General features: G+C 44.3%; 9 protein-coding genes and 1 long non-coding RNA gene across 22 annotated transcripts in view; 4 read left to right on the forward strand and 6 right to left on the reverse strand.

Annotated features, from left to right (window-relative positions):
* Nucleotides 1-361, forward strand: part of LOC118285369 — a 13,481-nt gene extending 13,120 nt beyond the window's left edge. For both annotated transcript variants that reach the window (XR_007030240.1, XR_004785089.2), the window contains exon 3: nucleotides 1-361. This exon is cut by the window's left edge and continues 606 nt beyond it. This is a non-coding gene — a long non-coding RNA (uncharacterized LOC118285369).
* The window catches only part of si:dkey-88l16.3 (low-density lipoprotein receptor-related protein 1B), a 17,056-nt gene extending 10,405 nt beyond the window's left edge, over nucleotides 1-6,651 (reverse strand). The window contains exons 1-17 of the mRNA XM_035608986.2: nucleotides 6,458-6,651; nucleotides 5,894-6,062; nucleotides 5,480-5,648; nucleotides 5,159-5,381; nucleotides 4,645-4,764; nucleotides 4,162-4,380; nucleotides 3,734-4,042; nucleotides 3,332-3,550; nucleotides 3,040-3,186; nucleotides 2,650-2,898; nucleotides 2,366-2,560; nucleotides 1,965-2,225; nucleotides 1,615-1,839; nucleotides 1,241-1,501; nucleotides 725-892; nucleotides 367-633; nucleotides 1-127 (exon numbers count right to left, since the gene is read on the reverse strand). The exon at nucleotides 1-127 is cut by the window's left edge and continues 89 nt beyond it. Coding sequence (XP_035464879.2) covers nucleotides 1-127; nucleotides 367-633; nucleotides 725-892; nucleotides 1,241-1,501; nucleotides 1,615-1,839; nucleotides 1,965-2,225; nucleotides 2,366-2,560; nucleotides 2,650-2,898; nucleotides 3,040-3,186; nucleotides 3,332-3,550; nucleotides 3,734-4,042; nucleotides 4,162-4,380; nucleotides 4,645-4,764; nucleotides 5,159-5,381; nucleotides 5,480-5,648; nucleotides 5,894-5,979 — 3,245 coding nt within the window. The 5' untranslated portion in view covers nucleotides 5,980-6,062; nucleotides 6,458-6,651. The remainder of the gene's footprint in view (nucleotides 128-366; nucleotides 634-724; nucleotides 893-1,240; nucleotides 1,502-1,614; nucleotides 1,840-1,964; nucleotides 2,226-2,365; nucleotides 2,561-2,649; nucleotides 2,899-3,039; nucleotides 3,187-3,331; nucleotides 3,551-3,733; nucleotides 4,043-4,161; nucleotides 4,381-4,644; nucleotides 4,765-5,158; nucleotides 5,382-5,479; nucleotides 5,649-5,893; nucleotides 6,063-6,457) is intronic.
* LOC124849743 (low-density lipoprotein receptor-like) lies at nucleotides 6,447-10,214 on the reverse strand. The gene is made up of 7 exons (XM_047329624.1): nucleotides 10,157-10,214; nucleotides 9,242-9,370; nucleotides 8,853-9,101; nucleotides 7,869-7,982; nucleotides 7,607-7,726; nucleotides 7,175-7,300; nucleotides 6,447-6,661 (listed from the first exon to the last, which is right to left on the reverse strand). The coding sequence occupies exons 1-7, from the start codon at nucleotides 10,212-10,214 to the stop codon at nucleotides 6,447-6,449; spliced, it is 1,011 nt and encodes a 336-aa protein (XP_047185580.1).
* Nucleotides 10,215-12,429: 2,215 nt separating this feature from the next.
* On the forward strand, nucleotides 12,430-14,452 carry ndr1 (nodal-related 1). The gene is made up of 4 exons (XM_047329625.1): nucleotides 12,430-12,543; nucleotides 12,577-12,631; nucleotides 13,070-13,860; nucleotides 13,974-14,452. The coding sequence occupies exons 1-4, from the start codon at nucleotides 12,430-12,432 to the stop codon at nucleotides 14,124-14,126; spliced, it is 1,113 nt and encodes a 370-aa protein (XP_047185581.1). The 3' UTR covers nucleotides 14,127-14,452.
* Nucleotides 14,453-14,903: 451 nt separating this feature from the next.
* LOC118285051 (eukaryotic translation initiation factor 4E-binding protein 1) lies at nucleotides 14,904-19,003 on the reverse strand. Its single transcript, XM_035608367.2, has 3 exons — nucleotides 18,698-19,003; nucleotides 15,367-15,561; nucleotides 14,904-15,277 (listed from the first exon to the last, which is right to left on the reverse strand). Exons 1-3 carry the CDS (start codon nucleotides 18,831-18,833, stop codon nucleotides 15,246-15,248), a joined length of 363 nt encoding a protein of 120 aa, XP_035464260.1. The 5' UTR covers nucleotides 18,834-19,003; the 3' UTR covers nucleotides 14,904-15,245.
* Nucleotides 19,004-19,791: 788 nt separating this feature from the next.
* ank1b (ankyrin 1, erythrocytic b) lies at nucleotides 19,792-81,956 on the reverse strand. 9 transcript variants are annotated; one of them, XM_035608358.2, is made up of 44 exons: nucleotides 81,075-81,956; nucleotides 54,877-54,978; nucleotides 51,150-51,248; nucleotides 50,217-50,315; nucleotides 49,817-49,915; nucleotides 48,948-49,133; nucleotides 48,628-48,726; nucleotides 48,339-48,437; nucleotides 48,094-48,192; nucleotides 47,570-47,767; nucleotides 47,168-47,266; nucleotides 46,800-46,898; nucleotides 46,094-46,192; nucleotides 45,730-45,927; nucleotides 45,389-45,487; nucleotides 45,081-45,179; nucleotides 44,626-44,823; nucleotides 44,427-44,525; nucleotides 44,044-44,142; nucleotides 43,714-43,812; nucleotides 42,827-42,919; nucleotides 42,564-42,636; nucleotides 42,392-42,412; nucleotides 40,907-41,030; nucleotides 40,689-40,749; nucleotides 40,342-40,454; nucleotides 38,983-39,207; nucleotides 38,287-38,441; nucleotides 37,827-38,038; nucleotides 36,406-36,610; nucleotides 36,178-36,274; nucleotides 35,826-36,054; nucleotides 35,290-35,418; nucleotides 34,049-34,168; nucleotides 33,741-33,825; nucleotides 32,567-32,641; nucleotides 32,340-32,471; nucleotides 32,034-32,192; nucleotides 31,110-31,181; nucleotides 25,557-26,220; nucleotides 25,166-25,439; nucleotides 24,742-24,813; nucleotides 24,234-24,333; nucleotides 19,792-24,010 (listed from the first exon to the last, which is right to left on the reverse strand). In XM_035608358.2, the coding sequence occupies exons 1-43, from the start codon at nucleotides 81,198-81,200 to the stop codon at nucleotides 24,262-24,264; spliced, it is 5,856 nt and encodes a 1,951-aa protein (XP_035464251.1). In that variant the 5' UTR covers nucleotides 81,201-81,956; the 3' UTR covers nucleotides 19,792-24,010; nucleotides 24,234-24,261. The 9 variants fall into 9 exon arrangements, with proteins under 9 accessions (XP_035464251.1, XP_035464250.1, XP_035464257.1 ...); XM_035608357.2 differs by having other exon boundaries at nucleotides 45,389-45,490; XM_035608364.2 differs by having other exon boundaries at nucleotides 25,301-25,439; nucleotides 45,389-45,490; nucleotides 81,075-81,955.
* Nucleotides 81,957-106,322: 24,366 nt separating this feature from the next.
* Nucleotides 106,323-111,255, forward strand: nefma (neurofilament medium chain a). Of its 2 annotated transcripts, XM_035609193.2 has the most exons (4): nucleotides 106,323-107,527; nucleotides 108,271-108,395; nucleotides 108,530-109,676; nucleotides 109,707-111,255. In XM_035609193.2, exons 1-4 carry the CDS (start codon nucleotides 106,466-106,468, stop codon nucleotides 110,283-110,285), a joined length of 2,913 nt encoding a protein of 970 aa, XP_035465086.2. In that variant the 5' UTR covers nucleotides 106,323-106,465; the 3' UTR covers nucleotides 110,286-111,255. The 2 variants fall into 2 exon arrangements, with proteins under 2 accessions (XP_035465086.2, XP_035465085.2); XM_035609192.2 differs by having other exon boundaries at nucleotides 108,530-111,255.
* Nucleotides 111,256-113,696: 2,441 nt separating this feature from the next.
* nefla (neurofilament light chain a) lies at nucleotides 113,697-116,496 on the reverse strand. The gene is made up of 4 exons (XM_035609223.2): nucleotides 115,334-116,496; nucleotides 115,088-115,212; nucleotides 114,380-114,792; nucleotides 113,697-114,280 (listed from the first exon to the last, which is right to left on the reverse strand). Exons 1-4 carry the CDS (start codon nucleotides 116,378-116,380, stop codon nucleotides 113,949-113,951), a joined length of 1,917 nt encoding a protein of 638 aa, XP_035465116.1. The 5' UTR covers nucleotides 116,381-116,496; the 3' UTR covers nucleotides 113,697-113,948.
* A 2,898-nt stretch (nucleotides 116,497-119,394) lies between these two features.
* Nucleotides 119,395-121,292, forward strand: pgam2 (phosphoglycerate mutase 2 (muscle)). Its single transcript, XM_035608993.2, has 3 exons — nucleotides 119,395-119,921; nucleotides 120,010-120,190; nucleotides 120,811-121,292. Exons 1-3 carry the CDS (start codon nucleotides 119,505-119,507, stop codon nucleotides 120,978-120,980), a joined length of 768 nt encoding a protein of 255 aa, XP_035464886.1. The 5' UTR covers nucleotides 119,395-119,504; the 3' UTR covers nucleotides 120,981-121,292.
* Nucleotides 121,293-122,336: 1,044 nt separating this feature from the next.
* LOC118285372 (syntaxin-2) lies at nucleotides 122,337-127,044 on the reverse strand. Of its 3 annotated transcripts, XM_047329598.1 has the most exons (9): nucleotides 126,713-127,044; nucleotides 126,599-126,642; nucleotides 126,314-126,413; nucleotides 125,631-125,705; nucleotides 124,921-124,994; nucleotides 124,607-124,715; nucleotides 123,554-123,627; nucleotides 123,085-123,222; nucleotides 122,337-122,977 (listed from the first exon to the last, which is right to left on the reverse strand). In XM_047329598.1, exons 2-9 carry the CDS (start codon nucleotides 126,617-126,619, stop codon nucleotides 122,798-122,800), a joined length of 771 nt encoding a protein of 256 aa, XP_047185554.1. In that variant the 5' UTR covers nucleotides 126,620-126,642; nucleotides 126,713-127,044; the 3' UTR covers nucleotides 122,337-122,797. The 3 variants fall into 3 exon arrangements, with proteins under 3 accessions (XP_047185554.1, XP_035464885.1, XP_035464884.1); XM_035608992.2 differs by having other exon boundaries at nucleotides 123,596-123,627; nucleotides 126,599-127,044; XM_035608991.2 differs by having other exon boundaries at nucleotides 126,599-127,044.
* Nucleotides 127,045-141,650: the final 14,606 nt, after the last annotated feature.

The raw sequence follows: 141,650 nt of genomic DNA on the forward strand, positions 1-141,650 counted from the left end.
CGATACTCGCAGCTCTTGGTTTTTTGCCAGCAGTCAAGCTCATCGGACTGGTCCCGACACTGCGACGTCCCATCGCACACCTGAGCCCGGGGGATGCACATCTTGCCGTGGGCGCACTGAAACTCGTCTGGGTCGGAGGACAGTTTAAAGTACGAGTGAGTGAATGAAATCGATTGAGGCTAATCCTCAGGTACTCAGTTACAGCAAGACGTGTTTCTAAAGTCCTTGCTTCACTTTCATTTCCTTTATGATTTTAGTGTTTAGGGATTGAACTGCGGGCTTGGTTGAATCAAGTTTGCCTCAACTATGGTTCAATGTGCTCTGTAAGATTCAATTAAAAGTTTTCAGTGTTTAAAGTGTTCCGACCTTGTCTGCAGGTTTCTTGGCATCCCTGTTCATCAGATCCGTCCGCACAATCATCCTCTCCGTCACATACGTGGCTGTACAGAACACACCCTGTGCCGTCGTTACAAGGCCTCGCGCCCACGCGGCACCTCACGGCGTTAGCCCGAGACGCAGGGGTGGACACAGTCAGACAGTTGACCTCGTCTGAGCCGTCGTGGCATTGAGCGCGACCGTCGCAGACCAGACTCTTCGAGACGCAGCTCCTACGGTCCTTACAGAGAAACTCCGCTGAGGATGGAGAAGCGGTGAACAAATCAAACGTACCACAAAAGCATCGGTCGAACAAGATGGTCAATCAATCCAAAGCCTGCTGACTTACAAGTGTACTGGCATCTGGTCACACAGTTCTCATCAGATCCGTCGGGACAGTCCCTCTTTCCGTCACACCGCTGTGTCGGGTCGATGCAGACAGACGACTGCGGACACAGAACCGAGGGACTGGTGCAGGCCGGCTTGTTGGGAGGTGGAGTGGAGATCTTTGCAGCATCTGGAAATGGATCAGTCGATTGAACAACAATACATCACTGCCTTATTATTACATGGGATTCTCCGTCAAAAGCCACTGGCGTCATTGGCACTCCTCAGTTTTCATTCTAGTTTTCTTTAGTCTTGAAGTCAAAATTGACTGAAAATGACTGATGTAATGATGATATTTTGAATAAATTTAAAAATATATCAATGTCACTGCAATTTTTCATGCAAATGAATAATGCAACTTACATGGAAAAAAATGGCATTTTGGGTTTAAATGCAATATATTGTATAACGTTTTTTGATTATAGCAAGATATCTGACTCAGGACTACACTTCTTTCACTTTTACTCAACAAACACACCACATCCTTCCTCGTCTGATCCATCCCGACAGTCTCTCTCTCCGTCACAGACGTGACTGAAGAGGACACATTCGGTCCCGTCTCGACAAAGTCTGGAGCCCAAGCGACACTTCAGGACGTTTGCCAGAGCTGCAGGAGCAACTGCAGGAGCAACTACGGCCGGACAGTCGACTTCATCTGAGCCATCGAAGCAATGGGAGCGACCGTCGCAGACCAGACTCTTGGAGACGCAGCTCCGACGGTCTTTGCAGCGGAAGTCGGCTGTGGAGGGCAAACGAATATTCAATATTCACACTAATACTTGTTGATAGTTTATGTTTGTTGGAAAATCTACTTCAACAATCAAGCTCAAAGACCATCACCTGACTACTTACTCTTATAGGGGCATTTCTTCACACATTGTTCGTCAGATCCATCGGGGCAGTCTCTTTTTCCATCACACATCTGTGTTGGTTTGATGCATGATGAAGAACCCGCACACAGAACTGAGGGACTGGTGCAGGTTGGTTTGGGGGGAGGCTCAGGAAACGGTTCCACAGGAGCAGGAGATTTATTCAAGCGATTTTCTGCAGGAACGGCAGAGACAGTTTCTGCAGCATCTAGAAGTGTTAGAGTTAGCTGGAGGAGCTTAGAGATTCTTTTTAAGATAAATATTTCAAATTGTGATGTAAGAAAAAGCAAACTGAGCTTTTCTACAAAGCACCTTTGCATAAAAAAAACTCACCACATCCTTCTTCGTCTGATCCATCCCGACAGTCTCTCTCTCCGTCACAGACGTGACTGAAGAGGACACATTCGGTCCCGTCTCGGCAAAGTCTGGAGCCCATGCGACACTTCCGGACGTTTGCCCGAGCTGCAGGAGCAACTGCAGAAGCAACTACGGCCGGACAGTCGACTTCATCTGAGCCATCGAGGCAATGGGAGCGACCGTCACAGACCAGACTCTTGGAGACGCAGCTCCGACGGTCTTTGCAGCGAAAATCGTCTGCAAGAAAATCGTTAGAAATAAATAAGGCTTCCCAAGACTCCGGACAACTTCTCAAAACGCAGGAAAAATCAAATTGTGCATTATTAAGTCCTAAAACAAATATTGAAACCCCAAAGATAGATGAAATTTGGACGTACTTCTTGTGGGACATCTTTTCACGCAGTTAATTTCGTCAAATCCATCGGGACAGTCGTTGCGGCCGTCACAAAACTGGCTCGGAGAAATGCAGAGGTGAACAGAAGGACAGAGCACCGACGGGCTGCTGCAGGCGGGCAGCGTCGGAGCCGGAGGCGTGGTTGATGGAGGGATGTCAGGACTAGTTGGAGTGGCATCTTGAAGATAAGAATCACATGGTTGAAACTATTATTAGCTAAATATTACAGCAATAACATCGACTAAAAATGCATGAGGGGAAACCCACCACATCCCAGTTCATCTGATCCGTCTTTACAGTCCTTCTCTCCATCACACACGTGGCTGAATAAAACGCACTCTGTGCCGTCGCTACACGGCTTTGAGCCGATGCGACACCTCAGCACTTTGGTCGGAGCTGCGGGAGGAGCCACGGTCGGACAGTCGACTTCGTCGGAGCCGTCGCGACAGTGAGAGAAGCCGTCGCAAATGAGATTCCTGCCGATACAACTGCTACGGTCCTTGCACTTGAAATCCTCTGAGGACAACAGTGAAGGCAGAAAAGGAAAGGTCATTAGAGAAACCAGGAAACTCGAGTTACGAGCAAGTCAGTGGGGACGTACTGTCAGACCTGACGTTTATTATAAATATGTACGGTATTGTCATATTGAGACTTTACCATTCGATGGACATGCGGTAACACAGAATTCCTCGTCATCTCCCTCAGGGCAGTTCTGTTTACCGTCACACAGCTGGGCTTGTGAAAGGCAGACCGGTGAGTTTCTGCACAGCACAGATGGTTCACTGCAGACTGCGGAACTGGGCACTGTGGACAGATAAAATAATGAAGATTAAAAATGTCTTAAAATGAAGACATATTGTAGTAAATATAACTGTCCCCTCGCAAATTGTTGTCAGCCAATAGGGATTCCTTTTGAAATAGAGACGTTTTTAGATGAACTTAGTCTGACCTGTGCCAACGTCCCCAAGTGCAGCGGTCACTTGGACCACACGACCCCTCACTGCGATGTCTTGGAGGGGGCTCCCTCCACGCCGGTCCCACAGAGTCATGACGTCATCAGAGAGGGCCAACAGGAAGGGCTCGGAGGCGGCTTCAACAGAGCCTGACACTTTCCACCTTCTTCCAGCTTGGTGCTTCTTCACTTGCAGCAAACTCATTGTCGTGAGGCCTGTTAAAAAAAAAAAAATGGTGCAAGAGGCTCAATATCTTTTTCGAAGATTTTGTACGTTTTGGAAATGCAACCGTGTAATATCATTGTTTTTTAAATAAATATGTCAAAACCACACAGCTCCAGGAGTGACTTAAAGTCTAAAAGACTTTAAAATCCCTCTGATCTACGAAAGTAACCAACCTGCCCTCTTTGAGTTCCAGAGCAGACTGTTGGCCCGGAGGTCGAAGGCCACGCTCCCCGTGACTTCTCCCGCTAACTGCAGCAGCTCTTTGGCTTTGCCTCCCTTCGCGCTCATGCTGAGGATTCGGTTTTCCTCCAGCCAGATGAGCCCACCTCTCAGCCAGTCCAGATAGAATTCTCGAATCTCCTTCGTGGTGTGGTAGAGCTGCTGCGGGTATCGACCGTCGACCGTGGTGGTGCCGATGCTGTGTCGGTCACACGCCACCCAGTACAGACTCCCGCTCCTCGTGTCCACTTTTAGAAGACAAACTTGAAGAAAACAGAAAGGCTACTACATGCATCCACTTCATGTTGATCGACTAATTGATTCATCCTTTGAGCATGAATATAATGCAGCTTTCACCATTTATGTCACCGAAAGCACAAACCTGGCAAAGGTGTTGGCACCAGCTCCGTCTTGACCTGGGTCAGACTGGTGCGTTGGACGTGGCCAGTGTGGTTGGCCCAGTACAGCCAGTCGCGCAGCCAGTCCAGGTCGAATGACAGGATGCCGTCCTCGGTGGTGAACAGCAGAGTATCGGTGGACTGTTTTTCTTTAAACTCCAGCAGGTTGACGTTAGTAACGGTAGCGTATACAAATCTTGGATCTGTGGCACAAGAACAGGTTTTTAAGGACTCCCTCCCTCATCCTTACAAAGTTATCACAGGGCTGCATATAACAGTTTATCTATAAGTCATCCATAAGTACGGATAATGTTTTATAACCAAAGCTTATACCTCTATCCTAAGCTATAATTTTAGACTCAAAATGGCTCCAGTTTCCTGAAATGAAGGCTTAGGGTTACCAGAAACTACAAATAATGCATATAATAATCATGAATTAAAAATGATAATAATAATAATAAACCTACATTCACATGTCCCATCGGGTAGCAGGACTTTGAAGTCTGGACAAGTGCAGGTGAATCCCACAGAGTTTCCTTTCGTTAGCTGGCAGAGTTGGCAGAGAGTCTTGACACATGCAGAAGAACCTGATCGATGACAAGACGACATGTTTTCTTTTTTTTTTATGTGATTAAGGTTAAGGCTCACACCAAATGTTTTTAATTACTATGAAAGATCCAACTTATGGCAACTTTAAAAGCAGTTTATCATGTTATTAGGGCCCGAGCAGGGAATTATTTCTCTTCATTTTCACCCAAATAATTTTTTTAGGGGCCAAACATGCTAAAAAATTATTATGACCACACCCCTTTAAAAGTGCTTGCAGCTTTGGTTTTACCATGACACTTTACACAAAACTACACAAGGACCAAGTCAAGACACTCGGAAAACTGTTTTTTGTTGTACAATGACCATATCTGTGAATTAAAAAGCACCATAACACCAAAGGAAATCAACACATCGTTTAATCTATAGAATTACCTTGAGGCTGCTGGAGCTCATGGAAAACAGTTAACAGAGGTGAATCAGATTTCCAAAGGAACTTCTGCTGGTTCGGTCGGTTCTGTGGAACCTGCCACAGTCCTCTGTCGTCGACCCAGTAGAACACGCTTTCAAAAACAGCCAGGCTGAGAGCGGCTCTCCTGCTGAACAGTCCCGGGAACGAGTGGCGGCCCGTCCCGTCCACCTTCACCGTCTCTATAGACTGAATAAAGTTTCCAAATAAACTTTCCAAAATTCATTCATTCATTCATTTCCACATCATGCACCCATACGATCTTGGCGTTGCTTTCATCGACTCACCTTCTTGGAGTCACTGACCCAGTACAGCCTCCGGGCGGCCACGTCGGCAGTGAGGCCGTGGGCAGACTGAGCATTGAGGACCGTCAGAGAGCTCCTTTCTGTTCCATCCATCCACGACTTCTCTATCGTCACCCGGTCGCCTGGGCCGGCATTGATCCAGAACATCGAGCTAGGGGACAGAGGCCAGTCAATTTAAATAGGCGTCATCGTCTCTTTGACGGCTCGACCTTCATTTGCAGGGTCTGTGACATCAAACATTTCAATATAACGGTATAAGTTATAAGAAGGAAATCATTCTATTTTTGAGGGGGTAGAGGAAATTAACATTCACTGAGGGCACAATTGAGCTTCAAGAAAACACCACCGCCTCTACAAAATAATCTTAGACTAGTTGAGATGAAAAGTTAATGGCACCTCTCCACAGGTAGAAGCACCAGATCTGATGGGCTGACGTTTTTGCGCAGCAGAGTTGTGTAACTGTTCCTCTCAGCTGCCTGCATGTAGATGGCCTCTGTCTTCTGATTGGTCCAGTAGATGTTTCCATTCAGCCAATCACAAGCCAGACTCTTGATTCCAGGCTCTCCTGTGGGGGAACATTTATGTTCAGAAATCTTGCTTTTTTTCAGTTTCGGTTTCCGAGATTGAAAGTCGACCAAAATGGATTCCACTGTGGAAAGCTACACTGAACAAGGCATCATGGTTTAAAACCGTGTGAATGTGAGAACAATCCTTTCACTTCCACATTGTGATTTACACTAATAGACAATTCATTTTTTAAGACAAAATGAAATATTGCCAAATTAAGCGATCAAAAAAATCGTATTTCCCCATTTTAAAAAGTCATAGCAAAGGTTTTGACACAAGTTACAAAGAAATTCAACATTGCATGATGACAACATACTGTATCCCTAAAAATCCTCTTTCATTCTCCAGTCACTTCATACGTGATATACAAGATTGGTCACAGTCATAGCTGACCAGTGTAGGTTGTCCAGCTTTGACGTCCATCACTTTTGTAAATGCTGCCACGGCTGTCGGCCCAGAAGAAACGGCCTCGGACGGCGTCGAAGGCCAAGGCCACCGGGTCGAACGCCAGAGTCTGGACAACTTCAAACTGTTGAGACTTCACGTTCAACAGTCCGACAGATCTCCTCTGCACCGTCAGCAGCCTGGTAACATTACCTGGACACATTTATACATTCAGAAAGTCAGTGGGAATTATTGGAGCAAGTTTTTACTTTACACTTTAGTTATTGACATGAGGAATTAGAAATTGCTTAGAAAATAAACTGGACGACTAATTTAATATTTGCCACTTATTATGCTTTTATCCCCAACATGTCAGGTGACCGTTTCCATTTTGATATTGCCTCTTCAGCTGCTAATGTGACAAGTCCCATCTTTGATCTTACAGATCTTTATTTTCTTGCCTTTGTCATTAGCTCAGCCACATTAGCAGCCTATTAGCCTGTCACTTATCTTTTGTCCAATTGTGACGTTTGTTCTCGGGTTTGATCTTTTCAGAGGGTGAAACTAAAAATCCAAAGGGAGATTCACATTGTACAATCAAGCTTTTGACTGGCTCTAACACTCTACACCTGCTTCTGATCTCGTACCAGCATGTTGTCCAGTGTGTCAAAACTAAGAATACTCTGTTTTCCCTGGACGATTATTTTTTCCCCATAGGTTCATTACCTGTTGCCAGACATGAGGAGTTTCCATTCAGTCGGAAGCCTTCTCTGCAATGGCAATAGTAGGATCCGATGGTGTTAGTGCAGAGATGCATACAGGGAGGAAACGGTGTGGCGCATTCATCCACATCTGGGGAGGGAGAGAGGGTTTTAAGCTTCGAGAAAATCAAAAACAAACATCCGGAAGGTTGGAAACATAAATATACATCTTCAAAACGGACACTGGGGGAGGCTAATCATGAAAACTCAACACGCTTTTGAATTTTCTTTCATTTTGAGGGCTGCAGGATGATACTGCTGAGGTCAGAGCCGTTCCAGACTGCTATATTTTGTTTTTACTCCGTTTTTGGTACCATCTGTTGCCTGTGTTTTAATAAACTAACCCCTACTATTAAAATCTAAAGTGAAATATGTATCATGTCCATGCCCCACACACCTTCACAGATGGCTCCATTGGCTGAGAGCTTGTATCCAGCGGGACAGGCACATAGAGCGCCCCAGGGCTCGTCCACACACACGTGGCTACAGCCGCCGTTGTTCATGGAGCAAATACGACCTGCGATATGAAGCATGAACCAGCTCAGCTTTACAGAAATCCATTCACAAGACGCATCAAGATCGATAAACATCAGCTGCAGCAAAGTTGTCAGGTAGTTTGTTGCAGTTGTAATTCATGTAAATCGGTGGCAAACACCTACCGCAGGTTATGGGCTCATCGCTACCATCCGAGCAGTGAACCTTCCCGTCGCACATCTCCTCAGGAGACAGACACGTCCCGTCAGGACACCGAACGCTGCCTTCAACACACACACCTGTAACAGGACAGTCAGCACGTTACTGCTGGTACTGTGTGTGTGTGTGTGTGTGTGTGTGTGTGTGTGTGTGTGTGTGTGTGTGTGTGTGTGTGTGTGTGTGTGTGTGTGTGTGTGTGTGTGTGTGTGTTGCATTACATCTGACTCACATACTGTCAAAACACACAGACACTCATCATATTTTAGTCAGTGTTAATAATAAGGCATGAGTGTGAATATTTAGTAAACTATATTGCAATATTAAGTTATATTTTATTTCTCATTACAACTATAAAATATACAGGTAAATAAATGTGTAAAAAACTATTTTTGAATTATAAACACAATCAAAGAGGTAAAACAAAAAAATAATGTATTTTTATGCTCTTTTATAATTTATAAAAATAATTGATTGAATTGAAATTGGCTTCCATCAAATTATAATATTTTCTACTTTACCCCCAGTGGCGTGTAGCCGTGTAGATGGATTAAAAAGAAAAATAATCTTAATATCATTTTTAATTTGCTCAGGATGAGTGTGTGTGATTTAGTGCCATCTAGTGGTGAGGTTGCAGGCGGCAGCCAATTGCCCCGACCCTCAACGATTCCTTTCCAAGTGTGCCGAAGAACAGTGGCATGCAGGTAATTCAACAAAGTGAAAGGATACCATTGTGTGGTTTGTCCCCTCTTGCTTACTGTAGAAGAAATATAGCGGTGCAACATGGGAAGAAGATCTGTGGTAGATTATCTGCTCCCCATGTAGATATACATGTCTCATTCGCAGGTAACGAAAACAAGGGGTTCTTAGTTTAGGTGATTAAACACTACTGAAAACATAATTATGATTATAGTCCCCTGTGGTCCAGCACTCAACCTGCTCATCCTTCTCACCACAGTCCTTTTCGTCAGAGTCGTCCACGCAGTCGGTCAGCCCGTTGCATCGCTGCTCTTTGGGGATACACACGTGGTTCAGACAAGTCCAGTCCGAGCCCAAACAGCCGTTGGCGGCTGTGCAGTTCTCCTCATCGGAGCCGGTGGGACACTGGTATTGTCCGTCACAGCGGGCCGACGCATCGACACAGCCGACAGAGTCCACACAGGCAAACTGACCGGGCGGACATTGGGGGGAGCCTGGGGCTGCTGGAGGAAGGAAAACAAGACGCCATGAGAGGGAAATTCTCATAAAGGGAAGGGTTAATTATTTCAACAGAAACACATTCAAAAGGTTTAAATTTCATGATTCCATTAAAGTTGGATTTGGATTATGGACTTGTGCCCACCGGCGGCGGCGCAGTCCATTTCATCGGATCCATCCAGGCAGTCTCCGTCTCCGTCACATCTCCACACATGGGGGATGCAGTTTCCATCATCACACTGCCACTGGCCGTGACGGCATCCCAATACTTGGCCTTGAGACATACACAGAAGAGGAGGAGGACAGAATAAAAAAACATCAAATAGAAAATGTGTCAGGCCCGTCACTCGTCTTGTCAAGAGTCACTGACTGGATGAATCGTTTAATTTGCCTCAAATGACACAACAGTATAAATTCTTCAAACAAACTGAATGGTCACTGACATGGTACCTCCTGCAAGGTTGGTGGGGGTAGACAACTAAGTGAATGTCTTTGTAATATTGTGATTTAGGAAAGAAAAAAAAGGAAATACAACAGAACAGAAAACAATGTAGAGTTGAAGCTAAAGAAAGTCAAACATTTCGAACCAGTGTTAGAAAAAGCCCTTGTATGGACAAACAAATGTCAAAGAAACGTTTGTCTTGGGTTAAGCCATAGTCCAATGACAGCCTCTTACCCACTTTTGAATAAACTTTATTGAAATTCTAGCACAAACAAATGGAAACGTTTGCAGGAGCTCAATTATATGTCCTCAAAGTGCCACTTACTGTAAGTGAAACTACGCCGCTGCTAAACTCATAAGTAAAGGACGCGGTCACATTTGTTTTTCTACATGGAAGGATTGATTAATTCCAGTTTAACTCCAATAAATCCTGTAGGCCATAACCTCCACCTGGATGTCATGTAAACCCAGTGTCCCAGGATTCCCGCCATTTTGTCTCTTACATGTTTACATCTAAACAAACGTTCCCAATCCGCGTTGCCGCGTTTTACGCACGCACACACCCGCACACCTTTGGGGACCCAAGTCACGGCAAATGACTTGGAGAACGCTTGTTACCTGCGGAAATCCTCAGCTCTGCCAGCAAAACCAACCAGACGAAGCGGAGGACGTCCATGACCGTGTGTGTGTGTGTGTGTGTGTCGGTGTGTGTGTCTGAGGGCCCCGCGCGGCTCGTCGGGACAAACCGTGTCACCTGAGAGGAAGCGCTTTAATCAGCTCCCGCAGGTGCGCGTGAAAAATCACAAACATGACAAATAAAAATGACGTAAATTATTATTCGCAGTCTTTCATTTACTGTGGTTTTAAAACCGTTTTATATGTTCTTCTTTTATGTAATACAATGTTATTTCGATGTTTTTTTTTAATTGATATTTATGTTTGGTTCGGTTTGTGCGCATTTTGGACAGTTTTTGCACTTTTACGCACGTGAAGTGAAGTTGTTGATAATTCATGTTTATTTATTTGCTATTCATTGAATCTGTACAAAAACAAACTGCAATGATTAGTGTGTGTGTGTGTGTGTGTGTGTGTGTGTGGCTCTGACTTAAACTACTGTACATTATTATTAGTTTGGTTCTGCCCACGTGACATAACGTTTTATTTTAGTCATTGACTATAAAGCTGGAACATATTGTAGGGTGTTGTTGTTGTTGTTTTTAGATTAAACGTCCCCCCTCGTTCCAATCACCAAGAACAGTTTGAAACTAAAGTTTGTTTGATGCAAAGAGAATGAAGAAGACCAATTAAAAAACAAATGGAACATCCTCTTTATTGTTTCTCTTTATTCTTTTCACACATCGTTCACATCAGGAAAAAAAAGAGGAGATGAAAGCCTTGTAGTTGGCCCTCAGCTCTTTTCTTCTTTCTTCTGAGGTCAAGTGTTCAGTTTGTTGCAGCGATCTTCGATTCCCCCCTTTAATGTGTATGATGACAATCATCAGTGCAGGTTATTACACTCGAGTGTGTGAAATCTTTTCATGTCCACAACTGTTCAGTCTTACAGTCAAGCCACACAGCCCGTCCAAAGATTGTCAGGAAAAATACGAATGTTTAAAATTGTGTGCAACGCACCTTTTTAGTCTTTTGTAGGCTATATAGTTATTTTATTGTCATTGTATATGTATTTTTTTGCTATATTCTACCCTTTCGTAACAAGTGAATTCCCCTCGTGTGGATCAATAAAGTCTTATCTTATCTTATCTTACATCATATAAAGCTTGTGACAGAGTTTATCCAAACAGAATACGCAGTACACCGTATTTCTTATCTTTATTTCTTGTTGATATTTTTTTTATCTATATCGAAAATGTTATATCATCCCCTGTTCACTTCATTTAAAAAAAAGGATTTTACTACTGTTGCTGCTACAATTGTATACAACTTTAACAAATGCAGTTATGCAAAAATAAATCGATTATATCAACGTTGTCTTTGTTTAATATTCATGATTATTCGACTTATTGATTCGCATTTAATTGATTTGCCCTCAGTTCTTCCTTGTCTTGGTCTTGTCCAGTTCACTGAATATGCTACCATATGAAATACAGTTTATTATAATAACTAGTATTATTTATATCAGATTAGCACTGAGATCAATAGACTTCTCGTGTCGGTGTAAGGTTGCTGTAAATTCCTTGTTTACTTTCCTGAAAAGGTACCGAGAGGAAATAACAAACAGGCTGATTCAAATATGGATTTGAAAATATTCATAAGTCGCATTCGATTCGCCTTGTGGTCACACATTGACCTTAACGTGGCCTCGGCGTGACCTATATTTCTGTAACAGGTCACGAAAGTGCACTTCTGATTAACTCCCGAGCTCCTTGGCCATTAATCACCGCGCGGTTTGCGCAGCTCGTAATCTCCTTATCCGATATTATTGTCTTATCAAAGGGATCTTTAATATACAAAGGGAGTAACCCTCAGAGTTCCACACCTTCCCCACTACAAAGAGCCAAATTGGTTTCGATACACACAACGACCTTGTCACATTAAAAAGTCTTTGAGCGACCCCCGTGGATCACACACACTCACACACACTCACACACACACACACACACACACGCCCAACGACCGTCCATCCCGCGGCCTGACAGCTCTGTTCAAAGGGACGTCGGGAGGGAGGCGTGTGAGTATAAGAACCAGATCTCAGGATCCCATCTGGAGCAGTTGGTCTTCACCTCTGGACTAGAGCACACACACACACTCACACACACACACACCACTTGGGAATTATGAAGGGACTAGCTGTGGATTTCTCTTGTGCGCTTCTGCTCCTCCTGGTGGATTTGGTTCTGGGGAGCGCGCCGGACGCACGTCTCCTCCGTGGGATGGGCTCCAGACGCACGGTGCTGCGCCGGCAGCAGAGCACCACCGGCCGGCTGCCCCTCTACATGATGCAGCTCTACCGGAACATGCTGACCGAGGACCGGCGGGCCGGCGCTGTGGCTGACATCGTGAGTCTCGCCGGGCCGCAGGAGGACAACCCCGGTCTGCACGACTCCGACTCTGTGGTCAGCCTCGTCGCCAAACGTGAGTAGTCAACTTTAGAATTAAATAGTGTATTTTGGCATTGTGACATTGTGTGTATTTCCCCGTGATGGCATGCAGTTTTAAACTGATTTTGTACTTTGAAATATGATAATGATAATGCTATGCAAAAATATACAGTATAGCCCTTTAAATGGACGCCTTGAAGGCCTGTAGCAACATGTCCTTTAGGTTTTCTATTGATACATACCTGTGCATTGGTTTATAATAATTTAATCATTTGTCTTCTGAAACTCTGCTTGATGAATGTATGCAAACACCAACTATAGGAATAAAAGCTGTGATTTTTTGGGGGGGTCATCACACATTTACAGATACATAAAACAATTGGTGTTTGCAAGCTCAAAGACAAATGTCAAATGTCAGGGCCTCCTCTTATGAACGTCATCAATAATGCTAACCAATTTTCTTCACTTTCAGGCTGCCATCAGAATGGCAAGAGGTGGTCCGTCACCTTTGACCTGTCCACCATGTCCACGAGCGACGACGTGCAGCTGGCCGAGCTCCGCATCCGCCTGCCCGCCTTCGCCGAGTCTTCCCGGGCCTCGGTGGACGTCTACCACTCGCACGGGGAGCGGTGCTCCGGCAAACGCTGCGCGGAGAGCAGGCTGTTCCTGGGCCGCCTGGGAGCTCATCCCAGCTCAATGGTCTCCCCCTCCTCCTGGAAGGTGTTCAACATGACGCAGACTCTCCGCCGCTGGCTGCGGCAGGACCGCTCCGCTCAGAGGATGGAGGAGGAGGAGGAGGAGGAGGAGGAGGAGGAGGAGGCTGAGGCGCTGGGAGAGCAGGAGGGAGACGAACACCCTACAGCCGACCGGGTCATGATGGTGGTCTTCTCCAGGCATATCACCAACAGCCAGAGAACGCCGACGCTCATCCGCACGGCGGAGCACTCCAAGTACGTCAGCCTGGACAAGGAGCGAGCGGCGGCGAGCTCCAGCTCCGGGATGAGGAGGGACAGGGCCAAGAGGCACCACCACCACGCCCGGCAACAGAGGCGGAGCCTGCCCAGAGCCGCTCATGTCGACAAGCCAGAGGAGGAGAAGAAGGGGCCTCTCTGCAGGAAGGTGGACATGTGGGTGGACTTTGAGAAGATCGGCTGGAGCGAGTGGATTGTTTATCCAAAGCGGTACAACGCCTACCGCTGCGAGGGGAGCTGCCCCACACCAGTCGACGAGACCTTCACCCCAACCAACCACGCATTCATGCAGGTAAGACAAGCTCCCTATAAACACCTATCAATACCACGCTTATTCTCTTTTTTATGGGACAGATTTGTTCTAAAACCGCAATTTCAATTCTCTCTTTTTCCTTTATTATCCAGAGCCTCCTGAAGCTCCACCACCCGGGCAAGGTGCCGTGTGTGTCGTGCGTGCCGACGCGCCTGGCGCCACTCTCCATGCTGTACTACGAGAACGGACAGATGGTCATGAGGCATCACGAGAACATGGTGGTGGAGGAGTGCGGCTGCCACTGAGCATAAGACTCGCAGACCTTTACAAACAGAACTGAGCCGCTCAGAGGCACAAAGTGGACGAACCGATTGTCCACAGGCACTTTACAGAGGCGTCCCAGGTTGACTCTGGGACAGAGGCTACTGCTGGGACGCAGGACATGAAGGAATTGAACTGTGCATCCTGGACACTGCTCCCTAAAATTAAGTAAATGAAGTGACTGAAGTTGTGCGATGGATTGCAAGTAGATCAGCTAAAATTCAAGGTTATTATAGGCTGATCATGATACTGAGCGACATAACGGCACAATCAGTCACCGACCGAAGCACTGCAGAGGATTCACGAACTCAGCCACATGTACACAAGATGAATTATGTATAAAGCAGTTTTTTTTTTGAAGGACTGAAATTTTGAATGCCACAGAAATGACAGAATGTCAGAATGGTGTAAGCGCTTTAACGTTATTATGAAGATGTTTGGGTCACATTGATCCATGTGTGTGTTTGCTATGTACAGTAATACAATAAATTATTTCTATCTTGAAAAAAGAAAGAGTTCAGTGTCTTTTTTAATAAATGAAGCTGTTAAACTGAGGACGTTTCCAAGAATCTACAACCGAGTCCAGTTGCTCCTGATTCAAACTGCCCTTCTTAAGCATCGCTTAAGCGATATAATGGTTCGTCCAATCACCTGAGGTATTTTTTTTGTATAGCTGACCGTTTCCTTGGTGATTCCATGTAACGAACCAGCACCAAATTACTGCATATCTAATTAATTAACCGTTACTGTGCATGTACAGGTGATAATTTCAGTTTTTTATTTGTTTAACATTAAACATTTTACAATCAAATTTGTTGAATCACTTGAAACATTAAAGGTTTAATTTTAACAAAACGTTGACTTGCGTGTGACTCGGATACGTCACAGGTCAATACTTAATACTTTGATGTTTCATTTAGTGTTGTTTTATAAAGAGCACCACATTTTTTTTACACATATTTAGTGTTACAAAAAAAAAACTGTATTGTTTTCAGAACCATTCTGAAAGAAGATTACAAAGCTACTCATTTCAACTCATTTCTCCCAGTAAACAAAAACAATGAATATGTAAAGAGCTGTTAAATCCTCGAGGCTGACTGTCTTTAAATGTCCATTTCGAACTGGGCGTCTTCTCCTGGAAAAGTAACAGACAGTTGCAGTTGAGGAGAAGGACGAACACAATTACAGAAAACACATACATCACATCAACAGACGTGCTCTGACCTGCGCTGTCCTCTGTGTGCAGGCCTTGGTCGGCGTTATTTTGGGGCGTCTGTTCGGGTCGGGCCGTGTCCGTGGAGTTGTTGAGTTTGAGCGGCCTGGTGACGCCCGGGATGTCGGGCAGGTTGGGGGGCGTGCGCGCCAGAGGAGACGTCCGACACTGCAGGAGGAACTTCCGGTCGTAGATGATTCTGGTGCCTGCAGGTGGCGGCAGCAACGTTAAAGTTAGCTCCAAACGGATTGACAACATTGTGGCTTGTTCAGCTTAAAGAATACAGTGCAGTGCAATTGTGTGATCTAGTGACTGCGATGAACAGATAATAATAAAAACGTAAAATGTACTAAATTAAAGTAGGACAACATAAAAATGTATCCGCTAAAGGATCAAATAAAATAACAGTTACAATTCAACACAGTTAACTAGTTGATAGGCCAGATAAAGCATTTATCATATCTCTTTTGATTCATTGTATAAAGGTATTTATATAAATATATCATATTTTATTCCAGTTTTCACCTTTTTTCCCCCCCTGTAAATTCCATATATTTTATTATTTCCTCCAGTCTTAATTCGTGTGTGTTACCTAATTCGGCATCTTCACACAAAATGTCATTGTATTTGAACAGTGAAAATAAAGATTTCTCTCTCTCTCTCTCGCCGGGTAAAGTAAAGTAACTCTTAGGGCCAATTGAAAACAATGAATTAACAATATAAAATATAATTTAGACTTAACGCCTGCACAGTATTCAGCAGACCTTCTCCTACACCGGGTCATCAGGCTTGTATCTCTGTCCTGGTGGTTTCTGCTCATGTACCTTTACATACTACATACATGCCCACACATGTTCGTCACCACTGGCCTAGTTTTTTTTTTCTTCTTCTTTTGACGTTGGTATCAGACAGCGACGTCAACACAGCTTCAGTGACCCTTATTCAGTTTTTTTTAGTTGTTTGTGTCCCACCTGGTAAAGTTACAGAACACAGTATCAGTGGTGATAGACACGTGCACTTCAGTGTGAACTTTCTCACACAAACTACTGAGGAGAAAACATTTTCCTTCTTTACTTTTGTCGCCACACTCGGGACTTTCCCACGGCCTCTGGCGCGAGGACGTTTCTCAGCGTAGCGCCCAATGAATGAACGTGTTGACGGGAACAAATGACGTGATGAGGGAATAAAACAGACTTTTTCATTCAATAGATAGTGGCCGTCATTAATTCATATCAACAATTGTGTAAATTAGAGCTCGACCGATTTATAATTGGTTCGGTCGATGAAAATCAGCTGATGTGAGCCTTTCAAAGACACGTCAACATTGCTGTTTATGTATCCAGATATATAAAAAAATACCCCAACGTATATTTTTACAGAACAAACAATGCAGAAAACGCTTTGGCTGTTGGAAATAAGTGTAATTTCGTAGTTTGTCCAGAACTCATTTATGTTCACATTTGACATAAACAGTAAATTTATTATATACTCAATCCTTTTTAAATCTATAGTTATTTACAGTGAAGTTTATTGTTTAACTGTAAAATATCAAGCCTCGATTACATTTTGTTGTCTTAACGACATCTTAGGAATCATCGCCAATATATATCGGTATCTGGAACTATTTTACTGCCCAATATCGGCATTGGCCGCCAAAAATCCATATCGGTGGAGCTCTCATATGAATTCATTTTTGGGGGTTATTTTGTTTTATTTAAAACTAAAACAGCGGTTGGTTTGATGAGTCTGGTCATTTTTTAAGAAACTATAATAAACATGATATGTACTTCCAAATATCTGGTTCCCTTTTCCACTTGAATCGACACCACCCAGCGTCGCTCCCACGTCCAGTAAACATGTTGCCGCAGCTCAACAACAGCATGCTGTAATAAGAAGACTATTAATAGGATATGAGCAAGTACAGCCGCTCGATTTGACTTTACAGTCGTCGAATGTGTAATAATATAAAGCTTTACAGGACACTGACACTCAGAAGTCTGCTGTTTCATGAATGACTGATACTAAAAAACAGTCATTGTTTATTCACGTTTTGTTCTGTGCTGCATCACCTGCAGGAGCAGGAGCGTCCAGTCACTGAGGCGGGACGACAGACGTACATGGAGTTATGTTAAAATTAAAAATGAACATTGTGTCCGACTCCTCCGATGTTGTAAACGAAGAAGCACATCTGCATAAAGTCACTGTGGAGAAGATGAAGTTAATTAATGCAGTTTCCCACAGGCCTTTACATATAAGATAAGATATGATAAGATATTCCTTTATTCATCCCGCAATGGGCAAATTTGGTCGTTACAGCAGCACAGTGGACAGAATAAAGCAGAAATAGCAGAATATAATTTAAAGCAATTTTAAAAAAATGCAAGCAATATATATTTGTACAAAATATAAGAAAATATAAAAATACATACAGAGCAATAGGAATATTTGGAGAATAAATATTGCAGAGTTGGTTATTGCACTTCTGTACCTGTGAATCATTCTTAACAGAGAGACAGTGCTTCAGATTGTACAAAAAGAAAAACCACATGCACTGTACGTAAACAGTCACTTCATGTTTGAGCCTGAAGCAGTGGAATCAGCAGGCTGCAGTGGTGTCGATGAAACACCGACACTATCAAACATTAACAGGAAAAAACACTGGACAACTGTGAATGAGTTCTACAGTCTGTCTCGTTAAAGTGTCACCACCTTTAATTAAAACCCCTGCTTTTTTTTTTTTTCTTCTTCTTTTTTTAAAGCTGCTACTAAAAGAAAGTTTGTAAAAAAAAAAAACTTCAATGTGTAAACACACCTGGTGAGTAATGGGATGGAACATCAATGAAATATGAGTCTGATCATAAGGACGACACTGCCACTGCCTGTCTCCAGATCAACGTGTTGCTTTTGGACATTTCTAGTTTCCTTTAAATCTGCATCTTTCAATTCCTGATGAGATTTATATTTTGCAAAAATACATATACATATACATACATACATATATATATCTACACATACATATATATACACACATATATATATACATACATATATACATATACATACATATATACATACATACATATATACACATATACACACACACATATATATATATATATATACACACATATACATACATATATATACATATACATACGTACATATATATATATATACACACACACACACACACACACACACACACACACACACACACAAATACATATATATATATACACAAACACACACACACACACACACATATACATATATATATATATATATATATATATATATATATATATATATATATATTTTAATGACCCAGTGCTCGAGCATTACCTCCGGGCGTGGTGCTGAACAGGGTCCCCCCGGGGGTCGTGGAGTAGTCCAGGGGCATGTGAGCGGCGTCGTGGATGGCGACCCGCCGGACGGCCGGGATCTCCCGGCTCTTGGTGGTGTGTCCTGCCGCCGACATGTCTGTCGACACCGGGCGCACTGGCGTGTCGGTGTGGCGGAGAGCTGCTGGTTGTGTGTCGCCCACTCGACGGGCGAGGGAGGACGCAATGAAGCTGCAGCCGCGGACGCGCAGGGTCACAAGTCACCCGCCGGAGGCTCCACGTGGTCCCCTGCAGCCAAAACAACTTCCTACAAAACAACACGTGGAGCGGCGAGCTGTGATTGGCCGAAAGCGGGGGGCGTCACAGACGCTGGGAGTTGTAGTTTTTCTTCCTGATCTGAAGACTAAGTGTTTTTCTTAGATGCATTTAACATTTCCACCCAGTTGGACTACACAGATTTCTCATAGACAAACTTTAGTGATGTGATTTCAAACCAATAGGCTTAAAAATTACAAAGAAATTAAATTTATTGATTATAAATATATAAATCTGGTTTGTTTTTGTTTGTATTTACAAAGCACTTTCTCGTGTATGACATCACATTAGAGTTGGGGGTCTGCTCATTTGAAATCTATGTTATCCAAATGGATGGACATTTTATATGTAAATGAAATGCATACATTTTGAATATTGTGACAAAATATTTAGAATTATTATTATTATTATGAAGATGATGGGTACATTTTCAATACTTATATTCTTACTATTTTTAGTAGTCTGTCAGCTGAACATGCAAGAATTTTTTTTCTGTCTCAAGTGAATCATATATTTCATCATAAACTAAACATTGGAGTATATATATGCATCATTAAGAAAAGAATCATGCATCAAAAAAGCTTTATGGAAACCAACAACTGCTTACAGCTAGAGCTGAAATAATTGGTTGATGATCAGAAAAAAAACTTGAGTATTTAATGATTTCTTTGTCTAAAATGTGAAAGAAAATATTTCTTTATATTTCTGATTCGTGCTTAGACAAAATAAAACATCTGAGAACATTAAAAAAACACTAATTTGAGAAGACAGCCATTTTTTTTGTCACATCTTTGTTTTATTAATTCTTGTAAATGGTTTGAGCTGGTGTACAGGGTAAGATGATCTATACATATCTTCATACGTCAGAAGGACTCTGATCGAAAGGCTTGTATACATATTCACGATTGTTTCTCCTCTCTCTCTCCGGGACAATACAAAAGAAAAGAAAACAAGTGGTCATAGCTACGAAGCCTCTACATTCCCCATGGCAATGGGCATTGGCCTAGTCTAGATAATGCTGAAAGAACATCCATAACAACTCTATGAGGGGTGCATAGCATTCTAATGAAATATATTTTGTTCATATATTTATACATATATTTTCATACAAACGTCATCTTTTTTTTCTGTGCATGTGTGCGCGGTTGCATTCCTTAGGATAGAGTAATAATGATATTGCGTTTACATCGTCATGTATCCATTCTAAAGGAGTATAGGTGATTCTCTATTCTTCGCGACGTTTAAAATTTTACAATACTCTTTTTTAAAATACATCGGTTGTAGGTTACACGTCCTCTCGAGTCATGTGCCTGGTAAAAATCCTCTCTCTTCTCCCCCCCACCCCCGATCAAACGAGGAGTAAATCCAAGCACAATCACACACACACACACACACACACACACACACACACACACACACACACACACACACACACACACACACACACACACACACACACACACACTAACATGCCATCCATAAAACAGCAACATGGTGGAGGTTAAATTTATCATAGTGCACAGACTCACCGACTAGTGTAATTCACGCCGCAAATCCAAAGTTCTATTTGTAAAAGTCGAAACAGATTATACATAATTTCTCTTAAAATCAGATCGACGTCTGGTCTTTATAATTTGCAAGATGAGCAGGCGGATTAATGACTCGCAGTCAAAGTTATAATCCTCAAGGTGTAATATTCAGGCCTCGAGTCCAAACTCATCCAGACCCAGCCACATTTACTCGTGTGTCACAATTGAAATATATTTGGTCTGAAATCAGTTTGAAAGCCTTCTTCAGGCACTTTTGTTTTTAATGGCAGCCACCACCTTGATCACTGCTTTTTCAGTGAAAGCAAACCGGACGGAGGCTTGTGAGATTCATTTTTGGAAGACTAAAGAAGGCGGCGACATACTGATTGAATATCGTCCTGCACATTGCATCACGTCTCCAGTCCTTTGCGTGTGTGCGTGAGGCACACTTCACGATGACAACTCCGCGAGCAAATATTTCAAATGTTGTTGTTGGAGAAAAATGCCATTGAAAATATTTTAAAAAATGGGGTTTAACCATTCTAAAGGATTATGACTTTTCAAGATTATCAAATAATGATGAAGAGAATAAGGGAGAGTATAAAGAAAAGAAAAAAAAAGGGTAACTCAATTGAACTTTGTTTCGTCTGGAAGACCGCAGCGGACTTGTACTACATTAATTACGTGTTCTTCCTTTTTAACTTGCTGTGATTCTTTGTAGTGGGAGAAATGATTCACTGATACCGTTTTGGTTCTTATTTTTTTTTTTTGTTCATCACTGGTGAAAATGAATTTGGATGAACACTGTTGTTCCGGAGGCTTCTCCACACAAACGTTGCATTTACAGGCCACAGAGATGTGGCTGCTCACCACTCTCTCAATACTCTGTGTCTCTCTCAATACTCTGTGTACATTTTGGTATTTGAATCAAATAAGTCTCTCACACACACACACACACACACACACACACACACACACACTCTTCCAACCATCCCTCCTCATACATACCCCCCCTCGCACATCCCTGTCCCGCCCAAATCTCCCTTTGTGTCCCACACACTCGTCTCTGAGAGGACGACTCAGAACAAAAAAAAACAACAACATCTTGATTCTGACCGAGCAGAACTGAAAACCTGAGTGGAAAAAACACGTGATATGTAATAATACATGTGCTCTCATGGGCATGGAAAAAACATGTGCATTCACGGAACGTGTGACTGACGCGTTCATTCGCCCACTCGCTCGGTGTCTCACTCGCTCGGGCTACAGTAGCGTTTACAGTACTTGTGGGATTACACATTGTGTTTTGGATTTCTGTCCAGAAAACTTCTGCTACTGTGTCGTGACCCATATTCGTAGCGCTGCCACCGGGTTGCTGCATAAAGTGAGTGTCGCAGGGATGGAGAGGATAGTTTACATTGATGCCGGTGGACATTTTTTTTCTCTTAAATGTGTGAATCACTTAAATGACAAAATGGAGTTTGTCCTGGTTTATACATTGTTGCTACGTTAGGTGCTGACAAAACAAAACACTCCTGCTCAGGCCTCCACATTTCCACACTGCAAACAGCCGAGTCATCTGATCTTGCGTCAGTGCAGCGCCGCTGTCCAGTGACAAACTGCAACGGTCTTTGTCCAGGCGGGATCTTCTGTCTTCACTGACGACTCCACAGTCGTTTCAATCTTTCAGGATCGAATCTGTAGATGTGCACAGACACCGGCTTCCATCTTCTTCTGTGTTCTCGTCCGTTCAGTATTATTGCTGTGGCGTTAAACTATCCCGACACTCCGACCAGGCGATAATTATCTAATCATATAATGTGTGGTTCTTATAATGTTTGTACATTTGCATGTGTGCTTCTGTTTGTTTGTATATGTATGTATATATATGTTTTTGTGTCTTCACAGTTCACGAGTCTGGGGTCAGTGTTAGTTAGTAAGACGATCACAGTGCTTCCCTTGTCTGCGCTTTGATGCACAGTTCCTTTCGCGATCACACGTTGCAGCATGATGCTGTTGCACATCACTTGCTGGGAGTCCTTCAGAGCACCTCCACGTCATTCACGCAAGTTTCACACGAACACACGCGACAGTGAGGTGCTGCTACAGCCGTTGCGGAGAAAATGAGGAGCAAGCGAAAAGCTTTAAAACATGAGATGGAGGAGGAGCCGTGGGTGCTGATGGGAGACGCCTGTGATTTCACTGCATATCGATTGAGGCTACTGATAAAAGACGGTGGGGTCAAAAATGAGGTGCGCTACTGGAAGAGATGGCGGAAGGTGGAAGAAGGTCGGAAAAAGGTCACGGGAGGGAGGAGGAAAGAGTGGATCTTTGCGTGTTGTGGAGCTGCTGTACAGTACAATCAAAGAAAGCATTCCCGTCGTCTGGAAACCCACGTTTCAAGGGAGGACGAAGGAGATTGAGGTTCCGTACCGAAGTCAAGCGATGCTCAAAACTGAGGTCGGACACGTCCCCAAAAGAAACGACTAGCAAGGAAGCGAGCCTCGTCCACGAAAAGGGGGAAAAGACATCAGACAAGGGGTCACTCACAAGCAGGGGGAGGGGAGGGGAGGGAGGGAGGGACGGAGGGGGCGCACAGCGGCTCTCTCGTTCCAGCACTGAGCGCGCCGTGACATCATAAAGGGGCAATAAGCCAATCGTGGGGCCGGGGGGCTCAGCGCCAAAGTCAGAAGCAAGAAGCACATGCGGCTAGAGAAGAATACACGCACACACACATACGCACACGTACACACACCGACACATGTCCACGTAGCATAGAGTGCATATATCACATTGAGAGTAACAGGGGGAGGGGGAGGGGTCCGGTGGGAGAAGCGTCGGTCGGTCGGCTCAGTAGAGGCTTTAGCTGTTTTACAGAACCATCCATGGGGGGACTTTTTTTTTTTCTTTTTTTTGTGTGTGGCTGTGTTTGAGTTATTTCGCTCAACCCGCTGACACAAACCGCTCCGGTCGGGGGGGAATTAGGTCCTTACAATGGCCCCCGTGACCCGTGCGTGGGGCCGGCCCTGTACCTTGTTACCCCCTCCAGTTCGTAGATAATGACAGTTCAAAAGGTCAAAGGGCATGCACCAGCAGTCATCATGCGATTACAGTTTGACAGGAAGCACTTTTTTGTTGCTTTTTTTTTCTCCTTTCTTAAGTTATTTCACTTGACATTTATGTTTGTTTTGTAGAAAAAAAACAGGGAAAAGAATATTCATGCCTTAAGTCTAGTTTTTTTTTCTTTACAAATCTTATAAAACTACAAGTTGAACGCCTCGTTTTTTTTCTTCCTCTCTCCTCTTCTTTTTCTTTTCTCTCGGGATTCTGCAATGGTCACACGTCGAGGATGATTCTTGCGTTTGTCGTTTTTGTAGTTTGCAACTTCTTCCATCTCGTGCCTTCGCTCATTTCCACCTGCGCTCTGGTTGTCTTTTAGTGGAGGATGTTTTGGCAGTGGCTTTCCTGTCCTGGAAAAACAGAGGCGCCATTGAAACACCCCCAAAAATCACCGGCTGAATCCAAAAAGTTTTTTCTTTTAATCAAAGTGTACTGAATACCAAATCTAGGGCTTTTTTTTTTATTCCAAACGTAAAATTGAACAGAACCCCACTAGAGTCCAACTACGTTGCCATAGCGGCGTCTTTCCAAGCACTGGGCTGCACAAGTGCTTGTTGTTGTTGTGTCCCGTACCTGGAGGACCGGGTGGTAATGTGTATTTTCAGTGTCTAACTCTCCGCAGACTGGTGCGCTGCACTGACTGAGCACCCTGTCTCACATCCACCGCCCCCACCTGGAGCAAGGAGGGCGGGAGGAGGGAAGGGAACAACACTCGGACCAGTTAACTGCTGAAGCCTCCGCACGTGACCAGAGCAGGAAACTAACGTTTTCTGACCACCAGCTGACGGCTGTCACTGTTTGACATCGAGTGATTTATCAGACGCTTAGCTTGTAAGAGATTTTTGTTTTTTACAAAACATTTCATTTTCAAATGATCTTAAGTGGAAATAGACAACTTTTCGTCATCATGGTGTTTAAACTGATGACAGAGAGTCATAATATCTGCTGGCAGGTTGGTGGCTGTTGTTAATTTCCCGCCCTTTGCACCAGGCTAAGTGCTCTTTGCTCGAGTTCACAGTGTTACAGTTGCGTGTGAATACATTTCGTACAAATGATAAAAAGAACACAATCGACGACTCACCTTCCTCGTGAGCGTCTTTCCGTGTTCATTTGCAAACTGCGGCTCGGCGGCATAGACCTCTTTCTCCTCTCTCTGTAGGCGACACAACACAATTTAGAATCAAAACATTCATATTTGGCACCACAATAAAAAGTTTGCAATCGGAATGTAAAACAAAACAACAAGTTGTCCGTCATGGCGTCTGTTTCCCATGTGTTGCACCACACAACGCATTACTCCATTTTTTGTAACTTCATCAAAATGTGTCATTTTGATGACTGTTGTTACGTGAGGCTAAAACTGATGATGGTCGTGAGCAAAAAAAATCAAATTGAATGACTGTCGTCCCATTTGATAATTCAAAAAGGATAAAGGGGATGGACAAAAAATGTTCCCTCTCCGGGCACAGGAAGCGGCGGGTGCTCGGCGTGGCTGGCAACCTGACCTGGACCCGCCTCTGCTCCTGTTCCCAAGTATGTTGGCCCGCCTCCCGGTGAGAGAAGGCCAGCCCTGTGTCAAAGGGCTGCGGGCCCTGCAGGGGGCGCCCGCGCAGCACATGAGAGTAACCCGTGTCACACACCGGAGTCAGCAGAGCCTCCTGGGCCACGCGGAGGCCCTGCACGCCGCCGTCCCGTCCCGACGACGACACGGAGCCCACCCAGCCCTGCAGGGAGTCCTTGTCTGGCAAATAGGGTTGGAACGCTCCGCCTCCCACCACCCTGGAAAAAGACACATGCAAATAAAGCAAAAGAAGAAAAGGAAGGAAAAAAACCCAAAAACATACAATATAGTAGATATATTGATGTAGTGAAGTTGGGTTAGAGCCAACGACATACCGGTTGTCTCCGTTGTGCTCGGAGGCCCGACTCAGTACCGACATCTCACACCGCTGTGCATACACCTGCTGGCCTGCAACAACAGAAATCCCTTCCACTGAACCCAGCCCTTCACCTCCTCCTTTTGCCCCTCCTCCTCCTCCTCCTCCTGCCGCCATGGCCTCCCCTCTCCTTCCATCCGACCTCTGACCTCCCAGCTGGCCGTTCAGGTTGACCTTGGGAACGGCGCCACTGGCCCTCACCCTGTCCCTCTCCGCCAGTGCACTCGCTGGCTCCTGTGGCACCTCCTCCTCCTCAACCTCCCCTTCCTCATCCTCCTCCTCCTCCTCCTCCCCCAGCTCCATGATGGAGCCGCTCGCCCCACTGGCTCCGCTGCTTGGGCGACCCAAGCTGTAGGGTAAGGAGAGCGTGGCGCCCTCCGAGTCGTCGGCGCGACTGCTGCCCTCTAGCGACGAGTCCTCCACCGTGACCAGCGAGGGGCTGACCCCTGCTGGCCACACTTGAACGTCTGACATCTCCATCAACGTGTCCTCCTCTGTGGTGGCGATGGGGGCACACTCGAGGCTGGACACTTCTTGCCAGTAGGGCTCCATGCCCAGCGGAGAGGGCAGGCTGTACATCATGGAGGCCGGGGACAGAAGCTCCTCCTGCACCAGCCCGTAACCTGGAGGGAAGACAGGGGCGAGACAAGAGAAAGACTAACACCACGCAGGCACAGCCAGGGAGATGTCGGGGAGGAGGTGGTGGTGGTGGTGGGTCAACTGTTTCTCCAACTTATACAATAGCAAAGGGGAAGTAAGCGAAACAGTGGGGCTCTGCCCTGTCCCAATACACTGCACCAGGAAATAGAATAGGGCTGGTTTTTCATCAAGCACCTACACATTTTGATCACTAATTTAGGAGTAAGACACCCTTCCACTCATTAAAGTCAGTGAAACAAGAAGGACACACTGATTCCAATAAATGCTAGTCAATATATTTTAATCAGAACACAATATTGTTCTTGTAAGCAACCCCCCCAAAAGGGATTTCATTGCAAAATCAGTTTCCTTTATCTTTCTACGGTTACTTCGTCAAATTGATGTAAAAAACAATATTTCCCTTCCGTCTTTGGGTTCAATGCAAAGGAGGCACATTGGGGTATTACCTCTGCCAAGGAGGTTATATTTTCACCGCTGTCTGTTTGTTTTTCAGCAGAATTAGGCAAAAACCATACTGATTTCCACAACACTGAGTGGAAGGATGGCACATGGGGCCGAGAAAGAACCCATTACATTTTGGCGCAGATCCGAGCAAAGGGCCGGATCCAGGAATTGTATCACTTTGTGAGATTGGAATTTTGTTTCAGATCCTGGCAAAATGAAAAAATTGCCATATTTAAGAGACCGATATCGACGAGTGTTTGCAATTTGCGTGGCTTGATTGAATTAAAGGGGACTTGTTGGGCCTTGGCGGAGGTATGCGCTCCGCTCAGTGACATTGGGACACAGCGATAAGAGTGAGGTGAGGGTTAGAGGGGCTTGGTGTGTCATCCACTTAGGTGAATGGTGTCGGGCTCTAGTTTGCCTCTATGTCAGAAAGTGAATGTACAGAACGTACATTGTTTCTTGATTAGAGAAAAAAACAAACACCAGGTGAGTCTCGAGTTATGTGCCGATTGTGGGGTTGGCACGATATAGATTGAACAGGTCTTTGCCACCTTTGAAAAATATTTCCAATCAGATTTTCCAGATTTCAGTGTCCTGATCAAAGATACAGTTTCAATCCCATTTCTATTCCCCCTTTTACCACTTTATGCCATTTCAAATTTGAAAGGCTATACTGTATATTTGTAACCAATCTGCGCTGTGTGCTGAACTACAAATTTAGATGGGAGAATTTTCTTTTCCCCAGCCTCTGGGATACAAATACCAAAGCTTTTTAATAAAAATGTCTCTACGATCGTTCCAACCCTTGTCAGACATTTCCGCGTGGGAATCAGCAGCGTGTTGCAGATTCTGTGGAGGAAAATGCGAGTTACTGTTGCTCTCACATTCTCCTGCAGCTGCACATCAGAGTCATGCTTTCATTCGTCTGCTTCCAGAGCATCCGATCCAAGGTCACTTACACACACGCACACATACACTTCCACATACAAACACAGACTTGTCAGACAAACTATTGTGTTTATTTTAATATGAGATCATTTCTTTTCAATGGAAGTTGGTCTCAATTTTTAATCTGAACTGATGTCATTTAAAAAGAAACATCTGATCAATCACCAAGTTGCAATGTGTTACTTCATATTACGCTGCTAAGGAGGAATAGTTGTTGATCAATAAATTACAATGATAATATAATGAAGTAAATGAATGAATTATAATGTGCGTTATAGAAAATAATTTGTCTATTTAGTGCAAATTAACACGTTTTATCTGGCAATGCATAAACACATGACAATCGTTTTAGAAATTATTCAATGTCAAAATACACAAGGACACGCACAAACACACTGCAAAATACACATACACACATTATTTATAGTCATATTTTTGGATTATACTTCATAGTATAATTTTTTTCATAGTATAGCATACTTTTTCAATTAAACTTTAAAGTTTTTTTTCCATGGCTGTTCTCACTTTTAATATGCATAATTATTTTAAGGAGTGGCTTTTTGATCTGAGTTTAATATTAAAAACATGTTTATTTTATCATGTCTATTGAAATGTTGGAACATGTCATCTTTGGTGATATTTGAAGACATGTAAACTGGTTGATCGTTTGGAGATTTTCTTTTTTAATTAATACTGTCATGTTTTTAGTAAATTGTCACATCAATGAGTTCAGATGAATGAGGTTCAGTGATATTGAACAGTAGAAGAGTACTTCACCCAAATTCAAGTTTAAATTTGTTCATAAAGTTACCTGAAGCAAAACACAAAAGAAAGTAACAAGACAATGTTAATGATCAATCCGGAAGTTTGCACAGTATCTCAGAGAGGTTGACACATGACACCATCTCATATTTTTTGTAAACACACACTGCCACATGTGGTCTGTTTGTTTTTATATCCCTTTTAGCACTAACAACCAAGATAATACAAATATTACCAAACATAAATTCTCACAGCATCTCAAACCGAAACTTATTTTAATGGGATCTATAACAGCTCTGGACTGTAAATAAGATTAGTGGGTGAAATACTATTTTACTGTGTCAGTAATTGTCTCCGAGTTAACGGACCATACTGTGGGTAGAAGTGTCTGTGGGTAGGGGTGCGTGTGTGAGAGAGCGAGAGAGAGTGTGTGTGTGTGTGTGTGGGTGTGTGTGTGTGTTTTTCTGGGATGGTACAGGGCCGGGATGATGGCAGGAGCGTCAGAATGAGGTGAACAGGGAGGAATGAGTCAGCATTAGGATGAGAGTTAGAATGAGTCAGATGAATCTGGGTTAGCCTTTCCCTTCACTCCTGCTATTTAAACACAAACATACACGCACACGCACAAACACACAAACAAACACACGTACACACACACACAAGTGTCAATGGCACAAATATACTACACAGATTGTCATGGCAAAAGAAAAAAACAAAAAAAACAACGCACATCACCCTACTCACTTTACACACACACATATGCACATGTATACACACAACCACACAGTACTGCACGCACTCATATTAAAATACAAATGAGGACACACACATTTGGTACAGATATAATCAAACACATCCAAAACGGACACACACACCTCACAGCATTATCCCCGCTGGCAAATAACGTTCCGACAATGTTGACAATGAGTTCGTCAGCAGACTTGAGCAAAACAACAATTTTGAAAATCACTAAGTTTATGAATGTAGATCGGTTGCAAAGTGAAGAGTGCAAAGCACAAATTACTCATTAATTTCATCTAAGTGCTTGCCTGGTCATTTATTTGACGTAATAATCCACATTTACGTGTTTTGCCCACGAATGAAAATGTCCCAGCAACATTGTACGTTGAACGTTATGTGCTACGCAGCTGATTATGTGTTACAGCGGCGCAGCATTAAAAAACCGCAAAACAAAAAAACACACCATTTATTTTACAAGAAAAAGAAAACATCTGTTTGTTAATATTGCATTTAAAACAAGACTGAAATACACCCATTGAACAGAGAAAACAATTTACACTGTGAAGAAAACGTTGAATACATTGAAAGCATGCCATGCACATAAAGATGTCATAATCAAAAACAGCAAACTTTATTTTGTTCCAAGACACGGCACACTCGCACATCGCTTTCACTGTACAGACAAAAATCATCTTGAGTATTTCTGAGAAAAGAAAATCTTTTTTAAATCTTATTATCTTGCAAGGCATTTCAAAATCAACGCAAAAATATTCACACACTGAAATTCCTTGCAAACTGAGCAAAATTTAAATTTGTCCTCGGCTTTCTTTCAAATACTAACAATAACAATTTACTGCAGCCCAGGTTTAAAACACACCCACGCACAAACTCTCTCATACACACCCACACACACACACACACACACACACACAGATACTGTAACAACGAAGCATGCAGCATGCACGTGCACAAACTGTAGTAGACACACAGAGCTGGACTGAGAGAGGAGGAGAGGGTCCACGCTCGACTGAACGAGGGAGGAGCGCGGGAAAAATAAGATGACAAGAGAGGAGGAGGCCCAGAGGTCAACATGAGGTCATATGAGGTCAGAGGTCGGACAGGAAGAGCTGTGAGGAGGAAGAAGGGGAGGGGAGGAAGAGGAGGAGGAGGAGGAGGAGCAGGGCGGCTGGGCAGCAGATATGACATGTCATAGGTTCAGAGAAAGACTGAGAGGAGGACGGAGAGAGAGAGAGACTGTCCCGAGGAAAAGGCAAAATTTCAAGGTCGACCAGGACATTGCGTAACAATGTCTGCTGTCAATCAAGAGTAATCTCACAAGTGAAATTCTGTCTTGCTCTCGGGAGAAAGAAAGAGAAAGAAGGAACGAGGGAGGAATAGAAACAAGATATGAAGGCCCAGAGCTATCATCTATCATCTGAGTACTAGTGTAACTTTTGACTAGTGTATCCATCCCAGGGACACACACACACACACACACACACACGCGCGCGCGTGTGCACACCTACACCCACGTAGGTATGCACACGCGCGTGTAGGTGTGCACACCTACATACACGCACACATACACCCACATGTCATCTAAACAATCCCAAACATCCATGAAAAAAATGAGGGATTACAGATGTGTTAAGTGTCGTTAATCAGGATCAGAATCAGAAATACTTTATTGATCCCCAGGGCAAAATAGGTAAATTACATAAGTAAATAAGGCATTTTTTGGCATTAATGAGTTATCCTCTTTGCTCATATTAAGTAAGAAGGATAAGAACCGTCATGTTCAGGGCTCAAATATGAGGTGTGGAAAAACTGTAAACTGAAAGAAAAATGACTTGTGCCCCCAGTGCATCATCAGGCGGTGTATCATCATCATCATTATTGTCATCGACAAATGCAGCAAACCACCATGCAGCCAGAGTTTCCCCTTTCCACTTACCCCTTCTGAAAAACGGGGGTCTAATAACTCGAGGCTTGTGCACTAGGCGCGACGGCCTTGTGTCCGTGATCTCTTGCGGGGCAACAGAGACAAGGTACAACGGCTGTTACCCGGACTGTTTCCCAGAAGGCAAGTGGTGAGGTCAATGAGCACAAGAAAAGTTTGTCTCGTTATCTTTACTCTTGCTACTTGATTCACGGTAATGGCCGATACATCTGATTGAGTAAACATTTCAGTAAGTGACGGTTGATTTACTTAAATGATTAATCAGACAGATTTCTTCTTTCCTTATGTCACCGAGCGTAAAATACTTAACCATAGCAGTTTTCAGACGTGAACCCAGGAACATTTCTGGAAAATTGGGTGCGGACATTTGCCAGAGTTTGCCGTTCGCATATGAAGAACACAGGAGGAGATTGTCCGAGTCAGGCGCGTTCACACCAGCAGGAAAATTTGCGGAACATCCAGGCGAGGGTCGGAAGGTCTTCGCCTGAATGTTCTGAAGACCTTCCTGCTGTTTTTCATCACGCGGGCTCACTCAAGACATTTTCTGGGAAAGTTCAGAAAATGTCCAAAGCAACGTTCACGTTCTGGCGTACGGCGCCCTCCAGAGAAGTTCGGGAAGATGTCCGGACTCCAGTTCATGTCTGAGAGCAGCTTTAAACGTCACTGTAGCAACTGAGCCTGTAAATAACTGTGAATAAAATCCTTCAGATTCTGCTCGAGCACAAAATTCCGATAAAACTTTGCATTTCTGATCGTTCAAGGGACAATTATCAAACAACACGCTTGACATTATCCCCCAAAAGTTATTACCAATCATCTAACTACCAATGATCTAAATAAAGTGGGCCAATTCGCTGCTGATGTACTCTTTTGAACATTGCGTGTCTTAGGTGTGTGTGACGTGTTTGTGCGTCTTACCATTGAGGACGCTGGGGGACAGGAGGGTCGAGTCGCGGTCGCCGAGTCGACAGGCCCCCTCCTCCAAAGAACAGGGGGCCGGCGCCGGAGCCTGACTCTCCAGGGACGTCACGATGTCTGCACGGTCGATGTTCTTCAGGGCGGTGTACAGGCTCTCCACTGGAGGGGGGAGACACATCAAGAGACAGAGGGGGCGGAGACAGACGGAGAGGAAAGATGGAAGAAGAGTTTGTGCATGAGGTCACAAAGAAAGAACCGGAAGATGGGAAGTCATTTCTATGAGAGGTACAGTCGCGCTGGACTTACTCTTGGCCCTTTTGCCTTCTCGGCCGGCCCACAGGTTGAGCAGGGCGGAGCTCTGGTCCAGCAGGGAGTTGGGATTCTCCACACGGATCCTGTTGATGTCGTCCACGCCAAACTGAAGCTCCCGCGCCAACTCTGCCGAGAGCACAGACGAGCGGATAAATACATAGGAAAAGAGGAAAGACAGATAGGGCGGCGGTAGTATTGTGGTAGGGTTCGAAGGGACTCACCTGCCCAACTCAAACCCAGCTGTTCAGATATGATGTTGATTTTGATCTCGGTCCTCTCCATGGCATTCACCGTGGCTAACGAGAGGAGAAAAACAACCAGGGAGTGTTAGAACTCCTAAAACTGCCAGAAAAAGTACATTTACTGAACTGCGGCGACTGCAACTCTTTATTGGGACGGGCCCAGCTGATCTAAGTGTCTATAGCAAAATGAAAGTAGCCATGAGAGTTCTTAGACTAAGAAGGTAGATCATATCAACTAAGGACCCTCCACTTATGTGTAGCTGACAGTAACTCAAATACTACAGACAGGTGATACAAAAATATTTCGGATTTCCGTTTCCTAAACTATTTCGCGAGTTGCTATTGAAATAGTTAACAGCGATACTTACCTTGACGACAGCACTGCTCTGTTGGAGGAAACAAGCAGCACCCACAACATTGTCTTTGTCCATATCAACCTCAGAGTTAACACGACCGCATTGGACAGGGGACGGTTCATTCAAGGTGCTAGTCCCGCCAGTAGCATTCAGTAACCGTTACAGAGGGACTGAGGTGCAATGTAGCAGCGCTGTGTATTTGATAGACAGAAAAGGCCTTTCCACTTCAATCCCACCCACCATCCGCACCATTTTGAAATTAACCAGAGCGGCCATCTTGCCTTTGTTCATTTACCACAGGCCAGTACAAGGGCTCCTCTGTCTAGCTCCACTGCGAGGTCCTGCCCATGTCCAGTGCTAAGCTACAGTGCTAAAGCTAAAAAAGTGTCTGCTGCCATGCCATCAGAAATCGCAGTGGAGACACCAGCGCCATGCAAAAACCAATCACAGGAGTCATTCATCGGTTGTCATAGCTACCAGGACACTGGTGGAAAAGAGGAGGCGAATTTGCCATGTGCCCTGGAGCCATTTTGGGTCATGTTTGGGGGATTGCCGCATGTCGATTTGCTCTAACTGCACTGCAAGGATCTCTGGCTCATACTGAGGAGCAGGGCATTGCATCCAAGGCTCAGTCTGTGTGCCATGCGTTACACGCGAGACAGATAGGGGGGAGATATAGAGAGGGTAGAGAAGGGAGCAGGGGGTTGTGGGTAAGAGGGGCAGTGCAACATTCAGTGCCCGTCTCCAGTGCGTTTGTACCAGGAGAGGGCTGAGGGGTCAGGCAGCGGACGACTCACCCACACCAGGCTCGTTCAGAGCACTGTAGCGCTCCCTCAGGGCGAGGGGGGTCAAAGTTCTCCTGCGCTCTTCACTCCCAACGACCTTCAAAAAAAAGATAATGACAACAACAAAATCACATTATACTAGGATTATCAACAAATCAATCAGATCAACCCTAAGTCTAATGATCAAAAATAGCCAATTGTTCACACAAAATTTGTGTAAATTGATTGAATCCGACTTCAACAATCACCAGATTTTTTCCTGAATTTAAAAACGTACTCTTGCTTATTGTACTGCACTTTTTTTGGGAGCGAGTCCTTACCTTGACACAAGGCGGCATGGTAATGTTCAGGTTGCACAGCACGTGCTGCGCGTCCTCGTACTTGGTGCACTTCCGGAGAAATGACAAGAAGCCGGCGGCCTCCTTGTTGCTATCTCTGACCTGGTATCGAGAAAAGGCAGACGGAGAGAGGAGGAGTAGGAAGAAATAGAGGAGAAGAAGAAGGAGACATAGAAGGAGAATGTGGAGAGAGACGATATGGGGACGAAGGAGAAAGAGATGGGTGAGCAAAAGGAGAAGGAGCACGGAGAGATGGAGCAAAGAGGAAATGAGAGAAGTGACAGGTTAAGAGACAGAACGCATGAGGAAGGAAGAGAATGAAACAGAGCGAGAGCGAGAGAGGAGGGGATGAAAAAAGGACAGATCAGAGAAGGTATTAGATCCCTCCACAGTGTCGTGAGCATGTGGCGCAGTAACATGGGACGAGAAGCAGGGGGGAAAAAGGGATGGAAGCAGTCCACAGGCAGGCGAGAGGGAGAGATTTACCTGCACATTTTACCTGGACGTCTGTCAGACCAGACAGTTACAGAGTGACCGTGAGAGAAAGAAAGAGAGACAGTGAGACAGACACGTACGGACAGGCAAGGCCGCAAAGATAGGAAGGCAGGCAGAAAGAAAGTGAGGGAGTCACAGGACATGCGAACAGTTACCCGATGTGAGTCGACAGGTAGATAGACAAGTTGTTTGTTGCTTGGCAACACCGCATAATGAAGGATAGATTATATTTATCTAAGTACTCATCTAGCTGATTCTAGAAAGTAGCATGTGTCACGCTGACGAGACACGGACAGAGTGACAGACAAATAAATGGAAGTACCAAAGGAAATGAATGAACAAAGAAATTCGGAAATCACATCAACATATTTACGAGACATACATGAAGAGGCACGTACATATAGACGCACAGATACAGTGCAAGAGAAGGACTTCACAGATGCAGAGAGAGAAAAGACGATGAAGACACGGCTGCCGATTTTGACCAGAGAAGGAAACATTTCATAACAGAAAGGGACATTACAAAAAACATTACATGACAAATGAAGCACAATTAGTATCAGGTCATTTGTTTTTTTAAATGAGAACAGGTTGTGTGGGTGATCAGCAGGTTGGGCGCTCAGGACCGGACACACTGAACCCGACGACTGGACGAACACGACCACAAGTACTGTATGAATAGTGAGCGATAGCAAAGCAGGCGTGTGCAGAGTGAGATGGAGACAGACCTTGACAGAGACGGGGAGTCTGTTGTCTCTGAAGGCCTGGAAGCTGAAGCTGCGCGGCTGCTGCGTGGCCTTCCGGACGGGCACGAGGTTCCCGGAGCACTCCAGGTGCAGCGGCATGCCCTCCATCAGCTGTGGGCAGGGTCGCATTAATGTTACGGGTGACAGGATAAATCAGAACACCACAAGAGAAGCGCGTGAGAAATATATTTGACCCTTGGGATACAGCCAGAGTGTGCATCAATAATCAATTATCATCTTTGAAAAACCAGAAAACCAAATCACTCGCGGGATCACGTTCTCCACAACGGGGAGTTTTTTGAAAGTCAGAAATGACAGCAACTTCCAAAAATATACATAACCAATTAATTGTCCTGTTTTTAGAAAATAATATTTCAATGGTTGTTCCAATAAAATTTAACAGAGCAGACATTTTAGCAGCCACAATTAAAAGTCAGTCGCTCGGAAACTCTGCTTAAAAGTAGGCAGATAAAAACACTTGGAACTGGCAGCGTTTTGTTCTTTATTCCGGCACTGACCTCAATGTCTCGGCTGCGGGCCACTTCGGTGAAGTTTTCGTGCAGCTCCAGCGTCTTGTCCATCTTGTCGTCGGTCATGCAGTAGCAGCGCAAGCGTCCCTCGCGCGCCTCGTTCATCTTGGCGAAAATGACAAACTTGGCCATGTACGGCACGGACATTAGCTCCCGGTACAGCAGGTTGGCAAAGGTCACGGCCTCTGCGGTGCGCGGACAGTCTGCCAGCCAGAATCTGCATTACGGAGGGGGAGAGAGAAAAGAGGAAGGAATTTGGCAGATAAGAAACTAGAGGCTAAAAACAGAAGAAAAAGCCGACACGTGAGGAATTTGTCTCGGTTGCTGTTGAGGTGCTCACCTTGCGGAGACATTGGTGGTAAAGTTGGCACAGTTATGTGCGTACATCAGCTTCGTGGTTCCAGTGATGTCTTCCCACTGAGCTGGTGCTGTTCCACCTGAGGGCACAACGACCTCACAGTGTCATTCATGACTGACGCCTTAATATACAATTTTACAGCACATTTCATGCACAAAAGAGTCGTTATACTACAAAGACACTGGGCAAACTTTAAAAGTGGACCCGTACCAATGACGCTACAGAGGAGGCGCAAGCTGGTGGTGTCGCCCTCCCCAGCATCCCGAACACTCTCCCTCCAGGATGGCGGCAGTGGGATGCGCAGTCCGATTGGACGGTGGAATTTGCGTCGGCGTGGTTCGATGGTGACCACTGGGCTGAAGGTCGCCTGGTTGCCGAGCTGTTGGGTCAGCAGTTCGTCGGGGATTGGCTGCGCCTGAAGAGGGAGTGGTGAGGGGGAAGAGGAGGTATGAGCGGGAAGATGCAGGATAAAAGGATGCAGAGTTGAACAGAAGGTCGAAGTTTAAACACGCGAGGGCTACAAACACGGCATAATAGCTGAAGGAAACACAAACAGCATACGCGCGAGTGTCCCCCCGGAAAAATGAATTGTGGAACCCATAATCCGTCATAATCTCTGACGTCATTAAAAAACAAAGTCAAGCGGAGGCGATGTGTGAAAGGAGGTCGTCAGCACGAGTGTGCGCCAAGTCTCCATATGTGTGTCTGCGGAGGCCTGGATGAGTGACAGCCGACCACACGTTCGCCAAAAAGCTCCCGTTGTGGCAGGACAGACATCACCGGCACAGCAGGTCGGGTCACAGAGAGGATTTTATCAGATGTATTATATCGTCACATTTAGTATTTCCAAGCACCATAAAACCAAAATTTTCTCTGTTCACTTTTTACTTTAAGCGACTGACTCCTACATGAACGGAAGTCAGAATGGTTTTTAACATGTGAGTTTTTTGCATTTATGTTTTTTGTGTCTTTGCCTTTGGGTGGAGCTCAGTGGGTGGAGTGGGTGGAGCTCAGTTGGACCAAGGTGATGTCACATACTTGTGCAACAATCACATTTAAGCAACATTTGAATTAACAAACATATGGATGTTGTTGCCAAATCTGACACAGAGTAGCAGTTTTCCTGCATTAAACAAGATTTTTAATTGGAGGCTATTACGCATACCACGATTCATAAACTTCCTTCACAGATCAAGACTCATAACAATAAGAGAACATATCATCCGTCTGCAGTCAGCAGAACAGCGTGTTCATCAAGTCTCACATATTCTGGCTCATTTGTCAAACAGAACAACAACATGAAATCGATCAAATCTCAACTAGAAACAAAAACAAAGAGCTCCAGGTAAATGAGTTGGCATAGACGACCGAGTCACAGACTGGAAGTCAGCTGTTCTATAATCCAAACATCTGTGCTCGGTAATTCATAAAAAAGCACCAGATTGTCTCTGTTGCATAAGCAAAATAACAAACACCCGAGCGATTAGAGAAAGGTGTGGATCTGGATGTGGTTCCAAATCTGCTGCTCCATCTCCTCTCTGTTGTCTTAATTTGTCTCTCCATCGTTCCTGCGTTCTCACGTCCTTACTCCTCCGACTCCATCATTTGTAATTTCAACATCCTCTGCTCACCTGCAGTCCCAGTCGCACTCTCTTGGTGACGGCCGTCTCGGGGAAGATGGCCTCCACGTGGGGCACCAGCTTGGTGGTCAGCCGGCCGCCCTCCGGGCCGATCAGGTCGCTCTCCTGCTGGATGCGGGAGACCACGGCAAAGTAGAGGGGGAAGTCGGTGGAGATGATCCGACGGATTCTCTTCTTCTCCAGCTCATCGTGACTCTCAAGGTCTGGTAAGGTTTGCGAAGAGGGAGGGACAGAAAGAGGGAACATTAAGGAGAAGGAGGGTAAAAGTGAGCCAACAGCATCTTACGATGACACGTATCCAGTTGAGAGAACATGGTGTCAATGGTTCCACAGCTTTCCGATAAAAATTTTTAAAAAGCATCTTGCATCGTGCAGCAAGACTAAAGACCGACTTATCTGCAACCCGTGCAAGGTCTCACAGAGAGCGGCATTCCATTATCATCACACTGACCTTCGTCCATGCCGTTCAGAATAGTTTCCAACACTTCGTCGCCATAGCGATTGCGATGCTCCTTCCAGACCGAGCCGTTTTCGCTGCGGAGGACCACAAGCTCCCGGTCGCCTCGGCCCAGCGAGGCAAAGTGCGGGATTTCCACGATCACAGGCCTGTGGAGGAAAACGAGAACCGGCATAAAAATAAAAAAATCTAGACTGGAGTCCGATTTCAGATTTTGTACTGCAGAATTATTATTTTGAAATCAGAAAATAAATAGGGTTGTGATGAAAAAAATAGATGTTGTTGCCTTTTTTCAAATAATAATGAAAATGATATCCCTTTGTTTGTTCTATTATTGAAGAATTACACCATCATTTAGTCTCTCCATGATATGTGCAGATGATTCAATGTCCACTAGATGGCACAATAATATGACAAAAAAATACAACATCGGCTTTACATGACTCTTAATAATCTTAAAAAAAAAATTTGTACAAAGTATTTGAATAAAGCTTTTGATTTGATTTAAAGAAAATGTAAATATTTTAGTTGGATATAGAATAAAAATACAGATTTTCATACCAGCACAGTCACTTTAAATTCCTACAAAACAGAAATCAAGGTATACCAAAAATAAAACAAAACGTGCATATAAACCAGACGTCTCTGATCAAATACAGAATAATTAACAAAATTACAATATCAACTCACCCAAGGAACTGCATACTGGACGGCCCCAGGGAGATGATGCGGCTGGCGAGCCCCTCCCCTTCCACCAGCGGAGGAGGCGTGGTCAGCTTCTGTGGTTTGACCAGACGGCAGGTGATGCGTGTCGGCGCGGCGCAGGTCCGAGGAGGAATGATGACCCGCAGGCCGTGGTGCCTGCTGCCGCGCATGGAGCCCCCCCGAGCATCCACCATGAAACTCACCAGGAAGCTGAGGGTCCCACAGTGACATCGTGATTTGAAGCTTATTTAATATTTTTTCACTGCATGTTACAAGGATCATGATGCATACATATGGCAGGAACATTGACAACCAGTGTTAGGACACTGTTCCCAGTGAATGAGACAAAAAAACATTAATTTGTGTATTTGTTTTTAGTGAGTGTTTCGCATTGATCTGGTCTTTTTCTGTTTATGCTTTTATGCAGAGTGAGTCATGAAGGAGACATCGATTCCCTTTTCATTTGATTGTCTCAATATGACAGCGAAGGCCAGGACATCTGGAGGGGCCCTGAAGTGCAACTAGAATGACATGAAGAGACTTATGCTGTTTGATGCTACATTAGACAGGCAGCTTCATATACCGTGTGTGTGTGTGTGTGTGTGTGTGTGTGTGTGTCCGCGCGTGTCTGCTGACTCACTGTGCTTGAATAAATGATGACTAAGCAGACAAAATAAATTCACATCACGCCGCATTGACCTTGTGGAGCTTCTCATGAATACCCTAATTACTGTTTTTTCCTGCGTAAACAGTAAAAACAAAGTTTAACAGGGAGCCGCCAAATGAGTTTGTGACCCTCAACATGAGTCATTTATGTTATATTATTCAATTTACAACATAAATCCTGCGTTAAATTCTATAAATCATTCTTATACCTGTAGTATGTTGTGACAGTACTTTGTGAAGTGATGTTTTGCTGTCAGGGATGATCGATGGCAACCGGTGACCGTAAAAGGTGAATGATGATTCTGCAAACTGTGCGGCCATACTTTTTGACTTATTTCCACATATTTCCCTCCTACATCCCATCTCCAGTGTCCTTCGAAGCATGCTGTCCTTCTAAAATACATTTACGACCCTGACAGTCTTTCAATGATAAGCCTGACAAACAGCAGCCATGCATAACACATTACATTTGTTTTCATGTTTGTGTATATTATGTTTACATCTCTATATTTCATATTCTCTATTTTTTGTTTTATTCTATTCTATATATTGCCTATTCTTTTGTCTACCTCTTTTTTAAGCTGTAACAAAGTAAAGTTATCTTATCTGATCTTATTTTAACACAGAACAAAATCGTACATGAGGATCGACTTGCAGCCAAATGTTTCATCAGCGTACCCTGTGTGAATCGGGCTGGCCACAGGGCTGACGTTGTCTGAGGTCTCCGTCGCAGGGCTGCTCGGGATGAGAGAGTCTTCGTCGTACTCCTTCGGCAGGGGGATGGGGGTGTGCTGCGGTCAGAGAGGGAGAGGATGAAGACAGGCAGTGAAAATTGGAGAGGCGGTAAAATAACCATGACGGAGAAGATTAAGACAGAGAATAGCGGGAGGGAGTGACAGAGAAGAGACTGTCACAGAAAAAAATACAGCACAGTGAAAGGAGTGAGAGAAAAGAGAAAGAATGATGGACAGAAGCAATAAGATAACACAGATTAAAAAATATGTAACGCATGAGGTTCAGCCAACCTCCAACAGAACCGTCTCCGGGGACACGCAAGGGATCCTGGGAATAGCAGGAGAATATGGCCTGTAGGAAAGGAAGCGAGAATAATATAAGACAAGAGACAAGTAGCCAACTATTATTCTGCTTTCGAAATTTCTTCTACAATGTCATTTTTCCTCTTCCACCTATATCGTGTGCGATTAAACATGTGTTAAACATCATCCAGTACGGGATAACTTACGTGGTTCCCATGCCGCCCTCAAAGTCTCTCAGAGACTTCTTGGGCGAGAGGAAGTCGTCGTCCTGGTCCTTGAAGTCGTCGAGCTTTAAGTAGCGCGCCCCGTCCATCCCGAGCAGCTCGTCTCCTTTGGGCGAAATAAAGAGTTGAGGAACGTGGAAAAAGGAGGAAAGAGGTAAAAAAAAACGAAGAACAGGTTGTAAAGAGCACATAAAGAATTAAAAGAGAAAATGACGAGACCAGGGGATCACAGGGCAAAATGATGCTGAGCTCAACTCTCAAGTTCTTCCACTCAATCGTCAAATGTTTCTTAATCTAATCCGTCAAAAGGAGTTAGTTCTTCCTCAGTGCATTTTGACTTGTTTCAATATTCTTTTGAGTGACAGTATCTTGAACTGCCGTGTCACTTATTGTGTGGAAGTAGTAATTGCGACACCAACATACTTCCCACCCCTTCACCTTCATGAAACCACAGAAAACAAATGGTCACAAAGCAAATCCAGATACACGGTGTTAAGTCCAAGCAATGGAGTCAAACCAACAACATCTAGAAACCAATGGAAACCAAAGGAGTGAAAGAAGAAGGTCGGTAAGACAGTGAACATCTAGACAGTTTTAGGACACTGCATGGACGGCAAACTGCAAGGCACCTGGTGATGACAGCATTTTTTTTTAGTGAGCATGCCCATCAAAGATGAAATCACATGTGGTGATGGCTGTTTCTGTGTAGGAGAAAACACCTCAATTATTAAGGAAGAGTGATACTGAAACAATGAGTAAACTATAAACCGCTTAGTAAGACGGAGCCGCACAAAGATGACCAGAGATTGATTAGTACAAAGCTGCACAGGTGAATACAAAATGGTAACACGATTAAGCAGAAGCAACACATAGAGAACAGATTGAGAACGGAGCTCGCGCGGGAAGAAACGCTTTGAAAAATATGGCACCGTGATTTGTTTTAATTCCGAATGTCTTCGAAGCAGGAAGTCAACGGCACCAACACAAGCAGTAATTGCGTGTCGTTAACAGAAGCATGTCGCAGCAAGTGTGTAATCAGTGTATTGATCAATTAGGCTGTAAAAGGCAAGGAGCGACTGCAAGGCTAAATTAGAAGGAAGCCGTCTGTCTTTGAAATGCTGAATTAATTGGAGTTATGTCAATAATGAGACCAGGAGCAGATGTGCATTGCACGCTTGTAAAAGGAAAACGTTGCGACTACATGCTGATGAGAAACAGACAAGTTTCTTTTTTCTTTTTTTAAGTAAATCTCTGCGCAAGAGGCAGAGAATAACTACAGAGAAGACAGAGATAAAGGAAAGCAAACAGGGCCGGAGTCGAGAGCAGACTCACAGGAAACTGATAAAAAAAAAAAAAAAAGACAATTAGTGACGCACAGAGAAAATGGGTAAAGTACAAATTGCAATGAAGGCACAAGTTCACCAAGCCACCGGACCGGACAAGGTAGAGATACAGACACACTCCTACCTAACGTTAGCTGGGCAACCCCTACAAAACAAAATGGGAAAGGTCGTTATAAACAGACAAATACATGTTTGAATTTGATATCTCAGTGTGTCTTCTCCTACCAAAATAGTCAGAGCTGAAAATGAATCATCAAAGCTTGATGTGTTTCACACAATGGAATCAGATAATCTACCTTCATCCTCTGAAACATCCAAGATCTCATCCACAGTCTCGGGAAAACTCATCCGATGCTTCTCTGTAGTGATCTGTGAAGAGCAGAAGCAGGTTGTGAGACGGAGAGGGGAAAAAAAACCTGATGGAAAATGCTGACTTATTTTTGCGCGCCTGATCATGACGAGGACATTATTTCATTGAACGTCTGAGTCATGATGTGTCAAGGCTACTTCTCTGCGCGTTTGGTGTAACCATGCGAACCGCGTGCGACGCGCTGCTCACCGCAGAGACGGACTCCTCGGTAACCAGCTTCAGCACGTCAATGACAGAGATGTAACCCAGACGCTTCGCGATGCCCAGGGGAGACGTGCCATTCTATACAGACCAAATATTTCAAATTGATTTTCATCTATGTTCACAATAAAAACATAATGCTGTTTCCATTCCTTTTAGAAAGTATTTGATAGTACAGTGCGCTTTCACAGCAATGCGATAAACTTTTCAAATATTTCTCAGAATACAGGCACAAAACAAAGTAAATAAACATATAAACCATTAAATCGAAAGGCAAATTAATGTAGTATATAGTACATAATACAAGATGTAATACAATATATTTTTTAAAATTATGTCTATCTTACTCAAAAAAGTGGGACATTTACCATTGTCCACGAGAAAACAATGCAAAGTAAAATTGATAGTATTTTGTGTAATTACATTACATGATTTATTAGATATATGTTCAGCAACAGTAAACTATATACAATGCAAATATACGATAGAGTATCATCAGCATAGAGATGAAAGGTGACTGGAAGTCAAGTGGGTGCTCATTTATGCCACGAGACAGAAATGTCAGATCACCACAGATGGGTTAAGTATCTTCACTCCAGACAAAAAATAGAGTTCCTGCCATTTCCCTTTAGAATATCTAGGAGGCGGTTAACCTTCTGGTGGTGTCAGAACAAAATTGCCATTTTGTGAAACCTGTCTTGGGAGAGATCACACAGTAAGTATCATCTTAGTAGGATGCCTTCACAGACTCTTTTGAAGAGACACACGTTCATGTTTCCACAAAAAACAGAGTGGGCCAGTCACTGTGGATGCACAAGGTTGAGAGAAAGGTCGAAACAGGATAACGGGGAGAGATATTCCTTAAAGTGTCTCACCGAAGTGATCTCATTGGGCTCGGCTCCGTTTTTCAACAACAGGGTGACGATGTCAGTGTGGCCCTGCTGGGCTGCCTGGTGTAGAGGGGTGTAGCCCATCTGGGAAGAAATAAAGAGCGAGGTGTTCAGGCACCAAAACAGGAAACACAGAGAAAACAGAACTGACATCTCTGATTTAGATAATACCAGTGTCGCTCCTAACAGGCGGCTAATACTAATCGCTGGTGGTTAAAGAAACAAGTGAACTAAATCACACAGCAAGTGAAAAAGGACCATATGGCACACAAGTCATACATAGTAAATAAGACGAATGAGATAGAGATGGGTTACCCTCGTCTTGCTGTTCACATGAGCCTGCTGCTGCAGAAGGAACTTCACCATCTTAATGTTGCCATAGTGACACGCCACATGAAGGGGCGTGTATCCCATCTGAGACGAGGGGAGAGAGAGAGAGAGAGAGAGAGAGAGAGAGAGAGAGAGAGAGACAACTGTCGTTCAGTGGCTTCATGTGAAAATGTGTGTTAAAGGGTGTCAAACATATTTCATAGATAAAAAAAATCTTACAATGGTATTTATAGTCATTATTCTATTTAATTTAGGAATGATATTACATCAGCTCGTGATCAACATCAGCAATGTATGATAAGCTGACAAAGTGACATTTTTCAAGTCAAGTTAATTTCCTTTTCACTAGTGGAAATGGTGCAACTCACCCGCGAAGCAGCGTAAACGGAAGCTCCCTGTTTGACCAGCGTGTCAGAGATGCCCACGTGACCCTCCTGAGCTACAAGATGCAGAGGGGTCAGTCCATTCTAAAAGACAGAAAATTAACAGGAGAGATGAGAAATCTGTTTTGTTGGATATGATATACAGTGTAGCCATACATTTTTTTTTGCCATTGTACTGTTATACCTTGTTTCCCAGATTCACGTTGGCCTGTTTGGAAATGAGCAGAGCCACGATGTCCGGCCGTCCCTCCTGTGAAGCCAGGTGCAGGGGCGTGATGCCCTGGAGGGACTCGGCATTGGGCGAGGCCCCATTCTGCAGAAGACAACTGGCCACCTCCATCTGGTTCTGCTTGGCTGCTATGTGCAGGGGAGTGTAGCCGTTCTGTAGAGATAAAAACAAGGACGCGGGCATCGCTAATCGTCTAATTTTAGATAAAACTTGAATGCTGTCGTGAGAGAGTGCCTCAGGGTGCAACGATTGTTATGGAATTAGCAGTATTTTTAAGCACCGCACACTGATTCGACCCGTTTTGGTATTTGTGTCAACGGTGGGTTGGCATGCCCTTCGGCCTGCCTGTGTGAGCGCGTGCACACACACACACACACACACACACACACACACGTATGTGGGCATCTTACTCGAGCTGTGCTGTGTGCAGATCCTCCCTTGCTGACGAGAAGTCTAACAACGTCCAGGTTGTTGTGATGGACGGCCACATGAAGGGGTGCCAGACCGTTCTGTTAAACACACACATAAATGCACGTGTGCACATATATAAACCAATAGACATACACACACAGAAACACACGTATACTGCATGAAACACGTGCTAATCTATCAAAGGGCTGACACTCTAGAATCATTTCTATGGCTCGTCACAGCCTTCTAAAGAGGGCGTCATCGTTTGACGAGAGTTTTGAGCCACACAGATCACAGATGGTCGCACCTTCCCAGCTGCGTTTGGGTTGGCTCCTCTCTCCAAAAGTAGTTCTGCCACGTCCACCTTTCCATACTTGGAGGCCACATGGAGGGGAGTGAAGCCCTTCTGCTCCAAAGAAAGGAAACAACAGAGCTATTATAAACCATACTGTTGTCCATTCTCTGTACCATTCTCATATCTTGTTATGAGCTGAACCAATACTTGTATCTAACAGCATTCAAACTAAAACTTCAAAAAGATATGTTATTTTTCTCAGTTAAGGCTGAAATGCTGTTGAATTGACAAAGCATTAATCCCGATGCAGTTATCCCCCCCCCCCCCCCCCTTTGTCATGGCTTCTACTCTACCTTCGTCATCTTGATTTGCTGTGCTCCGGTGTCCAGCAGTATTCTAATGATGTGCACGTGTCCCTCACGTGCGGCGATGTGTAAAGGGGTGTGGCCCGCAGTCGTGGCCGAGTCGGGGTCGGCCTTGTGCTCGAGGAGCAGCTTGACAAGCTCCTTGTGGCCCATGCGGGCTGCACAGTGTAGAGGCGTCTGGTCGTCCTGGACACAGAACGAGGAGGAGAAAAGGGGGTTTGACATCGCTACTAAGCAGGTGACCCATCATCAACCTGCTGCTAACTTTACTGTGTACTTGAGGTATTTGACTTTTTTATTTGACAGTTTGTTTCTGGTTGTGATGATTGAACTTGGACTTCACTGCTCCTACCTTAGCCCTGGCATCCACTTGCGCGGAATTCTGCAGAAGGAACTGAGCAACTTCACAGTGTCCTGCTCTGGAGGCCATGTGGAGGGGAGTCTCCACTTTCTGGTGCAGGTGAACACATACAACCACTCACGTCAATTTACATACTTACATGTCAATTGTGTGTATATCATTTTCAATTCATTCATCCATTACTGTATATTTGTTGAGCATTTAGAGGTTCAGTTTGTCCAGATATTGTTATTTTTTTATGTTTGTCTATTGTCAGAATTTCAAGACCAAGGTCAAATATTTTTTTTTTGTTAATGAAACAAATCCTCCAATGTATACACCTGGTTCACGTGAGGGCTCATGGTTCAGATCAGTCTATTTAACATCAGTGATCCAGAAATAATTAAAAGCTCATCCCTCAATATCATTTTTTAACAACACCAACTTTATGTGGCGGTAGAAAAAGAAACTCGAAGAATCTTTTGCTAATTGCTTTTTTTATGACTTTCAATATTAATGTTTTCCTGTCATTAATGATATCATTCAGTTATCATTCAGGATTTCACTTTTTTCTTAAAAATGTGAAGAGAGAGGGGGAGTGTTTTTTTGTAACAGATCTAACCATGGATAACTTAATGTTGAAAAGTGATCTTAGAGAAAATATAAGGAAACAAATGGACTTTGGTTTAGTTTTGGGTAAGAGGGGGGGTGTTCTCACCACATTGGAAGCATTGGGCGAAGCCCCTCTTTGGAGCAGGTTCTTCACTATGTTCAGATGTCCCATGAAGGATGCTACATGAAGAGGAGTGAGACCAGACTGCAAACACAGACGGAGAAGAGTATATGAAATTAAAGTAAATTCTAGTCGATTAGACTCTTCTGACAGTTTAAAAAACTTAAAGACAGATTCTGACAACCGACAGGGGATGTAGGAATTTAAAAATACAGCGCCATGAATGTCCTGCCATTGCTTGACCTCTAAAGTCAGATCTACGAAGCAGCAAATGAAGCCATAAAATACTTGAGTTGAGTTCCCTTTCTCCATGCCAGAACAGACTCGTGTCCTTTGTGCTCCCACCGGCTCACCTCTGTGACAGCCTCTAAGGAGGCCGAGTGCTTGAGCAGCAGGTCCATGGAGCGCATGTGGTTCTTCTTGCAAGCGATGTGGAGAGGTGTGAAGCCGTTCTGGAAATACAGGGAAAAATAGGTCACAACTAGACCATACATGTGTACAGAGGCCTTCTTCTGTTGTACACTAAACATTGTGACTGTATTATAACTGTTTCCAAAATACATTCTTTTGCAATACAAAGATATTGTAAAAAATGATCTGGACAATGACAGTCAAGTAAATAATTCCTAAAGAAGAAATTCAAAAACGTTCATTGATGAATTGCGAACAACCTGAAAAATCACAAAATCCTGTGTCACTGCAACGATTTCAACCTTCTTCAGTTTTAAATGAATGTAAAGAAGCAGTTCAGTCACCAGAGCGCGTGCATTGGCTTTGGCCCCTTTGTCCAGAAGGACTTTGGCCATGCGGTGGTGACCACAGTGGGCTGCTACATGAAGGGGGGTTAAATGGTCCAGCGTGATGTCGTCGATCTCCGCGTTGTATTGCAGTAGCTGCCTGACGCAGTCCATGTGGTCCCCCTGAGCCGACATGTGGATGGGGGACAGACCGTTCTGCAGGAGACACAGAACGGGACAGAGGGCGGAGAAAATGAAAAGGAGATGGCGGAGACAGGAGATGGAGAAAGATTTGTCAATGTTGCCAAAATAAATTCCTGTGCATGTGTCACTGCCAAACGATTCAATTTCCCCATGTTCAGGAAAGCAGAGTCCTCGGAGGGATGATAATCACTCCGCGGGCTGACGTGGTTCAAATTTAAAGTGCTCAGTTAACAGGCCGCGGCGTCAAGACGTCGTGATTTAACACAGTGGATCATTTGGAAAGACTGACTGCGAAGCTTTCCAGGGATAATCGTCGCAGTGTCTCATTAGTCACACACCTTGGTTTTAGCCTGGATGGGAGCACCGTGTTCCAGCAGGAGCTCAATAATGCGGACATGGCCATTCCTGGCAGCACAGTGCAGAGGAGTCAGCTCATCCTGCAGGGAGATGAGGAGGTGAAGGAGTCATTCGGGAAAGTGTTAAACCACGTTAGAGACAGGAAGGAGGACACTAGCAGGGAGGATAACAGATTGTGGGCTGTGGAGGGGCTTTGTTGCATAACTGACAAAATGCCACTCTCTACCTTTGTTACGGCATCAATCTGCGCTCCTCTGTCCAGCAGTAGTCTGACCATCATCACATTTCCCCTCCTGGAAGCTATGTGAAGGGGCGTGATGCCATTCTAGGGAAGCAGAGGGGGACAAAAAATGTACAAAAGTATAATGGACATTGTTCTATTACAACAACGACATATATAGGGAAAATATAACAGTCACTATTCCTTTATTTTCCATTTTACTATCTTCTCTCTGCACAGAATGTTTGAACTTACCGCCATTTAATACTTTTGCTTGCGGCTGAGACGAACTCACCTTGGGCGTGAAGTTTACATTGGCTCCTCTGTTCAGCAGCAACTGGGCTACGCTCATGTTCTCATAGTGGGCTGCGATGTGGAGAGGCGTGAAACCAGTCTGCAGAGGGAGAGACACGATTGAAGAGCGCAGGAACACGAGTGTAAACACGCTTAATTACAATCTATTAATATCACTGTGAAAAAAGCAAGGTGAGGAAGTACATGACACAGATTATGCAACAGTTCAGGGATTACATAAATTGTAATATTTTGTGATATTGGATTAGAGGGTTTTCTTTTCACTCGCACAAACAAATCCCCGTTGATCTCTTTCTTCACCTTGCTGAGTACATCGGCGTTCGGATCGTTCTGCAGGAGCACTGCGGCGGTCCGCGTGTCGTCGTTCCGCGCGGCGATGTGCAGTGCGGGGAGGCGGACCTTGCCCTTGGTGCCGTAGTTGATGAGCAGCGCCACGACGTTTTCATGGCCCTGCTGCAGGGCTACGGCCAGCGGAGTGAAGCCATCCTGAGACGGAGATTGTGAAAGTCACATTCGCCTATTCATACACACATTCAGCATGTGGACTGGGGGAAGCAGGGGTTCGAACCACCGACCTTCTGGTTTGTGGATGACCTCTATACATCCTGAGCCACCCCCAGCCAACCGGGCATAAAAAAAAAGCCCAGCATAACTTTTTAAGAAAACCACAAATTCATATTTAATTATACCTACAAATATTCCATTATCAAACAATTTTAGGAAAAATGCCAAAAGCATTTTGACATTTTTCATTAAAAAAAGAAGCCAAACATAACTTTTTGAGAAAACCACAAATCCACATTTAATTATACCTACAAATATTCCATTATCAAACAATTTTAGGAAAAATGTCAAAAGCATTTTTTTTCATGCACAACAAACAAATGGACTTGGAAAGCACGAAATGGGTTTCAATCAGAAAACTATCCCACAATATTTATAATTGCAGCCGGCACAAATAGCAGCTTTGACATTTGCAGGTTAAGTGGCTTGTTTTGATAAAATGAGATTTTAGGACTTGAGCAGTGGTTCACTTTGCTAAACCGGCCTTTTCTGCAACGTGCCAACCGCCGATGCTCAAGGAGCTAATCACTTATCATCAATGTGGCTACTCGGGGAAAACGTCGGACAAACCCAATGTCAAACAGGCAGTTTGAGGACACACGTACCTCGGTTGGGAGACTCTGATTGGCTCCGTTCTCGAGCAGGAACTTGACCACCTCTAAGTGATTCTCCTGCGCTGCCATGTAGAGAGGACTGAACCCTTTCTGCAGCGGCAAAAATACATGAAAATCACACAACGATGGAGACCTCAGCCCTTATTACGAGATGTGCTGGCAGAAAAAAGACACACACACAAACACCGACCTGGAGACATAAATAATTCACTGGTGTTTACCTTTACAAGGACACACACACACACACACAAGTACATTGCACTTGGAGATATTGTACGTAAATATATGGAGAACTCTGCTGCAGATGTGTCATATACACTAGCACAATAACGCACACACAAACACACACACACACACACTCTTCTCTCGCTCACAGCTCGCGGTGACTCACGTGTGACTGGGCATTAACGTTGGCACCGTAGTTGACGAGCTCAGCCACCACTTTCTCCTGCCCCGCCAGTGCAGCGATATGGAGAGCAGTGTTCCCTTTCTGGAGGTCACACACACATAAACACATAAACACACACACACACACACGCACACAGAGGGTGAGAGATGAAAATAGAGTGAATGAGAGGAAAACAACTGAAAAACTAATGACCTTGACCTCTGCACTTAGAACTTGATTCTGAACTATATCTAGTGTTTTGAATCCAGCCAAAAAATAAATTATGAACTGTTTTTTGCTGATGAAAGCAGCAAAATTTGTTCTAATTCTAAGTGCTAAGCTAAATGAGAAGCAAAACACCCACACTGTAAATAATTAAACGAAAAGTTTTGGGGAAAAAACACAAGAAAATTGACTCTGCATAAACATTGCATATACCTGTTTTAATGGATGAGAAAACTGTGAAATACATGATTCTTTTCAACGAAAACTGATTCTACTAGTTAGTAAATATAGGTGAAGGATTAGTGAGAAAAAGGATTGAATCTCTTCTTGTACTTTATGACGATAAAACCCCTACTACAGAATATTTGTAATTTTACATATATATGCTGAATATTTAAATAATCTAGTTCTTTTAACGTGTTTTTAATTCTTGAATATCACATTGTTTTAAAATCGTATTTTTATTGCAGGCCAGAGGCTCAGCAGTAATTTTACTAAACTGTCCAAGCGTTGGTGGATACGGTTGTCAGGTGATGGATGTCCTCATGGATGCTAGCTGCAGTTCAACTGAACCACAGATCTATACAATATCTATTTAATAGTTCATATTAGTAAATCTATGAACTGGAACAAGCCCATGAGCTGAGCCAAAGCTGCTTCGTTCATTTCAGTTCTCTGGAGAACGAGCGTGAACACGAAAGGACAACGTACCTTGGTGGTGGCTTCCAGCTCAATGCCAGCGTGTAGCAGCTCCAGAACCATCTTGACGTGACCTTCTTTCGAGGCCAGGTGTAACCCGTTGAGACCATTCTTAATGGGGGAAAAACATTACAATTAGAGTAAACATATAGGGTAATAAAATCACATTAAAATATGGACAAGTCGTGGTAATAAACTCTTGAACATAGCATCTTTGTCTCAGAGCTTCAGTAATGGCAATCGGGTTAATAATCAGGATTATTATTAATCACAGTCGGAACTGAAAATCTCTCAGGGCAACATAACGAGACATGCCAAGCTCTTGTGAGATGGAGTGATAAAAAAAAAAATACTGTACACAGCAGTGAGTACCATCTGCTACCTTCCTGAATGAATTAATGGAAGTGATCTGTGCAAAGACGGCTCAGAAATCTCCATACATTCCTGCCAAAGCCATCGTTGGCCACCTGTGTCCTCGTCCCCTCCTCCGCCTTGTGTCACTGTGGCGTTGGCTCCAGCCGCCAACATAGACACATCTCACCCCTTTTTAAGAATTGACATAATCAGTACCACGGTCTTTGCGTTGTGCATTTCTGGTGCAGAACATCATCAAAACTCCAGTTTTCAATTTTCCACCTGTTTTGAATGCAACCAAATTACAGGCGGACATTTAAGAAGCATGAGGATAAAGGAAACACACTGTGTCCCTCAGCGTCACGCCCCTCGTGAGCAGTGCAACATATGCCCCGTCTGCTCCAGCTGTGCAGAACACCACTCGTCTAGTTACTGTATCTCCAAAAATAATTGATAAATCAGCCGGGACTGTAGGACTCGGACTGTAGGACTCGGACTGTTGGACTCGGACCGTAGGACTCGGACCGTAGGACTCGGACCGTAGGACTCGGACTGTTGGACTCAGACTGTAGGACTCGGACTGTAGGACTCGGACTGTTGGACTCGGTTCTGACAACATGAACAACCTGCTGGAGGAAAAGGGAGGGGAGGGGAGGGTCTGGCAGACAACTGTTCCATCTCAGTGGTCCGTTTTTCGGTCTCATTGTCTCGTCTTTTTCTCTCTGGCTGCCCTCGAGTCGTTCACGTGCGTGTGACCAATGTGGCCACCAGGGGGCTTCACGAGCCACCCGGCTCCTCTCTCAGGCTTCCCATCATACTGCAGTGTCACCCAATTCAAATGGGAAACATGGCCTTCGCAGCGGGCATAAACAGAGTGATGGACACACACACACACACACACACACACACACACACACTGTTAAACCCAGTGCGTGGACATCGATGTGCGACTGAAGCCGATAACATAACAACACAAACTCGAAAATATCACTGATGACACGGTTGTGGGAATGACATGGAATTATTGTGGGTCGTATCGATAGTTATTATTTAGTTGATTACAATTTTAATACATGTTAAAAATGTACATTTCTTTTTTATTCCAGTAGTCGTCTGTCTCCCCTTTCCCTTTCTCAAAGTGCCTTGAGACAATGTATGTTGGGATATGGCCCTATACAAATAAAATTGAATGAATTGAATGAATCTATCACTGTCTTTCCACTTTTCTGTGTGTGTGTGTCAGTGTGTGTGTGCATGTGTGTGTGATGTTTGTATAAATAGAACAACACACACAGAGGGAGCTGGTCTTTCATTCTTAATGCCCAGACTTCCATCTGACTGCCACTACAGCACACAACACACACTGACGAGCGACTGACACGCACACACACTTTCACGTTTGTCCCTCGTGACACTGGAGCTGTTGTGTTGTGGTCATGACGCAACAGGATGTAAGCGAGCAGCGAGTCGGGCCGAAGATTAAAGGAACTATAATCGAATTTAATAAATTATGTATGTACGCCACTTTACACACAATGGCAGAGATTAAGGACTCTCTGGGAGTTGTGAATTATTCATTTTCTTTTCGGTCTTTTTTTTATTATTTTTGCCTCTCATTCAGAATACAGTGAGATCACGGCGGGTCGTGGTGCTTTCTAATATTCCAGTAAAGACGAAGACTAGACTTTGCACATTTTCTTCTTTCTCCGTTCACAATTCGTTCCCACTGTGTGGCCGTTCTTTCTCACACATTTATTGCAAGAGGCAGAGACGTGGTGATTCTTTTTTTATTCATAATTAGCTTCTTCTCAGTGCTCGTCAGTTCCCTCTGCAGAGACTGAGAGAAACTCATCCACTGAATTGATCAAATTAATCCGGTCCAGCAGCACATATTCTGATTTTGTTGAGAACAATCTGATGATGGTTTAGACCTTATTTATTTTTAAAATCATGCTCTCAGGATTATCCCAAACATCTTGACTGAGATTATAAGACCCTTTGCTTCTTATGGTCACAGCAAAAAGGTTGTATTAATATATATTAGTCTTTTATACAGTTATACATATTATTCCAAAGTCAGCGTTGCCTCTCGCAGTGTAGTATTCCATGATCTGAACCAAAGGTGAGCCAGAGGGCAAAGAGTAAAGGAACCAGTGAAACCAGACAAATTACTGTTTAACTTAGTTTCCCTTTTTCTCCAATAAGCTGCCGCTGGACATGAGGGAATGAACTGGAAGGTGGTTTCAGGGAAAAGATCATATAAAGTGTTATGAATTTCTGCCCAACTGTATAAAAAAAAATACAATCTAGGCCAGAACCAGTGGAGCAACATTACCGACCCGTTCTCTTGCCTCGCTCTGCCCCTGTGATGGACATGGGCTTCAGCAGGAATGTTACATTTTTTACCCTGTAATAACAGTTTAATATGTCCGTATTAATATTCATGGCTACTTAATCCGCGAGTTCTCATTTGCAGAATGGATTGTGACTCCTCGAGAGTACGAGCATGGAGAGTGAGTACGGCTGTATCCAGCCACTGGATTTACACGTGAGTTAAAAGGCCAACGGCAATGTTAGGGAACTGACAGAAACAATAAAAACACATGAGGGAAATATTCTGGAGTCAGTTTAATCTCTTCATATTAAAAATGTCAAAATGTTGGATTTACTGTGATGCTCGGAGCTGATATTGTTGTGCAGTTGCTGCTGTTTTTCTAAATTAAATTCCATGTGTTTGTTTGTTTCATTGTGTCACAAATCGCTCTGGTGGGTGCTTTTGAGTTCTTTCACACTCCACAGATGCAGGCAGGGAATGTGCATGAAGGCAACACAAACAATGAGGATGAATGGAGGGGGGTCTCCAACAAACCAGATGAGGAGTCTGTTCCTAAAACCGGAGCAAATTCTGTCCCGTGCATTCACATGGTTTTGGGGGACGATAAGTCTGACAGGGACCAGGAATCTATATTTTGCTAACTACGCTGGAGACTTATTCATTAAAACCAAGATGGCGCTGTTGGAGGTTTCAAAACGGAAGTTCCCAAACCGACGGGGGACGTCGCAGCGGGTGACCACGTGATCGCTGTCCTCGACAGGCTCAAACACCACGGAACAGCGCCGAGAGACTCGATGGATGAGAACCACGAAAGGACCGGTAAACTGCTCACAACAAACTGCAGACACAGACGCTGCGAGGACGCCGCCTGCGACGCGTTCACATGGCAACGAATCAAGAAGACGGACAGGAGATAACAGCTGAGGACGTGGCCCCCGATTTCCATTAGCGGTACATTTTACAGGAAGTGCGGCTACACCGTGACGCGTTGTCTTATCTGGATACGAAATGACACGGTCTTGTGGCGGATGCCGATCGAATCCATCTTACTTGATTGGCTATGTTGATGTTGAGTCCGTTCTTGATGTGATCCAGAGCCTTGTCCAGGTTCCCTGAACGAGCTGCGCGCAGGAAGCTGGTGGACGCATCAGCCTGCAACGGATAAGAGGACACGTTAAATAACCAAAAGGAAAGGAGAGGAGGAGAATACAGATCTACACACGTAAAAAACTCAACATGGAAGGCAGGACCACTGTTGCGGAGCAGGACGAAACCTCGTCCTGTACAAATACCATCCCCGTCTGCATCTCCACATGGGGACAAAGTTGCACTAAAAGCCCCAGTCGGGTTACAAACTGTATTCCGATTCAATATTGGAGAAAAAAACCCAAATCGCTTAAAAGGCGAGACACACGGCAGGGAAACAGGATACCGCGACTCGCCGTCTCACCGGCCCCCCGCGAAGAGGCCAGAGAGATGTCAGACTTGTTGCCGTCGAGCTTCGCCCACACGGCGAGCTTGGCAGGCGTTCATAGCCGAGCGCACTTCGCCACGAGCGCCGCTGTCTGCCTGCCTCGTCTCAGAGGGAAAAGAGCCTGTGGTGTGTGTGTGCGTGTGTGCGTGTGTGTGTGCGTGTGTGTGTGTGTGCGTGTGTGTGTGTTTGTACGCCCACGACTGAATTCATTCATCAGCCAACAGTGTAATGCAGCTGACCTGCACAATGAGACGTTTCCAATGCCCTGAAGAGGGAAAACCCTGCGTAATGTACTGTACTCTTGACCCCCCCCCCCCCCCCTTTCCACCTCTGGCACCGGCAGCTTTACCAATCTGTTTGAGCCGTTACTCTTAAGCGCTTTAATTATACCGAACTGCTGAAACACACGCCTGCCCTTTTCCCAGCGACTGAGACTCGGGGTTTTTTTCTCGTTTATTTTACTCCTCTCACATCTCTTATCTGTGTTGATGCAACACGAGCCAGTGATCTTTTGTCTGTGTGAATGACGTCGTGCGGCCTATTCGATTTTGAATCAAACATACAAACAAGTGAACTCGCTTTTACAATAACCTCCGTCTCATTTTACCGCAACTTCAACTGTCTTTTAAAAAATGTATATTTATGTACTCCAATGATTAGCTGCTCGACTCCCGTCTCCAAACAACAACTCCTCAAGTGGGCTCCTTTGCCATTTTGTAGATCAAATCCTAATTTTACAAAAAATTCAAGCAAAAATCAGCATGTTTTTACAGTGTGTGCTACACCAAGAAGCCATGTTGTCAGTTAGCCCACTAACTTAAATAGAACAAAGGGTCCGGATGCTTTTTAAAGTCACAGTATATTAAACATACTTTTCGTTGAAATCCTAGTCTCCTTTGGCGTTTGTGTGCCTCTATTTTCTTCAGCGCTCGCATCCCATCGCTAAGTGGCCTGGTAGCTACGCGATCTTTTCACTCATCTCATCTCTCGGCTTTGAACATGAGAGCCGTAGACATTACTCAGCATAAGAGAACTGAGGGACAGGACTTCAAACAGCCGCTGACAGCAGCCTCTCCACTTTCCAGAGCGTTGGTACTGTGTGTGTGTGTGTGTGTGTTTTATTCGCTGTCTGTCGCACAATGAATATTTTAAAACGGGGGAAATGGGCAAAACATGTATTCATGTTCATGTTCATTCAATTTTTAATATCACAGTAAATATCCTAAATTTTTTTGCGTGTGTGCGTGTTGATGATATGTCACTGATCACAGCCTCCACCTGCCTCCCTCCTCCTCCTCCTCCTCGTCCCCATGACTCCGCCCTGCTCTGCTTCATGAACCACATCATTTCTGTGGGCATTTATCATATGAAATATGATCTTGTTAATGAGTGCCGGCCACACGCGTGCGTGTGTGTGTGTGTGTGTGCGCGTGCGTGTGTGTTTTGAGGCAACAACAGCCCATGAGTCATGAGCTGACCACATATTGGAGAAAAATTGAAAGTCTGGCACCGCCGTCCACAAACTCATTCTGGTGTTCATGTTGCTGTCGGGCCCGAATCCATTTCCCTCTTTGCTCCACCACCGTCACGACCGTCGCTCCCTCCCTCCATCTTTCCTTCCTTTCATACTCTCCCATCCATCACAGAGCTAGAAAATCTGCCTCTGGCAGTTCAGTTCTACTGCATCTGAAATCATAGGGTAATTTTACACTAAATAGTTATTGTATTATTGAAACGCCCTCGCTATATTCATCACTCAGTACTGTACGAATACTCGCTGCACCTCACCTGCCTGAGCCGAAATCAGATTTTCCTTTACCTGCTCCCTCTTCTTCTTCTCTCTCTCTCGCTCACACATCCAACTATGTCTTCTCACATCTATTGACAATCGCCATCGGTGGTTCCTCACTTTATCTTTCCGAACGTACTCTAGAAGTCAATACAAGATCAATAAAATAACATAAGAGCACAATCTCAATTCAGAAGAGATGCCTTGGACAACGCATGAGGCGTCTAATGTGTGTTCAGGGTCCTAAAACATTTTGAGACGTGATCCCCGGGCCAAAAGCAGCAGCGTGTGGTCATGAAGAGTATGTCACACTTTATCTCAGAGGCTACAGCCTCAGGTGACTGCTGCAAGAATTTTACGATTGAAGACAGGAGACACAGTGTGAGGCCAATTCACTGCCAGGGCGCAATTTCGATTTCTGATTTTCTGTTCTACTAGAAAGAAAACGTGACTCAGAAAACCAAAAGTTTGCTTAAATGTCAGCTTCACACTTCATGGTTCATTGAAACTAATGGATGAGACAGTTTTGAAGTTTAGGGGGGAGAGAGTCAGAATTTTAATAATCTTAATTTCGTTTTTTTTAAATAAATGTTCAAGGTGAGATTTTTAAAGACAAGGGTCCAAAAGCAGCAATTGTGGACGACTCTTATGTGCAACATTTCCAGCAACTTTTAAATGTCAAAAATAGTGGGGATGACGTAATCTTACAGACAATCAAGTGATTAAAGTGGAAAAAAGGAAAAAAAAACATTTTAATATCACATAAAACATAAAAACTAGGACGATGATGTAGCGTGCATACCTCCACCAAGGCCCATCAGTCGCCTAAGAAACCACGTTTAAATCCACAAGACCTGGATTTTTCATTTGGATACGTACCATATTGCACACGTCATGTATATCAGTCTTCCAAATATGCCAGATGTAACAAGTCAATGAAATGCTGTGTAGAGGGAAATCCACTCCACATCAGCCAACATCAAGTGAGCATATTACCTGGTCCTGTACCTTCAAGACTTTTTCACAATGCATTAAGAAGCCCCTGCGGCAGCTGACGAGGACACAAACAAAATGTCGAAGAAACAATGTGCACATCTTATTTACGCTGTTATTAAAGAGCGTTATTCCTCAGGCTTCGGCCAAACTCTCAGAGCCCACAGGTCGGTCGGCGCTGACCCACGTGAGCCGAGGGGACGACACACACACCCGCCAAGATACAACAAGAGAGCGGACAGTTGATGGCAGAGACAACAAACAACATGAGGCATGATAACATAAAATCCTTGAAATTATCACCGCCAAATCTAACAGGTATCACCGATTCAGAATTCATTCTGTATGACCCCAGTTTCGACTTGCAGGTGCGTGACTGGAGTTTACCGTGTCCTGGATTTACAGGCGTGTAGCTACACGCATGAAAACACACAATTTTGACTTCTTATAAACACATACAGGAGCCAAATACACCAAGTGGTTAATGATTAATGCAGAACACACACATGGCGTGTGTCAATATTGCTGTTAATCTTATTGAAAGCTTTCAAGCTATGCAATTTTTACTTCCACCTCCTTCGAAGATGCATGCAATATTGGCATATGATTCATTTAATTAAAAATAATTATAAAACATTTTATTCTATATGTTTATTCACATCTGTAAGGCCACACGTATACAGGTAATATGCTAAATGGGGCTAACAGCACACAAACAGAAATCGGATTTAATACTCTGATAACAGACAGACCCGTACGCTTCGTGCTGAGCCTAAAATAGATTCCTTTTCGACGAAAAAAAAAGAAGAAGAAAAGAAAAGTAGATATTACAAAAGCCAGAAGAGGCAGAGACGTCAGATATTAATACGGAGGCAGAGGACAATGGATCAAAACCGCCATAACCATAAACGTGGGGAATTTATCATCTGTGCATTTCTATAATAAGCAAATACGTTTTGGGCACATACACACACGTACACAAACATAATGTTAAAAAGACAGACACCTGGTCAAGACGAGCAAGTGGAAGAAACTAGGTTGAGAGAAACCAGTCTCACAAGATGAATAACAACTCATCCCTTAAAAGGGAGAATATTTAAAAAAAGAAGATAGAAAGAATTGAGTCACACTCAGTGTAAGCTGTTATATAAACCGCTTGGCGGTGTAAACTTCACATGTATAATATGACAGATTGAATGGCTTGAGACGGTGATTTGAATTCTTCAGAAAGATTTATGATCAGAATATGTCAGGAGTGATTTCGTTGTCACCATCGCAGGGTTCTCGCTTTTGTCTCCGGACCTCATACTTGCACTGTTTTTCTTCAGTCATGATTTTTTGGGAGGGGCTGAGGAGCAGACAGTCCATAAATGAATATCACAAACTCTCCGTGCGGGAGGGATTCGATGGTTCTCTGACAGAAGCCACTGACGGAAAGCTGCGTATGTGTACTTATTGTGGCGACAGCCGCAGTCACCTCCGAGTCCTCGTGTCACTTCAAGTTGAGGATTCTCGTCACATTTCAACATGCATCTCGTCTCCTTCGCACTTCGGCCTGCTGCGACCACACTTCACTACCACGAGCACGGGAAAGAGTGCGTTTAAGTTCAGGTCTTTTCAGTGTCAGCCCTTAATTTCATAATCAACCCTGTTGATTATGAAATTGGCAGAAAAGGAAGGTGAGCAACGTTTTGCCTGAGAGACTCACAGAATTCTGCTTCTTTTCATATTGACATGGTCTCTTTTATTAGATAATTTACAGTGTATTGTGTGTGGAGCATTTTTTGCTACTTTCTTCATAATTTGACATAATTGCAAATGTTGGTGTAAAATGGAGCGTGACACTGAATCTGGTGCGTCGTCATCAGAGCACTCTCTCCCTCTGCCAAGGCTGTAATATTTTTGTTCCCCATCCGTTTGTGATTTGTTGATTTGTAAATTTGTAGATTTGCGACTTTCTTCTTGTAGATTTACCACCCAAATCTCTGATAATATCCAAGTTTATTTTCTCATAAATGTACGAATTTAACGTCAGAAAATTATTAGTTTTTTTTCTCAGAATATAATACGCCGTGAATATAGATCAGATATCATCATAACTCTGAATCAAGGTGGATGAAAAATATGACAAGGAAAAGGCCCATTCACCAGGATTGCTTATATTTTCAGCAGAAACTGAACCTGAAAAGTTACTTAAAACTTATTATTAAGCATTTATGTCTGTCTCAAAGTAACAATCTTCTTCTCTGCGGCGAAAAAACAACTCAGGGGATAATATGTGCCAATGTGTACCAGTAATGATGTAAGACTTATCACCGTCTGACATCACTAAATAGAAAAATAAGAGGGAGAGAATGGGTGTAAAAACAAAGAAATGGACATATAGAGTAAAGGTATCTCAATATCTCACTCAACACTTAAATGCCAGACACAGATCCATCTCTACAGAAAGATGAAGAAACTGGAATAGGCAGCAGTGGCTGGAGAATCAAAGGAAAGGTTTAAACCGGTGCAGGAGCTGAAGCAGCATATTTAGTGGAGTATTGTGATGAATACCGGTGGACAGTGAGTCGTAGATTATAGGTCTGGACGGGGAAAATTGTGACCATTTGTCATCGTGAGCGCGAACAAGAAACTCAATTCACACAAGGCTAAAAGCAAATGCATATGGAGACAAATTACCTACAAACACTCGCACGCACGCGCAAACTGAAACTAAAAATAGCTGCACACACACACACACACACACACACACACACACACGCCACAGTGTGTTAGTGCTGGCACCGAAACGGAGGGAGATGGATCACAGTAATGAACCCCCATGGGTTTAAACAAAGACCCGCTTCTATTACTAAAAGACAGATTCCAGAGCAAAAATCTCAGGAAGGCAGAGACACGAAATATAACGATGCAGAGAGCCTCACAGATTTTACACATACAGCCGAGACGAGCGGCGATGTGCAGGCCCTGACAGCAGGAAACTGAGAAGCAGGAGCCTCGCAGGCGTCTGCGGTGAAATCCCTTCTCACAGTCATGAGTACTACAAAATGAAAAAAAAAGCAAAAACAAATGTGTGGGCATGAACATATTTAGAGATTTAGAGTGTCAATAAGCGTAAATACGTAACGCGTCGTAAAAGGAAGCTGCATATTGCACATCAGGCTTTACCCGAAGCATCCTTCAGTTTCAGGAGTGCTCATGATTTTAATCATCAATTCCAAACCCAGTGAATACGCATGTATTAAAGAGAAGCAACGTGCAAATTAGCCGTAATAATTTAACGCGTTGCAAAGGAAGGTGGATCAACTTCACAGCATGTCTATGGTAAGATGATGTCATTGGCTCTGAAAATGAAAAAATCAATAAGGGTCCAGTTGATTCAACGTGGATGGATGGATGGATGACAGGAGTCTGTGAGAACGAGATACACAAATACACAACAGACACACATTTCCAGTGATGCAAACGTGTGTAGAAACAGATGTGAGGTCAAATATGCAGGAAATGTAATTTTGATACTAAAGGCCATTTTTCCAGTGGCTGAACTTTATCTTCTTGTCAAAAAATGGAAAATATAAGACTTCATTAACAATAAATGGCTCGTTAAAAGACACTGTCTGCAGTACAATTTGACAAAGAAAGCCAGTTTACCTATGATGAACAAATAGTGCGAAGGCCTATGAACTTGCGCTTTCACGCCTCCCTTGTTTGGCCCGAACCTTGAACTCTTCAGTTCTGTCCGGAACTTCTTTCTGAACATCAGTCTGTTAAGAGAAGCCCAGTGGTGCATCTACCCAAGCAAACGCTTATACGACAGGTGAAGTATCTGCGTGGAGGCTGCGGCCAACAGCGAACGTTCAAGTCATTTTCACATCAGCGTCTCGTTTCAGCATCCCACAGTTAGAACAAACACCGGCCCAAGTCCAACACGTCGGCCAATGCTCACCTCCGGCGCTTACGGTTGCTCATTGTCTCAAACATGAAAACAGGAGTTGAAGATTGAATGAAAGATTGAATGATTTGTTGAGATATTATTATACCGTGCAGTGATCCAAATGCCTCCTTTCTGGTGCGACAATGACGAGACACATTCAAACAAGGATCTTCCCCCTGTCTTCTCCTCTGCCTGTGCTAAAACAGAGCATCTGAAATATTTATAGAATCTGTCAGGCCAATGCTTCAGCGACCCGTTACAATCAAAGCATGCTTTTCCCCCCCTTGTTTCTGTACATATGTCTTGATGTCTAACTCCATGCACATCACGCACACACATACTGTATGCACACATTCATGGTTAACACAGTCGAGGTAGAAAGCGAGCGGCACCGTATTATTCAGGGATATGTGCCAAGATGTAAGACCTGCCGACGACACGCGAATGGTGGGTTTCCCAACATTCCCACTTCTGCTTTAAACTATAATTTATCATTCTTCCATTGAATTTCTTTATGGTGCATTCTCGCCAAACGAACATTTTTAGGGCAACATGACTACACGCAAAATCGATGCAAAGGCGCGAGTAGGAGCGAATTTCGGGCCACTCGCTTATTCTCGTGGTGCCACGTCGCGAAAGCCGAGCAGCGTGGAGATCCTCCCCACGTCACCGACGTCCGCGTCCGACATAAAAGCGGCGGATATTCGCAGGATGTGTTAAATCGCATTACGCAACGTGGGAATTTGTTTCTTGCTCTCCGGTCTCTATAGATTAATCGCCCACATCTCCAGCCATACCTTCCATAGAAACACACCTTTCTGCCTTTACTGAACATTTTAATTGCCTTTGGAAGATTTGGCCCATGTGGAAAAAAAATGTCCCTTTCAACTCATCCGTCTGATTCTCAATTTCGCTCAATTTCTGTTGTGAGCACTTCTGCCTGCAGCACAGAAAACAATATAATGAGAGAGAACTGAGCGACAGGGTGAAGCAGCCCTGACTTCCTGAATTCATAAGCACTTCTTCATTTGCTCAGCTGCACATCATAGCCACTCATTCCCCGTCATTACTCCTTCAACCTCTCTCTCTCTCTCTCATTCTCACGTCTCTCGCAGCTTTGTGCAACCTCCCTCTCTCTCTCTCTCTCTCTCTCTCTCTCTCTCTATCTCTCCCTTTTCATAACCTTTCAATATTTATGAGCACTGCAGAAATGCTACAAGCAAAGCATGCTGGGTAGGGCCGTCCCTCAGAGTCGGGTCCTGACGTCATCACCCCGTGCGGACATTCTGGGCTCCCTCCCCCGTCTCACTATATCCCAAACAAAAGTCAAGTTCCCTGCCAGACACAACCGATATCTGAACATGCATTTTAATGACACGCAGGAATGTGTGTGTCGTGTGGGAATTTAGTCACAAACTACAGTCACAAACACTTGCATGTAAATTATTAAGGGTTCGGAATGCGAGTGTCAGGTGTTGGTCATTAAATCTGAACATCTAGTCATAAAAACTGCTTTAAATATTTCATGCAGTTCATCTGAGCAATCAGAGGCCATAAATAAGCCATTAAATAAAAAGGCCATAAATTCGAGGCTCTATTGAGGAAACGCCACGGATGCAAATTTTTCAAAGAACCATATGAGGAGAGGAAGTGATTTAGTCACCGTCAGGCCAGCGTTAGAAAGCAGGTTACATAAATCAGACATACTGTGATTAAATGAAACGTTAAAAACGTAAGAAAGGACAAAAGACCCTGTTGTTGGCAGACGTGACTCTGTATGTGTCATACTGCTGTTACTAATAACTCAGAGCTCAGCTCAGTTAATTAAAGAGTCCCAGTGACACAGCATGCACAATACCAGACCTGGGAACTGGAGCTCATATGTAGAATATAGTCATTTTATATATAATATTAGATGCAGCTGCTCTTTCCTGCTATAACATGCCCAAAAATGTTTGCTTTGCAAAACAGATCTACGCTCAAGAGCACCATTGAGTTATGGTTGGAGATCATTTTTAAGGCAACACAAGAAAGTTCTGTACAATACCAAAAAGAAAATGGGTCAAATCCACAAGGTAAGCTTAATTGGAGACTGTAAATTGACCATTTAGGTGTGAATGTGAGAGGGAATGGTTGTAACAGATAAAGGATAAAGCGGTAAAGATGATGGATGGATGACTTAGAAGTTGATTTTACCTGTTTGTGATCGCTCAGGAGTTGATGAAATGAGGATAAAATGTAAAAAATACATACAAATACAAAAGGTATGAATAAATGATAGATAAAGATTAAACAAATAAAATATGACGAGTTAATTAGTTACATAAAATCCCAGTTTCCAGTCGTTTCAAATGGATGAAAGTCCTTGAGGAAAAGAGAAGGGAACCTAGGCAGCGACTCATAAATGGTTCATAACGACACACAAAAACTGAAAAGGGGAAGAAGTAAAAAGGAAGGTAAGAAGAAGAGACACCTGGAGCCACGATGTCTGAAAGTCATGTGTGCATAACTAATGCAAAGCACTCAGCTGCACGTGGCCAGTGACTGATCTATCTGTCATAAGGCCAATATACAAGCACAGCGACAGGAGGGAGGGAGTCGGCAGGGGGGAGGAGCCAGGGTGATGGATGGGAAGACAGGGGAAGACAGGAAGGACATATAGAAGAGAGGATGGGGGGGGGCTCTGATTTGTTAAACCAAATAAAGGGTGGCATAAAGGACATAAAAGGGTAATGTGGGGAAATAATGAGCGATGGGAAAAGTGATAAAGAAGGTGAGGTGTGTGGGGGGAGGAGTTGAGAGAAGGAAGAAAGGAGAAGAAAGGAAGGAAGAACACAATGGGAAGGGCAGGTAAGAAGGAGAGACGTCCACCTGAGACATTCAAGCTGATCAATTCGGGAGGTTTTTGTAAGTTTCCACGGCGAAATACCAAACGCATTGGGAAAAATTATCATGTAGTACTAGGCATTCTGAAAAGAATCCATTCGTGTGGACATGACTGCTACAGTGATCGGGAGGAGTAGAGGTCAGGTGCAAGTGAGAGCGACGGAGAGGGGAGGGGTGAAAGTGAGCCGTAAGAGAAGTCACGTGTCAGAGAAACCGGTGTGTGTGTGTGTGTGTGTGTGTGTGTGTGTGTGTGTGTGTGACAGAGAGATGGAAGAGATAAATGTCTTAGACAGGAATCAATCCCTTTGCCATTTTCTTTTAACTTCTATGCCCCCCTCCCCATGGGGAGAGGTCAGAGGTCACGGTCACATACAGTGCAGCACCTTTGGGGTTTTGCTCAAAGACACTGAAGCCAGGTCAATCATTCCTGATAAGAAAGTAAGGTGGGTGGGGGGCAGGGGGTCCGGGTGGGTATACCCCAGTTTGAACTCTTATGATTCAACACACTCCATACCTTATAAAAATATGTCAGTGCAATAAGTTCAGACATGAAATATAGCCTCGCTATCAGTGTATCTGTCTATCTGTACGTCCGTCTCATAGACCAGAGGCATGGGGAACCGCGGGCCACCGGACAATCTGAGACATTTCATGAATATTAAATATAAAAGCTTATCATGACCTTCAGGACGGTCATGTAACGGTTTGCGTGCCACTGCTGAAAAGCATCATGCCGACATGTCCAGAAAAGAAGAGGAAGTAGATTTAGAGGAAGTAGAGTCCCCCAACAAGCGGCTCTCTGACGTTGACACTCTCTTTTTTCTGGCGTAGCGAGCTAATAGCAAAAGAACCTGAACAACTCATCCAGAAGGAGAGTTTGTGCACGAGGCCATGACACGAGGTGTGAGTATCATCATCATCATCACTACCATCCTCATCCCATCCTCGTGAGCAGTTGCATTACGCTCTGAAAGATGTTTGAAAAAACCGAAATGGCCCGTGAAGGCTGAAAGCTTCTCGTGCCCCTTCCACGGACTGTATAGAAATCTTTGTAAACAGCCCATCCAAGTGTCAGTTGATGTGTATCAGTATCGGCTGTTGAGATCTGAACTAAACTGTCAGAGATTCAATTCTCACCGTAACAGCTACGTCTCTCTTTTTCACGTCTCCTCTAAAACATTCCTCAACACACACACGCGCGCACACAAATGGGAGACAAGAGCTTCTCTGCTCCTGCTGTCCCAGTATCATCTCAGTGCTGACACTTCATCGCTCCGTCCTCCCCCATCCATCTGTCACCTGTTCATCTGGAGGTGAACTCAGGGCGCCAGTGTGGCCGCTGCCGTCGCCGTTGGGCAGCGCGGTACGTTCAGTCTGAGGATATTTGTTCAAACATACGTTACTATACGAGAGCCGCGAACCTAATCCTACTGTGATGCTCTCTTCCCTCTGTGTTATAACACACTCAACCTGACGGATTCATAAAAATCCGCAGACCTGTATGAGGGTTATAATATGAGAGCATTGTGTAACTTACATGTGCATATATCTTTTGATATGATATAAGGGTATGTGAAAAAGAATGAATTAAATCTGAAATAAGTAGATCAAGCAATGCTTTAACAATATTCAAGTAATAAATAGCCCGTCAGAAAAAAAGAAGCTTTGAACATTTTTAGAATATCTGAATGTTTTCTAAAAAACAAAACAAAACTGAAAAGTTGGTGTAGAACAAAGAGGCTGCATAATAACAATGAAATTACATATATTTTATACAATAAAAAAATGGAAAACAAACAACACTGGAAAAATGGACAAAGGAAATCTAATTCTGTGGGAGCTTTAATAAAAATTAAAAAAAAATGGTATATAAGCATATAAACAAACAAAGCATTAATCTGAAAAACAAAAACCACAACTGGCTTCGCTGCCCCGTAAGTAAATTAAGTACACTGAACTCAACGTGGAAGTCACCGTGAGGACATACAACCAGCATGACTCACGTTCAAGCTGGTTGGATGTCAAGATGTCAGTGGATCTGTGACTGTGGCCCGGGAGGGAGAGACGGATGGGCAGAGAGTGATGGGGCGGGGGGTTCGGGATGGGTGGGGGTGGGTGGATTAGAAGCTGGTGCCCTATCATGACGTTGACTGACTGACTACCAAATCACTTGTGTCATGAATCCGAGCTGTGGAGAGCTCCGGAGCTGACACATACTAACTCACACCAGCACAGCGACAGGCACAGGAAAGAACACACACACACACACACACACACACACACACGAATGTAAGTGAATCCAAAAAATTACAGATTTGCACTCGCACATTTTATAGCACGCATACAAACTGCTACATCATACTTCAGTCCTGCTGCCAACAAACGGTGACATATGCTCCTCGCTGCAGGATGTAAAGACTCCCAACACACACAAACACACACACGCAACGAGAGTCAGCAGCTCACTGCTCGCAGGACGTTGTGCATGCACACAACACGCACAAATCACGATTGCCCAAAGGGCCCGCTCAACAAGTTATTGCATTCAGCGCTCTGCTTCCTGGGAGGCTTAGTCTCCTTAAATGGACACATTCCTCTTTACCTATATACTCAAAATAAACGGATTCAGGAAATACTGCAGTGCAGTCTTGAGAGGATTAGTTTTTTTTCCCTGAGAGGTTCCCTGAAGACAACCTGGCAACCCCTTTTTAGAACATATTGACAACCTGGATATCAACAAATACTGACGCACCCTTAACTATTTCTCCCCTTTGTCCTGGTGCAAGTATGTGTATGAGTTAAAATGTTACATACTCACACAAGATGTCTGAGGATCCATTAGTTAGGAGTTATGTATTAGGCAGATTAGCAGGATGTCACTAAAGTCAGATATTAAATATCAGAGATATGATATATATTAGTGTTGTCACGCACGATTATTATTCACTTCTGCCCACACGCATGAAAACACATTCAGATGTTCAAACATAAGATAATGCAAGATCCCATTCTGCTAATTTAAATGCAGCTGGGATGTACCTGTAATGGACGTGGTGATATTTTTTCATGTCTGATATTTCAGTTGATTTGAGGTCTGATTGTCTTGCAGGCCTCAGAGTACAGGTGGGATCAGTATATCCTCCTAAACATACCACCAGTACTTTTTGATCGATTCATGTTCCCAGAAATAAAAATGAAATGCTTTGTGTTTGCATCCATGTGTTTGCACGTCTGTGTGCGTACGTGCATGCATGCGGCAGCGCCGAGCTCTGACATGGGGCATGGCGAGTGGTCCCCACTGTGCATGTCTGTGTCGGCGACAGCAGGTCGTCACTGATCACCCCGCGGGTGCAGAGTCATGCCAGTGAGGCGACGTGCTGCGACAGGGTTGGAGACACAGTGAGAGAGGCGCTGATGGGAGGATGAAGGAGGAAAAGTCACAGAGGACGAACGCAAAAATGCAGAGGAAGACAAGATCGAAGGAGGACATGGCGTGTGAGCTCGAGCACGACTACGTCTGCGTCTTAAAATAGCGATGATACAGCAAAAGGCATTGAGGATATCGAGCCCAGGCTTCATCTCTCCGACACGATGAGTATTTGAAAGATAATGTTCAGAAACAAGAAACATAATCACCACTTACGAAACCAGGAACTATAAATAGTGGCAAAACCGCCGAACATGCCACAATAAGAGAATAACGACATGATCCTCAGCCCCAGATTGCTGTTGCTGGTTTGATGGATTCCCCAGGGTGGTGACCGCTCGTGGGGGCCCGGGTCGATAAGAGCCAGCGCCGTGTGATTCAGCATTCTGTGCAGACTGCAAGCGTCGCCTCAGCCCGCGAGGAGCCATTCGTCAACGGGAAAGAGCGCATGATGCCAGGGTCGGAACCTGAAGCGCGAGGTAGGGGGTTAACGCGCCGCACGCGGTGTCGATGTGAAAGCTGCAGCAAGTGGCTTGTCCCTCCCGCGAGGGCGGCCAAATATAATTTCCCATAAAGTCCAGATTAGCGCGGCGAGTCACCGAGAGACACCGAGAGAGGGAATTATAGAGAAAAGTGTAGAAAAAGGAATCCTAATCTCAACATGTTAACATATTCACAAAAAAAAGGGGTCAAGGGCCAAAGCAGAAGCTAAGACGATGACGCTGACATAAACACACTTACGAGATGTGAGACTGTTGAATCCAGCCAAGCTCACAAACGACAGCTGACTTGCTCGGATGCTGCAACTATTAATAATACAGCTGTTTGATAAGTAAACACTTTGTATTGCCAAACTACCAGCTTTTCATTTTCACTGATATACAAGAACTGGGATACAACCAAAAAGAGCGCAAGCTGTGACTTCAGTTTAAGGAAAACACAGATTTACTAAAACGCAATTGGGGGAAACGAGTGGATGGCTGCACGACTACGACTACATGTCAATTGATGCCACAATGAGAAGCGACTGAGCTCCTTCCAAAAGCCTCCCATGCTCATAATAACCCTCATGCACCAGGGACGGAGAGCTAAAAATATAGACTAGACAAGCTGACACACTGCAGCGGAAAGCTGCACTTCCCTCAGAGTGCCATCAATCACGGTCATCATTTAACCAGGTGGGGCGTGCTCGTCGTGTGAGACGCGTGTGTCGTACATGCGTGTGTACACTAGAAGGCCAAATTAAAACCCGCACAATAAACCTTACATGTCAGACAACGGAGTGGAACATTTCAATGCACTAAATCCAGTTTTCATTTTCCTGCTGGTGCCAGAACGAAAACGGTGACTCCTCTGAAACATAAACCTATTTTGCTGGAACACTCTCCTTATCGGTACCTGGCCTAGAGAGGGAAAAAAAAACTGTACGTAGTATTAAACACTCTAATTAATATTTCATGTAAGTGTGGAAAAGCCCCCTGAAACCATATTATAATAACCATGAGGTGTGAGGCACCAGAGAAAAATACTGCTGCTGTTCTGCGTCAGATCTTCAGCATTGTCTCGGTATAGTTTTGAAACACTCAGAATATAGAAAATGCCTGAAAACAGATCAGATCTTTTTTGCAGGAGTAAACTGGAGACGAGACCAAACCTTTGTCAGCGGCCTGTTTTTGGAGATTTCAGCAAAATGAGACAAATCTGTAAAAGGCGTAAAAGATTATGTGCCAAGTTTACAATCGGGGCCTCTCAGTTTGGATGATGCAAATTAGAATTCTAGTCCAATCAATCACGCTGGACTTTTTTTCCCCGCTCGCCTCAGTGGGCTTGGCGTCTTGAATTCTGATGACCCCCCTCCTCGGCCTGTTAATCCACAGGATTACGGTGGTGATTTTCAATATGTACGCCGTGTGCATTTTTCAGAGACTGTCGTGTGTCTCCTCTCACCTTGGCCCTCCCCCCTGTGGGACCACACGGTGCAGAGGCAGCAGCACACGCCCTGTCACCCTGTCACCCTGTCAGTCAGTCAGTCAGTCAGTCAGTCAGTCAGCCCCGCCCCTAAAACGGCTGAGTCAAGACTCTCAGCTTCGCTACAATCGGGCCACGAGCATCCAAAAATATTTTTAACTTGTATGAGTCATGGATGTGAGACAAAGAACCTGAGTTTGTGTGTGTGTTTGAGGGAGAACGACAGAGAGATGTAAGATTTCAAGACTCACACACGCGCGCCATCAATCGATCAGACAGACTCCCGTCATCATGCTAACCTCCCGCAGATGCTTTGAATCTGTGTTCATATACGAATGAGTTATACAGCGGGCGGTGCAGTGAGTGAAATGTGCTGATGAGAGAACTTCTCTCTGTCTGCTCCACGGCTCTTGTGACTTTGGTCACAGATGCAAAAAGGAAGTGGACAACGGGGAGGAGAGGAATGCCGAGCCAACACATGATTTCCGAGGGGGGCACGCGAAGCTCTGCATCTTCCCCCTCTAGTGTTCAATCGTTCACTCATTCGATGGGTACGGGAGTATTCTGGAAACGGGACGAGTGGCGAGCGGTATTACCTTTCCATCCGTTCCCGTGTTCCTAACTAACTCGATAAAATCATATTTTCATGACTCACAGGCTGTTCTGGCATAAGACGATGCCGACGTTTATTCATCCTACTCAGCCTCCAACTAATGGACGGCTTTCCTGCGGATGATTTGTGCCACCGGATTGTTTACTGGAGATGACAAATCGACACCGAGACGCACTGCGATGCTCGTGGTCACGTCGGTGGAGAACGGGAAGAGAGAAATGAAGAGACTCACTATAGTCTGTTTCTCCTGGGTGTGAATGTAAAATGTGAGGACGTGTTTGTCAGGCAATCAACGTTGGATCAGTATCAGCATGGCATTATAGGGAAGAGCTTCAGGGGCGGATAGGGAGATGGATGGAGGGCAGGGAGGTGGAAGGGAAAAGGGCAAACACACGCGCACTGGGGGTTTTCTGGTGAGACAAATCTCCATGTCAGTTAATGAGGCTGAATGTGCACACCAAGCAGTAAATTAACATTTGGTCCGGTGTGGTGCTCGAGAAACACATCCTGTACCACACACACATGCACGCACGCACGCACGCACGCACCCACCCGCGCACACACACACTCGCATGATACTTGTCATGCTCTCCTGCTGCCGATATTTAAAATATCAAACATTTTAGACTTATACGTGCACATGTTCCATGAGGGAAGGCGAAGGAATAACGTTTCTCTGGAGATGGATGATGTCCGTGTATTTATTATCAACGCATCAGGGAGAGTGGGCAGATGTGTCGCACAGACGTTAACATTTTAATAGTTGTATAATTTGCCACCACAAAATTTGAGCTACAAGGTCAAGTCGGCCCCTCACCATTATATTAAACTGTATTTAACTTTTGTTCTACCCGGAAACAAAATACTTCTAAATCGTGGCGCGTCTCAAATAAAGTCAGATTGCATCTATTTTTACAAAATAAATCTAAACCATAGACAATACTCTCACACATATTTACTGTGAGAATCTACAGTCAAACTGGTGAAGAAAAGTCAATGACCTTAGACGTTAAAATGTCCACATTCGAGATCTAATCATTCACTTTAACGCATAAACGTGTATTTAAGTCAACAAAAGCCGTTACAAGCAGTAAGTGTGGTTAAAACAGAAAGAACAAGAAGCCAATGAACCCCAAGAAAATGGTTGAAAAGACAGGATTGAGGAGGATGGAGATCGAGATGTAGAAGTCAAGAAGAAAGATGGAGGGATGCTGAGAAACAGATAATGCAAGGCAGGGCGAGGAGTAAGCAGAGATGGGGGGGAAGCACCGAGGGCACGGAGGAGGAACAAACAGTTGCTACACTTTTCTCCGCCTTCCATCTAGATTTTAAAATTGTATTAGCAATGAAGTATTCATACAGTGTGGATTTTCCGACTCGGTGCCTCTGTGCAGTCCACAGCAGACGAGGCTAGTGCAGGGAAACACACGGCGCAGATGATTGGTATCATTCATCTTCTTCTACATACAGTCATACATTCACAGCCCAGAGACGCAAAGTCATAACCCACAGGGGGAGGAGCGATACAGAATTACCGTTCGAGTGGGGGAAGGAGGTAGCAGAGAGCTGATGACTGGAGGATGTAGTCGACTGAGGAGAACCACTCAGTCTGGAGTTCTAGCTGTCACCCGTAGCCGTCGCGTTCCCATCAATGGGTGCTGATGCAAGCTCCGTCGGATAGTGAGAAAGGGATATCAGTGAACGAGTGGCAGCTGGTCTTGGCAAGGGACGTTTTCGGAAAACCACTGATGTTACATTTTGGCCGTTTTTCAGTCATTTGCCCAACTTGAAAACCAACTGTTTAGAGTTAGTATTCCTCTTTTAACCGAAAAACCCTTAGATCATAGATCGTCGCTTAGCTTGAATACAGTTATTGAGTGATGAAGGCGGTTCCATCTGCCGTCGGGCAGCAATGACACGATACCCCTTCTACTCGAGCACGAACGCACATGAAATCAATTGAAGCACTCTGGTGTATGCCTCAATGGATGTAATAAAGGTGACACTGATGAGCTCAAAATCTCAAATTCGCATCCTTTCAAGGTATAAAGCTTATTGTCCAATACGTAGTCTGCAAGGAAAAAATATGGTTGGCACATCAAACGTGTTAAGCCTGAGCTGATGGGTGGTGTATATTAATATGCAACAGTAAAAGAAATTCACACAGGATTATTCAAAATGTTGCTGGAAATATGTTGCAGGGAAACCGAATACAGTGAGGGAAAATGAATAAACATCTCTCACTTCTGAAAAACAACATAATCCTCAAAGAGAAAGTGTTCGCCGTAGTACAACTATATTGAATTGCATTTTATCGTATGTGTGTGGTTGTGCACATCACCACCACAATATGAAACATTTTTGATCAAGCACTGTGTCCATTAAAACACACACACACACACACACACACACACACACACACAGCAGAGGAAAGTGATGGAGTCAGGGTGTGCCTGACAGCGGCTGCTTCAGTGCATTAGTGAGCTCCTGCAGCCCACATGATCCATGTAGACCTTGAGGAGCACTAATTCCATTACATAATGCCCAGCTCCTGCTCAAAGTGTGTGTGTGCGTGTGTGTGTGTGTGTGTGTGTGTGAGCACTCTTTGTCTGTGTAACAATGTGCGCGGCATCGTGCCAGTCCGTCTCACTTTCACTCTTCCTCTAATGATTCTTCGGAATTAGCGGCGCTCACACACCGACTCCGCTGATGACCCTCGGTGAGTCAAACGTATCGTTAGCACTAGTTGCTGTGTGCACCGCATGTAGGCCGATTATGTAAATGAGACGTGTTTTGTAACCGCTGTATATTTTAGATGTCCCCTTTTGATGCCAAACGGAGCTCGCTCGGGACGCAAGACATATCTCCGAAATATGTGGAATACAGTTGCCGCATGAGTCATGTTTTCATATTGATGTAGTCGCATCAGAGCCGCTGTGAGACGGAGAGAAATTGGGCATCCACATTAATTGAGAGTGCAGCTAACGCAAAACACACTCGTCTTTCCTTCCAGCACGTCGTGTCTAGCCGGCGATCAGGGGGAAGCAAGTTTCACCCTGGCCCATCTCCTCATCCCTACATCATCCCGCCACGTGCAGTGTCACGCACCCTAATCGCCATGGTAACATCAGTCACTTCAGACCGCCTGCCGATTGACCCCGGGGTCACGATAAAATTTGCCAAAAAAGATTTACAGCCTCCCACCGGTTGGCCTTGCTAACAATGGTGATGGATGCTCTGATTAGCAGGCGGCCGTATGAGCCGTTACTCTGGAGGAACTCGACGACTGCGCGTTGATGTAATGGGCCATCGGCGCATTGACTCTCTGACCACGTCGATGCTCAACAACTGTTGCTCGTTGTGTCACAATGTCACATATTTACAAAAAAAAATGTATATAGATTTTAATGGCAGTGTGGTGAAAATGTTGCAACACACACAACCAGCTAAACTACACACTCAAACACAAACTCTGTACAAAATACATGCAGTTCTTTTAACCAGTACCAGGAGGCTGGCGAAGGCCCTCTTGTTTAACTTGTCTCTTATATATGTAGATTTAATCATTTAAAGAATGTCTAGGGTACAATTCCCCAAGAGAGGAGATTGGAAGATCGGCACATTTTGTAATTACAAATTTTGTTTTCATATTTAAATTCTAGTAGACTTTGTGGCTAAAACTTGTCATTATGATGTTGAAACTGATTGCACAGTGTAGTGAATAGAAAAACGAAAACAATCTGCGCTTATATTGGTCAGCTATAAGCCTTACTTTCACATTATTCCCTTGGCCAACCGGGACGGGGTATTCGTTTAACGATTAACTCAGGGTTATTTGTTCAAATATATTTTCTTCTTTGGACAGTAGCCAGGCTACTGGCAGTGAGTTAGCCATGATACTAACGCTGCCGCTAGTTATGGCTGGGAGCCAGAAAAACGACGTAGGAGCTTCAGTGAACATACTTCTTTCTTCTCCTCCGTTATCTCCAAAGTGGTGTTGACAACTTCCCTCAGGAGCTCTGAGGAAAAGTGCCCGTGTCCTTACTGGCGTCTTGCCGCCGCAGTGCAGCTCATATAACATGAGATTCTCCATACACTGAAACCATGAATGCACTTAAAATTGCAGGCTTCACAGCCACAACTGGTTAGCCGAACAAAGTTTTGCAACAACATGGGGAAAATGAATCCTCCTGATACGTGTCCAAGGTGTCTGACAAGGCACAGTTTCATGAGGTCTCTTAGATCCACGGATCAAAAAACACGCGAGTCGAGTCCTAGTCTGATAAATATCGGCCATCATGCCTCTATTCTGGAATCTTCCCATGTTGTCTGAGCAGGTACAGATCTGGGGCAACGTCAGATACAGTCGACAATCGGAAGCAGGCGCTCGGCGAACATAGATGCGTGCGTATAGCTGTGGTCTCAGATGCAGAGGTAATCCTGGGCTGGCAGGTGAATATAGCCTGTGGCTGCGTTGAGCTGGGCTGAGTGCTGCTCTGCTCTGCCCTGCTTGACCTTGGCTCATCCCGCCCCCTCCCTATCCTCAGCGGGGATGAAGAGGCACCAGCACATACTACGACACGCGCACACACCCATTACTGTTTCCTTACAAAAACACGTGAACAAGCCTATTTTTTTAAACGACCGATCCTAATGTAAAGGCATTTCAACGCCGCCGCCTGAAACTGCATTCAGTATAAAAGAATATACAAAAGGTTTATATCGCAGAAAAACATCAGGTTTTACAAGTGTAACTTATCTCGTTGCAGCAGCACAGACAGAATTGTCATAATTCATTATTGTAATAATGGATTAAGTAACTGTACTGACATAGATAACACGAACGTTCACCCTTGAAGCTATGCAGCTCTTTTAGGTATTTTAACCTCTTTTAGTTGTTTCTGTATAATGATGTGTCATGCATGCCGATATTTTTGCAAATCTCTAATGGACTCACTGAAAACATCAATTCTTCAAAGATCCACTTTAATTCAAATACTCAACAATTGCAATTGTTTCATCCAGATCTCAAACGAATTGACCAGCAGATTTTGTTATTATTTGTTTGCAAATAGAGATAGAATCGGTTTAAATTATTGCCATATAGACGTTACTCTAAAAGGTACCAACACTTTTCGTCGTCATCTATGCACGTGTAAACATTCAAAATACCCACCAGATGACAGACAATGTTAGCAGCTATCTGGCAGACGTTTAGCAAAGCCACATTTTTTTCTGATTCCTGGCGGCAAAAAAAAAAGAATGAAAATGGTTTCAAACAGAAACAGATCTAAAAATCACACACTGCACGTGGACAAAAACAATGGCGAATTCAGATCTAGCCACAGCAATACACAGGTGAACCCCCCCCCCCCCCCCCCCCCCCCAAAAAAAATGGACTCAGAGAATCCCACAAATGAGTCCCTTGGATTCTAGGACACTTCCTTAAGAGCTCCACTCCCATGTCCTAAAACATACTCATTTCCTCCTCCTCCTCCTCCTCCCCAGACAAACACTTGGTGTGTTAAAAGTATTCTTCTTCTCATACCACCTCTTCTGTTGAATCTGGGACAACGTGCGACGTCGTATTCAAAGCTCAGAATTGCTGCTTTGTTTGCAACAACAAGATCTGCAATGATTTGATGCCCAGGTCACCAATAGAAACTGAAGCTTACATTTAATTTTTAAGACTTGTCATGTGACCGAGGACGAGCACAATATCCAATGCTTTCATGCGTTATCCTCTGGGCTTGGGCTCGTAGTTTTAAATCGTTCGACCTGAGGCGAATCAATTCCAATCAAAATGCTCATGCGGGCCTCAGCAGTCAGAGGATTAATGTGTGATATGTCTGTGATGAGGCTGATTTTCTCAAGATCGGGCGACACTGCAGTGATATGAATTACGAAAGACTTAAAAAAGAAAAGCCAAACGGGGATTCATTCACCTCTTGTCTCATTTTTTAAATCATGTTATTTATGCAGATGATACAATCTTTTAATAACCCAAGTCACACATCAGCGAAAAGTACTTCTAATGTGTTGTTTTGTGTGAGAACAAACGTGGGCAGAGAAGCAATGAAAGAAGGAGGGACAGAGGAGTTTTGGCTTATTAGGGGTGGGTATCCATAAGGTTACATAAAAGTGGAATGAGATACCCTGAAGCTCTGCTTTTTCGCTCTCTCTCTCTCTCACACACACACGCACACACACACACACATACGCGCACGCAGACCATATGTACACGCATGCACACATAGGTCTTCTTCGGAAAACACATGTAAGCACACAAACACACACACACACACATACTTACAAAGAGCATCCACTGTCCATTAGCAGATCGTTGGATCCCTTGTATTAAGTGCAGGCCTGAAGGAGGCAGGAACATGTGCAGGCCCAACGAGCCTCACGCTGAGCTCCGGCAGTAAAAGCGTCCATGTCCCATATTGGTCGCTCTCATCGGTTACAAAGAACTGAAAATGAACCCAAACAATCTCTTTCGCTATTCGAAAAATGACCGAGGATTTCCGCGTTCACATTATTCCATTCTTAGTGGTTGTTCTCATTTCATCGTAGGCATATAATCATGAAGCTTATTTAAAGAACATGATTATTTGTCTGAATCGTATGCCATTTGACTGTGGCTCAAGTGAATGTTTGTTTCCAAATCATTCAGTGGATTTCTAGTCTCTAAAATTTCTGGGCCCATCCAAAGGATCAAAACAAGGCTGATCCGGCCCATACAGTATTTTTAACGGATTGGTATTGGCAAAAAAAAAAAAAAAAGCAGATTAGAATTACATTTTTCTCTTTATTTCACTCTACTTTGTTTAATTAACCTATTTCTGCTTATAGTGCTGCTCTCCTTTACAACAGACAATAAGATGTGCCAAATTTAATGGTTAAGTGCTCAAATGTATCAGATACATATCTCAGTCAATATTTGGGTAAATATTAGTAAGGGACTGGACTCTGTTTTGGCAGATAGCCATTATTTAACTGTTAAGACCGGATGTAACAAATGCGTGCATGACCCGGTGCAAAAGCAATGATTTACAATGAAAGCTAAAGGTTAACGCTTTTTTGAGAGGGCACCTTACTTGATCAGGACTTCCATAACTCAAAGCAACAAAAATCCACCACAGTCATCAGAGTGTTGTGACTTGTGATTCATAAACATACGGATCAATGATGTCAGACATAATGACCAGAGTATAGACCTATAGTGATAGAATGGTCCACAGTGGTCACATGCTGTCAATGTGGCCAAACATTGATTCCACATCTTATTGACACAATGTATTGGATTTAGCTGTATTTCAAACTGCCTCCTGATTTTATTCCCCTTGCAATAAACAACAAATACTGAAAACTGTGGCTCTTTGCTCTTATGTTATTTCCAGTCAGGTCCCATCACAGTGCTTGTATCGTATTTCTTCAATTACATTTCTGCCATTGTTCTTCTCTTCAGAGAATGCATTTTCGTGTTTTTAGATATGAGAAAAACAGAGGTCGTAGATCTACGTAGGACTGTATGACATGCACCTTAGCCAGCAGAGCTAGCAGAGGGCCACTGCACTTTCCTCCCTAACTAGATTACTGTCCAGTCGATCCAGAGTGATCATAGGATCTCTGTTGGCACCGTAGTGGATGACCTTTGTGCAAAAGGGAGGAGCAGGGACGAGAGATGCCACGTTGCCAAGTTTGATTCACATCGAATGGAGCTAATTAACATCCCGAGGAACATTAAGACCCCGCCTGTGCCTCGTCTTTCCCTCTCTGTCGCTTTGACTTGCTTCCTCGTTCCCTCGGAGGGCAGAGGAACTGTGAGATACTTATTTCTCGATGACCTGACTCTTTCTGTTTGTGCCGCAGAACATTGATGCAAAAACCTTGTAAATCCAACATAGTCATCAAACAATCCTGGTCACTCCAAACAATTCTCACGAAAGCCCCATTCAACCAGAGTGGTTAGTAAGCTCCGCTAAGGAGGTTATGTTTTCACCCCAGTCCGTTTCGTTGTTTGTTTGTTTGTGGGTTGGTTGGTCGATTAGCTTGTTTGTCAGCAGGATTACGCAAAATCTCCTCAACAGATTTCCACAAAATGTTGGAAGGATGCGAAATGGCCCAAGGAAGAACCCTTTAAATTTGGGGGCGGGTCGAGAAAAAAAGGGCAGATCCAAGATATTTTAACTTTAACATCGCTAGATGGGGTGTTTTTTGACTTTCTCAACCATTTCTCAGGGAATAATGCATATTAAGGGGATTTATATGAGTCTGTACATTCACAATATTATCACGTTTGAGTGGAAAGTTAAACTGCCTTAATTCCAATCTTGCGTTTACCATAGAAGACAAACAATGTGAGCCCCCCACCATGGCCACAACATGTACATTTCTCAGCCCAGTGTGTTCCCTGTTTTCAATTTTTAAAACCTAAACTGTTAATCATAGCTGAAACTCATACACACGTCATGAAACGCATGCCAACCTTATTTTAGCCTCGTTACATAATAAGTATGGGAAAACGACAGGATCAATTCATGCCCCGTCCGATTTAATCCAGTTTATGATGGAGTTATGTAACAAATGTGTTTGTGTCAATTTCTACCATTTGGTTTATTTTATGGGGCTAAATGACCTTCTACTGTCCAAACTGCATACCTAGGTTTTGCATTGGACCCCACCATAATACAGTATATCACTAAAACATTCTGCTCATTGTTCTGTACTGAAGATCAATTAAAATCGCACAATTTACCCGGAATTTAGAGATAAAAAAAAAAAAGAGTGCAAAGAATAGGACGGTGAATGGAGGATACTACAGAGGGCCTATTTTGCAAAAAAGAAATACAGCTTACCTACTGTAAGTGATACTGTGGAAAAAGCTATACATCACATATTCATCAAAACAGTTTTCCAGTTCCATCAATTGAAAGTAAATCATTGAACCAAGCGGAACATTCTGTACTGTATGGCCTCTGAAACCCTCCGCAAACCCTAAAACTATGTGCTCTGACCAAGCAATGGGATTTATGCCGACAGAATATTCAATAAAGACAAAAAAGAAATTACACCCCAAGAGCAACCCCTCAGCTTTCTCTGCAGAATCCGTTTATCTTTACACCCTGTCTCTTTCCCTTTGTGTTTCTGACTAACCCTTTTGCCATGCAACCCCCCCCCCCCACACACACACACACACACACACACAATATACAATGTCCACATCATAATGTTGTAAATGACAAAGAAAATCTATAAAAAGTTATTTTTTTAAATCTTTCAACAAGTATCTTTTATGAATCATTTCGGTGCGGCCTAGCCCGAGTGCACGGCAGCGCAACCCCTTAAAAAAAATCTGCACCCAAAGGCAGAGCCAGAGTGGGAGAGTGAGCGAGAGAGGGACACGGAGGGGTGACTGAGAGCTGTCATTGATTCCCACAGGATGATATTCTGCATGCCTCGTCAGTGACAACACATTGAAATGTTTCTCCATTGGCCGACACGTGTAACATGCACCCAAAAAGATTATTAGATAAAATTGTTGTCTGCTATTAGAGTGTACCTCCATCTTCCCCCTCCATTTTACATTTCCCCCCCCAATGCAGAAATAAAAAAATCTGTAATATACGGGGGGGAGGACAACGCATCTAAGACCAACACCATTTCATAGGAAAGAGAGGAAACATGCAGAGCATATTAATGATGATGTGACTGTCTGCATGAAAATACGTGTACATGCAGTACACTCAACTTGCATTGCATTATGAATGAGCTGCAGCCATGGAAGGCTGAAATCCCCCCAAAAACGCTTCTCATGTGAGGGGAAAAAATGACACCTTCTGTTATTTATAGCAATCATCATCAGCCTCCTTTTTCCTTTCCCCATAGCTTAATATCCAACGGAGCAAACACAACCTGTACGTGACCATATGTGCTTGACTGGTTGGCCTACACACACACACACACACACACACGCACACACAACAGCTGAGGCCACAAGACCAAATGTGTAATTATACATGTGTAACTGCATCCGCACAAAAGATGCAGTGAGAGAGAGAGACTTCTAGAGAGGTAGAGGAAAGACAGGTGGAGGGGGGAAGATGGATGTGAGGAACACCATCACCTCCCCGTTTCTCAGGAGGCAGCCAGCCCTACCTTGCGCCTGCGGTCCCTGGATCGATTCCTCTTTTTTATCTTCTCCTCCTCCTTCTCCCTCTGCTCCTGGGCGGCGGCCTCTGCGAGGTCCTTGGTCTTGCGGAGCTGCTTAGCGGCTTGCGCCATGGTGCCGCTGCTACTGCTGCTGCTGCTGCTGCTGCTGCTGCTGCTCTGGTCGCCGTCGCTCCAGCCCTCCTCTTCTTTGCACTACCTCCAGTCGTCCCCGTTGCCTCCTCCTCGTGTCCCTCTGTCCCCCAAGCCCCGTCACTTACTGCCGACTCTCTGGTGGCCACCACGACATGTGTGTGCGTGAGGCGAGCGCTGGGAACGTCTGTGTCCAGATATTTGAGTGAGTGTGTGTGTGTGTGTGTGTGTGTGTGTGGGTGATGTTGATGTTGCTACGGCAGCCACAAGGCAGCCTCCAGCAGCCACACTACAAGATGCTACAGCTAGTGGTGCTGATGCTGGTGCCTGTGCCGCGGCTGCCACCCATCCAGTCAGCTTGCACTGCGCTGAATTGCCTCCCCTCCCCCTTCTTTCCACCTTCCTCCCTTCTCTCCTCTCTCCTCCCTCTCTCCCCGTGCTTGCACCGACCTGTCACGCAGTCCTGTGTCCAGCACAGTGGGAATCCTGCTGCAGCGCTCCCCCTTTTAATCTGTCAAATGTCCTCCTCTTCCCGCTGGCCCGCGTCTTTCTCCACAGTTTTCTCCTCTGCTCAAGGCTTTTCTTTCACAATAGGTGTTGCTGCGTCTTGCATAACGGATGTAGAGAAGATGAGGGCGCCAGAGCCGCAGAAATCCCTTCAAATGGGGTTTTTTTCCTCACGTCTTCCCCCTCTCTGAACATGGCTTTTCCATGGCACCTCCCTCCTGGAAACAAAAGGGGAGAAAGAGCAGTGGTGAACGAGATGGATGCATGTCAAATAGAAATGGATATCATCTTGTAACTAATATACAGTAGCACGGGTGCTTGCTCTTCCGCAGCATGGGTCTTTAAATGGCTTTTTTAGGGAATCAAATGCTGATGCCAAGGTGGCATAGAAACATGCCATACATTAGCGCCGACACCCCCCCACTTCCCCTCATGCTCTATTGTCAGACGCAGACAGGGAGAAAAACATCAACAACATGAATGCTTCATAAAAACTGCATGTCCTCTCTCTCCCCTTTCATTCCACTACGTTCCATTCTTTCCATTACGTCAGGAAGTCATGCATGGCTGTTTCCTGAGCAAGTACGTAGCAGATGTTTAAACAACAGCATGTACACAGACAATCAAATTCAAAGAAGCTATTTAAGCAGTAAAAACAGCAATTCGTCCATGTTTTGATAACGGAAGACAAACTCTTTAAAAATTCTTAATAGTATTTCCAATTAATCTCTGAAATTATTTGAACTGTCTTGCTGTATAAACACAGAAGAGAAAGTCACATATTGTATATGTATCTTCATAAAGTTTATTAAATGTCATAAACACAACTACACCATGTTGCTCTGTGGGTTTCGCTTTAAATAACAGTTACAGCTCGTTGTACACAAAGCATTTCTTTACTCATATGGGGTATTTGCTCTCTGGATCCCACTCCTCAATTGAAAATATTCTCATTTACACCCCACTCCCACATCATCTTTCTGCAGAATGATGTTGCAATGTAGTGTGCAGCAGAGCCCTTTACGGAGAGACTGACCGATGTGACAAGACTAGGAATAAAGATGTTATGTCTATGAATGTCATCTGCCAAGAGATCATCAGATCATATCAAGCCAAAAGGCATGAAATAAAAAAAAATCAATACTGTGGCTCTGCCAACCAACATCATCCCCAGCTTCGAGTGTATTTTTCTGTGCTTTTACAATTGTGTTTCAATGAGGGCGTTTCACTTTACAATAATTCGAGGGACAACATTGCATGATCTTGTGCCTGATTGCTAACAGATCGCCATAACCTCCGCTGCATCAATGCTCTTGTGGAATAGCTGTCAATGCGAACACAAGACTTATTCCAAGTTCCACATCGAAATTACCCTCAAGAGGTGAACGTGTACGTTCAAGGCTATATGCACATCATACGGACTTTAATAGACAAAGGGTTTCCTCAGCGCAAGATCGATGCTCCCGTAGCGTGGGTCAAATTGTCCCTGGCAGGCACAAATCTTTTAGACGACCGGGGACATTTAAATGAATGAACCACATCAGTGGCATCAGTCCAGACTAGAGTACGGACATCTTAGTGCTGCACCATTAATTTAACGTTTGCAAGGTGAGAGGCCATGCCTTCAAGTTGTTGTGGTTTAATTTTGTCCGATTGTTGTCTAATATGAAAAAATTACTCAACTAAGTGTAATTTTTCATAAGAAAATTTGAATGCTGCTTAATCCTGCCAACCAATCATGGTTTAAAAGCATCTTACTGTGTAAGATTGCTGTGAGGATATCAGGATACAGGAAAATGTTTGTCATCAATAGAGTTTTTTCATAACTTGTATCTCTGTATCTCACGGTTTAAGTTAAACCCCGTTAACATAAGACTCTGAAGCAAGTCTAAACAGCATTTTAGTAGCGTTTAAGTAGCTAGATATCCCTTACCATGTGCCGCTAAGAGGCTAGCTTGTACTGCTAACTGAATCCGTTTCACCTGGCTCTGCTGATTAGCTAGTTGGATGGCTGCCATTTTATTTCTGAAAAGTCCTCTTAAGCTCCTACATCTTACATGCAGTGTATGGCTCCTACCAAACGATGCTGGAAGCTAATTAGCTGCAGGTTATCAGCTAGCATCATTTAGTTCAGGTAGCTATGTAGGTTAGCTACCTGAAAAGCTAATTAGCTGCCATATTGCCAATCCAGCAGTGACATTTTTTAGCCCCATTATTTTATTTCTTACATGAAAAGGATAATTTAGCCTAGGTAAAATTGAGCTTAAGTATTCTTAAGGTTGGGCTAGCTAACACTTGGTAACACTATACATTTGGTGACAGTAGTGATAAGGAACATTTCAGTGTCGACATCAGATATTACACAACAATAGAAATGAAGAGCAGATGGTGGTCAAAGTTTGATCCCGACCTGTGACACACGCTTAACTTTGTAACCTTCACCCTGAACTTTAAATTTCAGATTAAAATGGATAAACTATTTGACAGTTAAGCTATGAAACTATTGGTTTACAGGCATTTCCGTTGCTCCATAAGAAATTTCATCAGGATTTTTTTTTTGGGGGGGGGGATTTGGAAATTCTGCTAGTTGTAATAGTTTATTTGAATTGGAACTACAATATCATCACACCAGTAATTTAATCACCAAACAATATTGAAATTGAGAATAAAGCATTCATTCCTGTGAACTTGAACTTATCAGAGGGATACAATTTTTTAGCTGCCCTAATATCTTTGGGCAAGATGTTACATATTTCATGAGCCAAACAGATAGAGGCAGTGCTCCCAGTGGTCTTTCGGGAATAAGTAGCTTGCTGTGGACGATTCTCAAGGACGCTGCATGACCATGACTAAATAATTCAACAGGAAAATTAAATCTTAGAGAAACTGGGCAGCCGCTGCAAGAGTGAATTACGCATCGTCTTCATTTGTAGCTGTAACAGTCAATCAATGGAGCAGCACGGAGTGTAATATTTACTGCCAGCGTGCCATGCTCTACATCGCTCAGTAGATTAAACTGTTTCAAGGGGATGGTGATTCATGAGTCTTCAGTGCTGAGGTTTACAAGCACATTGCCGCCTTCCAAAAAGCCAAACTGCACTGCAACATTTTTGGACCATCTCGTCTTCACTGTGTTACACCGCCATCTGGTGGTAAACGGTTGTTATTGCAGCTATACAGGTATGTTCAAATTCCTCCATAAAGTATTCACCATGAAGCTGCTTGGTGAGTCCTTAAACATGTTGTCCCGTTATAACCCTATCCACTAGATATCTCACATTCAATAGTTGTTTTTCCATTAAGATAAGATTAAGAAATCCCGATATTTATAGTAAATTTATTATAAAAGGTGTGGATTTTATTTCATTTTTATATTATTTTATTCTATTTTATTTTATTCTATATTCTTTTTCTAATTCGGTGTATATATGTTGACTGCTACTGCACCTAAATAACACCAAATTAGAATTCCTCCTATGAAACCTGTTACCTACCTGGCAATAAAGCTGATTCTGATTCTGATTCTGATTCTGATGCTGTTGGCTTAAAATTGTTATTACAAGGTTAATACTTGGGGCCTACTGTATATGCATGCATGTGTGAGTTTTTATTTTAATTGTAATTATGATACATACAATAACTTCACTAAAGTTTGCTGTTTGACTGAAGGTAGGGAGTGATATGTGTCAAGATTTAGTTGTGGTTTCAACATTCGGTTTCTTCTTTATTAGATCTAGTTTTTCAATCATTATTTACCTTTTTAAAGCTTTTTTATTGTTTATTCGGTGAGATTTTATCAAATAACTTGTATGTGAAAAGCTACTTGGCATTAAACCCGATTCTGATTCTGATTGTTCAATGTCTCTACGATGCCCTGCTGTTTTGCAGTGTGTCACGTGGTGTCTGGCCTGACTCCAAAGCAAACTCTGCATCCTCTGGTCTTTGCCCTTGACGATGACTTGCACTTCCCTCAGCACACTCTGGGACTCAGCCAGCGCCGCCGCGTCCGACCCAACGTCTCTCTGAAACAGGAAGAGGGGTCGTGGGCTCTGTACCAGAAGAGATTGGTCTTTCTCGTCACCTTGGTGTGACTTTTCCACACCTTTTTTCTTCTAATGAAAAAAGCTGCTACTGTTCCTGTACTCCACTGCCATTGATTGCATTAACCTGTTTTAACAGCACCGGCCCTCAACTCTACACACTTACACATTTGAAACTGTAGGTGGCAGCACAGTTTCATCTGCCACAGGCTTCGAGGAGAAAGAATTTGCAAAAAAATGGGGACAAACACTCGGAAAGAATAATTAATGTAAGCATAGTTAGTCTAAGTCAATCAGAATAATACTGCTTTTCCTTTTATTGCTTATTCTTTTTTTCTTTTTATGTGCCTCATTTTTTTCCTGCATTGTAGCTAAGTTTGCGTAACGTAACATCTAATTAAGCAACCTCAGCATAACACATAACCCACGAAGATTGTCCTGTTGGCTCTAAACAATTCTCAGCAGAGTAGAAATGACATATGGCTTTGTAAGAGCAATAATGCAGAAACACAGTTCAGCTACAGAACCACAGGACAATGGGATGGCGTGTTCATCCATTCTGAGATATATTCAATACGGTTAATTGTAGTCAAAGGGAAGAACAGAACATCAACACCACTCGTAAGTTAAACTGTGGTTTTACATGTGTTATGTGTGGGACTATTTCTTCCCAGAGTCTTGTCATCATCATCAACATGAGGTTTCCAACCAGTGAAGACATCAGGGACTCACTGCATGTGACCAATAAGTAGTGGGTATTATATCGCATGGTTAACTGTACAAGATGTAGAATAAATGCGTCTATGAAAGCTTTCCGTGCAAAAGGAATTTTGAAGAAGCTGCTCCACAATACACACTCCAACTCCTCAGCAACACAAATGTTGACCAAGGTGATCAGTGAGACAACTTGACATGATAAATCACAGATTCATTTGCTCAAGTTTTCGCTACTTTGTCAATGGTCATAGATACCGGAATATCCATAACATACACGGCCGACTGTATCAAAATAAGTTTGCGTCGTTAAACTTTGCACATGTGTCGTAGAACTATTTTTACGGGGGGGAGTCAACAATTTTGTTGACCAGATACGACTGGTGAATCTATACCCGGGTATTGTTTCTCTCCCCATCCATTTAGACAGGAGACGGGTTTTGTTTAGCCCGAAATAACTGCCCATCGGTGTTACCAAGACGACTGCCAAGGTGCAAGACTTTCCTGTAAGGACGTTGCTTGTTCTAATTGACGTCTATTTTTAGCCTTGACCGGTCGAGCGTTGCCTCTAACCCAATAGCTATAGCTGTTCAAAAGTACTGCCGAAGTTTAAAAACCTTTACAACATATTCTCGCGATGACTCCTGCATACTTGAGCGGGTCATACAAATTATATTAGATGGATAAAATTAGATTGAGTGTTTTATGCCGCCACAAAGGACGTGGCGGGGCGTGGGGGGGGGGGGGGGGGGGGGGGGGGGGGGGGCCCTGAATCTTTGTGTCATTTTTTTAATGTGACGCTGAGCATGGCCGCTCCTCCATTAGAACCTATTGATCATCAGAACCGGGCGTGCCAGAGCCACTCTGTGAGAATCAAAGTGCTCGGGGGTGAAAAGCGCTTGGCCCACGCCCAAAATTGATCTCAGAGTCACCCCTGTGGAAGCCAAGACGCCACAGCACTGCAGACCAGCTTCCTGTCAAGAAGAAGAATAATGCAAACTTTCTCCCTTTTTCCGTCTGAAATGCTGATGAGGAGACTGGCACGCGCGGCGCTGCTGCGGCGCTTGTGATGCAGTCTCCTTTTTCATTGTCAAAGCTCTTTCAGTTAGCAGCTGATGATGGGCGCAGGTTGAAGATTTATCAGTGACTGGACTCCTCCCCGTGCCCTACACTCACACCTCCCGTCACCACCCAAGTTTCTTGTCCTAGGTGGGTGGGAAAAAATGACGAGGCCACGCTGGGAGTCGTTGATTAACCATTTGAAAATCGCCACTGAATCCGGCACCAGATTGGTTTCGTCTCCTTCGCGTTGGACCTGCAGTCTTATTGCCGGGAAACACGCTGACCTCTGAGGCTTGGGTTACCTGGCGGGCCCTGAGAGAGCAGCTCCAATGCACTTTGAGGACCAGACTCGCTGCTGCTTCCGATCGATGCTCATTGACTCTGCCTTCTTTTTCCCATTTATTTATTTATTTTTACAAGAGTTACATTACAGGAAATGGGTCCGCGTTGCAGTGGTTCTGCAAACTGCAGCTGCAAACACCTTGTTCCATAGATTAGCAGGTACAGCCGAGGTGTGAGGAGATCTAATCCTCTCTAAATGGCTGTTCGACGTAGGACAGAGCAAGTGCCTTTTCTTTCACGTAGCCGTAATCTGCTCATGTCGATGCTGTAGCATGATCCAACATGACATAGGGGGCACGATGGGATTACATATAATACGCCATAGATATCAAAGGACAGGACTAGGTGTGTGTCATGATTTAACGAGAAGCCACGTGACGCAAACTCATCACCATAAACCACTAAGCTGCAGTGGCAGTGGGACTCTGAGCTCTAGTGGAGCAAGGGTAGGATTTTATATTCATCGTGGTTTATGTGATATGCTTGGAAAAGCACAAATTTCACATAATAACCCATTGGATGAAACATCCATCCATCCCTTATCTATGTTGCTGATCAGTTGAGAAGTAATACTGGAAGTATCTTAAGGTTTGTCACTATTAGCAACATAGTTTACATTACACACATTTTCATCTGACCTGGTTTCACCCTGGTGTCTTTATTGCCCCCCCCCCCCTATCTTTTTTAAAATACATTTATTTCATCATATTCTCAAATAAATGGTACTTGTTTGACAACAGTATGTCCTCTAGAAATAAAATGGCTGAGGACACTGAGATCCTTTAAGTGTGTGAAGTACACTTGAGAATATTTTATGACACTGTTTATGACGAACCTTTACGTAATGGTCTGCTGGGGAGGGCGGCAGCACGGAGAAGGACAGAAACAATGAGACTCACTAAACTGGTTGAGAGGGCCTGCACCTGTCCTGGACAGACCTCTAGATTATTAAAGGAGGCGGGTGAAAAGCTGACATCCCAAACAACTCCTCTCATCCCATGCATGAGACAATGGGGGCCTTTAATTATCTCCTTTATTAGCGGACTGCTACACCCACAGTGCAAGAGGTGGCGCCGCCGCAGGTGCTTCATCCTGACCGCAGTCAGACTTTTTTTTACAGTATTATAACGCTGTGGTCGTCTCTGTCTCCATCTCCCACCGACTACATCATCACAACTACATGGCATACAGTGCATTCAGACAGTATTCAGATCTCCTCACTTTGTTTACATTTTGTTATCTTGCAGCCTCCTGCTAACCCCCCACCCCATAATGACAAAGACAAAACTGGATTTAAGTTCATGTAGTTTTTTGCTTAGGTGTGTTAATGTAGTTCCTGCTTAAATTGTACATATTTATCATCGCCTTTTTTTTTTTAATATTTCCTTGTGTTTATATTGCATGTTTACTACAAATGTCCCCATTATGGGACTAATAAAGGATTATCTAATTTTATCTTATATTCATTAACTCCTTATCTTCTACTTTTGAGCACTTGCAACAAGTTAATTTCCCAAATTTTCCAAATTATTCCCATAGACACTGCCTTACATGAGACTGTATCATTTTTTAATACCCACACACTTTTTTAGGCCTAAATCTCTTAACGCCACCACTCTGAAGTTTCTACAATTAGATGATGCATGTGTGTGAGTCTGTTTGGGGTCATTGAGTTTGCCAGTGTGCATGGAGGATGGTGGAGGAGTAAGGGAGGAGTTTTAGACGTTTGTCTGCTGCACCGTTTCTCCCAAAAGATGAATTTTATTACTATTAATAAGTTGAACTGCACGAGAGAGAGAGAGAGAGAGAGAGAGAGAGACAGATGGAGCTCCTGCATCCCTCGAGTTTTTCGTGTCACAAACTTATTTATTGACCGAACGTTTGCAACAAGTCGTAGAAATGGGCTCATTTTCTGTCCATGGGGCAGCGCTGTTTTGAGCTGGTGAGGGGCACCAACACTCACCTCCCTGTCCCTTTGCCCCCCTCACTGCCTTACTGCAGAGACACAGAGGCAAAGAGGCAGAGAGAGAGAGAGAGAGACACACACACACACACACACAGAGAGAGAGAGCGGGACAGAGAGAGAGACGGAGAGGGAGGCAAGGGAGTTCAGACGAAGGGAGGGAGGGTTTTTTTTGGGAAACAGGAAAGTGAGCTGCACTGCAGCAACTGGGCGTTGGCTCGGCAAGAGGCAGAACGAGGGCTGATGGAAATGAAACAGCATGAGGGGTGCGGGGGACTTGGATTAGATGTATTGTGAGGAGAAGGAAGTAGACATCAAACGTAGAGATATGTTTAATGAGACAAGATAGTTTTTTCTTAGATGACTTGAAAATTTTGGCTCAGGCTATGAAACTATTTAGTGATTAGTTCAATGGTGGAAGGTGACTAAGTCAATTTAAGTAGTAATTTAAGGTACTTTTATTTTCATGCTTGTACTTGTTCTCCACTTTCAGAGTAAATACTGCTACTTTCTACTCTTTTCGCTTTATTCGACACTTTATCAAAGCCTTTATTTTATATTCAAAAGCTAAAGGTTTCAAGAGATACCGTATATGTCTCCGGATATGTTCGACTTCTGGGAACGGGGTATACAGTCTTGCCAAAAACATACATAATGTATTTATTTTTAGGTAACTTTCTCACAAATGCATCATCGGGAAGATCAGGATGCGGCTGCTGTTATGGTTTGGGGGTGAGCTGGGGTCAATGAGTCTGGGTCATTAAATGGGAGAGTGCTGCGATGAAGTAACCACTGTGCTGAATTTATCACTCGCTTATTCAAACTTCTGCTGCTGCTGTCTGCTGTTAATATTTCCTAATGTCCGTATCATTAGTTAGAGCTTTATTAACGCTTCAAACCTCTAAACCATCATTTTACACTTCGGTACGGACAATAAACTGAAATCCATGCGTCATTGTCTTCCTTTTTTTTCTTCTCATTGTTCCCACAGCTCTCTATAGAGCCGCTGTGCTTATGTCACAATAAATGAAACGAATCAAAGTGCACACGGTCTTCGTCGATGCCGCAGTAATGACCATCGCCGGCAGATCCTGAAGTGCTGCTGCTCCTGTTCCACCACATATACTGTACTGTGCATGTGTGAGCGAGACACACACACACACACACACACGTGCTGGCATAATGCAATGTATACAGCCATAATGTGCAGGAAGCTCCCTTATCACCCATCCCACCGTAAGACGGGCAATACAGTGTTTAACGCCGTAAGCATTTATTTTGTACCCCCTCTCTGTGTAGGCCCATCTCCGTCTTTCTCCTCTTACCCCTGCCGTCCTGCTCCGACTGTCTTCCCCCATCTCTCTCCTTATATCCCTTTCTCCTCTTTTCATTCTTTCTTTCTTCTGTCTCTGGGCCAAGAAAATGTGCTGTGTCTGCAGGGGGGGGGGGGGGGGGGGGGGTTGTGGGGTTATTTGGTGCAGGAGACTGGGAGTAATTGTTAACGGTGCTGCTTGCTGCTTTTTGCCATCCAGAGAGCTGTGTTTGCTTTTAAAGCGAACGAGACAGAGCGAGCACAAGTCGAGGGAGGGAGGGATGTAAAAGGCAGAAAGTCAAGAGTCAAGGGAGGATTTGAAGAGAGAGAGGGGGATTGAAGAAAGCCAGAGAGGAGGAGGACAACAGGGACATGTTTTTGTAACTTGCACAAAGTAGGTTTTGTTTTGTTTTTGTTATTATGTGCCAGGTGTCATATTCACATTTCAGTTTCTCTGTGTGTACAATCAATCTTATTAGTCACTTTACCTGCTGTGCTACCTGTTATTCTAACTACCTTGTGGTCTCCTTTGGACTTGACCCCTCATTTCCTTGTCCTCACATTCCACCTTTCAACCACTGGTTTTAAATTTAATAAACATCATACAACATAATGCTTATCAACTTTAACACTGAAATTAGGCTTTTAAACCAGATAATGCTTCTGGCATGACTACAGTTCTGAGTTTAAGCTATGGAAAAATGCTATAAAAGTGTACTTTGCAAATGTAAAAAATCACTGTACCTGTGTACCTGTGATTGTAAACATAAATGTGTTTTGTAGCCTCTGAAACCGGAGTGGGTGTAAATTATGTAAAGTTATGCTAAACATGTAGCAACAAAGCCAATGTAGCATAAGGCGCGTGACGGGGAGACGCTCGGCTGAACGCCCATGACAACGAGTCCGACAACAAGCAACTAGATCTGTACAAAACACAAAAGCTTGCGCTGGACATCATCCTCCACGCTGGCGACACAAGCTATACATACATATATGAAAGCAACAGACTCAACAACCGACTGCAACCGTGTATTTCTTTTCTTTCAAACAACCAAACCTCGCTGAACCGGCGCCCGAAGGAGCTAAAAAAAAAAGTCTATGTCTTACCTTTGTTGTTTTGTCACGATAACTATTGTTAAAGTCCATAATTCCTCTACTCCTAGCGGGTACATTGACTCTCTGTCACTTTGAGATGGTTCCAGACTCTCCCACCTGTTCATGTTTGCTTCTATGGTCACGTTTCTACTGCGACAGGTACCAAAGTTTTCATGCCGTGTATCTGCTTCCTCATAGTCGGCCAATGGTGTCGCTGACATGGACTTGGAGGCTGTCCGTCAATTCTATTGGCTCTGACGGGTTCGATAGAGGTGTCAATCATTCAAACGGACCAATGGGCCGCCGAGATATTCTCCCTCTTTATCGCTGGCAGCTCAGGCGTCACCACACAGCACAACAAGGAGTTATAACTTTGCTCTGCTGGATTTCTAGAGGTTTTAGGATACAACTGCATTATTATATTGGGGGATATTCACTCTAAAAAAAATGTGAAAAACAAATTATCATGAAATCTTTCGTTGATGTTGTGTTCCAGCTTCATATACTCTGACCCAGTGAAATCCATACTGATGCTTACACCTCTGCAGACATCTCAAACATGTTACTCTTGTATAGATACCAAGATTAATAATATAGACCTAGTAGATGTTGAGATATGCTCTATTTTCAAGCAGGGGCCTGAAAAAAGGGCCCAGCGAGTAAAGGGCTTGTACCTTCGGTTTAGCACAGGACACAAGACTGAGGCAATGCGGACATCACAAGGAAGTGATGCCACACCGCAGGAAATCTGATATATGCATTTAATACCACAGTGAAACAAGGTGCAGAGACAGTCTCTTTTTTATATCTTACCAGGGAAAAAAAGAATAAAAAGAAATAAAAGACAATTTGCTCCAGGGAAAATAAGATTTTTTTTAAATTCAGCTCAAGCTAAAACAAAAAGGTTTCACATTCATTTCCCCCTTTGTCTGTGGTGCTGCTGCTGATGCACTTATCTACAATTCAGGGTTTTCCAGCACTGGTGCCTGACTGCGTCAGACCTGCTCCAACTGTGAATGTGCCTCTTAAATATTGATGAGGCTAAGCCCAAACTCTCTCTGAGGTAATGATAGTGTCGGAACCACTGTGGTATACAACTACAATAAAACTCGGAGTACGGAGAAACACCAACACGTATGCTGTCGATGATGCAGCATCAGAGCTCACACAGCAGCGCGCATACGACAAGAACACACAAGCACATGTCCTGGCACACATGCCCAAATGCATAATGTTACACTGCCTTGCATGCATCACCTGGCGGCTCAAAGATATTCAGACATAATTCATAATGTGTGTGAATAATTTAATTTGAATGCTATATTTGAAAATATTTTACATGCACACTGTGTTCACCTCAGTTCCTCAAAGACTTTCTCGTTCAAACTTTGTGTGGAGACAACAACAACAACAACAACAACAACAACAACAAGTGTGAGGGACAAAAATTAACAAAGCTGCAAAAGGAAAAAGAAGAAGAAGAAGGAGAAGAAGAAAGGGTTCTTGAGGCTCTCGAGAAGAAACTTCATGCTCGTCGTGCACAGGGGAACACCTGCCCCACCCAAAAATGCAGAAACACCCCAGCACACATGCACACCCCCCATCCTGCCGTTCCGCTCTCTCCCTCCTCAGAGGAAATGGGATATGCTGATGAAGCTGCTGCTGCGTCCCTCCTGGCTGAACACGAGCCGTTTTGGCACTTTTTAAGGCATCAAAGTGAGTCAGGCAACTCCGGGAGAAGCCTGTGATATTTCATCTCGGCGGAGTATGTGCTCAAAAAATGTGTGACGGGATGTGCAAATCTTTTGTGTGTCTCTGATGCTTTTTCTAACTTTGGGTTTCTTCTGTGTTTGTGAGAACTTGCTCCCTTGAAACCTTTATTATTTTTTATATATATATTTTGCAGAACAGACGCGAGCTTCTAGTCTGCAGTCATAAAATTAGCAAATTCATTTCAAACCACTCACTGCACCAAGCCAGCAATGGGGGAAACAACAGGCAATAAATGGATGGATGGTGGGAAGTAAATAAACAAAATCCATCAGAAGTGGACTGAACAAGTTGTGAGCAAAATGTAAAGATACAAGTGTTAGCAAACGTATACAGGGTTATGTTAATTACGTTGTGCCATATCTATTGTTCATTGGCAAATCCATCCATCCATCGTCTACCGCTTTATCCATTTAAGGGTCACGGGGGGCGCTGGAGCCAATCCCAGCTAACATTGGGCGAGAGGCGGGGTTCACCCTGGACAGGTCACCAGCCTATCGCAGGGCCACATACAGAGATGTACGACCATTCAGTCTCACATTCACACCTACGGTCAATTCTCCAATGAACCTAACCCCATTCTGCATGTCTCTGGACTGTGGGAGGAAGCCGGAGAACCCGGAGAGAACCCACGCATACACGGGGAGAACCCAGAACCTTCTTGCTGTGAGGCGAAAGTGCAGCACCTTGTCAAATCACACCAAAAAAAATAAAAAATTCATATTGAAAATGAATGCAATAAAACAAACACATTTCTTGCTCGGTTGGGGCATAAACAGGGTGGATCACCAACTCTCTTTTCTACATTTTGCTGGTGTGCAGTTTCCATGCAGCCTGTTTCAGGCTCATGAAATATGCAGTTGACCTCGGTAATTGCCATTCACCAGTCAGGGGTTGCGTGACTTCGAGTTTCCTTTTCCAAACCGAGGAAGCGCTTTACTCAACCGTGACACTGCTCTACCTCTTAGCCTGTCGGGCTCACACATGCACAGTTTGCAGCATGAGGTTAGTGGATTACAGTACAGAAAGACATTACTCTAAAAGTACTATTGGCAGCATATACACCAAATGATGATGTCCCTTTTATTATGTATCATAATGAAAATCCACACTATATTCTACCTCTTGATCTGCCAAATAATGTAGTGGCAACACTGTATTTTGACCTTTCCTGCACTTCTACTAAAGTAGCATGTCAAAGTGAAATATTTACTGAGACAAGATGAATGCAAACAAAGTGTATTTCTCTATCAGCCTGTTCTCAAAGATCTTTGGTTAGTGTGAGTTGGGCTGCAGGTGCAGTAAGAAGCTCAGCTCTATAAGCAAATTGACTTTTTGTTGCCCCTGAGGGGGAAGTCTCGCCAACGACGAAGCACAGAAGTATCGTAAAAACTGTAGATAACATGAGTCATTTAAAATGTGCAAATCACACCCTGGAACAAACGCACAGTGCGGAGCTCGCACAACAGAACAAGGAGCGGCTGCGAGATCGCGGAGAGGGAGGGGGCGACTGCAGGGTTTGTTCACTTTGAATAAGAAATGTGAAGCGCTAACTTCCATGAGGCAAGGCTGCAACCACCATGAGTCATCTGCGCCGGGGGAAACACCCTCCGTCCATCCTCGCCTTTCTATCCATGCCACAGCACACCCCACCTTTTCTCTACTCTGCATCTCTTGATTGGGTTTTTTTTTTTTTGTGGACTTGCCGTAGTCAATTCTGCACTAACAAGCAAAAGTGTTGTTGGTGCAGGCAGTTGCTCAGCAGGGCTGCAGCCGGCAACAGAAAGAAGTGGGACCAAATGCTAAAATGAATGCTAAGACTACTGTATCTTAAATACAAAATGTGTCCTTTCCCTAATGTGTGCCTTTGTACTTTGCTGCGCTGCTCTTTATTAATATTTTTACAAATGGGTCGTGACTGTATTCATTAATATGCAGTATAAGCAGAGGCGACGTGGAGACATGGGCGATAAGAATGTGAGACGAAACGGATACAGAAGGGGAAGAATGCAAGAGAGGGATGAGGAGCAGAGAGGATGCTTTCCTACTTCACCTTTCAGCTCAACTTTTTTTAATATAGACACCATAAAGAGGAAACGCTCAGTATGAAACACGCAACACACAAACCTTTTGTGGGTTTAGGAGGACGCCCGGCCTCAAACGTAACCATCGACCCAAAGCCAGGCCTCAGCGCTCACACATAAGAGGTGAAATTGGCCTTACTGTCAGAAAGAAGGACCCAGCGTTCATACCGAGAAGCCACACATGCATGGAACACTAGTGAAATAAATTCTCCACACACTGGATTCACTTATTCTTTCACTGCATGTCTCATATGCGAGGAGAGAGTTGACACAAACACACTCTTTCACGAGGCAGTCACTGACTTGAAGGATTACACGCTGCTTCAGAATACTAAGTGGTACTTAGCAGGATTGGCTACAGGCGCCCCTCACTGGTGCCGTGTTACTGAAGCTGTTACAGTTGGAAAAATACATGTACTCATTGTTAACCTCCTGCCATTCTCCGAATCAGAGTCACTTTAATCCTCAACTCCAAAGACTGCCGTCGACGCCTCGCTGGTTGAGCTGCGGACGAGATTTTTTACGAGGACATCGCTCGAAGAGCAAAAACTGCAAAGCAATACTGCTCATAAATTATGAAAATAGAATAAAGGCTGCGTCATGTACTAAATATAACATCCATATATAGATATGGTATATGGACTTTGTTCTTCTACGGGCCTGTTTTTTCTCCTCAGGAAGAGATTGTGGAAAGTGGACCAGGAGAGGCTGATCAGTGTTTCACTGTAGTAAATGCATTAAAACTGCTCTTATCATCATTGTCATATTAATATTGGATTACTGTAAGTGTCATTTGAAAGGGGTGAATCTTAGCGATGCACTGACAGAGTTATAACCCCACCTTTTCCCAATCCAAATAGGTTTAGTTGCCAAAATTTAACAAGAAGTTCACAATTGCAGTGGCAAATCAGGAAGCGGGCGTGTGAGTCTTCAAGAGGGAATGGCACATTTTGTGGTTCGGGGGCGAGGGCCTGTTGAGTGCATCAGTTCAACACCGTCGACACACATCCCCAAGGACGTTTCCAAACCTCAGTACGCGTTTCATTCCCTTTCTCCTTCTCCCTCCCCTCCCCTCCCCTCTGTCCCTCCCTCGTTCAGCTCTATCATGATTCCGCAGCTCAGCCTCTGCAGCATGACTCCACTTTCCTCGCCGCGCCTCAGTCGGCCTCTCCAGCAGCTCATTGACAAGTCTGGAGAGAAATACTAGAATGACATGATGAAATAACCAGAGGCAGAGCTGTAGCGAATACACACACACACACACACACACACACACTTCTCTAGACACACAAATGGCACACCACACTTTTAGAAGCAGACAGACAGTTTGATTCTGTCTTGATTCATGGATTAGGCCTTTTGAAGATGACCACAACAGATGTTCCGCAGCTTCATTGCAAGTTTTGAAAAAGGTCGGTTAACGTCCTGCGGCAACACATAAACAGACACACGCCCTGAATCTCTGGTTAGATTTATTTTTGGCCCTCAGTCTGCCTCCATGCTTTGCATTGAGCTGCCCTATCCATGCAGCCACAGCGGAAGAACTGTGCGTTCACTGATTGATGAGCGAACAGCCATAAAAGAGTCCATGAGAGCCACAGAGACGAAGGGCAGGGAACAGTTGCTCATGGACAAAAGGCTGCGTGAAGTCTGATTAATTGCCTCAAGTCACTCACAAACTTTAATATGAAAGAAATGTGGGGGTGTGGAGTCACAGGGACGGGAGCTTGTACCAGACCTCTGCAGCGGGATCTTCATCCCAAATTCATGTGCGAGGCTTTGGGGTTCATTTTTATTTCCCTGGATGAGAAACTCAGAGAAAATAAAGTCCTTTAGCTGCATGTCTTTTGATTTGATCTCGGGTGACCATACTATCTCTCTATCTGGGTCTAAGCTGAATAACTCACCGTCCGCCCTGATGCTATCCTCTCTTTATCATCTAGTATCTCACGTGCCGCAGATTGGTTCAGTTGTTTCCATATGTTTTATTGCCTCAAAGTATCTGGTGATGATATTTTTGTAACTTTGATTATTTCAATGGGTGTGGTGTTGTACACACACACACACACACACACACACACACCACACACACACGGCACAGGTAGTGTAAAACAGCTGATGACTCATCAGTCGGATGGATTTAGCTGAGTCATCCAAGTCAAACAGGGACAACCTTTAAAAGTTTCATTCTCCTTTTCAATGATGTGTATATAAAAAATTAAACAATAATATTCTGTTCATGCCCAAATTTGTAATTTCGCTTTTGTGCAGTTTAGTCAAAAAGAAAGAAAAAAATTTACTGCAGTGTGTGATATGAATGTGATGAAACGATGCTTTCAAGGACATGGGTTTATATTCACTGCCATATTTCTATAGCAGTGCTTTTGACATCAAGACGGACTTTTTCTTTAAAGTTTTAGTCCTTTGTTTTTTTCGAATATGATTTAAGATTCTCTAATTTAAAGTCTGGTCTCTCCACCCTTCGTCTGACGCACCAGAGTAATAACTGGAAAAAAAATAAAACACGCAGGTAATTTCCTGCAGCTCAAGGTACCAAATAGACGATCCACAGAGGCCCGTAACATTAAAATGTCAATGAAAATGATGGAGTAGTATAGAGACATAAAAAAGAGAGAGAGACGGTGAATCGGCGTCTGTGGAGGTGGAGACAGAAGGGGGGGGGGGGGGGGGGGGGGGTGCAGAGGAAGAGGGTGATGAGTGACTCTGCAGATTAAAAACATGATGTCAGACAACCGCAGGTGATCCGGGATATCGGAGACAGAGATAAAACTCTGCATCCTGAGCATTGATTCAAATACGTGATGTCTTCATGTACAATTACAGAGGTTTGTTTCGCTGACTGCCGTGAAGAGTGAGCAAAGGAATCCCGGGTGGGCGGACTGTTGAAATAGATGTGAAGAAAAAAAGGTGGGGTGAGATGCACTTAGTGTTGTGGCCTCCTCGTGACGACGACATCGTGTGCATGACTCAGGTACTTGCCACTCTTCGGAGGCCGGCGCCGGATTGTTCTCTTCGCCAGGTCACAGGGTTTTTTTTTGATGGAACGATGCACACAGTCTGATGATGTGAAAACAGACACTGATGGAATAATTAAGCAGCGCTCTCACAGTGGCGGTAATTCAGTTTACTTAGCTCGATCACCTGCCTCCTGCTCCAAGCTGCTGACTTCAGCCTGAAAGCCTCGAGACTCACTGTGAGGGCAACGCTTTGTCACCATGCGAGAGACAAAAAAGACAGAAGAAGACGTTAACCGTGTGTGTGCCTGTCGCGTGTGTATGACACCTGGCTGTAGTCAACAACGCAATATTCTATTCCTCCTTTTTGTCCCGATTGACCCTGAAGAGCAGCTTCCTGCACGGTGCGTGCAATCCCCGCCCCACGATCCCCGCCTCCCCCCCTCAGGTCACTTTACTTGCAACCTGCGACATGTGTAAACAGATTTGTCTCAATGACACCGGCGCTGGGACATATTGACAACCCACCGAGCAAAGACAGTACATGCTGACAATGGTGCAGGGGCGACGGGGGCTCATGTAGCAAAGAGCAGTGCAGCACAAATGTGCACTGAAAGCAAAGCTTTACATACATGCAGTAAACCGTCCATTTGTACGGAATTGTTGCTACAGTGTTGGTGCATCACGACCCACACAAAGGCAAAACGTTGTATGAATTCTGGAGCATAAAGTCTATAACTAAATTGAGTTCCTTCACTCATTTTGGTTTTACTAATAATTCTGTGCAAACTGTAGGATAGGTTGTTGTTCTTGATCCTCTGCAGTCAAGCAGCCTCGGGATTCAGCTGAAAAGCACGAATGAATGAATGACTAAGGATAACTTCATGAGGTAATGGATCACTTCAAAAGATCATAGTGGGGGTCTATTGATATTTTAGATATATATACATCATAAAAAATCCTTCGTACTCCACTGTCAAACCATTTTCAAAGCATTTTCTTCAGATGGGTCACCGGAAGAACAATTTTTCACAATTATTGGAGTTATATCGTTAAGCCATAGTTGTATTATCATAGCTGTCAAAGTTGTGATTTGGTTTTCAGACAACATATCACAAGTTTATTGTTTTGTTTTTTTTATCTCAGCTCTTCAATGCTGCGATGTTAAATTCATAAATCAGTGATTATGGCTAAATCAACTAAGTTTAAAGTCTTCCCAATTTCCCTTTCACTGACCCACCGTAACCCTAACCTTTAGAACAGACAATCAAACCTGAGCAATACCACTTTCTAAAATATCAAAAGACATTTTCAACATTAAGAACAAAGCTAGCACTGAGGGCGACCGTACCACACTCACAGATGAAGGTCAAGGTCATGCTAACCAGCCGTTTGTATGATCTTAGCGATTGCGGTACGATGAACACATGGTAGAAAGCTCTCAGGGTAACTGAATGGAGATGTGACCGGCAGATATTATCATAATGCATGGCATGAATAAGCAGCGTGATTATCAGGCTCGACTCTAAATCATTTGCCCATAACGATGGCGAATGCTGCTTAAATTGTAAACAACAACATAAATCACAGCTTAATCAACACAAAAGGAGTATTTCCATAAGGGGGAGAAAGAGTGTGTGTGTGTGTGTGTGTGTGTATGTGTGTGTGTGTGTGTGTGTGTGTGTGTGTGCATGTGTGTGTGTGTGTTTGTCTGTGCATTAAATTGGTTTTGCATTAACTACAACAGATTTACACCACACTCCCCCAGTTGTGGCGCGACTTTATCAGAAGGTGACAGATTGGAACTAATGTTGATGTCGTACTGAAAGCTCGACGTCTCTCCTGCGCTCAAAGTATCTACGGAAAGATCTTTCAGAAAACTGAACGATACAGCAAACGATGTGCGAGCTTATGCATCTTCAAACTTGGGTCTTGTTTTCTCAGTTATTCCCCTTTAGTAATGAAAAAAACAAACGTTTTTCCTTTGATTGCCTGCCGGGCTCCATACGATCGGTGTTATAACGGGAACCTCTTACAGCCATTTTTTTTCCTGTGTCAGGATAACGTGGGACGGTTTTATTTCTGTGGCTACTTAACCATCCACTCTCCACAGAGGATCTCCTATGAGAAAAGATGCTGTGTCTGCCCATATTCACACGGACACAGAGAGAGAGAGAGAGAGAGAGGGAGCTACTGATGCATTGCAGATAAACTGCAGATCCCAGTATAACCCCTCCCTCCTCTCCTGTGCAACCACCGCTCTTGTTGCTCTTTTTTTTTTTCCGCCCTGCCAGCCACACCGTGCACGATATCGTCACCGCCCCCAGACCTCCCACTAACATCACCCCATGCAGCCATCTAACAGCCTGTCACACCCTGCTTACCTCATCAACTGATCCCAACCCCCCCCCCCCCCCCCCCCCCCCCCCCCACGGGAACCTTACAACTCTCACCCATCCGTCTCCGGGAGCCAACAGAGCTTTGGCCCTTTGCAGAACGCTGCAGTGTGAAGTCGTAAGGTACCGTATTGTTTCACACATCAACGACGCCTCAGGCTGTCGTCAACGCCTTTCTGCTGGTCCCTCAAATGTGAATTTAAAGGTTTTTGCACCATCGCTGATGAAGAAATCCATGAGACAAATGTGCCAGTTGGTCAAGGTGGAGCAAATTTGTACTCCTACTGTTGGACACTGCAGTTTATAACAAATCACTGTGATTACTTTAGAGGCTGATATTCCCTTCTGCCATTTATGTCCCCCTTTTCTTTCCCAATAAATAGCCTTAAGTTATTCCACTGTCTGTTAACAGATAAGATACACAGATTAGATTGTCAATTGTTTCCATTTGAAGACAAAAACGAATTAAAAGACAGTGACTAACGTGAAGCCAATGCCCTATCTCACCATGATAGAGAATCTGGATTGGCCCATTTATCCAGATACGATCCAAAATTGAATGGGTTCTTACTTGGGCCGTGCCCCACCCCTCCACAAAATGTACCACGCTGCTGACAGACAGACAAACTGTCAGACAGTAAACAAAGATACACGGAAACATGATCTCCTCGGTGGGGGCGATACGTTTTTCTCTTTGTTGCAAAAACCTCAATCATTGACCACAAACTGTTAAAATTGCATTGGTTAGCCAAACCATTGACCTGTACATCTTAATGAAGCTGTAAATGGGCACTGTAGTTTATTTGATGTCAGCGTCCTCTGCTGTAAACACTCAGTCACACTATTAATCCATGACTGAGAATACACACAAAAAAAACAAACACAAGCACAAAAAACAACCAATTTACTGACATTTTTTTTTCAGTGGGACCGAGCGGGACCACCGTGTCTTGGCCGGTGCATCAGCAGATCTCGGAAAACCTCTGGGGGAAAAGATGTCAATCAATGCTCATCAATATACAACAAACCTCAGAATGGGAGCTGAACATGCAATAATCTAAATCCTCCACTATCGAGGCTCTGAAGTGCAAAGATACAGTACGCACCAACACGTTTGCACACTGATGTGGGACAGGAGTGTTTAAATTAAGTCTTTTAACCACAGACTTTAATCATTTCCTATGTCTCTGAAATTACCATCCGTTGCGTCAACTTTATTCCATCATTCTAACTAACTGTAAGCTCACGTGGCCTCGGGTATAATGGTGCATGGGGACATCATATGACAACCTTGTTACCCAACGTGTTTATGGAGCGTTTGCTGTGACCGAGTGTGTGACCGTTGCAGATTGAGCAGGTGGATCTTGCCAACGTTGTAGACCGGGGTTGCGGAAGGGGGGAGGCAGAGAGGAGGAGAGAAGGAGGGATGCCGGGGACTGATGGAAAAAGAAAGAAAGACAGAAAGAAAGACAGAAAGATTTCTATTTGGTGTCTTGGGCAGCTCTGTTTTTAGGGCAGCGTATGTGTCAAGTCATTCCCTCTGGACACCTGCATTCACCCACAACTGTCCTCACACACACACACACACACACACACTCACACACACACACACACACTCACACACACTCACACTCACACTCACACACACACACACACACACACACACACACACACTCACACACACTCTCACATACACACACACACACACACACACACACACTCTCTCACTCACACACACACACACACACACACACACACACACACACACACACACACACACACACACACACACACACACATACATTCATATGGTTGTGATATTTGGCTGTACACTTGCCCTTGGCCAAACAACATGGTGACAATTTTTTAAAGAAAATTACTTACGTGTAAAAATGATGTGAAGCAATTAGAATATTGACACCGCTTATGACACGTATCATTAATCTTCCATCCTCCATAGATACACACAAGAAGTATAAGCCATAAAAGCCATATGAGGTCCCCGCCTCTCTCTCTCTCTATCTCAATGTCATTTCCTCTCCACTGGCTGGTGACATTTTCTGTTTCCCCTCATTAATATAGTGTAACTGGCAGCCATGTTGGTTGTAGGCACATCACAGCAGCTGTGGAAAAAGAAGTCATGCCCAGTACCTCAGCTGCGATGCCACAACGCTCCGTGACAAGTTCATGATTCAGAACTTGAGAATCTAACAAAAGTGACAACATTAATAAGTGTCTTTTATTACGCATGATGGATATGTAAAACACTTTTTTAAGAGACTCTTGAAAAAGAATATAGTCAAAATGTCATGAAAAAAGTTTAAATGTCGAGAATTAAATCGAACTAAGTCAGAGGAGATTTAAATAAATCTCCCTCTTCTTCCATCTTTATTCATGAAATACAAAAAAAAAGTCTTTATTTTCGAAATGGATAAGGAAAATAAAACCGTATTCTCATTTTTTTCCCTCATGCCTGGCCCTGACTCTCCACCGCACGATACTTCAGTACGTCCTCAAAGCTCGGCCCTTATAACCTTGTCAGACTGATTATCAGAGGCTTTTTATATGTGTCTAAAAATATTTTAATTATCAAGCTATTACGAAAAATTGCAACGCTGCCAATTATCTGCGCTACTCGACAAGGTATCGGCTGAATCCAAGGTCGTGTCGTCCTTTCAGTCTCTGCATCAGCACATATAACAACACATGTCAGCTGGAGATGCCGGTGCCTTGACCTCATGCAAAGTGGAAATGCAACTCTCTTCAACTGTGCACACTGGCGTCTGCAGGCGGTAGGCGGGAGGCGGCAGGCGGGAGGAGGCAGACTCGCTGCTGGGTTCACTGGGATGGGCTCGTCCCGCCTGCTGGAGCCTGTGCTGTGCTGCAGTGCCACTTGAAAACGTTCCAGCCCTTCCGCAGTGCACTGGAGCTCAGACCTGACTGTTCTCCGTCCGTCCCACTCACCCTCATTCTGTCGTGTAACAGCACACCACCACCACCGCCGCCGCCGCCGCCGCCGCCACAGCCCCCTCGTAGGACGTCCGAAACGCACCTCAAGGGGTTCCAAGTCTGAAAGTCCCGCGGCCCAGCGCGAGCGTCTGAACAAGAGCGAGGCACGAGGCAGTATAGTCAAGGACACTGCCACGTCAACGGGCGAGGAGACCGGAAGCGGCTCCTGGAGTATTATCGCTTGCAAAACATATTAGTGCTTAAAATAGGACGACATAGGCCACACGGGAGGAGATAGTCACTGTGATCGCTCTCCCTCCTCCTCTGTTTCTCCCTCTGTCTGGCTTTCAGTCTCTGGAGCAAATCTAAAATTGGCCATGCAGACTTGAAGCTTTAGCACTGCTTGACTCAGGCTTACAGTGGGAAAAGGGGGACAAGGAAATGTCCGGCGGTGATTTATGGCGGACGTCCAATGGAGTGGTGAAAAGCGGACGAAGGTTTCCGCGCATATTCTAAAACCGCGCTAGATTATATTCATGTACATCTCTATTGAGTCATAGGGTTTTTTTTTACAATTTCCAATCAGTTTACAAGAACAGCCACACGCCACTTCATCCGAGATGGCCCAGGTTGCAGGAGGACTTACAGTGTGGCTGCAGCTGTAGGTGTCGATGTGTTGACGTTGTTTTAAATTTATTTATTTTAGTATTGAATATGTGAAGTGAAGGATCCTCAGGAAGCACCGATGCAGCTGTTTTTGGTGCATTACCTCCGGTGCTTGTTAATCGCTCCCCATTGATCCGGGTGACCCGAGATTAGAATGAGGCATCACGGCTGATAGGCGATCGATAGCCCATCGCCGAGGCCCGAGCCACCAGACCAGTGCTGTCTGCAGTTCAAGCGAATAGGAACGTGTTTTTAAGTGTTATCAATCAAACGAATATTAGATATACATGCATCAACTGCAAATGTTTCCTCCACACACAGCATTACAACACCATGCAGAAGGAAACATCTGAGTGTAGACGGTGCAAACTACCCTCTTGTTTGACCTTTCAGATTTCACTGATGTTCGAACACACGCCAATCGAATCCAAATTCCGACAATAGACAAAGTCGAAATGCTTGAATCCACAGCAATTTACAATCAACCCGTGAATGCAAATCAAACCAAACAAGACACAATGAATATTTTGGAGTGTGAGGTTTGTGAGTCAGTGGCAGCGGTGGTGTGAACGTGGACGTGTTTGAACAATGTATAGTGAGAAGTGATTTAAAGTGTGGAAACAAACCAAAGGCCAAAACAAACTGAGCAGAGCTGACACACACACACACACACACACACACACACACACACACACACACACACACACACACACACAGACACTAACACACACACACACACACACACACTAACACACACATACACACACACACACACACACACACACACTAACACACACACACACACACACACACACACACACACTAACACACATACACACACTGGGAGTGTTTTTCAGCCGAGGTCCTGTTTGCTGTCCATGGTGCTGAAATGACTGCACCAATTCAGAAGTACCTGATGTCATTTAAATTCAAATTAGTACGATTCTCATTGGTCTCATTGGTATCTGAATCAATCAATCAATCAATCAATCAATCAATCAATCAATCATTCTGTCTGTCTGTCTGTCTGTCTGTCTGTCTTGTCTGTCTGTCTGTAGATCGGAGACCCACACTCATCCTCCTGTAGCCCACGTGGCTCAGAGTGAACGGCAGCCTGGACCACTAGCAGGCGGCCTGAGGGGGATGCGCCCTCCCCTCCCCTCCGTCACTGGGCCAAGCGCAAAGTGCTTGGACTTGCCCTGTTAGCGACCGAGCCTCTGATATATAAGGGGCAGGCGGAGATGCAGTCAGTCGCTGTGAGAGCCATACACCCTCCTCATACATACCAAACACCCACCCACCCACCCACACACACACCTCCCACACGGTCCGCCCTTTTCCCATTCCGGCGCACAGCGGGCAGTCGGACCGGATGAGTTACCCGGCGGACACGATAGGGAGTCCCTTCAGGAGAGTTATGGATACGAGGTCGATCGGCTACGGCTACGGCCGCACCGGCAGCAGCAGCCCCTCCAGCGGCTTCCGCTCCCAGTCCTGGTCCCGGGCAAGTCCCGGCTCCACCGTGACCGCGTCCTACAAGAGGAGCGTGAACATGCCGGTGTCCCGCGCATACGGCTCGGTGGCGCTCGGCTCCGCCGACGGCGGTGATTACAACCAGAGCTCCGTGCTGAACGGAGACTACAAGCGGTCGAACGAGAAGGAGCAACTCCAGGGGCTCAACGACCGCTTCGTCGTCTACATCGACAAGGTGCATTACCTGGAGCAGCAGAACAAGCAGATCGAGGACGAGATCCAGGCGCTGCGGCAGAAGCAGGTGTCCCGCTCCCAGCTGGGGGACCTCTACGACCAGGAGCTGCAGGAGCTGCGCTCCATGCTGGAGCAGATCCACCACGACAAGACGCAGATCCAGCTCGACACCGACCACATCGAGGAGGACATCCAGCGGCTCAGGGACCGCTTCGACGAGGAGGCGCGCATCCGCGAGGAGACCGAGGCCATCATCCGCGTCCTGAGGAAGGACATGGGCGACTCGGAGCTGGTGAAGTCCGAGATGGAGAAGAAAGTTCAGTCGCTGCAGGACGAGATCGCCTTCATCCGCAACAACCACGAGGAGGAGGTGAGCGACCTCATCGCCCAGATCCAGGCGTCCCAGGTGACCGTGGAGAGGAAGGACCTGCAGAAGACGGACATCACCGAGGCGCTGCGGGAGATCCGCTGCGAGCTGGAGGGCCACTCCAGCCAGAACCTGCAGCAGGTGGAGAACTGGTTCATGTGCCGCTACTCCAAACTCACCGAGGCCGCGGAGCACAACAAGGACGCCATCAAGTCCGCCCGCGACGAGATCAGCGACTACCGCCGCCAGCTGCAGTCCAAGACGGTGGAGCTGGAGTCCGTCCGCGGGACAAGGGAGTCACTGGAGAGGCAGCTGAACGACATCGAGGACCGCCACAACAGCGACCTGGCCAGTCTGCAGGTAGGGCACCAGCGCCGAGGGAGCCACACACCTCCGTGCGTAAAGGGAGAGGAAAAGAGGGGGCTATAGTTTGATTATACTTTAAAAAATTGTTAGATAGAGTTATTGTTGTCTGATTTGTATGTGTTTAAAACTTAAGAATATTTAGGGGATTGTGTTGGCAAAACGACAGTGGATCTATCTTCAGTGACGCAGTTTGAGGCACGGCAAAGTTCCTTAATGACAGTGACGCATCATGTTTCTGCACCATGGTTCTGTGTCTTCATTAAAACATGTTCTGCTGCGTAATGACAGCTTAACGAGCACTGAGCACTCAGGAAGAGTTATGGGAAAACAGGTTTGGGAGGGAGACACTGCAGCAGATTCCCCCCCCCCCCCCCCCCCCCCCCCCCCAACTTGCTGAGTCAGAGGCATGGATCGATGCCTTCATTGGCTCTGTCCTTGCATCACATCACTGGGATTTTGAGGCGTGGGTGGGTGGAGGGAGGGGGTGGTGGTGGTGTGTTGAAAAAGTGCGGAGGCTGCCCTTGAGAAAGAGACATTCAACATCTCTAGAATACTGTATTGCGTCAGAATATATTAAAAACCACAGCTCCTGGGGAACAGTTTATGAATATCTATGTGATATTCTTTTGCCCCCGAACGAGTGAGAGAACCTGTAAGAGAAAATGTAGCTCTGTCCTGCGAGTAATTTTTAATGTACTTAATCGAGCATGTTTTGTTTTTGCTCTGTGTTTCCCCAGGAGACAATTCACCAGCTGGATAATGAGCTCAAGAGCACCAAGTGGGAGATGGCTCGTCACCTGCGCGAGTACCAGGACCTCCTCAATGTCAAGATGGCCTTGGACATTGAGATTGCTGCATACAGGTATATACTGACGTAGATTTGACATGTGAAAAGTAGTTCAGAAATAACATTTACTCATTTTACAGAATCTCTTCTCTTCTCTATGTCAAAAGTGGTTGTTAAATGTACCGTGTTTGCATTCATTGTCCCACCAGGAAACTCCTAGAGGGCGAGGAGACCCATTTCAGTACTTTCCCTTATCGCCAGACAGTCACCTCCCACAAAATCTCCAAGCCCAAATCAGAAACTCCCAAGCTTAAGGTGCAGCACAAGTTTGTGGAGGAGATCATCGAGGAGACGAGGGTGGAGGACGAAAAGTCCGACATTGACGAGTCCCTGGCAGAGATTGCACAAGAGCTGTCTGCCACGCTGGGAGAGGGCGGAGATGAGGAAGAGGAAGAGGAGAAAGAGGGTGATGAAGCAGAGGCTGAGGGGGAAGAGGGAGCAGGAGAGGAGGAAGTTGTAAGCGCCACTGAAGCCAAAGTAAGCGCTAGTGCACCCACCGAGGGGGAAGAGGAAGAGGAAGAGGATGAGGGAAAAGGCGGGGATGAGGATGAAGAGGGGGAGGGAGAAGGTGGCGAGGAGGAAGATAAAGAAGAAGAAGGTGAAGGGGAGGGAGAGGATGATGGAGAAAAGGGGGATGATGCAGAGGCAGGTCACGAGGTAGAAGGAGAAGAGGGAGGAGAGGAAGAGGAGCAAGTTGAGGAGACAGTTTTGTGCTCCAAAGCTCCAGAGTCTAAAGCATCTCCCGACAAAGAGAAGGCTGGAGACAAGGAGAGCAGCGGAGGAGAGGAAGAAGCAGCAGAGGAACCTGGTGCTAAGGAGGAGGGTGGTGATGAAGATGAAGATGCCAGCACTGATAAAGCATCCAAAAGTGGAGATGATAAAGAGGAAAAGGAGGATGTAGACAAAGGCAAAAAGGAAGACGCGAAGAAGGTAAAAGATGAGAAGGCAGATGACAAGTCAGAAAAAGAGGTAGAGGCCAAGGCAGAAGCTCCGAAAACAGAAGCTGCAAAGCCTGAAGTCAAGAAAGAAGAGGCTGCCAAGACACAGGCAACGAAACCTGTATCCTTAAAACCTGCATCCCCCAAGTCTGAATCACCCAAATCTGAGTCTCCTAAATCTGAATCTCCAAAGCCTGCATCTCCTAAATCTGAATCTCCCAAGCCTGGATCTCCAAAGCCTGGATCTCCTAAGGCTGAGTCTCCTAAGGCTGAGTCTCCTAAGTCTGAGTCTCCAAAGCCTGGATCTCCTAAGGCTGAGTCTCCTAAGTCTGAGTCTCCAAAGGCTGAGTCTCCTAAGGCAGGCTCTCCAAAGGCTGAGTCTCCAAAGGCAGGCTCTCCAAAGGCTGAGTCTCCCAAACCCAGTTCCCCAAAAGCTGAGTCCCCCAAGACAGAATCCCCGAAACCTGAATCTCCAAAAGCTGAATCCCCAAAAGCTGAATCCCCAAAAGCTGAATCCCCAAAAGCTGAATCACCTAAAGCTGAATCCCCAAAGACTGAGACCGCCAAGCCTGACGCTCCCAAGGCTGCTGAAGAGAAATCAGAGAAAAAGAGCGACTCAACAGAAGACAAGAAGGTAGAAAAGAATGATGTTGCCATGAATGGCGATATAGACAAGAGCAGTCCAGAAGAGGAAGGGAAGAAGGACGAAGGGAAAGACGTTGACATGGTCGCTAATGGCGTGGACGAGAGCCCCGTGAAGGACGACGGCAGCCAGAAGGTGGTGATCACCAAGACTGTGGAGACGATCACCACTGGAGAAGACGGGCTCCAGCATGTCACCAAGTCTATCACCGTGACCGAGACTGTCAAGGAGATGGAGGAGATGGTACAGGAGACGCTGGTCTCCACCAAGAAGACGGAGAAGCAGTCCACCCAGTCCATCAAGCAGGTGACCGAGGGCAACTGAGCGGACTCCACCATGGCTGATCCGGCAGACGATGAGCAGTCTTAGCCGGCCGCCAGAGGGAGGGGACACGAAGACAAGCAATCAACCCAGAACTAACATAGCAAAGAAAATCATACAGCTAGAGCGACATAATAAAGATAACCACTCTCAAACATACAAAACACATCATAGAGAGAAGCCAAAACGTAATCGCTACAAGTTTCAAAAATGCATGTTGTGTGAAAGCTTTAAAGAGGACCACGCTGCGGATGCGGTCAGAAGCAAGAGACAGAGACATTTAATCCTCTTCTTTTTTATTTCTTTCTGCAGTTCACGGGTGAGCTCACGGGTGGGGGGTCTCTGCATACTAGCTCAGGGGAGGGGAGCACTTTCCTCTCTTATCTGTATGTATGGTAGAAATACACTGTAAAAAAGAGTTAATATATAAAAGGAATACACGCGATATGGGTGGGAATGTGAGATATATATTATTAAAATTAAGAGGATTTTTGAGTTTGAGTAAAAAAGGAGGGGGCAGGCAGCAGGGAAGGTCCTCGATGTAGATGCATCCTCTAATTAAGAAGCCTTACTTGACTTATGAAGATACCAACTGAGCCAAAAAAAAAACTACTAACAACAAATACACAACATGTAGTGAAGAAAGAGACGGGCAGCGATATGATAAACACACGACCATATACATCCAGTAACTGAAGCAAACTACAGCTTAACGAACCTGAAGAAACTCCTAGCCTTAAACATGCTTTTTATCACTGTCTGTTATGTTTACCTGAGTGCAACTGAAAAAAAAAAAATATATATATTAAACTGTAAATGCGCAGATTCATGCATTATTGTATGCATAGGATGGACTTGAATTTAAATACAGAAATAAATGAGGTGCTACTGTTTGCAATCCCATGACCTTACTCAACATGAACGATTTCCCAGCAGCATTTGCTCAATAAATGTCATAATGAATCAAAGAAAAGTTGTCTTGTCATACTGTATTATTCTCCATGTTTCATTATTTTGTGTACAGGTATCTTTAATTTTAATAGTTGTAGTTAAAAGTATCAAAACTTAGTAGCAAGAGCTTCACTTTCATTAATGGATGTCATTTAAAAAGATTATTATATCTAATGCAAAATTTATATGATCAGTTATTTTAATCAGTGCTCTTTACTGGAACCACACAACTGTTAATGAATGTTAAATGCCTTTTTAAGTTTGGCAGTTAATCAACAAAAAATAAATAGAAACGAGGAATCACACAGCAGAGTTTTTTTGCATGTCGTCGAGGTATTAAATATCTTCTTCTGATAATAATGATAATAATCTAAAATCATATAATAATTCTTAATTTCATGTTAATTCCTAGTGGACACATGAATAGGTGTTATCTAATATTTATTAATGATAAATTGCCAGAAGAATTATGGAGACAAGCAGGTCCTTATCTTGCAATTTTGCTAATAACTTTAATTGTAAAAAAACAAAAAAAACATTGATGTACATTATCTAAAATATAACTCTGTTTCCTTTAATCTAATGCTATTAATAATTTTCAATGACAATTTTATTGGACATTTAATTTTGGAGAGTGGTAAGATTTAACCATCCTTGATGAAAGCATGGACGCGATTTATTTCTGTTCATCTGCTAATAAGACATTGTTGAAATATATTTCTTAAGCTTTAGCTTTGACTGATGCCAAAGGACGTTTTAAATGCAATATGTTTTTCTCTTGTCATCAGCAACATGAAGTGATGATGGCAGAGGTAATCGCTGAGAGACTGGCTGTAAAGGAACTGCATCAGTGTCCAAGGATTCTTATTGTCAGTTCTTCAAACCCACCACTAGGTCCGTCTGCAACACACATGCTGCAGACTAATGCTGTGGCTAATGTTCGCAAATATCAGCAAAGTTCACATTAACAAAAATTGTTGTATAGCGTCACTGACGTTGATAAGCCACGTAACTGACTTCATTACTCCTCTCTGTAGTATTTGCAATAAACCTTGTCACTGCCTGTTGTGGCCACCGAGGTGGCTGTTAAACAAAAGTCAAAAGTTAAGCACGTATTTGTTAATAATGATAAGATAACAAATATAGTTTGGGGCGGGGGTGGGGACTGGAGCTGCATGGAGTCTGATAAACTATTGGAGCTGAAGACAATAAATCAGAAAATGACAATAAATAAATAAATCTGGGGGTGTGGCGTTGGAAAAAGTTTATTGAGTTAGTTGTATTAAAACACGTCTCATTTATAGTTATTTTGATATATGACTATACGTCTTTGTTCTTCTTTGTTTTTTATGCTAAGTGATTAAGAAATTATTACTTGTACATACAACTATAAACTACATCTACTTTGATCATGTTTATGTTTTATTTTCGTTTGTATTCTCTACATGTAAGTTCTTGTATGTTCTTTCAAATTAAATATTCATCAGAGAAGATAAAAAAAAACACTAGTTTGTTTGACATTATAGTTTGTTTGATTTTGTTGTTGTTGATTCTTTATTGTTGTGATCCATGTAATGTGGCAGTAGCATGAACAGATACAGAGCTGTATGGTTGATGCCGTGTTCTTGGGCCACTACCAGCTAAGAGATCGCAACGTGATTGGTTGTACACTCTTCTTCTTCATCGTTTTAATGGCAGTTGGCAACCAGCGAAATAGGCGCATTAGCGGCACCTTCTGCTCGCGAGTTTTCCCTTTCCTTTGACAGTGGCAGCTATTAAAATGTGGCGGTAGAAGTAAAGGAAGAGCAGCAGATGTAGTGACTTTTTGAATTGTTGTGCTTGTCGTTTTGTTCAAAAATAAATTGTCGTTTGACAAATGCAGTGTATAACGAATCGTTACCCTAATGCTAATCACAACCCTAACCCCGAACTGTTACCAAATGAAAGCGGCATTTAAATGCTTAAAAAGTGTAAAAATCGAAGAAAAAAAAACGTCGTAGTCCGCCATCTTTTCAATTCCGGGAGACGTGACAACACGCATGCGCAAGGGGTGGACCAATGAACGAGCCAATGCAAGTCTTATTTCGCTAGTTTGCTAACATTAGCTAACATTAGCCAGCATTAGCGACAGGGTGTAGCAGCACAACCCTCTAGTGTTTTGAACGTAGTATGCACGTATGTGCTTATAAATTCTGCTCAGTGTTTCATCTGTAAAAAGTGCAAAAGTTATATCGGCTAATTTTGAAATGTTGAAAGTGAATATTGCAGCACAGCAGAAGCTACGGCTAAACTGTAAACGAGTGTGCTTTGTCTACATGTCAGGGGTAGATGTTAAGTCAAGACTTATGTTTTATTGATTATGAATTCTTCTCAGTGTTTCATCTGTATGAGTTACAAAATTTACATCATGTGATTTGAAATGTTTCAAGCAAGTCTTATACTAGTCAAAACCAAGGACACACGTGGCTTTAAGAAGTGTTTATTCAACCACCAGAGACTCACACACTCACCTTTACATTCAGCGGCTGCACATACTGTATTACACTCAAACCTTTATGGACTACTGTTGATAATGGCAAGCAGATAACCTGGATTTGTCGCTTTAAATGGCCGTTGGACTGTTTCGTTGAGCACCATGTTAACAAGCAGGTTTGAGAGGATTATCGAGCTGTGGTTTGTGTGTGTGTGTTTTCGAGGTTTGCTGTGACTACCTCTTCACTTCTTCTCCGGTTTGGCCACCTTTTCGACATCTTTCTCCTTTTTGGCGTCATCTTTGTCGTCTGGTTTTGGAGCAGTTTTGGCACCTGCCTCCTCTTCCTTCTTGGCATCGACTTCCTTCTCTTCGCTCTTTTTTGCTTCTTCCTTCTCTTTTTCTTCTTCCTCTACTTCTTTTGCATCTTCTTCTTTGTCATCAGCTCCTTCGGTTTTTTCCACATCATGAGCTTCCTCTTTGACTTCAGTCTCCCCTCCTTCTTCTTTGTCCTCTTTCTCACCCGCATCTTCAGCAGCTTCTGTCACCTCTTCCTTTTGCTCCTCCTCATCACCACCTGTATCAATAGATCAGTTTATTGATTGTCATCATGGCCAGTCTAAGTCATATAAATATTTGAGCAATTACAGCATACGATAAAAAAAGATCCACTAACCCTCTTCTTCCCCCTCAACCTCTTCATCTCCTTCTTTAGCCTCCTCTTCATCTTCCTTCTCTTTATCTCCTTCCTCCTGTTCTCCCTCTTCTTCCTCCTCCTTCTCCTCTCCTCCCTCTTCCTCCTTCTCTGCCTCTTCTTCCTCCTTTACCTCCTCTGCCTCCTCCTCCTCTTCCTCCTCCCCTGGAGGGCTGGCCCCTGCTTGTTGGGTGTGGCTTGCGGAGAAGATCCCCTCTGTGGTGCTGAAGCTGGAGCTGAGCAGGCGGGACGTCATCAGGTATGAGGGGCCGGAGCTCAGGCTGGAGAGGAGGGGCCGGGCGAAGGAGGGCGCCGACAAACTGTGGCTGTACATAGAGGACACTCCGCCACCAAGTCCAACGCTGAAGCGAGACTCCTCGCCTTCCAGCAGCTTCCTGTACGGGTCGGTGGAAAGACAGGTGACAGTAGACAGGAACTCTCTTTATCCTTTCGAATTTCTGATGTGGACCCAAGAACATGTTTACCAAAATAAAAGTGGCCTTGCTAATGCACTCTGACCAACACCTGTACTTAAATATTTAACATTTTCTTCTTAACTGATCATGTTAACTTCTAAAACTCATGTTTCTTCATAATTATGGATTTATGCAGCACTGTATGTAGCATATTATACAGCACTCTTGGAAGTCTTTGACTCTGATTTCTGATCCCACAGTGGCTTGTTCTCACCTGTATGCAGCGATCTCAATGTCCAGCGCCATCTTGACATTCAGAAGGTCCTGGTACTCCTTCAGGTAGCGTGCCATTTCATGTTTGGTGCCCCTCAGCTCGCCCTCCAACTCTCCGATGGTGTCCTAAATGGAAGACAAAGTAAAGTATTTTATAGGACATGTGACAATCAACACGATGAAATGAAGGATCTGAATAATTATTGACGCATCGCAGTAGAGCACGCCTGCCGACAGCACAGCTGACCTGCATGGCAGCTATCTCAGCACTCTGCTTCTCCTCCATCTCACGCAGCTGTGTCTCCAGGGATACATTGAGGCCTCTGCATGCATCAATCTCCAGCAGGCGGGACTGGAGCTGGCGTCGGTACTCCCCTGCCTCGTCCTTGGAGCTTCTCACGGCGTCACTGTGCTGTGCCACAGTTTCGGTCATGGAGCCCACCTTCCCTCTGAACCACTCCTCGGCTGCCTGCATGTTCCTTGCAGCCAGCCTCTCATACTGGGACCGGATATCCCGGAGAGCCCCGCAGAGATCCGGAGTGGCGGCCTCGGACTCCACAGCCACCTGGACGCCCATCTGGACTTGGGCCTGAAGCTCGGCCAACTCACTGTCATGAATTCTCTTGAGGAAGGCCAGCTCCTGCAGCAGACTTTCGACGCTCTTCTCCAGCTCAGCCTTGGCCAAGGCAGCCTGGTCGGCCTCACGGCGGGCCTCCATCAGCCTGCCCTCTGCCTCCTCGCGAGCCACCACTTCCTCCTCATATCGACCCTGCAGGGCGCTCAGGGTTTGTTCCAGTCGATCTCTCTGGCCCAGGACAGCTTGTTGCTCTGCCCTGGCCTCCTCCACGGCTGATCGCAGGGAGCGGGCCTCTTGCTCATACAGCGCTCTCAGACGGGACGGCTCACTGTGCCTCTGCCTCAGCAGCAGCAGCTCGGACTCCAGAGCACGGTTCTGCTGCTCCAGCTCATGCACTCGCTCGATGAAGCCGGCGAAGCGGTCGTTGAGCTCCTGCAGCTGGCCGCGCTCTTGGGTGCGCACGGTGCGAAAGTCAGAGCTGATCTGGGCAGCCTGGTTCAGCTCCAGCTCCAGGGAGGAGGCCAGTGAGGAGGAGGAGGAGCGCAGCACCCGGCCGGGAGAGGAGTACTGATGACGGGAGGAGGAGAGCGGGGAGGCGTGGGAGGAGTAGACGGAGTGGGTCCTCCCTCTGGTCACCGCCACTCGAGGGGGAGCCTCCACATACCAGCGTCTGTAGGACGAGGTGGGATAGTATGGGTCATACCCGATGCTACTCATGGCTGGTTGGTGGGAGGACAGGCTGCTTCCCTCTCCTCTGTGTGTGTGTGTGTGTGTGTGTGTGTGTGTGAGGAGATGTAGGAAGGGCTCAGGTTTAAGCCTCGACTGGCTTCTGCTGCAGCAGCCTGGGCTTTTATAGTCGGACTCTGAGCTCTGACGCAAGCGCTTTCGCCGAGCTCTGACAATGCAGACTCTGTATAGGCTTACACCGCAACAGCAAGAACTGAGACAGAGAGGAACCATGGGAATGGGCGCAGGAGGGACGGGAGCGAGGGGTTAAAGAAAGAGAGAGGCAAAAGACGGCAAGGAAGGTGTCGAAAAATCACATATTATAAAGCGGTGAAAGTGCACGATTCTGTCAGCCTGTTCATGAGTTTCTAAAAAATTTCGATCTATCGCAGTTTGCTTTTGCAACAGTGCAACGAAAACATGAATGCACACAAAACAATTAATAGAGCACGTTGCCAGTTTCAACGTAGAATCTGGACCAGCAAAACTGCAAATAACTGTTTTGTTATGATTTCCACATATTGTATAGAGCAAACACATTGCTAAAACATATTTTCTGTGCTATCTCTACTGCAGGAAAGAGAGAGAGAGAGAGAGAGAGAGAGACAGACAGACAGACAGACAGAAAGAGAGAGAGGGAGGGAGGGAGGGAGGAGGGTGTGTGTGCTGATTTTTACAACCATGACACAGCATCCCTGCCTCTGGTGGTGAGCAGAACTGCAGCCATAAACTCAAAAGACCTGCAGTGGGACGGTCCCACCCAAACAGAACGTAAAAGGGTGACATGTAAACAGCCGTCGAGCCTGTGTAACCAAGTGTAGGTTTTCTTTTTTTCCTCCCCCTTATGTTAGCAATGTTTACTATACAGTTTCAGCTTTGTAATTGAATTTTTTTTTACCCTGCAAAAGGACTTGGTGAAAACTAAAGGAGTATACTTTCTGAGATGTAGGTAGAAAAAAAAGGGACATGGTCTATGAATGTCTTGAAACCAGCAGCACTTTTATGTGTCATGAAAACATCACATTGTCTCTGTCAGTGAGATTCAAATCATTTAATGAACACACTTTTACTTTTCGAAAGTCCTTCTCATCTGTAGCACACACACACACACACCTTGGCAGGTCACTGACATATCGTTGTGACATGCAGTTTCTTTTCTCGAGTAGCTGCTCGGTGCCTGTGTACATCTCTGCAGGTACAGTGATGCAGAGGCCCTGCGGAGTTCATTCGGGCAGATTTTTTCGGAGCGCCATGCATAAATGCAGTGCATACTGTAGGTAGTGCTTTGCAGCAATACCAGTGTGTACTGCATGTGTCTTTGTGTGTGTATGTGCATGGTCTGCTACAGTGATTTGCCTATTCAGCAAAAAAAAAAAAAAGCCCCCCAGTACTTACATACGGACTGTGGGAGATGGAGGGGGGGGGGGGGGGGGCTTCGGTGGGAGCTGAACACGCTCTGCTGCAGGCTGAGTCATCGTAAACAGTTGTGATCACACCATCTCCCCTGTGTACACCTTTCCCACCCTAACAGCAGTCTGACAATCTGCACCAGGGCCATTTTTTTAAAAGTCAGACAAGATGCTTACAGGACCTGGGGAAATGAAACAGAGAAAGCAGATGATTAAACTTTTTTCCCCCAAACAAATTAACCTACTTTTAAGCTCTAATTCCCCCTTCTCTCGTCTCTGGGTAGTTGACAAACCACAGAAGTTCACCCTGGGTATAAACAACTTCGTTTTCATATAAATTCTCCGAAGCAGAATGGGCCCCGCACAGACACACCTATTGTTTTTCCTTTTATGATTTAATGAAGCATCAAGTATAGTACAGTTACGCCTGATACTGACATGGGGCAATTGGATCTTTTGGTGTGCAGTTGCAGGAAGCAACACATAAAACCTGTTTCTGTAAATGATACTAGAACAACCCCTATTGGTGATAGACAGAAAATACACTTTAAAAATTGTCCTACTACAAGTTTTTATCATAGAGATTCTACTGATATGAGGATTTTTCAGGGTTGGAGTTCAAAGATCTCTGGGGAGTCTTTCACTGGTGGTGGCTCAAGAGATCAAGTTGAGATTCCCAGGCGTCATGTGTTGAGAAGAGGTTTATCTCTCGAGGCTTTGAATGCCCACTAGGGACGCCTGGAAAATATGGAGAAGGAAAAAGCTCCTGGGACAGTGACCACAACATCTGGGACACGTGCGTACAAAAAGGCCTGATACATCAGCACACACATTCATGCAAACGTATGCTCAAATAAATAAATTAGTGTTATCTCTTAATGAAATAGTGCATTTATGATTTAGCGTTTATTTTTTTTCATATAAATTATTGGAAGATTATATGTCCTGCATATAATGACACAGCAAGTCTACAGTTACAGCTGGTCAGTTTGTAGCTAGTGCTTTTTGTAAAACTGGTCTTAACATAGAGCAGTGAAATTGATTTGTTTTTTTGAAATCAGTATCTGGTGCCTTCTTGCTGCTTCTCCAGGTTTACCTTGTAACAGTATTAACAATAATTCGTATTTGTAGCGGTTACAGTAGTAGAAGTTGCAGCAACTGTGGTGTTACAATGGCAGCCTCATTTAAAGTAAGAGAAAGCAGATGAGCAAATAACACTTTCCCTCTCACACAGTTGCGAACTGTGTGAGATGTCTTTTGTTATTGCATATAACAAAAACACTAAACAGACATGATATTTGCTAAAGATATGAGCTGCAGTGATGAGGCTTGTCCATGTGAGAGAGCGAGGTGAGGGGCCTTTTCGCAACCAACTCTGATCTTTACACTTTTGTTCCACAGATCTCAGTTTAAAAGTCATGTTGCTATTTTGGCCTAATATCTGACCTCTGGCCTTCCCAGCCACCACGCGGCCCACCAGCCCAGCAGCCCCTCCGCTTCCATTGGCTGCCCCTGTGTGTCCGTCAGCGTGTGGATCCCTCTCACGGGTGGAAAGTTAAGGAGGCCTGGCAGCTATAAAAAGAGGCCGGTATGCCGGCTTGGCCCCACTGTTGTTGTCAGCCAGTGTGTGTGTGTGTGTGCAACTTAGAAGGGCTGAGGGTTCTGTGTTTGGATTGAGGTAAACTCAGGAGGAAACAGCCGCAAGCATGACTGCCGTGCATCGTTTGGTTATCGTCCGCCACGGCGAGAGCTCCTGGAACCAAGAGAACCGCTTCTGCGGCTGGTTCGATGCCGACCTCAGTGAGAAGGGTGTCGGGGAGGCCACGCGGGGCGCCAAGGCCATCAAGGACGCGGGCCTCAAGTTCGACGTGTGCTACACCTCCGTGCTGAAGCGCGCCGTCAAGACCCTGTGGACCATCATGGAGGGCACGGACCAGATGTGGCTGCCCGTGATCCGCACCTGGCGTCTGAACGAGCGCCACTACGGAGGCCTCACCGGTCTCAACAAGGCCGAGACGGCCGAGAAGCACGGCGAGGAGCAGGTGAAGATCTGGCGCCGTTCGTTCGACATCCCACCTCCACCCATGGACAAGGACCACGCCTACAACAAAATCATCAGTGAGGTGAGACAACTAAAACTATAGGAAAAATATACTAATGTCATGTCAACTGTCAAACTAACGTCTGTTGCTCTTCCTACTGCACCTCCAGTCCCGGCGCTACAAGGGCCTGAAGCCCGGCGAGCTGCCCACGTGCGAGTCGCTGAAGGACACCATCGCCCGTGCCCTGCCTTTCTGGAATGACGTCATTGCACCCGAAATCAAGGCCGGGAAGAACGTTATCATCGCTGCCCATGGCAACAGCCTCCGTGGCATCGTCAAGCACTTGGAGGGTGGGCATTGCATTCAGTCAGTGCAGCAGGTGGAAAAGAAAACAAAAGACAAAGAAGAAGACCGTGCTGCAGTGATAGATCGATTGGTAGATGTGGATTTTGGCGTTAAAGCAAAAGCCACACAACTGGAATATTTAACTGAGAGACTTTAGTTTTAGAGGCTTTTGCATACAAGGACAAGAGCCACACTCACAGACACACAGACAGTTGTGGATTACAGTGGGTAAAAATAGCAACGCAGGGACTCTCGCACTTCAGTCCGGGGCCAGGGGAGAGCTTGGTTCCCATTACAGTCACGACCTTTATGTAGAAAGGTTGAACTTTTTCGAGGAGTGGCCAGACATGGATAAGGGAGTTGCACGGCTAGAGAGTATTAAGGGCAAAAAAGCCAAACCCAGGCGCGGCACAGTAGATCTCAAGGTTTAGGATAAGATACAGCAGCAGCAGATTCAGTTTCTTACAAATTGATGTGATCATAATAATTTCAAAGTACCTGCCCTGCTGCTGACATTCAGACGATTGTCCTTCCTCTATCCAGACAGTTTAAATATTTATCAGTTACATTGCTGCTGTTCTGTCTGCTGATCTGCATGTCTGGTTTGCCCGCCTGTTGTTTCTAGGCATGTCTGATGCGGCCATCATGGAGCTGAACCTGCCCACAGGAATCCCCATCGTGTACGAGCTGGACGCGGACCTGAGGCCCGTCAAGCCCATGTCTTTCCTCGGCGACGAGGAAACCGTGAAGAAGGCCATGGAGGCCGTGGCCGCCCAGGGTAAAGCCAAGAAGTAAACGTGCTTCTGGAAAAAGCAGCAAAAAGAATAGACTGTCCCCCCTTTTCCTCGTCCATGTGTCCATCCTTGTAGTCCATTCCAACAGGGGAATTGTTTTAACAGCTCTTTTGGAGACGGGCCATTTTCAGCACGTTGGCCTTGTTTTGTTGAAACGACAGACAAGAGGGATGACTCGTCAATCTGTGCAGGCAGCCTGGCCTCACATTTTATGCAGCCACGCATCACTCAGCCCTTTTAAATTGCGGTCAAGCCCTATTTTGAGGGCCCCACCACCCTGACACAACCAATAAAGAAGCCAGATTTTTACTTAGGCCTGTGTCCGTTTAATTTTTCTCCTCTTCTCATGTCTCCCACCCCCCATTTCTTCCCCCTCGTCGACAGATTACATTGTCATCCTTATTTCTTACACCTATTCTTCTTCTTCTTCGGTTTCCCATTTGCAAACCGGTGGTTTCAGCAAAGTGCAAAGGAGCTGTGAAATCTTATCCGGGAGTTAGAGAGGGGGCGGGGAGGAGGGGAGGGGGAGAGAGAGATACAGAGATGAGGCAATGGGTTCATCTTGGCAGCATTCCCATGATGCAGGATTCTTGTCCTCCACTCCAGATGGATCACAATGACAAACAGGAAAAGTAATTTAAAGCAACTATCATACAAACATGTTACTCACAGCAAACCTATGTCCCTTTGGACCTTCAGATGGATCAGAGGTTAGAGGAAAGATGTAAATAAGTGAGCAGAGGATTACTAAATATAGTACCGTGTACATCGATATAAGTGGTAATTTCGTGGCATTGTTTGGCTCAACTGCAAATCAATACTGCGATAGCCCTTTATCCCACGACGCAACACCTGAATCGAGTCAGCAGCGGTCATCAGAGGTCACTGAACCGGTTGATGAATATGAAATGATGAATCTGACCTTTCCATTCACCAGATGTCCACCCAGCTAAATACCAAATTGAGATTTGGATCCTTCACCAGACTTAAAACATCTCCTTTGGGGACCTGCAGCTGTTCTGATGGCTCTGAGTGGCCAAAACACTTTCTTTGTATTTTTAGAAATACAGATTAGAAATACAGATCTCCTACTCGAAGGAGACCAATGATTAAAATGCCCTTGCAGGCATGCCTACAACTTTTAGGAACAAAGTGAAATACACAAATGTGATTACGTACTTTAGAAGAGAAGCGCTATGAGCTACATGCTAACATGTTGACATGGTACTTTTCAGGTGTAATATTTGCAAAAATTAGCATGCTAACATTATATAACAGCACTATCCTAACGGAGGTGGAAGAAACTGTGACTTGTCCAAAGCACTAGACAAATTAAAATGTCATGAGCATAAACAAGTAACAAATGGACAGCAGATTTAATTTAGCGTCCTAATGTTTATCCACACAACTGATGTTTCTATTATTTGACATTTAGACAACATGACATGACAATACAAAACCCCCCCAAAATACCAGCAGGACTGCAAAGAGGAATTACACGACCCTGATGCAGTCATGCCACCTACTGGCCACCAAGAGGAACATCAGCTACTTGATAAATAAAACAAAGAGTTTCCTTATTGTGAGCGAAATGGGGCAAACCTGAGTCTGAGGACTGGGAGTCTGTAAACATACACAAAGAAGTTGATATTGTTATTATTATTTTGGTTGTACAATAGTGTCCACTCCTGCATTTGTCCTTTAAGCTGTCCACAGGTTGGCTCATGAGCTGGATTGCAAGGCTTGTCTGCGGCCTTTTGATGCAGTCGATGTTCAAACCGGTTCCGGAGCTCAGTCGTGGTTTAGGTCTGAGGTGTTTTAATCAGTAGCAGTCTTAGCGGCGGTTTGCCTCTTGAAGGATTTGAAGAAGCTTGGGAGAGTCGCTATCTTATAAGGGTTCTTCTTGTATACCACCGCTTTATTTATTTCCTCTTTGGACACATCTACATACTCTGCAGCGCTCGTCACGTTCTTCTCTATGTTGTTGATCAAATCCCCCTGACGGAAGAAAAACATAAATCAAAATAACGAGTCAGATCTTGGTGCCGAGGCTTAAATGCGTCCATCATCGCTGAACATTTTTCCAACCGAGGCAGTTTTCTCACCTGACTCTCCAGCAGCATGGCCGTGTCAGTAAAGATCTCGTGCAGCTCTTTGATGCCGGACTCGAGGCAGAGGATGTCCTGATGACGTGATTCGATCTCACTCAGAGCCTCGCTTGAAGTTCGAGTGTCACAGTTGATCTGTGAAACAAGAATTAAATAAATAAAGCATCATTTGTTTTGATAATTGCCATCAAGTTTCATATTACATTCTCACTAAAGCCCAACCGATATGGATGTTTTGGGTATAACTACTGAGTATAAATACAAAAAACTTGAATTAGGGAATTACTTTTTTTTACATAATATGCCATTAGCAATATTATTGGCCTATATAGTGGAGCAATAGATATATTGGTTAGTTGTAACTGCATATCCAAGTGATCAACAACAAACGCAAATCTACAGTAGGTATTACTAAGAATTGAATAATCAATTGTTGTGCCCAGAACTTAATGAAAATCACACCGACATCAGATATGAAGATGGTGAGACTGTCACGGAGCAGCATCACCTCCAACTCTTCATCTGTTGTCGATTTGTCCACTGAAATAAAACAAAACAAAAAAATTTTAGTTTAAAGAGGATTCTCAGGAAAATGTAGAGGTTACTTCATCAATTACCGAAAAAACATTTTGAACACAAGTGCGCAGGATTACCTATCCCAATATCAGAGACATTATTAGTGTCGGACATCACCTATGACATTTGTCCCAAAAAATGTTTTCCATCTATTTTCAAATGGTCACCACATGATGGCGTAATTACACCTATGGTTTCTCCAAACTAAAATCAATTAAGTATACCGGTGGCGTAAACCACAACTGGTGGGGGTGTGTGTGTGTGTAATCTGAAGGTAAAATGCAACTTTGATCTATTTGACCGACTCAAGAGACTGAAGAAGAAACACTACTTGGAGAGAGAGAACACACAGCACACCCACACAGGGGCCTTCAGAGTTCACTTACTGAAAAGACCAGAAATGTTCAAAGGAGCCATGAACACGGAGGAACAGCTGTGTCTTCCTTCGAAAATTTAAATGATAGCTTGATTTAAACCGACCTGTTACCGTTACCAGGCTAAGACTTTAGGCGACACAAAGGAAAAGGAAAACAACATTCTGACTTTTAAAATATATTGTATGTTGGCTATAATCTCAAATATGTGACAAAGAAAACATTGATCCTTAATCACTGCTGAGCAAAGTGTAGTTAAAGGAAGATACTTTAATTAAATTCAATGCAGAGTTTCTTATTTGTACTAGTAAAGTAATTGGGAAGAATGAATAAAATTTCCACACAAATATTATCCCATCTCCGACTATCTGAACTATTAGTAGATGAACTCCTACACAGGCATTCACATCCACCACAAGCTTTCTTGCTAGTTAAAGACTCGACAGAGGCTCGTTCTTCCCTAAAATACAATAACGTTGCTGATATGCGTTAAGAGGTGAAGTCCATTTGCACAACAACAGGAAAAGTGTTCATGTTTTGGTCCATTCAGGGGTTTTTTGCCGACTCACCAATTTCCAGCTGTCTCTGAATTTGCGCTTTGCATTTCTCTCTGAAGGATATCTGGGCGTTGTGGTAGCTCCGCATGACTTCTGCAAACCACCGAGTCAGGTGTGAGTGCTGGTGAGAGGGAGTCGACACAATATCAGGTCAGATGATTTGAGACAGAAAATCAGACGGCGTGGTTTTGTTAGAACAAAGGCTTCTCTGAAATGTAATACCTTTAATTTTTCTTCTTCTGAAGAATGCAATTGCAGATAATAAAGAGTTAACCACCCTTGTGCAGCTGGTTCATTACAACAACAAAAAAAAGGTAATCACAAACCTGGTTCTTCTCTATGCGCTGGATCACTGAGGCATTATTACCGTTCTCCTCCACAGGGAAGTTTTTCTGCATAGCTAAAAGAACAAAACACAGACAGCCGAATAAAAAGAAAAAACTCTCACTAGGCCTGTCACGCTCACTGATTTTTATTGGGGGATATATTGTCCCAGAAATGATTGCCATAAGTGCCAATATTGTCATTTTAAGACACTTGTTGACACTGAATCATTGTGAGCTTGCAGTAAAGGCCTATTTGTCAATAAGTGTGAAAGTCACTCTTCTCCCACGCGGAACCAGCTGTTCATGTATTAGCAGGATAAGTCAATAACAGAATTACCGTGACAGGCCTATAACTCTCACAGAGTCTTGGGAAAAGGATCGTGCTCAACTATAATGGCTGCTAACAAAAGCTGTGATTCTTTTTTCTCCACTTACAGTAACAGGTGAACTCCACTCTACTGAACAGCAGTAGAGAGTGGAGTGGAGAACCAGTAGCCTTCAACTTCAATCCATTTGCAAGTAAAATCACGTGTCACCAACTATACCGTCCCTAGAAACTGAGGAAGTGTAACGTGCAGAGAGTTCCCCCTCGCTGTCACAAACTGTGAAGGTATACAGCCACATCAGAAGATTGCTGTGTGGAAACATATCCTTGTGTCTCAAATATCTACGGTACAAAAGCACTTGATAGATAAAATCCCACAACTTACATCTTAACTTGGCTCGGACGGAGTGGGCGTTCTTCTTGATCTCTCTGTTCAGCTGCTCCAGCTTGTGTTTATTTCCTAAACATAGGATAGTAAGTTCACCGCATACAAGGAGTAATTTAAACAATGTCAATTCTAGTATTGTAGTTATACCTAATTAATGGATTTGGGGAGTTTAAGTTTCCAAAGAATGGCAGCTTTGCCAACATCATCTTGTCAAAAGATGGCAGGTTTAACATTTATCAGCGACATGAGTGTGTGGAAACCATTTTCAAACATTTGCTGAAGGTCTTTAAAATGTAATATGGATATTATCAGTCTAGGAGCATGTTTTTGTAGAAAGGCTCAGACATATTGACACTTTATTAATGTCTTCACAAGCCTAAATTGCCGTGATGTGGTTCTGTATAAGGTCTAATTAATCCCCCCCCCCATGCTCTACCCTGAGGAGAACAGGCACAGCTCTGTTTGTCAAAGGCTGCGGAAATGTCTATTTGTTTGTTTCCGTCGCTCTTGTTTGTCTTTTCAGTGCCGCGTTGCCCCGAAGGAGGAGACCGACGCATCTCCCAAATCACGCGATTTTTTGCGTCAAATTTCTACCCAGTCACTTGAAAACTTGGTCGTGTTCATTAGGGGGGAGATGAGATCCAATGAAAACGCCGAGAAGATGACGCTCGCTCACTCACTCCTGTCTGGGTTCGTAGAGGAGAGGATGGCGCCGTGACCTCTCTCCACCTCCTCCGCTTGGCGGGAGATCTTCTCGATGAGGCTTCTCACCTCCCCCACCTGTGTATACACACACACACACACACACACACACACACACACACACACACACACACACACACACACACACACACACACACACACACACACACACACACACACACACACACACACACACACACAGCGTAAGATATTGGACATAACAAAAGACAAGGCGGAACATGCGAGCTGTGAGGGACGTTCACCTTTTTGAAGGAATCCTCCATGATGCCTCTGCTCTCTGCTGGATCTGTCATATTATTATAATTATTTATTTTTTTCAAAGAAAAGAAAAAAATAAAACCCCTGAAATGTCCCACCTGTTTGCAACACAGCTTCTTACAGCAACATGAACATGTGGGATATTCAAAACTATAAAAACAATCCGTTTAAGTCGCTGCTGCTGCTGCTGCTGCTGTGACAAACATTAGCAGGATGCTACGACCTCCTTCCTCTTCTGCTGCCACCGCGGTGAAGTCGGTTCAATTTCAAAAAACAGACTACTATCTGCTCACGGCCGTGTGCTGCGCAGTGCCACGGGAACGACGAAGAGGAGTGAGGGAGTCCACCGCTAACGGATATTATTCTTTCTCTACTTTCGGCCGTCGACGACAAGGCTCCGACCTCTACCTGCAGTCTCTCCTCTGTGGGGGGGCGGAGCTTGGCTTGAACGCACCTGTAAGATAATGAGCGCGGGCACGCATGCGCGTTACCGGAGGAGGGGAAGACCATGACATCACCTGCGTGTGTTTGTGTGTGTGTGTGTGTGTGTGTGTGTGTCATAGATTTACTATTTAAAACCGTGTGTGTGTGTGTGTGTGTGTGTGTCATAGATTTACTATTTAAAACCGTGTGTGTGTGTGTGTGTGTGTGTGTGTCATAGATTTACTATTTAAAACCGTGTGTGTGTGTGTGTGTGTGTGTGTGTGTGTGTGTGTGTGTGTGTGTGTGATTTTCTCATTTGGTAAATGTCTTTGTTTGTTAAAAGACAGCCTACATGTGATGTGTGTATGTAATGACACAGTGTACCTCAAGGTGGCGCTGGAACGCACCATCACCAACAGACTTTACGAGTCCAGATAATAATAATAATAATAATAATACATCTGAAAACACAACTTTATTTTAAATTACACAGATGAGATGAGACATGAGCAGAATCCCACATGTTTCAACATTTCATTGACCAGACAACTGATCGATTAATCAGGAAAATCATCTACTGATTAATTGATAGTGAAAGTAATCGTTGGTTGCAGCCATCCTGATACCTTCGCTTGCTTTTTGGACTACATCACTACACACAGTTACTGTAAAATAGTTTCATTTGTATAGTGATGGCCTAACAGTGATTCATGTACACATATGTTATGCTATTATTAATGGCTGTGTCTGTTGCAGCAGATCATTTGAAATACATTGGTGATATATCATTTGACTATAATACAATATTTTGTATTATTATTTCATCATAATTGTTATTATTATTATTTTAGATTCACGAGAACTTGGGATATTTGAATCGGATGCATCAGCTCAGACGTAATGAATTGACATGAATGGACTTGTTTCTTTAATAGTTTATGATCAACCTCTCCTTTGTCTGTTCACATACCTGGATGAGAGTTTGTGCTCGGAGGACTGGGAGAATCTCGGCGTCTCGCAGACTCAGACGTAAAAGCTCGCAGAGAAATAAGTAACCGATCCTCTCGGACACCTGCAGCGTGGCCTTTTCACATGAGTGACACACACAGACAAAGACCTTCAGTCTCCCATTAAATGTGTTGGTTTTCATAAATAATGCAGTGGGAGCCTGTGGGAGCTAAAGTGGCTTCTCTGTTTCTTGGCGCATGGCACAATTCACAGAATGTTTTCTTACATTTTACCAAGGGTCACGGGTCCAAGCAGGGTTTTTGTCAATGTGTCATTGTTTTCAAGAGAAAGTCTACAGACTCGGTTCTGTTTCTTGTCATTTTGAATTTTGGTGTGTCTGCCAAAGCCTCAGTAATGTCCTGAAGGCAGGGAGGATGTTTGCTCACTAACTGGCATGCGATCATCTCGTCAAACACCTGTTCAGTCAGTTCCTCATTTCCTTATTATGTGTTTAATCATGAAAATGCAAAATGGGTACAAAGTTGAACCAAACGTTAAGACAGTGGTGCGCCTCAGAACGTGTGTCAGAGCAGTTTCTTTCGTTTTACAATTTGAATATTTATGTGCTCATTTTCAAAAGTCATATGTGACAGCTTTCAACAATACTTTGTACTTTGAAAGTACTTTGAAATTATTGCAAAGCCCCGATTTTGTGTTTTGGTACCATTTAGGCTGCATGTACTCTACAGTGCATGAACGATACTTCTGTAGAAAATATGGAAATTCTGACCTTTCATTTGTGTACGCTGTTCATCACATAAATAAGAAAGTTTCATAATTTTCTAAGAGAAAATCAGAACCAAACTAATGTGTTCACGGATTTGAACATGAGGAATTCGCCATAAAAACAATCTTAGACTTCTCTTCAGGCTCCTCTTTAGTTTTATACATTACATTATTTAATGAAGAGAGACCTAACATTATTTTCGGAGGCTATGTAGCCTCTTTGGTATATTTACCTCTAGGAGTAATATAGAATATATATATATAGTAATACATTTCCTTTCATTTTGATTTGATCTGATGCATTTCTTTCTTCCTACCACTAGAGGTAGCTTCAACATTAAAATCTGTTCATGCGTCTTCTCTTTTCTCTTTGGCCCTTAGGGTATGATAATCAATACCTGAATCAGCCTTTCAGCGTGATTCAATGGACTTAGATGAAGGTTTTCAATAGGAGAGATCCTCTTTTAATAATGAATGACCAATATGTACTTCACAACAGAAATACTTGATGTACGTTCACATCATTGACAGGCAGAACATCAGAAGGAGGTTTACTCTCGGGTGTCTGAGTCAGCAAAGGAGACCATACAGCAATTTTGTGGAGAGATATATGGAATTCTAATATTGATATTGGGATGGTGATGCTGTATTTCACATCTCACATATTACCAATACAATTATTTTACCCTAAAAAAAAGGTGTAGGAGAATAATGACTTCAGGCAAACATAGTGTTAAGAAAAGGCGAATCAATAGAAATGTATAAAACAAACCACAGATTCAGCGGATCTGATGAAAAGAGGAAGGATTGACAACCTCAAATGCGCGGTCACCTCTGGATTTTATCTGTTCCGCGTTCGAACAGATAACAGGCCTTGAGCGGATGATCGGAGGGGTCGGCCAATTGAATGAGGGCTCAACATCTCGGTTACATAATCAGGAGCCAGGTCATGAAAGGCCCGAAAATCAATTCTTTATTTCATAAGAATTGAGGTGATACGGGACTTGTACACATTCTACTACAATCCCTGGGCCGGCTACGTCTTCAGCGCCTGGCACAGGGAAATTCTGTTGTGTTTGGCCGGACAACAATGAGCTGCTAATTACAAGTTAGCGGCCCCTTTCCAGTCCACCCTGAAGTAAAAACAGAAACAGCAGCCAGCTTCTCTCTGCCAGCACTCTTGTGCCAGCCTCCGCCGCGGCCAAGACAGAGCAGCTCTACTGTGGGAGGAGTGATGGAACTTGAGATGCCGTAACACGACCATTGGGATGCAGAGGTCGTCGGGAGCGCCTTCGCAAGGACAATCTCTGGGAGCGTCACCCGGAACTAGCTCAGTCAGCCGAGTGGTTGTTGTCCGCGTAGTAGGGAAGAGTCAGAAGAATTAAGACAACAACAAAAAAATAAAATCAATATTACAACTACCACTACAATAATGTAGTTGTGTACAGATATATGGAAACATTTGAGTGGTTATGTTCCAATAACTATACAAAGAAATGTAACTGTAAATACAGATGATAATGTGGTTTTTTTTTACCATTAGCTTACAAGTTCATAAAAGTGTGTTACAAATCATTTATGAAGTGTTTTAATGCTCCTTATGAATGCCAAATATGCAGTTTTTAAAGTGAAAGAGACAACAGACAACTTCCGTGCCCCCTAGTGGTTCCAGGTGGTATTATTGTCACTGTCGCAAAGACGCCGGTAAGGACGCAGGCACATTTCCTCAGAGCTCCTGAGGAAGTTGTCAACACCACTTTGGAGATAACTAGGAGAAGAATTAAGGTATTGTACACTGAAGCTCCTACTTCGTTTCCTGGCTCCTAGCGTCAACTAGCGGCAGCATCAGCATCATGGCTTCCTCAATACCAGCAGTCTGGATCTCTTTTTCTGTCTCTCTCCTTCTTCACCTGCCTTTGTTCCTCCGTCAACAGCCTTCTTTTTCTCTTGCGAGGTCGACAGGTTTTTGTCAATTCGGCTGTTCCTCCATCTGCCGATTCCATCACAGTGGAAAGATAGCGGGGAGATCGCTATTCTTTTCCCTGTTGTGGTCACGCGACGGGTGACGCAGTTCCTTTGTGCCGTTAATGGAGTTGTAATTTTTCCACCAAAATGGCGTCGCGGTTGGCGGTCAAGAGAACGAAAGGAAGACGTATAAGGGACCAATGTTTGTGTGAATGTTGTTGTTTAGGGCAAAAAGTTGTGCAGTTTTTCCCCCGAGGTACTACCAATAGAATAAAATAAAATGACCAAGAAGAGAACAATACTTGTATACAATACTCAACCATAACCACAAGTGGCCGAAGAGGGAATTTAACTTCTGAACTTTGCTGCCATGTTCTACCAGTGGAGAAGTGCAGCCTAGGCCCACACTCTTTTTTTTTTTTTATCTTCTTGTTAACAGTTTTCAATGAAAATCAATAATGCATGCTTGCTGGCAGGCTCAGCAGTGCTTAGCACTGATTTCGCGGACGGGTACACTCAGGAGTGGGCAGGGAGGCAGCTGGGAAGCAATTTTGCTACATTGCTGATGATGAGTCCCCAGCGAAGCGGCGGCAGGCGTCCAGCTGTAGTGTGTGTGTGTGTGTGTGTATTTGTCAGGTATGTCCCTGTGTAATCTTGTCAAAGCAGAAATGGCTAGAATTAAAATACACGGATCAGGTATATGACTATCACCTGGCAATGTAATATTGAGAGTGTAATTTTGAATTATTCATGGGATAATAAATGTGGTAGTGTTTACACCAGCCTTCAAACAATCCTCCATAAGGATTTGAATATTTCAGACACACACACACACGCAAGCATTACACAGTTTAATTTATCCTCAACTCTGCTGCTTCTTCTTGTGACACCTGCCCCCAATTTTTAAATGAGAAATTTCATCATCTATTAAATAAAGCCATCACAAGACCATATGTGGTGACTTAGTTCATGGCAGGAGTAAACTGAAGTGAAATTTAAACCCCAACACATGAGCCATCTAATTAACCAGGCATTCAGGGGGTAGAGGTTTACGCTCAGTTCAGTCCAGCCTAATTGCCTTTTCTTTTTTTTTAATGTTCATGATTAAAAATTGGATCTGATATAAACAGGTTATGCCCAGTGGGTGGAGAACAGCACTGAGACTGCCAGGGTGATCCGGAGTGACGCCACCTCCACCGTCTGAGGCTTTTCTGTGAAAGGTAAAGTCCAGCTTGTCTGCTAGTGGCAAATGTCAATAACCAGCGACGCCCAGTGTATTCCACAGTTGTTTGTAATAATGTGGCATTACATATGTTGTTGTTTATGTTTTATTCACTTCCCGACGTGGCAGTCCTCTGAATACAAACCTTTTTACCGCTGCGGTGCAATATGGATAGAGATTTGTATAAATCTGCTTCCTGTGTGATCGTCAGGAAGGAAACAGGAAACACAGAACAAGGCTTTAAGGTCAGATCTTCTCCACTGGAAAGAAATACAATAAAACAAATGACATGGAAAATAAGGGTTTGATTCAATTTTATTCCAGAATAAAGGAATAAATCTGTTTGTTTTTTTATGATATTAATCAGTTGTTAATCGCTAATTAATCAGCAGTCAATTACTTTAATGTTCAGATTTCTATTTAATAGAGCAGATTTCTTTAACTACTTTAAGCTGTTAACACTTCACGCTGTAGATTATTCAATTAGCCTGAACACGTAGTTATTTTACCATTATTATAATGATTTTTTTTCCCCTTTTCACATTCTCATTGCTTGTGATGGGGAAGTCTCCTGAAACATGTAATCATCAGTTACTTGTTTTACTCAATGCAAAAGTAACTACATCACTTTACTAGTTATTCGGCTGCGAATGTAATTAGTAACTAGTTACATTTTTGTAGCTTCACTTTGGTTGAAAGGCTCAAATCCTCCAACATGCATCCACTCTGTTAAACACATGTAGAAATATATCATGCATGAATGAGCCATTTAGCAGTGCTATGTAAAAAAAAAAAAAAAAAAGGAAAAAAAAGTATTGATTACAGCTGAAGAGGAGCGACTTTGACGAACATTAATCCAGACAAAGAGGCAAATGTCTCGCCGTCCGGTCATCAAGCAGGACATTGGCCTGGCATTGATTCAACCGCCGGTCTCCACTGTCACGCAGTGTTGGACAGTCATCGCGCATCTCCATTATCGCTCGACGGCATAAATAAAACGAAACGATTTGATCGCTGTTAACGCTAAACAGATCTGCCCTTGGGAGTCCTTCACCGGAGCACAACGCTGCTCATTAGCTTCTCTGTCACTCTCGGCATTGTGTGTTTTGTGCGTTGGACGGCGTGCGCGGCGAGGTCGCAAGACCGCCGCCACGACCGGTGTTGAGGTCGTACACACATGCAGGCGTGAAGTTCCTGTTGTGCACGCGCAAGAGAAAGTGAAGGCCAACTTGAGTGAGTCTCCTCTCTGGCTTTTTCTAACCCTTAAATGTGAGAATGAAGTTTGGGAAAGTCTTCACGCTGCACTGCGGCTCATTCAGCTAAGGACAATTTTTCGGACCAGCTTTATTCAGAGACGGCTCTCGGCGGTAAAAAAAAAAAAAGAATCCACATGAGGTTTTGTGATGTCGGCTAACTTCCTGCTCTATAACCAGCTACACTGTAAAAATTCGCGCGGCGACACATGGGGTCTAGTTATTACTCATTTCCTGTTGAAAGTGATTAGATGAGCAAGGCCACCTCACAGGATCTGTCGACGCGAGGCCGACACTCAAACAGTCATATCGACTCTGCGACGCATGTGGAGAAAAAAAGTTTCCCAGCCACAAAAGGCAGATATCACCGGCCTTGATGTCTACCTGTCAGATAAAGACCAAGGCTGTTCTTCTTTTTCTCTTTTGTGATGACCAGCTTTTTGAAGTTTTTTTGCAATTCTCATGGGCAAAATAAATCATCGGTTAAGGGGAAAATATAGCAGGTGATGTATTTCTCTGAAACCATTATATTGAGACTTGGATCATTAGTACTTATTGTACCTTTCCTTTTCCTTTAACTAAAGGATTTCACAAAATCTTAGGTCATACCCTCGTTGTATTGTAATTTATTAGATCATTTTACACATTTTATGAGAATTGTTTTATTCCTTTAACTTTAAATTATTTCACAGATTGATCCTTTCGACCTCTTTTAGCTTTTTCACTCTCTTTGTCTCTTTTTAATCTCTCTTATTTAGCTCCTTTTAACAAATTTCGGACTTTTCACTTTGTCTCTACAAAATCTTTGAAGTTACTTCTGTGCAGGAAATATGCTTTATAAATCAAACCGCCTCGCCTCATGTCCATACGACTAATTTAATTTGATTTTGAAGTGCTTTTGTGTGCTAATGAAGGTGCACACGTGGCCACGGAAAGGTGTGTTGGCTCGCCGCTGCTTTGTTACCGAAAGCCGTTTTTTCTCCCGGGCGATCTGGCTTCTGCAGTTTCATTAACTCTCATAACAAGCTGCCAGCACCACTTATGCAAATGACTCGTGATTCCATCTGTAGCACAAAAACTGCAGACATTTTTGCGCCGTTCACTCGGATTTTCAGAAGGACTCTCGAACAACTCCTCTTCCACCGGAGCTCCCCGTGAATAGAATAACGGAGATAATGACAAGGACCGCAATACTAGCCGTAATAAAAGCAATCGAAGGCTTCGCGTGACATTTAGCAGCGGGACAAAGGTGGTGGAGGATGATTGTGAAGGAAATGGAAGAGGAAGGAGTCAACATGAGTTATTTTTCACTACAAGGTTATTATGGACGTCGGCACATGCAAACTTTTGAAGGACTCTCAAAAAAGTGGGGTATCTCTCTATCAAAAGGAATGCTTTACCCATATGTGCCAGGTTTTTCAGTGAATGAAATGAAGATGAAATGAAAGTGAGCAAACTTTATTGACGACGACAATGTCTCAAATGTTTTCATTGCAAGTTCATAGATAATAAATATGTTGCGAGATGCTATTTTTCTATTTTCATTCATCTATATTCTTCATTATTATTTTAATACAAAAAAAGACGGCCATTACACTTTCTCAGCGCCATGGCAACTCATCTAAATTGTTGTGACCGAGCAGCAGTCCAAAACCCAAAAGACAACTAGTTTTCTATCATTTATCATTCAGGGACAAGAACCAAATGACAGTTTTACTTAAGAAATACTCAATGAACTCAATGAATCTATTACCTAGCTTGTCACAGGCTTAAAGTGCTGAAAAAAAATCCATCAATTATGCATGGACCGACTTGAGCTCTAGACCAACACACCAGGGAGCTCCAGGCTTCCAGCTGATGAAACCTCAGACGACATATTGTCCTTTAATCTTATTATTAAAAAGAAACTTATTAGATCACTGATGACCTCAAAAAAGGGGGCTGTTGCTCAGACTGCCCGATCGACAGCCTCCTATCTGTGTCTGGCTTCAGTCACAAAGTATGATTGATCGCTTATTTTTCCCCTTCCGGAGGAACTGCTGGGTTTAGGCAGAGTTTTCTCGTTTGAGGCTGTACATGATTACAGTAAACCGTGAACTGTGGCTCAAGGCTCCTCTTTCAAGACTGACTGATACCGACAAGCCGAGTTCCCAGCGGATGATCCTCATCGACTGCTGGAGGCCTCGCCGATCAAAGCCTTGACACCGCTGGAAAAGGAATTAAAGAATGACTGGAAATGAGAAACTGGAGGTGGATGGAGGCCTATGATATACACCGCAGCACTGTTCCTGTTTGTAGGGAAGCCAATGAACATAAATGGAGGTTAAATTATTTGGGCATGATCTTATTTGACAGTGACCAGCAAAAAGATGCTCAGGGAGAGGCTTGAACTCTAGATGACAGGCTTGTGCGAGGAGTTTCATCTTCCTCTGACGTACTAACAATTCTATTTTCAGCAGCGACTGTAGCAAAGCAGAAGTTTAACCAACACTAATTACTGTAATTGCAATTGTTTGCTCACGTTATGTGATGCTGATTGAAACTGAGTTCACCTCCCTCTGAAAACCCCTGCCCCATCAGGCTTCCATTGTCTTCAGGCTCCCAATCACTCCCACGGCGTTCTGCAGAATGTTAAACACGCCGGATCAGCTCAGTCTGAAAAGAGTCCGATGAGGTGGGGGCGTCTGAGACTCAGCATCACTGTCACAGGTAACCTTGGCACAAGTGAACGCCTGGAGTGATTCTCGGTAATGATCCGGGAGGGATCGGGAGCTAATTCTGGTTTCCGTCCGCCTCTCCGCTCTCGGGGAGGATCGGCCTCTAATGTTGCTTCGTGATTCTAATCCATATCTTGCTCCCCCACCTTTTTGACTTGGGGCTACCTAAAAAGGAAATAATATCCACTCACTGCAGAACCCATGATCCCTTCCATATACTTTAACTTCACTTGCAATAAAAAAAAAATGTTTCACAAGTGATACAGTATTTCTCAAAAGCAATAGAAATATAATACGTTCTCATATCTCATGTCAAGGTTCAAAGCTACTTTATTATCATTCCCGTCCATATATATTATATATACTCGTATAAAGTGGAGGAAAATTGTGTTTCTCGGGTCCAGATGGAGCAAATAAACATACTTCTATCAGGAGAGACAAGTGAATGAATAATAATAATCTTTTGCAAATTGAACAGATGATTACAAAGTCTTGAGTGTCTTTGGCGCTTAGACTCAATGGGGAGATATTTCAATCAAGGGCATCTGCCTCGAGCATCAGCAAAAGGTTGGAAGGGATTTGAATTGTCCAAAGGTTTTCTGAGTTTTAAAGTGTGCTGCAAATCATTTTAAGGAGTTGGGGAAACAGAGGCTTAAAATAAAATCTGTAACCGGGATCCACAAGGGTTTGAGAACGAAGGCAGCAACATGTCGGTAGATCACGTCTCCATAATCCAAGACAGACGTGAAAAACACGCTTTCTGCTAAACATTGGAAAACTGGATCTATTCCCGTACAAGTAACCAGTTTTGAGACAGCTCACTCTAAGTTTCTCATCGAGCCAGACACCAAGAGATTAACGCTCTGTGACTTTCAAAATAAAAGATTCCTAGTGGTTATGTTATCATAATCAAAAACCTCTGGCTCTGGAGAACAACATGAATTTGGTCTTATTCGCGCTCAACCTGCACAGACTCGTGAGATAATTGCATAATACGTGATGCAAAAATATACAGTACATGGAAGTGACAACTGTTCAAGGATGTTAATATGTTATTTTGCCCGTAGCGAAAAAAAATGACCAAGGCAAAGGCGGACAAGAAAAAAGATATATTGGACAAACGACATTTTCTATCATGTGAGAAAGAGAGCAAGTGAGAGAAAGAGAGAGAGGGAGAGAGATGAATCTGCATTTCATGGCCCCCCACACAACTGAGGACGTGAAGAATCTCACCGAAGTGTCCCCACGTGGTTTTCGCCACCTCCAAGGACTCGTGCGCACGCGGAGCCCTGCGTTTGTCATTCTTCGCCGCACTTGTCGCCTTGATGAATGGCGAGGGCAGGGAGGAGGCTGAGTCAAGATAAAGCAGATTCAATACTCTTTTGTGTTCTATTCATCCAGACATAGAGAAGGGCGTTCAAAAAACAACAACAACAAACGACGAAAAAAAAACCTCTCTGACTTTCAGCATGTAGAGGAGCACACACCCGAGGTTTGGCAGGTTTGAAGAATAATGACATTTGTAAAAAGAAAAAGGATAGGAGGCGGGGCATACAAATAACAGACGCCACTCATCTTCTTTACGAGAGCTTACGCGTTCGGTTCAAACTAGCGGGGGGAATCAACAACCGGGGACTTAACTTGTACAGTCCGTCTCACGAGACCCGTGCTGCTTTTCCAGGCCTAATGGTGTGTGGCTGTTTACCAGCGGAGGGAAATGTGGCGAAGACACTAATGAAGTGACTTACTCTAAATTAAAACGCTAAGTAAACACACTTTAGATGGCGACTCCGTGGTGATGACAACAGTCCAATCTGTAACAGTGATTTAACTTCCATTTCGGAGTTTCGGATCATCGTGCTGATTTTATCCGTCCCGTTGTGTTTCTTTCGGGGTTTATAGTATCTGATCGGCACTGGTACTTCGGGAACAGTTTTCTGAGGAGATATTTTGTCTGTGCGTGCGTGTACGCTTACACACCGTGCAAACTGTGTGTCTCAATTGTTGTTTTTGTTGGCTTTCACGCCGACAAAAGCGAGGTCTGCAAACACCACTTTCAGCCGACAGCGAGGCCGAGCCCACTGACGCCACAGAGCTCGTCTTTACAGTGGGTTGAACAAATGGAGACAAAGGGCGGCAACGCGAACAACGAGCGTGATCTGGACTCAAAGGCTGAACCCGGAGACGAGATGGCAAAAGGTTCTGAAGTAGATTTATTGCAAAAAACGTGCAGGTTGTAGCCCAGAATTTATCTCATTCTCATTCTATTCATATTTGACCTCCAAACTTTTCCGCCTGAAAATTCACACTCTGTACAACCCCAAGCAACACTATAAAGAGCGGAGTTCATGTTACCGCTTACGCGCTTTGCTTGTGTTGTTCTTTGCAGGTAGGTGGCATTAGGGAGCAGAAACCCTGGATCTGACAGGGAAGATGAAACTCTGTTTTGGGTGGAGAGGCTCGACATCAAACCCGTAATATTCAGGGTGCGCGGCGGAGAGCGGTGGAATTAGAGCCGCCGAGACTCTTTGCCGACTTCAGAGTAAACCAGCTTTTGTCGGGAGACGGCGGGACTTTGAACCTGTTTACAATCCAATTTGCCTGCAAGTCTGAATGAGTCAGAGAGTGTGTCAGCGGAATTCAACTAAAGAGAGTGTTGGATGAAGAGGCTAAGTCGTCTGTCTCTTTGGGCTGAGCGAAGCCTTCGGGAAGTGTGCGACAATAACAACAAATTCAACACTGGATTTAGTTTTGATGAAATTCGGTCAAATCCCAATTAGGATGTGCACAACACAATCTCCTAATCCCCTCGAATCCTTCAGATTAAACGACAGGACAATGCATAGAATTGTTTTCCGATCTGACGTCTGTATCAGCAGGACGGTAACTGCCAGAAAACATGTCTGTTATTTTTGCACATTTGGCAGCATTTTAATTTGGTGCTCAACTTCTCCGCACCCCCGTGCGCTTCAGTCTATCCAATTTGTCGCCCCATCCGGCCACAGATTTTTTTACTCCGAGCCACGGCATCTGACACGGGAAACAGAGAGGTCAGAGGGCGAGGGGTGGGGCCAAGTAAGAGATGCAACTGGGCCAACCCAGTGTCAATATAGAAAACTAACCAATGGGCTGCTGTCCCTGCTTTATTACCCAGTCCTTGTGTGTCGGCCCGCTGGGAAAATGCCAGATTACCAGTCCAGACATGAAACAAAACCCTGCCAAATATTTCCCCCTCAGAAGGTGGATGATGACAGAGTTTACCAGCGCTGTTGCCCGTCGTGTATGACTCAAACCAAACGACCTCTGAACAGCTGGAGACGGACGAGGGTTCACATGGGGATAGAAACAAGCAGCAGAGGGAGACGGCAGCCGGTAACACAAACGTTTACTGACGGATTAACTGAAGTGAGCCAGAGCGTCCACATGCACATGTACAGTCACACACACACACACACACACACACACACCCCATCAAACCGTATCACTCAAGAGGATAGATCCTGACAAGCATGTCTGTAGCCCTGTTAACTCTTCAGAAATCTGCTAATAGGTGGAAATGAGGCCTTGATTGAAAAATAAATAACCCAAACTCGCTCTGATTGTGTGACACGCTTTCAGATTCCAAAAGGGAGAATTTGAAATTTCCTGCGGCTCGGGATCGTGGTCCACGTTGTGTAACCGGGGAGTTACGAACGACCCCAGGCTGCAGCCCTCTTTCTTTTGCCGTTTGCCAGAACCTTCTCTCGGCCGAGTCAAGTGTGCCCTGTCCCATCCGCGCTCACAGGGTCCTCCATCAATTCACCAGTGCCGTGGTGAGATGGAGCCGGTGCTTATCACGGTGCTGCCACGGCGAACACAACCCCCCCCCCGGCATTCCTCCCCTCACCGCTGCAACGGAGCTTTTTGCCAACAAGCCCGTTATTACACTCTGAAGCTTTTGTCAGGGTACAGGAGAAACCTGCTCGGAGGTGATAGTGGAAGTCAGAAAATGCCGAGCATCTGCTGGTTCCAGCTTCTCAAAGCTGACAATTTGCTTTCCCTCTGTTGTGTTTCATTGTAAATTGGAATATCCACGGGCGTGGCATGGTTGTTCAGCCACGACGAGGAAGTTTGAAGATATCTCTTTTGACTCTGGGAAATGGGAAAAGACATACACCCCCCCACTCAAAATCATTTATGTAATTCTTTAATAAAGAAAATGCTCAGAATATGAAAATAACAAGGGTGTCAACTTCAATTTGACTTGAAATATGACGCACAGTTGAGAGTAGGATTTTAGTCCATGTCTTTTGCAAAATTAAAACGTCCCCCCCTCCGTTTAGGGATCCGGAGACTTCCCCGTGCTTTTGTCTCATCACGTCTTGAACTTTGTAACTCTCTTTACATGAGAACTGGCTCTGACATTGCCTGCAGCAATTACCCCCCCCCCCCCCCCCCTCCAAGAAATATAGAGCTACCAGGTCCCTGCCTCGCACTTGGATGAGAGGCTGTATTTCCCCCCACTCCTTCCTTCAGCGCCAAGTGAAATAAATCATCTCGCGGAACACGGGCTGCATAGTCAAGAGTGAACATTGGAGAGAGGGAGAGACCAGAGGACAGTCCTGCTGATAGAAAATGCTCAGCAAAACTGTTAAGATTGGCAAAAGAAAAAATTGTGTTTGTGTGTCTTTGAACTGTGCCCCCCTCCTACAGTCGTGCTAATCTGCTAATTAAAGCAGCTTAGCCTCCATTAGCAGCTTAATGGGTTGACTGATCCTGGTTCTGATAATGGAGCCTGACACATGGGTCAATACGGCTGAAATCGATATCGTAATAATAATGAGAGGGTTTGTCATATGGTTAATTCGCTGGATAAAAAGAGCAAAGTCAAAGTTGGTCCTCCTGTTAGTTTAAGTCAACAACATGTAGATCGACCCACTCACAACACATTTAAGGACATGAAAGAGTCCAGAGGAAAGACACAGCAGAGTTTTATACCCACTGGTCGGGTCAAATATTTCCTAATGCCAAACCAGTACTGGGTTACATGTCACCACGTTGCCGTCGCAGACTAGAGTCAACATCAAGCGACAACTTTTTCTATGGCAAAATGAAGAAATTGGTCAAAAAAGAGGAAATGGAAACACGGATTTACTGTACAACCAGTCCACGTTGCGATCTCTTATCAGGTTGTGGCCACATCCACAGCTCCCTCGGACATTACATATTCTACTTTTTACTTACTGTTATTAGTAAGCCATGATATTGCATTATCACCCAGCCGTCCCATACGTGTTATACTTTACCTGAAGCATGCTTTTTCTCACAGTAACTGTGCTGTTCTCCTGCACTCACACACAGATACAGATTGTGAACTAAAGGATTCCCGTGATGCTGTTGAAAACTGGACAGATTGCTGCGTACTTCCAGTTACTTTTTTTTTCATCCCAAATCCAAACATTGACAAAGCCTTGACCAGTCGAGATGAAGACACTGAGGTGAAAATGGATTTTCAAGGTCGGGAGCGATATGGGACCACATGCCGCCGGTGAACCCGTCCCAATCACACTGTTTGTCAAAGTGCAAGTCTGACAGAGTCGAGATCCACAAGAGTGCAACTCAGTCTTTCTGCTATATGGATGAAAAATAATAATTCCTCATGAGACTATTTTCAGTTTCTTGCTGGTGTCGACAGATGATCGTATCGGAAAGGTCGTCGAACTCGTATTGTACGTTCTCTCGC

The sequence above is a fragment of the Scophthalmus maximus genome, chromosome 20, assembly GCF_022379125.1.
Source record: "Scophthalmus maximus strain ysfricsl-2021 chromosome 20, ASM2237912v1, whole genome shotgun sequence".
In the NCBI taxonomy this organism is placed as follows: Eukaryota; Metazoa; Chordata; class Actinopteri; order Pleuronectiformes; family Scophthalmidae; genus Scophthalmus; species Scophthalmus maximus.

Excerpts from the sequence above, each read along its gene's own strand:
- LOC124849743 (XM_047329624.1), bottom strand. The coding sequence starts at position 10,214 with ATGGACGTCCTCCGCTTCGTCTGGTTGGTTTTGCTGGCAGAGCTGAGG. Across the intron at positions 9,371-10,156 it reads AGAGCTGAGGATTTCCGCAG|GCCAAGTATTGGGATGCCGT; the intron begins GTAACAAGCGTT and ends GTATGTCTCAAG. Across the intron at positions 9,102-9,241 it reads AATGGACTGCGCCGCCGCCG|CAGCCCCAGGCTCCCCCCAA; the intron begins GTGGGCACAAGT and ends TCCTTCCTCCAG.
- ndr1 (XM_047329625.1), top strand. The coding sequence starts at position 12,430 with ATGGGCTCCAGACGCACGGTGCTGCGCCGGCAGCAGAGCACCACCGGC. Across the intron at positions 12,544-12,576 it reads AGGACCGGCGGGCCGGCGCT|GAGGACAACCCCGGTCTGCA; the intron begins GTGGCTGACATC and ends GCCGGGCCGCAG. Across the intron at positions 13,861-13,973 it reads CCAACCACGCATTCATGCAG|AGCCTCCTGAAGCTCCACCA; the intron begins GTAAGACAAGCT and ends TTTATTATCCAG.
- LOC118285051 (XM_035608367.2), bottom strand. The coding sequence starts at position 18,833 with ATGTCGGCGGCAGGACACACCACCAAGAGCCGGGAGATCCCGGCCGTC. Across the intron at positions 15,562-18,697 it reads GTTCAGCACCACGCCCGGAG|GCACCAGAATCATCTACGAC; the intron begins GTAATGCTCGAG and ends CGCCACCTGCAG. Across the intron at positions 15,278-15,366 it reads GCACACAGAGGACAGCGCAG|GAGAAGACGCCCAGTTCGAA; the intron begins GTCAGAGCACGT and ends TTACTTTTCCAG.
- pgam2 (XM_035608993.2), top strand. The coding sequence starts at position 119,505 with ATGACTGCCGTGCATCGTTTGGTTATCGTCCGCCACGGCGAGAGCTCC. Across the intron at positions 119,922-120,009 it reads ACAACAAAATCATCAGTGAG|TCCCGGCGCTACAAGGGCCT; the intron begins GTGAGACAACTA and ends CTGCACCTCCAG. Across the intron at positions 120,191-120,810 it reads CATCGTCAAGCACTTGGAGG|GCATGTCTGATGCGGCCATC; the intron begins GTGGGCATTGCA and ends TGTTGTTTCTAG.
- ank1b (XM_035608357.2), bottom strand. The coding sequence starts at position 81,200 with ATGGCGCAAGCCGCTAAGCAGCTCCGCAAGACCAAGGACCTCGCAGAG. Across the intron at positions 41,031-42,391 it reads GGTTGCCCAGCTAACGTTAG|GAGACGAGCTGCTCGGGATG; the intron begins GTAGGAGTGTGT and ends TTTCGCCCAAAG. Across the intron at positions 32,472-32,566 it reads GCTGGGTTTGAGTTGGGCAG|AGTTGGCGCGGGAGCTTCAG; the intron begins GTGAGTCCCTTC and ends TGCTCTCGGCAG.
- LOC118285372 (XM_035608991.2), bottom strand. The coding sequence starts at position 126,649 with ATGACAGATCCAGCAGAGAGCAGAGGCATCATGGAGGATTCCTTCAAA. Across the intron at positions 126,414-126,598 it reads TGGAGGATTCCTTCAAAAAG|GTGGGGGAGGTGAGAAGCCT; the intron begins GTGAACGTCCCT and ends GTGTATACACAG. Across the intron at positions 123,628-124,606 it reads TCAGAGACAGCTGGAAATTG|TGGACAAATCGACAACAGAT; the intron begins GTGAGTCGGCAA and ends GTTTTATTTCAG.
- nefma (XM_035609192.2), top strand. The coding sequence starts at position 106,466 with ATGAGTTACCCGGCGGACACGATAGGGAGTCCCTTCAGGAGAGTTATG. Across the intron at positions 107,528-108,270 it reads GCGACCTGGCCAGTCTGCAG|GAGACAATTCACCAGCTGGA; the intron begins GTAGGGCACCAG and ends GTGTTTCCCCAG. Across the intron at positions 108,396-108,529 it reads ATTGAGATTGCTGCATACAG|GAAACTCCTAGAGGGCGAGG; the intron begins GTATATACTGAC and ends TTGTCCCACCAG.
- nefla (XM_035609223.2), bottom strand. The coding sequence starts at position 116,380 with ATGAGTAGCATCGGGTATGACCCATACTATCCCACCTCGTCCTACAGA. Across the intron at positions 115,213-115,333 it reads CTGAGATAGCTGCCATGCAG|GACACCATCGGAGAGTTGGA; the intron begins GTCAGCTGTGCT and ends TCTTCCATTTAG. Across the intron at positions 114,281-114,379 it reads GGTTGAGGGGGAAGAAGAGG|GTGGTGATGAGGAGGAGCAA; the intron begins GTTAGTGGATCT and ends CTATTGATACAG.